General features: G+C 42.4%; 1 protein-coding gene across 4 annotated transcripts; it reads left to right on the top strand.

Annotated features, from left to right (window-relative positions):
- Window positions 1–2,492: 2,492 nt before the first annotated feature.
- RNF130 (ring finger protein 130) lies at window positions 2,493–117,400 on the top strand. 4 transcript variants are annotated; one of them, XM_033096775.1, is made up of 9 exons: window positions 2,495–3,089; window positions 28,192–28,386; window positions 44,239–44,489; window positions 67,599–67,670; window positions 69,536–69,618; window positions 75,491–75,587; window positions 77,641–77,845; window positions 80,899–80,992; window positions 115,999–117,400. In XM_033096775.1, the coding sequence occupies exons 1-9, from the start codon at window positions 2,843–2,845 to the stop codon at window positions 116,048–116,050; spliced, it is 1,296 nt and encodes a 431-aa protein (XP_032952666.1). In that variant the 5' UTR covers window positions 2,495–2,842; the 3' UTR covers window positions 116,051–117,400. The 4 variants fall into 4 exon arrangements, with proteins under 4 accessions (XP_032952668.1, XP_032952666.1, XP_032952669.1 ...); XM_033096776.1 differs by lacking the exon at window positions 115,999–117,400 and adding an exon at window positions 87,376–87,564 and having other exon boundaries at window positions 2,497–3,089; XM_033096777.1 differs by lacking the exon at window positions 80,899–80,992 and having other exon boundaries at window positions 2,493–3,089.
- Window positions 117,401–123,832: the final 6,432 nt, after the last annotated feature.

Genomic DNA, 123,832 nt, shown 5'->3' with positions numbered 1-123,832 from the left:
GGACCAGAGGGGATCATGTGCCATTTAAGAAGGAAAAGGAACAGGAGGAGGAGTGTGAGGAAGAGTGAGACTCCGGACAAGCCTTTGAGCTTTCCAACACTGCCCAGGGAGCCCAGCTAGGGCTCTGATCCCTGGTAACCCCCAAGTGCTATGTAGTGTGCTTTCCACACAGGCTACCCATCTTCATGGCCTATGACGGTCGCCATTGCTCCCAGAGGAGGCAGTTCGGTTCCTGAAGGAAGGAAGCCCTTACCAGGAACTGGAGCTGGGAGGCTGGCAGCTGGGCCCACCGGAGCTCTGCGAAGGGGGATTTCACCTGGGGCTAACAGGTAATCCGGGATTTCTTATGAGCTGGGAGTTGGAAGCAGAGGTAGGGAGAGTCGAGTGGTGAAGTCAGAGAAATGGCCCCAAGGAGGAAGAGGGCTCATGGGCAGCTCAGTCCCAGGCCAGCGTGGGCCTGAGTCAGACTGTAGCACAGTCCTTCACAGGATCTGCTATAGCCAAGCACCAACTGTGCTTTTATTTACGTAATACTTTTAACTGACTCACTCTTTTTCACTTAAATAATTGTTTTAAAAGGTAGTTTTGATACAAAAATTTGAAATCAGGATCTCAGAGAGATACATGTACACCCATGTTCATAGTATTTGCAATAGCCAAAAGGTAGAAACGAGCCAAGTGTCTGTCGAAGGATGAACAAAACATGGTATATACATACAATGGAATATATTCATCCTTAAAAAGGAAAAAAAAGTCTGACATGCTACAACATGGATGAACCTGGAGGACATTATACTCAGTGAAATAAGCCAGTCACTAAAGGACAAACACTGTGTGATTTCACATGGTTCCTGGAGTGAAATTCATAGAAACAGAAAATAAAATGGTGGTCTGGGAGAGGGGGAGAATGGGGAGTTGTTTAATGGGGACAGAGTGTAAATTTTCAAGATGAAAGAGTTCTGAGGATTGATGGAGGTCAAAATGAAAAACCTCTTGACCGACAGGCCAAGTCTCCATAAAATTAAAGGCAATTACACCCCCAAATGCAGGGTGGTGTTAACAACACCCTAGATGCTGCTGCTGGTTGAAGCTGTGCACAGAGACCTCATCTCACTTTAACAGGGAGGTCAGCAAATGCCAGAGAAGTGCTAAAAGTGTTTCAGAACCAACTTTCTCCTTGACAAATTCAGAAGGGCCAGAAGAAAGCTTTAAAGGGACCCTCTTCTCCACACCTGATTTAACAGGGTGGGCCTCCATAATCATTTCTCTTGCTAGGGGCATGGGAACCCCACACTTTGCTAGACCCTGTAAGGACAAAAGAGACGGGGGCATGAGCGTGTCAGGCAGGGGCTAGCCAGGGCATGTCAAGTGAGAGAAGCAGAGCAAGGGGACCCCCACGCAAAAGAGCTTGTTCAGGTCCTAAGTGGCCCTGGGCTGTCTGGGCAGGAATTCCAGCTCTTAGGTGCCTGAGCCTAGGTAACTTGGTCCCAAGGACTCCTTATCCTGAGAGGAGGGGTCCACCTGACGCAGGGCCAGAGCAGAGCCCTCTTTAAATGCTGGGCCCAGGATGCGGGGCTGGTTACTTTTGTCTAGGGGCTGTACTTCCTGGAGGCAGTCTCAATAAGCATAGACTAGACAGACAGTGACTGGGGGAGTGGGGATGGCAGGAGGGCAGAAAGGAAGGAATTGGAGGGAGAAATTGTAAAGGATATCGCTAAGAAGACACCGGTGGACATGTGATGTTTCATCCTGCACTGTACCCATATCCCTTTCCTGGAAACAGCATCTCAGTTTTCCTTTGCGAAAATTCCGGAATTCTCACTACATTTGGTTGGGAAAGGCTGACTCCACCCTCTTCTCACTATAGGAGGAAGGAGATCCAGGCCTGGCCACCTGAGCGATAATGAGGACACCACCCAATATCCTATAAGCTCCTAAATTCAGCTGCACCTGAAACATCCTTCCCCTTTATTTATGCTTTAGAAGGGTGCATAGCTTAACTGACACGGTGTGTGGGTGTGTGTGGATGGAGGAATGTGTTGGGAGGTTGGGGTAGTAGATGTCTCATTCTCTAGGGACTCCGTAGGTTTCATCTAGTCTGTAGGTCTTTCCTAACCTCGTGTGTCCTTAGTGTTCCAGACTAATGGGCCCCCCCCCATACTCTTATTTATAGAGAACGCACTCCCGCGTGATGTCAATTACATGACTTGGAGTTGACCAGTTGAAATATGAAATCTCAGACATTTAATTTTAAAATTGTAAGGTTTCAGCTTTTTTCTTTTGTATTTTCGACGCCGGACAGATAAACAGTGCCCAGGGCGGGTCGAGCGACTGACCCGGCCTGCTGGGGGCCCTCGTGCAAGCGGGCGGGAGCGGGCAGGGCCTCGTACGCATGCGCGGGGGGCGGGGCTGCACCCAGGCCTGCGCGATACCACTCGGCCGGCGGGGGGCGGGGGGGCGGCGAGCGCGCGCCGTAGGCGGCAGCCCGACCGGCGGGACTTTGTGCTCTATAGGCCCTCTTTCGGGCGCAACACTGACCCCCGCCCCCCGCAAACCCACCGCCGCGTCCTCGCGTGGCGCCCCCGACTGGGCGGGCCCGGCCCCTGGAGATGGAAGCGGCCCGCCCTCTCTGCCAGGGAGGGGCCCCGAGGGGATGACCGCGCGCGGCCTGACCCTCAGTCCACGCTGAGAGGCCCACGGGCGCGTCCGCGGCGCCGAGGAGGGCCTTGCTCGTGCCCGATCCCGCGCGCGCTCCCGCCGCAGCACCGGCCGCGCCCGCCCCGCCTCTCGGCGCCGGCTTGGGGAGCCAAGTCTGCGAGCGGCCGCGGCGGCCGGAGGGACGATGAGCGGCGCGGCGCGGGTGGGCCCGGCCCGGCTCGCCGCGCTCGCACTGCTGACCTGCAGCTTGTGGCCGACGCGGGCGGACAACGCAAGCCAGGAATACTACACGGCGCTCATCAACGTGACGGTGCAGGAGCCCGGCCGCGGCGCCCCGCTCACGTTCCGCATCGACCGCGGGCGCTACGGGCTCGACTCGCCCAAGGCCGAGGTTCGCGGCCAGGTGCTGGCACCGCTGCCCATCCACGGAGGTGAGTGTTGGGCTGGAGCCGAAGCCCGGCTCGGGGTAGGTGGGGGTCCCGGCCCTGCAGGGTCCCCCGCGCCGCTCGGCGGACGGCCCCAGAGCGAGGTCTCGCTGGTGCGCAGCTCGGCCTGTTCGCGGCTGGGAAGGAGGCTCCAGAGCGTGGTTGGGTTTTCCTCTCCTTAAGAAGACTTGGAGAACGTTCCTGTGCGTGCAGGAGGCTTGTTTACGGGAGGGCGCTGGACTGCGAGTTTGCAGGGACGGCTCAGACAAAGGAGGCGGTGGAGGAGCGCAAATTCAGTCACGGGGGGAGGGGGGAGATCTGAACCTGCCGGAATCACAGACTTAACGCTGCATTGCATCGCGAAGGATGAGGTCCTTTTCTCACGTAGAAACGTGCCTTTTTTTTTTAAAGTGGCAAGTGGGGGCTGGGGCATGGAAGAGGAAAATGGGCATCTTCCCTGTTGCTTTTGGCTCTTGTTTTGTCCCAGTAGTTTTACTTTAATTTGACGCCTGAAAAATCGCACATTATGGAGAATCGGATACCAATTGAAACTAGAACCCAAGTCTTCAAGTCAGGGGTGCCGACCAAAGGGGAAATTAGTGAAATATTAAAGAATTATCTTTGAAGCCATTTAGTTCATTCTCTATTAAGCATAAACATGGGTTCTGTTTAGTTATTTAGTATAAAACATATATTTGTAGAAATTACTGGTCATGTTTTAAAGCAAACTTTTTCCACACTGTGGAGTATGATTGTTTGGCCCACGGAGAACTTTTTGGAAAATGCTGTCTTCGCCCCCACTCTCACCCTAAGAATCCTGAGCCTGGAATTTTTTTAAACCGCTGTTCGTGTCAAGATGACCTAAACTAGGCAACCTAAATAAGTTGTTTGTTTTTATACTCTAACAAATGAAAACATCATGTCCCTTCTGAGGTCTGTATTTGTATGCTAAAGTGCGCAGCTGTTTTATTCTTGGAGGCAGTCTGGCCCGCGAAAAAGAGTCACCCAAGGCTTTCATTGTAGCCTGTCCCCAATTTAGGCCGGCCTTTTAAAAGTCCAGTCTACGCCCATAACCAGGTGCTTAAGGTGCATTACTCATCTCCACGTTGTTATAAACGACCGTCAGGGTCCCAGCTTGCCCACGGAAACAACCTGGGTCTTTTGTTCCTTCCGTAAATATATGCGTGCCTGGTCTGTGCCAGTCACTGTGGTTGGGACACACGTAATGTTGCCACACTATGGCGCTAACAATGGTTGCCTATTTTCTAGTGCTGAGGAGAACCCTGAGGGTCATGTGGAAGAGTAGGAAGAGGAAGAGAACGGCAGGCTGTTCTGGAGCAAGAGCTGGCCCTGTGCAGTGTTTTGAAATCTGTGGTTTGTCTTTGGGGTTGGTTCCCCTAGGCACCCCAAATCCATGACTGTCACTAGATTATTGCCTTCATAGTATTCCATGTGTAAAGCTACTTGTTGGTTGCCTGTCACAAACAAAAGCACCATCTTTGAGAAAGCTTGTTTTCGGTGTCTGGGTGGAAGGGTTGTGGGAACTAACGGGCACTGACATGTGGATGAAAGTTAGTCCTACTTCCCTGTCACAGGGGAGGTAGCGCTGTAGGAGCAAATGTTCCGTGTCATGCTGTAGGTAAACTGTGTGACACTAGGGAAGTAATTTGGCCTCTTAGCCTCAGTTTTATCAGCAAAACGGTGTGATGAAATTTTTACCTCGTAAGGCTCTTGAGAGGCTTAAATGGTTCCTGCGTTCTTAAAAGAGCAGTCTTGTTAACCTAAAGGAATGTCTAAATTAGTGGGGTTTTAGACACCCCATTAGAGTGAACACATTGGGGCAGTGTGTGAAGACTAAGTCTGGGGTTAGGTCCCCTGAATGTGTGTCTGCTCCTTCTCTCCTCTATTCGCTGAGGGCTCCTTTTGTGTTTGCACCTGAATTTGCTCCAGGTTTTATTATGGTGGTGGGTTCCTACAGGTGGTTTGGGTCTGGCTTTGTTCTGAGGGGTCTGCACACATGGGTTCTTTCAGTCCAGCAAATACTAATTGAAATCCCACCATGTGCCAAAAATCATTTAAAGCACTGCGGGAGGAGGGAGTTTGGGGGTTTGGGCAACAGCAGTGAACAAAACGGAAAAATCTCTCCCCTTCCTGACACTGACATTCTAGTTGGGGTCTTTATAAGTCAGTTTACCTGTAAATTGTTTTAAAATCTTATCTGTTTGCATGAAATCCAAGGCATTTTTCTGCTTGTGCAGCGGGAACTTAGGAATGTATTTTAAAAACAAGAATAGTGGTAGAAATCTGTTTTATTCATGTTTAAGAAAATGGCTTAAAATTGGAGTAATGTTTAGGTATTTCACATATTATTTAGTGAGTTTCACATTTTTATATTTTTAGAAAAAATATTGCATTTCTTATGACCTTTATGCTTTTACAATTTTGAATTGAAGAAAATTCTTAACATCTTTATTAAGGGCTTACTGTGTTGACCCTAAAAGTGATGTTTAAATTATAAAAACAAAAAGTTTTGAGATGAAGTTCCTGGCAAAAAATAGCTGTGGTCAACAGATGTGAAATTAATGAAAATTCATTTTGAGGATAAGTATTTGGTAGAAATGAACATGAAGACAAAAGAACTATAGTTTTCCTAACTCTTTAAATCTATGACTTGGTTTATGAAATTAGAAACCTTTCTTGTTATTTTGTAGTGCTACTGTCAATTACGAATGTATGAAATACTGAACACGATTTATTTGTCCTATACCTTTAAAGGGCAAATTGGCAATTTTTTCTTAGATGCCATGGTATTTGAAAAGTACATTTTGGAAAGTGTTAAACTTCATAAAATGCTTCATAAGCAAGTGTACTTTTAAATGTTCCTTGTCATCAAATAGAATGCATTTGCAAATGGAGATTCATTCGTTTGGTGCTAACAAATTTCATATGTTAACTGATAAAGAATTCATTTTTAGAAATGGACTTTTGAAGGAGCATGTCTTGTATTTATGTGCAGATCACAGTTGCTTTCTCAAAGGGTGAGCTTAGACCTAGAAACAAAATGTAAACTAGCCAGTAGTAGCTACTGTGGAGCAGACATTGTAAATGTGCTTTTTGTTTGAGCCTGGAGTGGGGGTTGGGAGAGGAGAAGGCCGGGTGTTGATGATGTCATTATGTATGCAGATGTGCTGCTGGGAAGAATTTGGTATCAGCCACTTTTTGCTTTGCATAGAAATTTTCAGGATTGGATCTTACAGCCTTAGAGAACCATTTTCCCAAATGATAAACTTTTTTCTTTTTCTCATGTTGCTGACTAACTGTAGGGATGCAATAAAATATTTTTAAAATAATCTTAGGTTTTTATGTTTTAAAAAGTGATTCGATTGGATGCATCAATTAAACCTGAGCTTGGTTTTTAAAATTCTTATAGAGAGTAAAGGAAATTGATGTGGAAATAAGACCTTGAATGAAAGGGGTCATGTAATGTTAGAATGCATAATGGTAAATGCAGGAGCTACTAGATACGCAGATTTCAGAATATTTGGACAAAAAGTAGGAATGATCCTGGGAGCAGAGACTCTGAAAGGAAAGATAATTCAGAAGGAGCTGGAGGCTCTAAAAACCAAATTTTAACGTAAACTGAATAACCAAGCGAAAAAATAAAGGAGACATACAATAAATATTTTTACAATTTAGGAAATGTTTTTATATACTGCATTTTCCTTTGATTTTTGGATGACCATTAGCATATAAATATTTGAATTTTTTAAAAAATAGTTTACCTCCCCACCAAATGTCCATCTTGCTACTATCCAATTTTTCTCTTTCTCTTTATGGAAGAACTCCTCATAGTGTCTATACTTGCCGCCTTCAGTTTTTTCCCCACTAGTGTTCTTCACATTATGGAGAGCTCTGCTGTGTCGGTGATCTTGATAAAGACATGACATTTTGGATCTCAGTGTGTGAATGGTGGGCTGAGACTAAGAAAAAAATTAATATGAATGAATATATGGTCCTGCATTTGGGTTAAAAACTCACCTGCATTGAAGGGAGTTGAGGGGAGGAGATAAGGCTTAGCTGCCTGTCACAGGACAAAGCCTGTGAACTCTCACGGAGAGGCCCGGTCTAATCTTACATGCATTTGGGCATCTGGATCCTGCGCAGCACTGGTCCCACTTCCTGTAGGCCAAGCATACTTGTAGTTTGTTTAGTTCTGAACATGAGTTTTAAGAGATGAACAAACTACAGAGTATTAACTCGAAGTACTATTATAAAAGGAAAATCCTTCATTTGAAGGAAGGTTAGATTCGATGGCTCTAAGATCCCTCCAACTCGAACAAGGTGCGACTGTAAAGTAGTAAGACAAATCTTAAACAGACCTGCCAGAATATACCCATTAAGAAGAGTGTTGTTCTTTTCAAACCAATCACAGATATGTACACATGTATACACATTGTGCATGAATGAAAACATAAATGTAAACACTTAGAATTTATTTTTCTGAGATTATCTTTTTGATAGAACAATTTAAAAAATATGTGCAGTGTGTCAAATCTTTGTCTTTTTCTAGGTATATTTGAATTTTGACAATTGACAGTTATTTGGAAGCAGTGTGTTTTTTTTTTCGTGCTTGTGAACTCTCTTTTTAGATAATGCTCAAAGGGAGTCCAGTAGTGTTTGGGGCCATGTCTGCACGGGTGGGGTGAATGCAGAGTCCCCTGAGCTGGTTCTTTTCAGTATAGGAGTCTTGACTTGCTAACAAAACGAAACTTAGCTTTTCAGGACCCTCAACATTTGTTTGTTTTATCGTCGTTAAGAGTATTTTATTCATTAGACATTCATTATTTTCCATAAATCGTAGTAAGTATGGCTTTCTTTACTGTTGGAGGCAATTTTGAATAAAACAAAGGGAATCCTTCGAAAGTCAAAGGAAATAAATGCAGAAGTACTTAATAAACACCTACTCAGCTTGTGTCATGTGAGTCCTGCAATGTGTGCAAAAGACATGGTATGTAATTCCTGCCTTCCTTTGTCCTCTTGCTGAGATCAGTCTTGTCTGGATGGCCCTGGGACGTGCCGTTACAGAAAACGGTGTGGCTGTCTTCAGCTTACAGGGGGATTTTGTCCTGAAGCAGGCTTGTGCAAACTACAGCCAGGGGGCCAGCCACCTGTTGTTTGAAACAGTCTATTAGAACACAGCCATGCACATTTGTTCATATGTCTGGACTGCTTTCAGGCTAGAGAGTGAATGCTTATAAGAGGAGCCTATGTGGCCTGCAAGCCTAAAAACCATTTACTCTCTGGCCTTTCAAGAAAACGGTTGACAGTCCCTGTTCTAAAGGTTCATTTATACCTTAGTTTTTCCCATCAAAAACTATGTTACAGGTTTATGGATGAGAATTTGATTCCTAAATTGTCCCAAATTGTGAGCTCCTGGAAATTAGGGACAATGTCTTCTTTGTTTCAGCCCAGCACCCAGGACTGTGCCTGGCACTAGCAAGCCACTGGAATATGTGATTGCGTTTAACCCTGTGGAGCTTGGTCTGGTACTGCACCCCCGTGGCAGGCGTTGTAGGAAGGTGTGTGTATGGCGGCGGGGGGTGATGGACAATATACTGTAGGGCCTCTGTTATTGTGGTAGATCATAAATGGCATGGAGACCAGAGAAATAAAAATTACTTGGACGTGTGATCTAGAATGGTTTCATTGAAGATGGGGAATTTGAAGTCAAACTTGGTTAGTTCTGCTTCTAGCCATAATGGAGTAGCAGGCACCAGGTTTACCTTCCTACCTTAAGTGACTGGAAAACTTGACAGTTATGAAACAGCAGTTTTAGAAATAGGTCAATAAACAGCACAGGACAATGATCTCTGAGAGAAAGGAGATAAACAACAGAGCTCTGTGAGTGCCCTAGCCTACCGCGTGGAGTGTTTCCAAGCTGCAGTGCAGCGGATTCCCAAAAGAATCTGGTGGTCTTCGTGAACTGATGAGAATGAGTTCGGAGCTCAAGAAGGCAGAGGAGGCTTGAATGCAGTGGAAGTGCCAGACAGGAGGGAGCTGCACAGACTGAGCTCTGGAGAACTGCATTGGGTCCCTTCAAGCCTCTGGTTGAGTGCTGATCTGCACGGTTGATAAAGAATGGTCAGAAAGTAGCAGGTGGAGTCCACATGAAGCTGGGAGTAGTTTATAGTCTCGCTAGTCAAGAGTAGAATGCACAGGGCAAAGGGTGAGGCCAGACTAGCCCCAGAGAGAAGCCTGTTCTGGACCCACCTGTCAAAGCTCAGACGCAAACCTTAAAAGGATCAGACTGATTCCAAGTAACTGAACTGGTCCAGAACAAAGTCCAACAATATTTAAAACAATACAATGAAATCCGCTCCCGAAAACATAAAATACAAGACAAATATCCAATAAAAAATTACCAGGCATGCTAAGAAACAGGAAAATGTGACTTATAACCAGACAAAAAAAAACAGTCAGTAGAAACAGGCCTAGAAATGGAACAAATGATGGAATTGCAGATAAGGATGTTAAAACAGCTAGTATAGATACGCTTTTTTTACTCAAAGATGTTAAAAAAAAAACAAAAAACAACATGATGAGAAGAGAAACGGATATAAAAAGACCCACATCAAACTTTGAGCGATAAACTCAAACCTAGAAGAGTGTGCGATTTATACTGACAAAAAGAAAAGGAAAGGGTGTACCTGGAGGATGGTTTTTCCTATTTGGTGCTCTCATCTTTTCCTGGCAGTGATGTGGGTAACACATATTGGGTACATACTGCGTACCAAGGGTATGGTACATGGGTTATCAGTTCTCCTAACAGCCATGGGTGGTACCAGGTCCTCGTTTTGTGGATGGAATTCAAGGCACTTCTGTCTCTCACTTAGTGCCTTTTTTCTTCATAGCACTTAACGTGATTGGAAATTGTGTATCTATTTTGTTTGTTTCTGAGGGTGGGGATCTTGTCTCTGTGTCCACTCTTATATGTGCAATGCTTAGTGTGGTATCTGGAACAAGCAGGTGGCACTGGGTGATTAGTGTTGGACAAACTAAAGCAGGTGAGGTAACCACCAGCTGCATGGCCGTGGGAGTTCAGTGGAGCTGGGACTGGATGTATGAGGTGTGATAAAAGAAATATGGTGAATGTTTAAATAAAAAAGTATATTACAGTAAAAGGCACATTGCCATTAATCCCCCTCAAAATACTCTCCCTTGCTTCGAACACCCTTATCCCATCATTCTTGCCACTTTCTGAAGCAGTTCTGGAAGTCCTCTTTCATGAGTGTCTTTAGTTGCACTGTCATGGCTGCCTCCGTGTCCTGAATCAATTCAAAATGTTTACCTTTCATGGTCATTTTGAATTTGGGGAAGAGCCAGAAGTGGGACAATGCCAGATTCGGTGAATAAGGTGGATGAGAACATACCATAATGTTTTTACTTGACAAAAATTGCCGTACCAGAAAAGATGTGTGACACAGAGCCTTTCCGTTGTGTTCACAAAATATGACTGCTGTTGCCAAGTGCCATCCAACGGAGAGGCAAGGATCTTCAATATGGGAAGCAGTGCATCGAACCTTAGTAACTGGTGTGACAAGTTTCAACTTGTTCGGTCGGGTGTGAGCTACGGTTGAGGGAAGGTGTGTTTTAAAGTGTGCCATAAATCATCCTCCCTCATGACGACGCTCCGTGTCACACATCACTTCTGGTACATGGCAATTTCTGTCAAGAAAAAGCATTACAGTGTGTCTTCATCCACCTTATTCACTGGATCTGGCACCGGGCAACTTCTGGCTCTTCCCCAAAGTCATAATGATTCAGGATATCAAGGCACCCACAACGGTACAACTAAAGACACTCACAAAAGAGGACTTCCAGAACTGCTTCGGAAAGTGGCAAGTGCATGGGATAAGTGTGTTTGAAGTGAGGGGGAGTATTTTGAGGGGTATTGATGGCAATGTGTCTTTTACTGTAATGAATTTTTTTAACTTAACTGTATTGTTTGGTCACACCTCATAGGTCTGTCTGACTTGAACCACTTCTTTGTACTGCTTCCCAGGTGGGTTTAATGAATTATATTCACTAAGTGGAGTGTTACACAGCCATTCAAGGGGATTGTCATGAAAGTTGTGTATATCCTACAAATGTAAATATAAAGTGATTGAACTGTGCCTGTGTTAAATTTGTTTACAGTGGACAAAGATGCAAAATAATACACACAAATAAAAATCATTGTGTGATATTGATTGGATTGTGGGTGACATTTTTCATTTTCTTTTCTCTCTCTATTTGGAAATTATAACTTTCAATACAGTTCATAGGGAAAAAGTCATACTCTCTGAATGGAGCAAGTGTCTACAGGTGATTTTGTGTGTGTGTGTAAGTTTATCCCCTAGCTTCAAAAAGAATGGAGTGAACTCCGAGCAGTGGTTAGAATGAGTAAGAAACTGGAAGATAATAAGAATATGTTGAAAGGGGCATATTTACCCTCGCAAGAAAAGAAGAACTCCAAGACCAAGAATACTTGGTCTAAATGTGAAACAAGCTAAAATGGGGCACGGTTTTGAGCCATTAGTGGATCCTAGAGAGTGAAGTGGAATCCTAACATAGGACTTGGCTTTTCTGTAATATTTTTATGATTCTGTTAATGCATTTACTGGTTTTGTTGGTTTTCACTGTTTAAAATCAATCTGTATTTAAAGCATGGAAGATTTATTATAATTATAGTTGCAGAACAGATCAGGACTGTTATCAACCTTAAGATTAAGAATATACAACTATAAATAGATGACAGTGGTGGAACAATGGAAAAGGGAAAAGGGATGTTAGGGACTGGTGAGGGCCAGTATCTTCGTTTCACAGGGTGAGGATTCGAGAGAGAGTCTGTAGTTGCAGAAACTAGAAACATAATGAAATAATAAAATCAGAAGGAAAGGAAGGTGGGGAAGCGTAAGTGAGCAAAACCCTAATTCGTGACATGCTAAGTCCACAGGTAATGTCTGAAGTTGACAAGCCAGGAAATAATGGCTCTAAGCCTTTTTAGCCCAGGTGGAGGGTGTCCATCAGAAGAACTACAAACAGATACAGTGATCACTTCTGGTGACTGGGAAGATGGGGGCTGTGGGGCAGGTGTGCTTCACTGCATGCCGCTGGGTGAATTTGTCTTTTTTATCCGTGTGGACAGAAGACCCCCAGTCCTTGCCCTTTATGCACTGCGAATTAATTCTACTCCCTATTTTTTTCCTTTGAAGAAGCTCCGTTTTCCCAGCACCTGCGTTCTTCCCCAACTCCAGTGACATGCTGTGGAATGTAGGATTCTGCAGCGACTGCACTGTCTCAGGAGATCTCCTGCATAGTCCGCACCGACGTACACTGCGAAACCAGGAAATGCTACCATTGAATTAACTGGTTGTGTTTCATGAACAAATCTTAAGTCCATGGACCCTAAATTTATTTTAGTAGCTGCTGTGTTGCCAGGCCCATAGTGTTTCCCTTTCCTCCGGCCACTCTCTCCCTCCCCATCCATGTGGTGAGTCTTCACTCCATGTTAACTGAATGGAGTGGTGATCCGTCCCTTGGCCCACATCAGGTTAAGGAAGCTCTTTCAGCCCCTCCTTGCTTTTCCCTTCTCTCCTTGTCTGATTCAGATTCCAAGATTCTTCATGACAGTCACCCTTTTTTCCCTTTATCCTGTGTCACATTCACTTGGCAAAATCTCAATCCTGGATGAAGCATGTACCATTCTTTCTCCATCTTCCTATCTCTAAGCAGCTGAACGTTGCTGGAGAAAATCTTAGAACCCAGCTGATAGACGTTTGAGATCATAAAATTTAAGCAAAAAACAAAGGACACTTAACAGTGCAGTAATCCAATATTTTCTTGTAAAGAGATAAGACAACTCTGAGACATTTTCTCTCTCCATCTACCTCCTATTAACTTCTTCCTGTATCTTTCCTTTTAGTCCTCTCCTCTGAGCTCTAGATTCATACATTCAACTGCCTACGTGGTATCTTTAATGTCAGTGTCTCAAGGACATCTCCAAATTGGTAAGCCTCAAGTGGAGGGGTTTTTGCCTTCTAGTCTGCTACCATCACTCCCCAATTTTCCCCATCTCAGTAAATGACACTCTTGTGTCAATTTAAACAAATTGTAGGTGTCATCCTTGCTTCTTTTCCTCACATTCAACATCTGGTGTGTCCCCCACAATTGACCTTCAGATTGTATTCTGTCTGTTGCTTGCCATTTTCACTTCTGCCGTCTTAGTGCCGGCAGCTTCATCTCTTTCCCTTGCGTGGTTTCTCTGCTGCTTCTCTTAACTTCTGTCAATCTTTTCTCCACAGTAGTCAGAATAATCTTGAAACTTCACCCAGTCGTGTCACTCCTTGATTAAACCTGTTCAGTGGTGTCTCATCATCCTTCATGGACATCTGCACTCCTTACTGTGGTTCAGAAGGCCCTCGCTGCTCTGTCTGGCTCCTGCCTCTCCTGCCCAGGCCGTCCATCTCACCCTGCTCACCGTGCTGAAGCTATTCTGATATTCTGTAGTTCCTAGAGCTCCCAAGTTTTCTTTACAACCATGTACCTTCTGGCTAGCATCCCCCCCAGCTCCACCCGCTCCTCCCCCCCCCCCATAGTGTTTGCTGCATTACTTAATGTAGTTTTATGGTTCGTTGGTTCTATGTAATGGCCAGTTAAAGGGCAGAACAGATATGGGAGAGGAATTAGGAATCTCAGAACGGGGTGGTTATCAGGGATCCTCAAGCCTAGTCCCCCAGCTGAGGCCTTACCATTCCCATCCAGTGACTGTACAGCTCACGCGAGAACAAGAGAGTGATAGGTCCATCTCTGGAGAAAAGAATGGTAGAAAGGCTTTTTTTCATCTGGAAAAAAAAATTGGTTCAAATATTTATAGGCCGTTATTTCCTTGTCTGACTCAAGTTCTCTAGCCTTTCAGCATCATATCCCTATTTCTTTTGACCATTCTTAAGAATATGGTATTGTAAACCTCAGAATGCATTTGTCTATCAATATTCCACTCTTAAGGATGCAGTGGATTGAATAGTGTCACACAAAAATTCATGTCCACCTGGAACGTCAGAATGTGACCTTACTTGGAAATAGGCTCTTTGTAGATCTAAGTAATTAAGGATCAAGCTAAGATCATACTAGCTCAGGGTGGGCCCGAAATCCAGTGACTGGTGTCCTTATAAGGAGAGAAGGGACACAGAGACACTCAAAGAGAAGGGCCATGGGAAGCCAGAGGGGCCCATGTTGGAGTTGTGCTGGCCTGGCCGGGGAGCTCCAGTTGCTGGCACCCACCTGACGCTCGGGGAGAACATGGGACTGTTTCTCCAGAAGGAGCCTCCAGAAGGAGGCAGCACTGCTGCACCTTGATTTCAACGTCCGGACTCCAGAACTAGGAGACAATAAGTTTCTGTTGTTTTAGGCCACCAGGTTTATGGTCATTTGTTATGGCTTCCCTAGGAAACGAATACAAAGAGAAACCCCCAGTTGAACACAGTGTTGTAATTTGGTTTTACCAGTGCGGAAGAGAGTAGAACTGCTTTTTCCCATCCTCTGGACACCTGCCTGGAGTCATAGAAGTTATTTTGGTAGCTCTAATCACTGACTCATACTGAGCTTACTGTTGATTAAACCTTCTTAAGTCTTGGCCGTGTGATTTTACTGGATTCAGCCTGTTCGTTCAGCCTTTCAGGATATTTTCGAATGCTGATGTGTCATTCACAGTCCCCTCTCTCTGGCAGCTTTGTGTCACCAGGGAATGTATGAGCATGTGTTCTCTATCTTCATCTAAGTCCATTGTTCTTAATCTTCTGGGGTTATAGATCCCCTTTAAGACTTGAATGAAAGTTTGTGCACCTTTTTGCAGAAAAACACATATTTATGTAGATACACAGAAAATTTTCAATAAGGTTTAGGAGGTTCTGATACCTCTTGAAGCCCCAAGTAAGTGGTCCATCGACCCAAAGTTAAGAATCCCTGCTGACTGAACAGACCCTTGTATTGTGTTGCTAAAATCCTTAGATGGTTGACATTATTTCATTAATCAGCACTTGGGTGTGTGTGTGGAGGGGGAGGGAGGGTGCATTTCACAAAGTTTTCTGATTCACTTTAGTGCATGTTTCTTTGTCTTATGATATAAAAGAGTAATCAAGAGCTTTGATAGAAGTAACATAAAAGTATTTTATTTACATTGTTCCTGATTTGCTAGGTCAGGAGCTCTGGCAAGGAAGGAAAAGAAGCCAATCTTTACGGCTTAGCCATAGTGTGTTTGTTTCGTGTTGCCACTGTACCCAATTACCACAAACTAGGTGGCTTAAAACAGCACAGATTTCTCATCTTATAGTTGAGAAGTGAGAAGTCTGAAGTGGGTCTCCCTGGGCTGAAGGCAAGACGTTGGCAAGACTGCATTCCTTCTGGAGGCTCCAGGGGAGAATCCATTTCCTTGCTTTCTCCAGCTTCTAGAGGCACCTGCGTTCCTTGGCTCTGGCCCTGCCTCTGTCTTCCAAACCAGCATTGAGGCATCTCAAAGCGCTCTTTTGACGCTGGCCTTCTGCCTCTTTCTTCCAAATTTAGAAGACCTGGGCCCATTGGGCCCACCCACATAGTCCGGAGTAATCTCTTTATTTTAAAGTCAACAATTAGTAACCTTAAGTCCCTCTTGCCGTGTAACGGAACATACTCACAAATCTCAGAGATTAGGGTGAGACGTGGTCGGGGGGGACCATCACTGTGCCTCTTACACATAATGAACCTATGATTAACAGCTTTCCCTCCTCAGTGCCTACAAATTACTCCTTCAATAATCATTTCTGAACTTTCGCTAAGGATTAGTGGCACCCTACCTAGACCATAATTTGCACAATCCATCTTTATCGTTTTATAAATATTGCAGTGCTATTTACACAGCTTAATTTTCTAATATCTCTCTTCTATGATTCCTCAAAGATCTTTGTCAGTTCAGTTTCTCATTTGCATGTTGTCATCTGACTATAAGTCATCTGGATCAGAAATCCTACATTCCGTCAGTGTGGCGGGCAGGACAGGAAGCTCCTGCCTGGTGGCGGGAGCAAGGTGAATCAGCACTTGTGTGTTGTCTAGTGGAAAACAATAATTATTGTCTAGTTTTATTAGACAATAATTATTATTAGATAGTAACACAAGTAATTATTTAATGATGATTCTTGGGGAAAGTAGCGGGGTGTAAGAGCATAAATGAGACCCAGTCGAGGATGGTCAGGAAAGGCTTCTGTGAATAAACGATGTTTAAGCATGAGCAGATGTTAAATTAAGAGTGGCTCGGAAAGGAGGATGGTTCCAGGCCAAGGGAACCTACGGGAAGACCAAGGAGGACAGAAGCCTTGGTGTGCTTCAGGGACTAACAGAGCTAAGAGGAAGGGCGGTGGTGTGAGCGGAGGTGAGCACGGGTCAGCACCCTCTAGGCTGCGTTGGATTTTGGACGTCATCCCAAGAGGAATGGAAAACTACCAAAGGTTTGCTTGTTTTTTCATTTTGAATTATGGCTAAATACATAAAACGTAAATTTTACCACTTTAACCATTTTTAAGTGTACAGCTCAGTAGTGTTAAGCACATTCAAATTGTTATGCAAACAGTCTCCTGAACTCTTTCATCTTGTAAAACAAATTCCATACCCATTAAACACCTCCCCCTGCCCCTCTCCCTCCCGCCTCTGGCAGCCACTCTTGTGCTTCCTTCTCTGTGAACTTACTACTCTAGGAACCTCATCGAAGGGAATCACACGGCTCGCTCGTACAGTACCTGTCTTTTTGTCACTGACTTACTTCACTTAGCATAATGTTCTCGAGGACCATCCAGGGAGCAGGGGTCAGAATACTGTTGAGGGGTTTTAACCTGGGGAGTGAGATAACCAAATTTTAAAAAATTAACGAACATTTTTACTTGCATAACATATGCAGAAAAATATACAATTTGATGAATAAGCACAGTGGACACAATGCCGTACCCCGAACCTGGTCAGGAAACAGCATTACCAGCCCCGCAGTCTGCAGAGTCCCCTTCAGTGACTCCGTCCTCCCTCCCCAAAGTAAATGTGATCCTGCCTTTGAACATCACACATCATGCCTATGTTTTAACTTTCTGGTCTTTATACATGGACTCTTGTTGTGCGTTCTTCTGCATTCTTGTGACTCATTACTTTTGCTCAGATCATGTTAGTGAGATAAATCCATGTTACCGCACATAGCAGTATTGTGAGGGATCCAGTGCATGGATGGGTACATCCCCGTTTCATCCGTGCTGCTGTGGCTGGGCGTGTGGGCTGCCTTACTCGCGATGCTGTCAGCAGCTTGTGCACATGTTACATAGCATCTCACTGGGTGTGTGCTTAGGAGTGGAATTGTTCTCTCCCTCTCTGTTTTCTTTCAAACTCAGTATGTCCAACACACTTCATCATCTTTCCTCCAGAAACCAGTTCCTCCTCCAGTGCTGGCTGTTTCAGTCAGCAGCACCATCTCTACCGAATGTTTATGCCAGAAACCGAGACATCTTCTTCAGACGCCACATCTAATTACCAAGTCCTGCTGACCTAAACTCCTCAAGAGCTCTAAAGTGTGCCCATTTCTCTCCATGCCTATTGCAGCCTTCTCTAATCTCTTATGTGGACCTTGGCCTTCTGACTGGCTTCCCTGTGTCCACTGTTGGCCCTCTGACCCATTCCTTGGAGAACTGCGACACAAACTTTTTGTTTCTGTATGTGCTCGTAGCCCCCATGTGTGTATTATACTTACAAATGTTACACCACAATATCGGTTTTCTTTGACAGAGTATCTTAAGGCCCAACACTTAGGTTAATAATAAATAACAGCTGTAATAAAGCTCTCTTTCTAACAGTCTTCATGTTAATTTTAATTTTTTGGCTTTTCCAAATCTGAGTAGTTGGGGTTTTGGGACAGTTTAGTTAAAAGCAGACGGTCTCATCTGTAAATCCATGTAACTGAGTATATGCTATTTTGCAATAAACACATGAAGGAGTCACTGCCATCCCTTTTACATTTGCGGACTTTCACTCTCTTCAGGACACCTGGGGTACAATATGAGATACATGGATTTAGGAAAGCAGCTAGTCTTAATCCATAATGAAACATCAGTAAAGCTTAATTTCTTATTATCTGTAAGTGATTTTTTAAAAAATTCAAGTAAATTTAGAAAAGTCACTAGGTATAAGATCAATACACATGCCAAAAAAAGTCAGTTGAACTTGTATATGCCAGGAACAAACAATTAGAAAATAAAAAATTTAAAATTCTATTTAAAATGGCATTGGCACTGAAAACTGCAAAACATTATTGCAAGAAATTAAAGAACATCTAAATAATAAAAGAACATCCCATGCTATTCTGTATATTTAATGCTTTATTTTTAATGCTTTTATTTAAATGTATCTTACATTTATTGCTTTATGGACATTTCAGATGACGAAAACGTGAACCCTCCTGTTCTCATTTGTTTCTCATGTGAGTGGTCTCTCACAGCGTTTTTTTCCCTAATTGTCCTCCACGAGGACTGATTATATGATTTTATTTTCATGTTCTCCTACTTCCTTCCTCAGCAGTTTAGCTCAACCTCTGGACAAATATGTCTCCCCTATTAGTGTAAGCTACGTACTTCCTAGCTTTTTTTTCTTTTTATGGGAGAATGAGTCCTTTCTCTTAACTCACATATCATTAATTCAAAGGATAACAGCAATGTCATATACTTAGCTGGCACCTGTGAAATGTAAGGAATGGTGGGAAACTGTGTGAATGGAAATTTGCATAAAGCAAGGACCCTAAGATGAAATGTTTTTCCTATTGAGTTGTATTAGTTCTTTATGTATTTTGCATATTAATCCCTTATCATATACATGAATTACAGATATTTTCTCCCATTTCTTGGTTTGCTTTTTCATTTTGTTGATTGTATCCCTTGCTTGGTAGAAGCTTTTTAGTTTGATGTAGTCCCACTTGTGTATTTTTGCTTTTGTCGCCAATTCCAAAAAATTATTGCCAAGTCCAACCTATGTGTGATTTTTAGTTACTTTGATTTATAGCATCTCTCTTGCATGAAATATTTGTTGTATCAATTGTAATAGCAATTATTTTTGAACATGACTTTTCAGGTACAGTGATTTGTATTAACCATCATTTAAAATTACACTTAAGATACTTTTTATTATGTCATGGAGCACATCCAGCAGATATATATTTAAGTTCTAAGGATGTGAAAAATAATCAAAATCCATTTGAGATATACAGTAACTAAGTACAGAAGACAAATGATAATGGATAGCTATTGACAATTAAACTTGCTGACAGTTCAGCTATGTATGACCCTTTTTGCAATGTTGATTGATATATCCAGCGCTCTAGGTGTACAGAAGATATTTATTGCTGCCTTCTTCTTAAAAATCCTACATGAAAAAGTAATAACTTGTAAAAATGTGTTTCTTTAGAATATAACCAAAGAAGTAAAAAAATGTCAGTTAGGAGAAAAATTAAAAACCAACATTTATTTTACTTTTTAAAAATAATAGATTCAAAAATAAAAAGTAGATACACAATAACATTTGAGAGCTTATGCAATTAAAATGTTTTGCTCAGCTTCTCAATATAAAAAGAAGACAATATAATAATGTCTTTACAAAGTGCTGGGAGAAAAATAACAATCCAGAATTTGTTACCTGATTAAGCCATCATTGAAGAATGAGAGCAAATGAAAGATGTTTTCAGATGTAAAAAGACAAGTTTACCCTAAAAAGTGAGTTTACTAACCTTTACAACTCCTCACTGAAAAAACTTCTAAAGGGTGTAGACTAAGAAAGACAGATGTGAAACAGAAGGAAAAGTGGATGTGAGAAGGACTGTGACAGTTAATTTTATGTGTCACCTTGACTAGGTCACAGGGTGCCCAGATATTTGGTCACACGTTATTCTGGATATTTTTGTGAGGGTGTTTTTGATGAGTTTAACATTAAAATTGTTAGACTGAATGAAGCAGATTGCCCTCCCAAATGTGGTGGGCCCCATCCAGTCAGGTGAAGGCCTAAATAAAACAAAAAGCCTGATTCTCCTCCAAGTAAGAGAATCTTGCCTGAGTGTCTTTGAACTGAAACATTGACATTTTCCGGCCTTTGGACTCGAACTGAGACATCGCCTCTTCTTGGGCCTCAAGCCTGCCAGCCTCTGCACTGGAACTCCACCATCAGCTCTCCACCGCGCTGAATTAGCCTGCAGATCTTGCGACCTGTCAGCCTCCATTACTGTGTAAGCCAGTTCCTTGTAATAAATGTCTTCACACACACACACACACACACACACACACACACACACACACACACACACACCTTACTGGTCTGTTTCTATCGAAGAAAGGAGGGAATAAAAACTTGAGCAGTGCATTCAGAAATAGAGAAGGAGGGGGAAGTATCAAGAAGCTTAGGAATAACAGTACATGCAAACAAAGTAAAGTAATGGAAACGGATCCAAATGCATCATAAATAATACAAGTAGACTAAACTCCTTTTGCAGTCTAGTGAAAAAGAAAACTGAGCTGCTTCTCAGAATAGTGATAAGTACAAAAGGAAATAGGATTAAAGGAAACTAAGTATACTGAAACAGTATCAATGTATTTAAAATATTTGTGACATAATGTATATATACTTCTTTATTAATACATTAACTTTACCTGATATTTATATATACTTCTTATACATGTATAGTTATATATATACCTTAATATATATATACTTCTTTATTAACACATTAAGTAATTTTACCAGATATTTACCAATAGCTGCAGTAATGTAATTGCTGTTATGTACAGTTATAGATGTTTTGTCTATATTCATAGATAAAGAAAATGCTAGATTTCAGTAGAGTTTAGTTGAAAATAAAGATGATTTCCCCTCATGCACGTTTCACTGACCTCATGGGTTCTCCCCACAGAGCCCTTTCGAGAACCCTCGCTGTAGATGTTAGTCTTTGAGGGGAGGTTTCCACGCTGCTCTGGTGAGGGAAGGAGTGCAAGGCCTGGCCCCTCGCTGCCTCCCAGGCCAGAGGACTTTTCCTCATGTTTGACCTTCTTGGGCGTGAGTCGCCGGCCAGGTGTGGATCTTGGTGGAGTAAGATAGCCACTGGCAGAGATAAAGCCCAGGCCTGACCCTTGCTCTTGACTCGACAAGAAGCACGAGTGCTCCAAGTGACAGATCCTGCTTGGCCTGCTGGCATGTAATGAGGACACTTGTCCTTTCTCGGGACTGGGAGCTCTGAGATAGGGCTGCTTTCAGGGTCCAGCGGTTCAGCATTCAGCAGTGTTACCAGGGATCCGGTTCATTTCCATCTCTCCCCTTGCCATCATAGCTTTAACTTCATCCTAAGAGTGTCCCCTGTTTATCATAAAACGGTTGCCAGCAACAACTGGAGTCACATGATTCCTTATTCACACCCCAGGGGGAACAGAAAAGGCCTCTCCTTCAAATGGGATTTAGGTTCTTCACTTCTGTGTGTGGCTCCTCCTACATCAGTGTCCCCTCCCCCCTGGAGCTGGGCCGTAAGTAGGTATCACTTAAAGCATATGGCTGTGTAGAGGTGATCTGTAGATGCCAAAATTAAATAAGGTTTCTGGTTTGGTTTTGTTTGGGGTTTTTTTTGGGGGGAGGGGTCAAATAATAGTGCACTTCAAACTCAGGGTGATCCCCTGGCCCTGCCTGGAAGTGGGGCAGAGCCGCCTAGAAACAAACAAATGAGACAGTGACAGTGTGTACACCTGCCTGCAGAGACCCCCTCCCAGTCCTCCCTCCGTGTGAGTCAGTGGAGACGCCGGAGAATGCCTGTTAGCTCTTCAGGGTCAAGATCAGTTGCTGCTTGCAATGGGAGGGAATGGATCCCTTTTCTTTGCTTAATTTTACATGTTGTTCTCCTGGTTCTTAGCATGCTGTGGACCTGATTTAGTTGTATGTATTGGAAACTGGATTTATATAATTAAAAAGTGGAAAGTAGTTTCTTAGAGAAGGACTGATTGGCATGAGATGTTAGTGGGCAACCTTGTTCTCGTAAGAAAAAGTGTGCGGTCGATGTAGAGAGCTCGGCCCTGAAGCGTCCTGGGCCTGCGTGCCAGTGCTCCCAGTGGTCTGCGGGCTCAGGAATGTCAACACTAAGGTTCAGGTGGCGAGAGAGGTCTGCTGGTGGAGACTAGGAAGGAGGAGGGGAGAGAAGCCCCGAGCAGGAGGGCCCTGGGCGCTCAGCTGGGAGGAGGAAGGGTGTCCTGGGATGATTGATTGGTGCTTTTGAGGCAGCACTTTTAGTGGAGTGGCAGGATGCAGAGGTGAAAGTATGATGAGGAATGAGTGGACACAGGAGATGTGAACAGCAGGTACAAGCAGTTCTTGAAAGCAGTGACAGTAAAGGGGTCTTTTGAGACATCCATTTTCTTCCCCTCCCCCTTCTCTCCTGCCCATTCTCCCTCTGCTGGAAGAGACCAGCCGGAGGTTCAAATGAAAAAAAAAGACAAAGAGGGAATGGTCATTAATATAGGAGAGTCAAGAGGCTCTGGGGTCCTGAGAAATCAAGAGGCTCTGGGGTCCAGATCATTTCTGCTGGCCATTATAACAGTTCCTACTAGAAAAGAAAAATGTCACAGAAGTATGCGGGGGAAGGAGGGACAATTACAGGAATAAGAGAGATACAGACAAGGTTAAGAGAAAAAAGATTAAAATTTACAAATGAAGACAAAAGGAAGAATAAAACATTTTCAGCAAGACTAAACAAACAATAAAGATAAGTAATAACAAATAGATTTAAGTGAAAGTGTAGAAATAGTAAGAGATTAAGTTATATCTGTGCAGGCAGATGAAGGGATGAGAGCTGGGCATTTAAGTCCAGTAGTTGAACGTTAAAAATAAAATTAAGAAATTGGGAGCAAAAATAAAGATTTGTATTTTCTCCTTTGAATCATAAAATTAAGAATTCAACAAAGGGAAAAATACGGAAAAGCAAGGTAGCAGCAGGAAACCTAAAGATTAAAGAGATTATAAAATCTCATGTAGAAATAGGAAAGCAAATAACCAGGATATACCTGACAATGGAAATATCTGAATCCAGGGTAACTGTTAGGATTACTTTTATTTTTACTTCTTTTGTGGGAAACAGATGATAGAACATTGCTCTGGTCAGAACATTGCCACATGAAACAGTGGTCACTGGCACAAGCTTTTTCTTTATATCCGTTCTTGCTTAATCTCCCTCTGTCGTTTTTCCCTTTCCTCCCTTTATCAGGTAGGCTAAGCATCTACTACCTTGGTTCCCTGAAAATAAGACCTTTTGACCCGGTCTTATATTAATTTTTGCTCCAAAAGACGCATTCGAGCTGATGGTCCGGCTAGGTCTTATTTTGGGGGAAACACGGAATGTGCCAGGAGGAGATGCTAGATCTCACACGTAGGAGATGCTCGGAATAAACACCCGCTGCTAATACAGTATGATCAGTGCTAAGGTGGACGTAAGCTTGGGTGCCGTGGAGACGTGAACACAGCAGCACCCAGCTCAGCGTTAGGCGGCCTGAGAAGATATGTTAGCGGAATCCTGAAGCTTAGAAGGTGGTTGGCAAAGGAGTGGTGGGATTGGCATCTCAGCCAGGGGAAACAAGACACACAGTCTCTGAGAGTGAGAGGCATTGGGGCTCCTGCGCTGCCCCCGGGACACGTCAGTGACCTTCCACTCCGTGCTCCAGCCCCGCGTCAGCCCTATAGTGGCAGCAGGTTGATGGTTCTCAGCGCATGGAAGGAAATAACATCCCCACAGTAATGTGGTGACTGCTACTTACTAGGTGGGGCATTTGCATTTTGAAAAGATGAGGTCTTAGGAGGTCGGACAATTAAGTTCGCCCACTCATCCTAGAAAAAGTGCTACATATCTCATTGCTGAATATCACTGTGGCCACCTTCGAAGTCCTCCCCTTGGGAAGCTATGCACTGATACCAGCTCCTAGTCCAGCCTTCGAAGCAATTTTGGAACTCTTTTTCTGGAATGGCCATCAGAGCTGTCATCGTATTACCCTTCATGTCCTGAATGTCATCAAAATGCCTTCCTTTCAATATTTCCTTTATCTTCGGGTAAAGAAAGATGCATTGGAGGCCAGGTCAGGTGAGTAGGGAGGGTGTTCCAATACGGTTATTTGTTTACTGGCTAAAAACTCCCTCACAGACAGTGCCGTGTGAGCTGGTGCATTGTCGTGATGCCAGAGCCATGAATTGTTGGCAAGAAGTTCAGGTCGTCTAACTTTTTCACGCAGCCTTTTCAGCACATCCGAATAGTAAACTTGGTTACCTGTGTGTCCATTTTGTACAAATTCATAATGAATAATCCCTCTGATATCAAAATAGGTTAGCAACATCGTTGTAACAAGTTCATGAACTTCATTGTCAGACCTGGTATGAAGTCGGATGAATCAAAATGGTGAGTTTCAGGCTAGTGGGTTGGGGAAGAGAGAGATTATTTTTTTACTTATTCCCTCACAGAACTCTTTAAATATTTACATATTCTTTGTCAGAATAGTCTTCCTCTTTTCCCATACAGTTGGGGTCTTCTTTTCAGAACATGATTGTATTAAATTTGCGTAGTGTCTTAGCTTTGGGTATATATCACCGTACTTGATTTTCACAAGAGTTTAAGAGAAGGGATTAATCTTTGTACTGAGTTCTTAGCTATTCATTTCTGCAGTCCCCTCCTTTCTGCTTGAGCAATTTTCCAGGATTTCATGTAGGCTCCTTTACCATTCGTTATGTTGCTCTTTTTCCTGTTTCTAAGCACTCTTCATGTTGGTGTGTTATACCACCTGGTTGATCTCATTTCTTCTAGGCAGGCCTCCTCCATACGTTCAGAGGTTCTGTAAGATGCAAGACCAGGTGTTGGGTTCCACTGTATTGCTTGGTGGTACTTAGTATGCTGCTGAACACCTAAGTTAATGTTCGTGGAGCTGAGAGTTCTATAATTGTTCCTGTTGAGAATTGTTTGCTTCCGGTCAAGGAATAAATAAAAAGTGGCATTACTGTTGGTGGACTCAACAGAAAAGGCCATACAGAAAAAAATATTGAAGTTAAGTTTCACTGTAATATAGTTTTTCAGCTTTATTGGATGTAATTGACGAAATTGTAAGGTATTACTGTACAATATTTTATAAAATCTCACATTTTCATGATAACTTGTAATAAGTTTTTCCTGACACCCTGACTAGTAAATGCAAAGAAGTCAGGGTGATGCCCTTTTCTGAGTTTGGCAGTAAAAAAAACAACAAAAAGCGGAAGTAAAATGATTTTGCGTTTGAGCAAAATTGCTACTGACAAATTTTATGGCTCATAATCATATAGATATTTTATGCTATACTGTGTCTTCACTTAATAAATTACTTCAGGTAAAAACAACTGGTATTAAGTTTTGAAGTAGTGCCACTTAATCAGCAGCCATCAGTCCTCTTGGGAAGTTGTTTTAGAGCTGTTAACATTATTTTCATTTTCCAAGTTACTTTTAATTACAGGAAGGAATTAATAGATAAAATAGGCATCCTGCAGTGTTAAGTGATTATGAAAACCCCTTATTTTCTTTTTCAAAAACTGTTTCCTAGAACAGGAACTTGAATACCTTATTCTTGCTTATCATTGCATATTGTTACTGGTATAAATGTTTTCATAGACTTTTATGGGCGGTGGCTTGGGTGAGTTTGGAGGATCAGGGACATGCTTTTGCTCAGACAGTCTGTTGTGGGAATTTGTTTTGATCATGCAGTTTTCACAGAATCTGTTCTTATTGGGTGGGGGTTCCTTTAAGAGAGACTTTCTGCTGTGTGGTTGCACCCCTTGCTGTGTCTTTTCAGTCTACTTTGTGATTGTTACTGAATTTGCTGTTCTAAGTGGACAGTGACACTGTCAGCAGCAGGGAGCGATGATGAGACTCGGGAACTGTGGGGGGCTGGGGGGAGTGTGCTGCCAAGCTGTGGGTGGATTGCACGTCCGCTGGCACAGAGGCCCCGTGGCACGAGACTGGGTCACTAGGGCAAGGTAGGGTAACTCCTGTAAAACTGAAGGGGAGGAAGAACGTTTGAAGTACCCAAGAGTTGAGGAATTATTATAGACTTTTTCACATATGTAACTCTTAGGAGATAAGAGTTTTATTTCGATCTTTATGAGTAAGTAAAAATTGAAGGTTAGAGAACTGAACCTGTGACAGTTGCTCAGCTAGTAAGTAGTTGATCTAGAATTTGGACCCAAATCTTTGGTCCATGCCTGTGTTGTTCCTCTTTACCACACTGAACTCACATGAGATCATAGGGAGGTCAGAAAAATGAATGAGTCACAGAAGACAAGCGCATAAATCTCTGTAGATAGATCTTGATTCTGCATTTTCTTGAAGGTTTGTGCAGCATTGTGTGCTGAAAAATCACAAATGAAACACTGAAAACCAGTTGTTTGCTCCCTATTTGGATGCAGTATTGGAAGTTTTCCTGAGGCGATGAGGTTATCTTAACACATCGTCTGAATGCTTATATTTTAAAACAGCATAATCTGTGAAACATATCACTGAAAGTAAACAGTCTGTTTCAGGACTTCAGGTACGCACTGTCTTGTCTGTGTCTTTAAATGGTTGACTACTAAAGTCGTGACGGGCTTTTTTCTGTGTAAGGTGAGTCATAGGTGTAGACAGCAGCAGGCCTGACATTCTGGAATCACTTCTCTCCCATTTCCTATGTATTAGGAGACCTCTAGTAGCACATGTGCTCCCACAATAATTAGAGAATTGGGGGAAAGATATTTAAGTAGAAATGATAGATGTAACATTTCTCGGAAGTTAGTGATATCTCTACATTTTACAGTTTAATGTAAGCAGTGTGTTTTCAGGGGGGTTGGAAAGCAGACATTTCCCCACCGGTGGGGTCTTTTTTCAAATTTTATTATTGATTAATAGTTATTGAATGTTTTTATTATTTATTTGCTTCCATTGTTACCCTTCTGTGCTGTGTCGTCCCCCGCACACACACACCAACCCACCCCACGCCTGCACGGTAAGCAGTGACTGACCCCAGGAGGCATAGGGACGGCTGTCCTCTGGCATTGTGGGCTGGCGGTCTTCACACTTACCCACGGTGACTTCTTTCCCCTTCTGGACTGCCCTGCCTTTCATTTTAACCTGTTAGAAACATAAGGATGAGGAATGGGAAGCGCAGCAAGGGCAGCTTCTTAAGATTTGCAAAGGGAGTCAGAGCTAGGATGACCATATTTGCAGAATCCAAAATTGCAGAGTTTGTCCTAGCCGATTCAAATGTATTTGAGGGTATTTCAAACAAGCTGTTCCCCCAAATCTAGGACAGTAACCGTGTAATTTGTAGGCCCAAGGGATAGCCTTAGGTGGATGTTATAAATTAATGTATGTATCCTAATGAGGAATTGTAATTTTTACCGAGAAATGTAAATTAGAGGAATAACCTGTTTATCCTGATTTTGTGTTACTTTGGCTATTTAAACTTTCAAATACAGGCCAAAAGGGAACTTTTCTAATTTCTTTAGACACTTATTAAGAAATTTGTTCAAGCATGCTTGAATTTGAGCAAGACCACTTGGTAACTGAACCAAAGATTAGCTTGGCTTCCTAATTTACCCCAGGCGAAACCAATCCTCTGTGGAGGTGGTGGGAGGTACAAATGAATGAGCAAAAGTCAGGGGTGGATCAGTCTCCTGGGGTCCCACGGGGTTTTGTGTTTGCCTTTTCTTCCTCCTCTCTTCACCAGCCTGCCCTGGATATTACAGTCTTCTTTATTTTTGTGAATCTGTAAAGTTTAACAGAACTTTTCACTATTTTAATTTGCATTACAGGAGTCTCTCTCCCTGTACAGATAAGGATTCAGCCTCGTTCAGCCTCGTTGTAATGTCCTTGGTTGGTGGTATCCATAGCTCTGCGGGCAGTGATGTGCTGTAGAGCTGTGTAGTGTTCAGAGAGCACTGAGCACTGTGATCAAGACTTGATTGATTTTGTTTATGTACTTGAGAAAAAACGAATGTATTTTTTTCTCTCATTTAGTGGCTGATCATCTGGGCTGTGACCCTCAAACACGGTTCCTGGTCCCTCCTAATATCAAACAGTGGATTGCCTTGCTGCAGAGGGGAAACTGCACATTTAAAGAGAAAATATCCCGGGCTGCTCTCCACAATGCAATCGCTGTAGTCATCTACAATAATAAGTCCAAAGAGGAGCCAGTCACCATGACCCATCCAGGTAAACAAACAAGGTTCCAGATTTGTTTTTCCTCCTAGAAGCCATTGCCTCATAGGTAGGCATTCCACCTCCACTGAAACCCTACCATTTTCAACCTAATTCTGTGGTTACGTGTGTATTTGGTGTTACCATTTGTTTGTTGAGATGCGTGTCTTTTCCCCTTAGCTAAATTTGTTTCCTTTTCTTAAATAATGACCAGAAGGGCCTGTTAAAACTTGCACTTACTAAGTAACTGGCTGTGATTGAATCCTTCATCATTTTACATTTCTACATTTTGCTTGGTAACTTTAAAAAATATTGTATTAGATTTAGAATCATTCGTCCAGGTATGTCATGGATTCTCAAGGCTTACCTGTTTGAGAAGATGCTTTTATCTTGTCAGGATCAGTTAATTACTGACTTAGTAATTAACAGAATTGCAGTAGGAACAGTATTATTCCTTTTTTGTGGCAGCATTTAGGATATTTCTAATGTAACTGTTTTAATAACAATAGTTGCAATTTATTGAGCACTTACTATATATGTGCCCGGCACTGTGATAGGAGCTTTCTTTTGGTTTTTGCTTTTTAATAGACTTTATTTTTTTAGAGTAGTTTTAGCAATAGGAAATGGCTTTATGTAATAATTAGATACAAAGAAAATTAAAGAGAATAATATGGGAAAGTAAGAACTTATACGTTGTAGTTTAGTAATTTCATACCTAGAATCATAGAGTACTTTTCGAACTTTAATGTGCATAATATCACCTGGGAATCTCGTTAAAATGCAGATTCTGATTCAGTAGGTCTGGGGTACCGCCGGAGAGTCTACTTTTAACAAGTTTCCAGATGATGCTGTGCCACTCTGGTCCGCACATCTTGCTTCGAGAAACAAGGAAGTAAGACAGGAAATCTAGGCTTTAGTCTTAGATTTTCCACCGACTTCCTCTGTGACATAGGCCAAGTTGCCTTCTGAATGGGGAGGCCTCTTGTGAGACTTTAGTCTAAATCTGTGGCAAGCCATGAGTCCCTGGTGTGGGGGACAGCAGCGGAAAATCTGTGTGCTGAGAACTGCTTGCTTTCCTGGCTCATTAATGTGTCATAGCTGCTCCTCTCTCCCTGTAGGACGGCCCTGCCCACAGGAGGGGTAAGGACCATGCAGCAGAGCCACTAGATACCCCCCCAACCTGTAACTCCAGGTCTCCAGGGATCGACCTAGATTCCTGTTTTGCCCTCCCTTGCTCACATGGTGGTTCTGCCCACCCTTCATTTGAGTAAAGGAAGCTTTGTGCTCTGCATTCTAATATGCACTGATACAAACTGGTGAGAGTTGAAAAAAGACCCCTGGATCACGCCCTCAGTAAATTAACAATCCAAGGCTCCTGCAGTCTTCAGAGTGCCTTTTTCTACCTCTTTGACAGTATTGTCCTTTTCCTTTTATGTTGTCGTTATTTGCATACTTGACTAGCAGTAGGAAAAGTCCTGCAGGTGTCTTTAAGTGAAGTTTGTGTCTTACCTTTCTGTTCTCTGCAGTGGGCAGCAAAATGCCTGGAACAAAATAAATGTGCCACATTGAAATGATTTCATGAAGACATTTAGTTTTGTCAAGCTTTCTTTCAATTTAAGGACACGTGTTATAACTAATTTTCACACTCTGCATTATTGAGTATAAGTATTTTGTTTTCTTGCCTCATCATTTGATGTTTCAAGAGCTTGCTCATGTTTGTTCTAATCAACGCCCTTCATCTGGTGACTGAAGGACATTTTCCCAATGCAGCATCTATGACATCATTGACAGGAAAGACCGGTCAATTTGCGGTTTTATTTGTTACCTCTAGTTAGCAGAATGAGTTCTTTGTAATGTAGTTAGCGGATATGTGGTAGTATAAAGGGGAAATTATGGGCTCCTGGGTAGCTTAAAATAATGGACATTTGTCTGAAAGTTAAGGATTTATTTTCCTGGTTTAAAAAAATGTATATAGACTTTTTACTCTTATTGTTTAACAGTGTTAAATTGTGTCAAATTGAAAACCTCTTTAATAGTTTTATTTGTATGTTAAGAATCTGGAGCTACTTTCCGTTGTTAAAAGGAGGGTGAGGTAATTTAGATAAACATGTAACCAAATAATAATGTTTGTTTTCGGTCATTTTATCAGTCAGTATCAAATGCTTTTTATTGTTCCTTTGTTGATTGAACAGAATTAAGTCGAATGCCTCTTCACCTTTTTTCCATTTTATTGTCTTAAAAATAGAAAACTTGTATAGCTTTATATTTATTATCTGTAAAATGTAGAATATTTACTTCGTGAATATAAAAATCACACAATAAAAACAAGATAAATCACACATTGCAAAATACTTTTAAATATCAATAAATTGGGCCACTTAATATAAATCTATGACCTTTATTCTAAAAACCCATCAAGAAAATGAATGACATAGTAGTCATACTATTGTTTTACTGTTTAACGTTATTAGGTTCTAATTGAATATGGATTTAATTACCTCAGAAAAGATGGAGCCTAAAGTTTAAATGTACTGCTATGGCAGGAAATGAGTTTAAATTATATGTATCTTTTTGCCTGAGTTTGCAAGTACTTCTGTATCTTCTTTGTGATTTTTTTCTAAATATATACATCATTTTAAAAATTCATAATTATCCAAAAGAAATCTAAAACCGAAACACTTAGGCAGTTGCTTTTTAAAAAATAGCTTTTTAAAAATAACTGCTGGTGATTCTGTTTTAAAACTTCTTATAAGCTCTGAATTTTTCCTTTAATTCTCTAAATCTTAAGTGGAACTCGAGAATCCGTCCCTCTGTCAGATACTTGAGACAGTTTTTCTGCTAGCTTCCTGTCTGACTTAGGTACAGCAGGCTCTATGCAATGCTGAGTAAGTTGTTGGAACTCATCGCTTAATTTGCCTTTTTGTCTTTCTCGTGCTTATCCTTTCCTCTCCAGCAGCAGAAGAGAAGGGAGCTAATGTAACATAAAGAATCTACCTGGGTTTAGAAATCAGTTCCATAGGTTACAGGCTGAAAGACTTTTTTTACTTAATATCTGTTTATATGATAGTGACTCTGGCCTCAGAGCTGCAAGCTCAGAGTTCGTCCCCCAGGCACAGCTGCTAAGGTTGATGAAGCAGCGGTGGCTGTGTGTTAGGGATCTGGTGGGACTCCCTCACCCTTTGATTGGTGCCTTACAGGGCTCAGTTCAGGTTTTTCTTTAGGGGGTGCAGATAAGGGGGATTTGGGGCAGGATCATTCTTTGCGCTGCAGGACTGTTGCATTACAGAATGATTAGCCTCCCAGGCCCCTGCCTACTAACTGCCGGTAGCCCCCCTCCATGTTTGTTCCAGTACAAAACCTGGAGATTCCAGACAGACACTTCCTAAGGGGGCGTTTCTGCCCCTGTTGAGACCCTCTGTCAAACTCTAAGTCTACGCTTTAGAGGAGGAATGAAAAGGGGTCCTTCATTGGTGAGTGGGATGGATAGGCTGTTACTTTTACCCACTTGTTAACATTTCTGGAGTTCTTTATTCCTTTCTGCAGGTCTGAGTTCCATCCGTTGTCATTGCCCTTTCAACCCAGATCATTTTTTTTTTTTATCATTTCTTGCTGTGCAGATCTGCTAATGATGAATTCTCTCATTCTCTGAAAATGTCTGTTTTCACCATGATTTTTCAAGAGCATAGATACAGAATTCTGGGTTGATGGTATTTTCCTTTCAGCACTTTAAAAATGTTTGTTTTCTAGCCTCATTTTTTCCTAATGAGAACTTGTTCCTTTTATATACTGAGGTTTTTTAAATAAACTTTGTTTTTTTAGAACAGTTTTGCATTAATAGAAAAATTGCAAGGCTAGTACAAAGAATTCCCATAGACTCTATGCCCAGTTTCTCCTGTTTCTAACATCTTACATTAGTCTGGTACGTTTGTCATAATTAATGAACTAAATTGAGACATTATTATTAACTGAAGTCCATATTTTATTCGGTTTCCTTAGTTTTTATCCAAAGTCCTTTTTTGTGCCAGTATCTCATCCAGGATCCACATTACGTCTAGTCCTGTGTCTCCTTAGGCTGCCCTTGGCTGTGACGGTTTCTCAGACTTGCCTTGTTTTTGATGACCTTCACCATTTTGAGGTCTGCTGTTCAGTTGTTTTGTAGAATGTCCCTCAGTTGGGACTAGTTTGATGTTTTTCTCATGATTAGACTGAGCATATGGGTTTAGGGGAGAAAGACCACAGAGGTGGGGTGCCGTTCTCATCACAGTGTATCCAGGACACGTACTGACGGCCCACATGAACGGTCATCTGGCTGAGATGGTGTTTGTCAGGCTTCTCTGCTCTGTCCACCCAGTATCTTTGGGAGAAGGTCCCTTGGCACAGGGAGTTAGGCTCCGTCCTGAGGGCGGAGTAGTACGGACTCACTTGGAATTACTCTGCATTGGTGACTTGTCTCTTCTTCATTTATTAATTTATTCAGTCACTTACTTCTATCAGTATGGACTCGTGGATATTTATTTTATGCTCTGTGTTATAATACAATACACTTTGTTTATTTTGTTTCTCGAATTGTTCCAGTTCTGGCCAGTGGGAGCTCTCTCAGCTGGCTGCTGTGTCCTTTGACACCCCCCCCGCCCATTACCGTGGGGGTTGGTTTTGGGTTTGTTTTGCCTTTTGAGCACTTCCTTACTTTCTGGTGCCATGAGATGCTCCAGGCTCTTGTCTATATTTCCTGTCCCAGTCCTGGAATCCGCCATCTCTCCAAGGAACCCTGGTTTGTATCTATTGGAGAACGATATTAGAAATCTGGGCATTGGGTCTACTGGTTATTATTGAGGTTTTGTTGCTCCCTGGCCCTCTCAGCTGATGGAGTGTGAAAATATACGAGGTGTGATCAAACAATATGGTGAATGTTTAAAAAAAATTTATTACAGTAAAAGACACATCGCCGTTAATCCCCTTCAAAATACTCCCCCTTGTTTTGAACACACTTATCCCATCGTTCTTGCCACTGCCTGAAGCAGTTCTGGAAGTCCTCTTTCATGAGTGTCTTTAGTTGTGCTATTGTGGCTGCCTCGAATCATTTTGACTTTGGGGAAGAGCCAGAAGTTGCACGGGCCAGATCTGGTGAATAAGGTGGATGAGGACACACTGTAATGTTTTTATTTGACAGAAATTGCCATGTACCAGAAGTGATGTGTGACATGGAGTGTTGTCATAATGGAAGATGATTTACGGCACACTTTAAAACATACCTTCTCTCAGCCATAGCTCACACCCAACTGACTGCACCAAACAAGTTGAAACTTGTCACACACTGTTACTAAGGTTCGAAGCGGCGCTTCTCGTATTGAAGATCCCTGCCTTTCCGTTGGATGGCACTCGGCAGCGGCATTCACCGTATTTTGGGATCGCAATGGAAAGGCTCTGTGTCACACCGCTTCTAGTATAGCAATTTCTGTCAAATAAAAACATTATGGTGTATTGTCATCCAGCTTATTCACCAGATCTGGCACTGTGCAACTTCTGGTTGTTCCCCAGAGTCAAAATGACATGAAAGGTAAACATTTTGAATCGATTCAGGACATGGAGACAGCCACGACAGCGCAACTAAAGACACTCACAAAAGAGAACTCCCAGTACTGCTTCAGAAAGTGGCAAGAATGATGGGATAAGTAGGTCTGAAGTGAGGGGAAGTATTTTGAGGGGGATTAATGGCAATGTGCCTTTTACTGTAATAAATTTATTTTTTATTTAAACATTCACCATTATTGTTGGATCACACCTCATGTGTGTATACTGACCCGTGTATACACGTCTGTAACTATTTCTATATGTAACTATCTGTATCTATATTAAGCTAAGAATGAGTTCATACTAATGCCTCCAACTCTAATCCATTACCACAGGGATCATTCTAGCCTCCTCCCCTTGCTTATCTGTAAATTTCCCCTCCCACAGTGAGACACCTGGCCCCCACCATCCATTTTTGTAATTGTTCGATTCACTGAGCTCTCAGACATAGATTCTTAAATGTAAATAACAGACTTGAAGGTTTAGAGTTCAGGTGCTTGGTGTGAAAGCCAATGTAGGCTGCTTTCCTCTCAGATATTCTCTGGTTGGATGCCTAACTCTATACTTAACCTTTTCCCCCAGCCATTTAAAATTCTTGTATTAAAAACTTGTTAGAAAAGCTGAAAGTATCTTAATTTGAAAATGACACAAAATTAGGTGGATCTTGGAACACATACAACCACAAAAAGAAAGTACTCATTAAGTCCACCTGCAAATGGGTTCAAAAATTAGTAATGGGTTTGTGGAGACCTGTCTTAACTAACAGTTCAAGTGAAGGACTCCTGGGAACCTTCCATCATAAGCTGAATGTATGCTAACATCTGCCACGGCTGCTAAAAAATAAAGCTTGGGCTTATCCCTGATCAACAGAACATTCAAATGTAGGGAGATGTTAGTCTCATGCTGCTTTTGATATTGGAACTATTGTGTTCATAAAGACATTGGAAAACTGATGTCCAAAAGAAAACAGGATGGAAAATGTCTGTGAACAATGTTTTATCAAACACATTTTGGCATTTGAGCATCAAAATAAATAATGATAGTATTAATAATTATTTCAGCCCATTATATAAAACAGGAACCATGAGTTCCTGCTGATCTAAAAAGTAAAAGAGTAAATTGAAAGTTTGATTTACCTAGTCTCTAATAGTACCTCCCCGCAGAATACTTAATTAATTACAAAGCGGAAAAGAGTGACTTCACAGTGGACGTGCCTGGAGGACATCACTATGATCAAAGTGAACTTCAGCAGGAATGGGATATATCACAACTGTGCCACCTGGTAGCATATGCTGAAAAGAGCAGAGCAGCACTTCTGTGCTGTGCTGGGGGTACATGACCTGACCCAGCCACAAGGAAACACCAGACAAATCCAGAATGAGGGATGTACTACAGAATAACTGCTGTGTAATCTTCAAAAGTATCAAGGTCATGAACATCGAGGAAATTCTGAGAGACTGTTCCAGACTGACGCAGACTAATGAGACGTGATGGCTAAGTGCAATACCTGGTCCGATCTGGACAGCTATAAAGGACGTTATTGAGAAACTGGGGAAACTTGAGTGGACTCACAGATGAGACAGTAATAATGCATCAGTGTTAATTTCTTGATATGGGTGGTTATACTCTGTTTATAAATGTTTTTTGTTTGTAGGAGAATACACACTAAATATTTGGGGGTGGTGAGGCATCATGCCAGTAACTTACTCTTGAATGGTTTTAAGAGAAGAGGTTTTTATATATTCCCAACTTTTCTGTAAGTGTTAGAGTCTTTAAAAATATATTTTTTAAATGAATAATTTGGGATTCTAGGAATAATTAGTATGGAGAAAAGACTGAGGTGGAGTTCCAGGAAAGCTGTCCTTGACTATTTGAAGAACTGTTGTGTGGAGGAGGAAATAGACTGATCCTGGATGTACAGCTTGAAGTTGGGGTGTTTCTTACATTTAATGGCATCTTACAATTTATTGACAGGGTTTTTCTTCTTCATTATGCACAGTGATGATGCACCTTACAGTTGATGGTATTTTACACCATCAATAAGTGTGATACAGTTTATTTGGTGGAGCTTCTCCAGAGAAAAGAACCAAAAGCCACGAATGGGCATTTAGGAATCAAGATTATAGTTATAAAGACTTTTTTTTCTTTTTCTTTTGTAATTAAAGTTTATTGGGGTGACAATTGTTAGTAAAATTACATAGATTTCAGGTGTACAATTCTGTATTACATCATCTATAAATCCCATTGTGTGTTCACCACCCAGAGTCAGTTCTCCTTCCATCACCATATATTGGATCCCCTTTACCCTCATCTACCACCCCCACCCCCCTTACCCTCTGGTAACCACTAAACTATTGTCTGTGTCTGTGAGTTTTTGTTTCTTCATTTGTCTTGTTCTTTTGTTTTCAGTTTTATATACCACATATCAATGAAATCATATGGTTCTCGACTTTTTCTGTCTGACTTATTTCGCTCAGCATAATCGCAAGGTCCATACATTTTGTTGCAAATGGTATTATTTTATTTTTTCTTATGGCAGAATAGTATTCCATTGTGTGTATATATACCACAACTTGTTTATCCAGTCATCTATTGAAGGACACTTTGGTTTCCATGTTTTGGCCACTGTAAATAAAGCTGCAGTGAACATTGGACACATATATTTTGACGGATAAATGTTTTCAGATTTTTTGGGCAGATATCCAAGAGAGGGATTGCTGGGTCATATGGTAATTCTGTTCTTAATTTTTTTAAGAACCTCCAGACTGCCTTCCATAGCGGCTGTACCAGTCTCCATTCCCACCAACTAATCAGAGAAATGCAAATAAAAACCACCATGAGATATCACCTCACCCCAGTCAGAATGGCTATCATCAACAAGACAAATAGTAACAAGTGTTGGAGAGGCTGTTGAAAAAAAGAAGACCTTTTCTAATACCCCAAACCACCTATGTATAGAAGCAGCTACCTAAAAAGAGTCAGTAGTTTATGGGGGTTCCTGTATTATGTCAAAGATGACCCCTGAGAACCCTTTTAACTAAAAGATTCCGTGATTCTGCTGACTAGTGATTTGTCTTCCTCATTATTCCCCCTACCTCTCTGTCTCTGAAGGAAGAAGGTGGCTTTCTCTTCAGTGCAGGTCTTTGCTCCTACTGTCTTTTCCTCTTTATGTCATGGAAAAGCAGATCATGTGATGAATGCATGCAGTCAGGAGATAGTGTAAGAAGAAAACAAGTTGACATTTGAGTGCTAGGCATGGAGCCTTTGCTGTACTTGTGTGAGACTGGAGAACTTCCTGCCCAAGAAATAAAGGAACAAGGGCTCAGTAGACGCTTGTTCTTTGTGAGGACAAACTAGCGCTGTGTGTCATCAGGAATTATCATGTTACTAGACTCACTCAATGGCTCACACACTGAGCTCCCACCTGTATGTCAGTCAGCCTCGTGGCAGGAAATTCAGGTTCAGGCTTCAGCACAGTTACAAGTTAGCGCTGTGATTCTGGACACCGACTAGGTACCGTGGTGTTGGCATTTTCTTGATTCTGTACAGCTGCTTTCACACCAGTACACTTTCCCCTGACAGAACTCCCCCTTTCATTCTCCTGCTCCACACCCTGTGCTCCCCGGTGGCAGTCATTCGCTTCACTGCTGTCACGGCTCCACACCCATCAGCGGCCTTGGCTCCTGGCGTCCTTAGCACACGGAGTCCTGTCACCATCAGGCCTTCTTCAGGATCCATGTGGAAAGTGAACACCCTAACCTAAAATTCCTTCCTGGGATCCTTTGACCGTTCGCCTCGCCAGAAGCCTGGTCCCATAGCTACTCCCCTGGGCCTCACTGTCTCCTGGAATTGTGGTAGCTCTTATGTGTCAGCTCCACTGTTCTCATCTGACCGAGGCTTCTCCCTTTCTCTCCTCTCTTCTGTCATGTGGTTTTGTTGAAGCTTCCAGTCCTTTGGGCCCTCTCTCCTATCCTCCCCCCCTCTTTACTCCCCCATTCCATCTAGACCACACGAGCCACGGTGTCAGTCACTGACCAGCGTTTCATTTGGTCAATACGGAGTGTCTACCATCACATGATTATCGGTTACCTTTACGCCCATTTGGCTCCCAAATGCCTTGGATGTCAAGGTAAGGAGTTTGAACTTTATTTAGCTGACAGAAGGGACACATCAAAAGCTCTGAACAGAGGAATGACATGACAAATGCGTGTTTTAGAAAAACCACTGACAGATCTCAGCAGGAAATCTCTAATTGATATAATCTGTCATGTACACATGTCAGAATTGCTGCTATATTCATTTCATAAAAGAATGTAGTGTATCTTCTTTTTCTCTTGAGTTCTTTAAGGGGTCAGTGAAGAGAAGAAGGAGGAGTACTAGGTTTGAAGAAGTGAAAGTATTATAGACAAACATTTGAGACGAACTTCAGTTAAGCCAGTGGGAGTGAGAGTGAGAAGGTCCAGACCATGAGTGAGCAGACTCATTGAGACACAAGCAGCAAGGCCGGGCTGATCGGTGCAAGCTTGCTGAGATGGTGTTCTAGAAAGTCCCTGAGCTACACCTAAACTTCCCTCAGCGGCAGCCGTTCTAGATCTCTAAAGCGATTTTCATCTCTTTCACTTCAAGTATGTGGTGTTCTGCTTTACATAGAAATAGGTCATTGAATTATATAGGAACAACTCTGAGGCCATTGATAGTAGCCTACCGGAAGTTACAAAAGTATCCTGAGATACCCTAATGTGGGAATGCAGCATCCCCCCCAAACTCTTTTTATGGGACATTTTCTACAATTACCTCAGAGCTGTAAAATTCCTTAAAACTTTAGCAGTTGATTTGAACTGAATAAACAAGTTCATCTGGTAAGGTATAAAATCTCTGCTAAATGGGATATTGTGCAGAGTTTTCTTAAAAAACAGGTAAGCTTACAGTAAAGTAAAAAACGCACCTCAGACAACTCACTTGCTGTCTTCCTGGATCTGCCTTTCTGGGGTTAAAGGGTCAGCTGCCCAGCTGAACTGAGCTTGCCTGAGATTTGTTCCCGAGAGGGTCGGATTTCTGGGAGTGGGGGTGGGGGGAGGGGGCTCCCTAAGCTGAGGCTGGACTCCTCTGGGAGCCAGGAGGGTTGCGGGGGGTCAGCAGGAGCCTGAGGGCTGCCCACGGTAATGAGGAGCAGTCCCAGAGAGGGGATGGGCGTTCCAAAACTCTGTGCTGGGGCTTTTTGATTTCCTCCTGGGCACGCCTTCCTGTACTCTGTGTGAGTAATAAAAACACGAATAGGATTAGCTCCGAAAGCTATAGCATTTACGGAGCATCTGCCCTGAGCCCTGCAGGTAATACCTCATTTTTTGAAAGAAGAAACTGAAGTTCAGAGAGTTTAAGTATCATGCTGGAATTTGAACCTAGACATTCTGACTCCAGAGCCCAAAGGATTTTAATTCTGAGGTTTCTTTTGTTAGGTCCTGAAAATTGATTTTATAGTATGGATTATAGCAGCATTACCATATTTTTCCATTTATCTCTTTTCCCATTAAAAAATAGAATTGCTAGGAGTGGTGCGGGGGGGGGGGGTCTCGTTTACAGAAAAATTGCCCACTCAGCAGTTCTATTCTCTTTATGGGAAAACAGGTAGGAAAAGATGTTACGGCCTCTGATTATAGAACCACTTTACATAGTGTAGGAGGAATTACAGTGTTAGAAAGTCACCATTTTGCAAACTGTGGTAGTGACTCAGGCCAGCATCAGTGGGGGCTGAGGACATTAAATGAAAGCTTATTGGGGAACTGGATATTCTGAGAGCATCACCCCACAGATTGCTTATTAATTAAAAAGAGAAAAGCATTCGTTTACCGGGGAGAAACCTGGCAGACAGCAGATGAGCTAAGTGACAAAATTTGCCATCACCAGTAAAGGTGAAACTCAACATACACTTCCTAATGTGCTCACTTGAGGCACAGAGCTCACCTGTGCAGCATTCCTACCAAAAATGTTTGTTTCACAGATCTAATCACGAGGAAACAATCAGACAAGTGCAGAGTGAGGGACAGTTCCAAAACATGGCCTGGGTGTTTCAGAAAGGTCAATGTCGTGACTGACCAAGTGACTAAGAACGTGCTTTAGATCCGAGGAGACTAACACAACAAGACAGCTAAGGGCAGTGCGCACAAGACCTGATTGGGTCCTGGGTACTAAGCTAAACGGTTCTGAAAGCCATTATGAGAACCAGGCAGCACTGTTTGCATGTGGACCGGATATTGCAGAGGAATGTTGTATCAGACTTCATTTTCTTGAGTGTGATAAATGAACTGCATCCTTATTCTTAGAAGATAATGCTGAAGTATTAAGTAGGTCATGTCATGTTTGCAACTTATCTCAATTGGCTCAACAACAATAAATACATACAGAAAAGGTAAAATGTTGCCAGTTGACAGATCTAAGTAAAAAGTGCCTGTGTGTTCATATAGTATTGAAACTGTTCTGTGGGTTTGAAAATTCTCAAAATAAAAGAACAAAGAATTGAATTGTTTGTGAAAGTTGCCAAACTCAAGAAGTGGAAGCATAGATTCACATTAGAGCATAACAGTGCAGAAAGTTTTCAAGAAAATATGTGAAAGCAGGGATCACAACTAGTTTTTACTTCTCATTTCTGGTAAGTTAATCCTGGCTCCAGCTATGTTGGAATGCACGGGATTCGGAGGCCACATCCATGGTTTATTAGCAGTGTTTGCCAGGGACCTTGATGTCAGGGTAGTGATGGATGTTCCAAATATTTGCCCTCTCTCCTTGAATGTTTACATTATTCCATTCTAATTAGTCCTTAGCTACTTGATTGAAACCTAGTTGCATCCTGAAGCTTACATTTCTGGCATTAATATTCCCCAGAGGCTGAGCCAAGTCTTCACAAATCTTTAAAAGTCAACTGTCTCCTAAATCAGCATCTTTGAGGCCAGATCAGCTTTACAGGTGAGAAATGAGATCAGTGAACCTCCCCTGAAATCACCAGAATTGGGAGGGGCTTTTCTCCTAATAGGGGTCCCCTATTTTCAGATTCTTGAAGGGATTTACTGCCGAAAATGCTTAAGAACCTAATACATTTGCTGGTATTCCAGCGATCTGTAATTATTTTCATTTGGCGTGACCTGCAGTGTGTTAGTCTCCTTTCCTGTCGCTCTGCCTGGTGTCTGTTGGCATGATGGGACTACCTGTGTCTGGCTCCTCTCTCTAGTCCCTTTCAGAGCCCCCTTTGCCCTTTGAGGGTAGATGCAGTTTTCATGTAATCAAGAGCAGGTGTGGAGGAACAAACACCCCTGTGTATGTTTCCTTTACGACACACACGAGGGACTTAAGTGCTGACACTTCTGGTCACCAAATGTGTGTGGGGTTTTCCCTACACCAAGCAATTCTCAGCTACGCCAGCTGGATGTCCTATAATTCAATTCGATGCTGACATTATCTACCTAGAGAGAGCATCAGATCACACAGGCTAATAAGGGCTCAGCCCCACAAGACCTCCCCCCCCCCACCCTCACTTCAGAAGCCAATCACAAGTCTCAGGTTATCTATCCCCTGTACTTCTGACCAACTGGCTATAAATGGAGGTTCCCACAACCCCCTCCTCGGGTTCAGAAATTTATTAGAATGGCTCATAGAACTCAGGAAAACACATTTACTGGTTTATTATAAAGGGTTTAATAAAGGATACAGATAACCAGCCAGATGAACAATTACATAGGACAGGGTATCGCTGTACCCTAGACAGGGGAAAGGGGTCGCAGTACCCCACCCTCCCAGCACCTCCATGTGTTCACCAACCCCAAAGCTCTCCAAACCCCATATTTTGGGGATTTTTATGGAGGCTTCATCACATAGGCATGATGGATGGTTAGCTGTGTCCGGCCCCTTCCCTCCCCAGAGGATGGGGATAAGGCCGACAGTTCCAAGCTTCCCCCATGGCCTGGTCTTACTGGTGACCAGTGCCTATCCTGCAGCTAGCTATCCAGGAGCCCACCCAGAGCACAAGATGCTTCTGTCACCCAGGAAATTCCATGGGATTTAGGAGCTCTGTGTCAGGAACCGAGTCAAAGACAAAGATGCTCCTCATGTTTATCACTGAGGAAATTTCAAGGGTTTTAGGAACCCTGTGCCAGGAATCTGGGGCAGAGACTGTGTGTGTGTGTGTGTGTGTGTGTGTGTGTGTGTGTGTGTGTGTGTGTGTTTATTTTACAGCAGGTAATTTTTCTCTCTCTTTGAAAGGTGCACGTTAAGGAGCCTTAAACATAGTAGGTGCTCAATAAATATCGTTGAATTGATGGTGGAAATAATTAAACACTTCTTTTCCCGAACAGCTTTCCAACTGAAATTAGGTGGCGCTCACTGAGTGTTCTTTGAATGAGTAACATCGCATGCATTGGTTCCCTTGGCTACCTGTGCAGCTTTCTCTGCTCCTTTGCAGCTTGAATCTTCAAGAGGGAGCCTCAGAACTGATTTCTAAAACCGAGTTTGTACCTGGTGTGATTATAAAGCAATGAGACTGATTGTCATGTGTCGTGTGTGGGATCCGTCTCAGTTACTTTATAGCCATACCTGGTATCTTATTCCGCAGACCATTGCCTGTTGAACAACATTTTAAAAGCACAAACCAAAGTGTTTAAATGGAAATTTAAAATGGTTTAGCATTAATATTATGATTTTCTCTAACTTACTGATCAGATCTCTTATTTCAGAAAGATAATTAGATGTTAACTTTGTTGCTTGCTTTAATTTTGCAGTTTTCATTTTATTTGGGGGTTTTAGTCAGTTATCTGATAAGTTGCTGTTCTGATTAAGTGGCTGACACAATTTTGAACAAAGGTATATGTTCCATTGGGTTACATTTTTCATTCAACTCCTTTTAATTATTGAATTTCTTTTCAGTTGCATGTGGTCTTTTGACTATACATGGTACAAGTATAGTCCTTTTAGTTAAAAATGATAAACATACGCATATAAACTAAATATTTGGTAGTAGTAATCGAAGAAGTCTTTGAAAGGCGAGTTTTGAGGGATTGCTTATTTTGTTTTGGTAGTTTACATTTATATACACAAACCTTATTCAGATTTGAACAAGTGGTTATAATTTGCTCCTTCCCCAAATAAAATGTTTATTCTCCTTCCGCTGACTCCCAGGTTCTTTGGGGCTCTTTGAAGAAGGAAAATTGTAAAAGTTGCATGTTGCCACAGGCAGCTTCAGCTTATGAAAGGACGATCGCTGACAGCTAGATTGGTGGTAGAAGGCTTTTCTTTTTCCTTAAAAGAAAGTGAAAATTTATTCTCTTTGTGGAGGAGGAAAGAATAACAATTTCATGCTATGTGTACAAGAGAGAGTCACTTACCCTTATGGGATTACAGCGTCTGGAAATTATGTGAGTGCAAGAACTAGGTGACTAGAAAGGCAACTTACGGGCATCCCTATAATTACTGCACTTCAATGGTCTGTGGCTGTGGCAGAGCCTCTGGACAGCTGTTAGGAGCTGGAAGTGTTTTGATGCCAAACTAGTCCATAGTGTTGAAGCTTGGGCTTGGCTCAAGAAGGGTTTGATTTCCAGAAGAGTTCTGGGGTGAACTAGAAAGGAAGCTTCCTCTAATCAGGTCTAGACATAGGACCAAAGTTAGTTTCAACTGTTCTTACTAAAAAGATACCACCATTTGGCATTTTGCGGTTGCGACCCAGTTACGAGATTTGTGTCCTACCCCTCAGTGCTGTTATACAACTGCACGTCCTGTTTTCTTTTTGTTCCTTGTAATTGGTCTACATGCAGCAGGTGCTCCATAAATGTTTCTAAGAATGATTAGTATAAAAAGTGCCAATGTTTGTACTATAAATAACAGCATTTTTCTCCTTAAGAAGTTAGGACTTTCTAACGAGCATTTTAAACGGAAAAAGGTTTACAATGAAAACTTGCCATGATTTTATCACATTTTTATTGCTGTATATTGTTTTGTACTGTCTGCCGTCACTTTTGGTTGATTTAGTAATCTATTTTTTAAATCTAATTGTAACACAAGTTCATAAGGCTCCTAACACTGCAGTCATTTTACACTTTAAGTCTGTTTAAGTCTTAAGTACTGCACAACAAACTCCTGTTCCCACTTGACGCCAGCATACCCAACTGCAACTTCGTTTCATTTGAAAAGTCCAATCTGCAAACCCTTGCCATTAGCAGAAATTATAGTAGTTTTTCTAAATAGCCTTTTTATATATTTGCTGTTCCTATAAATTTTAAATGTCTCTTGAGTATATATATTTATTTTACATTACAGGCACTGGAGATATTATTGCTGTCATGATTACAGAATTGAGGGGTAAGGATATTTTGAGTTATCTGGAGAAAAACATCTCGGTACAAATGACAATAGCTGTTGGAACTCGAATGCCACCAAAGAACTTCAGCCGAGGCTCTCTAGTCTTCGTGTCAATATCCTTTATTGTTTTGATGATTATTTCTTCAGCGTGGCTCATATTCTACTTCATTCAGAAGATCAGGTACACAAATGCACGCGACAGGAACCAGGTGAGCTGCCAGTACTCTAGTGATTGATGCTTACCAGCCAGAGTTCATAGACATCTGTTGTGAGCATGCGTAATACAACTATGTTTCCATTAAACAAAATTGTAACCTTCATTTTCATATGTTGAAAGCATAGCCAAAAAAAAAAAAGAAAAGCATAGCTACGTAAGTATTTTAAGGATATTTTAAATGCCTACATGGGCAAATTATTAAATTTATAGTGATCACTTGGAATATTCTAGATAGATGGTTAGCTTAGTATCATATGATCAAGCTAATTCTAGTAATTTGGAGAAATACCACAAATTCGCATTTTTAAACTTTAGTTGTCAGTGGGAGGGGGGCTAGAGAAAGGCGGAGGGAGACTTTTCATTATACACTCTTTTGTTCCATGTGAGTTTTGAATTATGCATTATCTATTCAGAATAAATAAATCAATTAAAAATAAATTATGTAAGCTTAGCCGTGGGGTGATGGTGAGGTGGGGATGGACCGATAGAAGAGCTGTGTCTAGATAGTCATCCTAGAAATCCTAGAAATTGCCTTGATCAGCAAGGCCTGAGTGCCCAGGAAGGACAGGGTGCTGCTCAAAGAGGAGGGCCTGCCTGCACGTGGGATTCGATCAGTTTATTACTCGTTTGTTTGATGTGCTGTAGGCAAGATGTCCACGCTGGGGGCCGGGTTTGAGGTGTTAGGGCCCTGTCACAGTCCTAGGCTTTTCTTGTAGGAAACTAAGAAGTGAATTGCTTGGAAATGGTTTGAAGCCAAATTTTATATAACACCATCTTTCCTTTAAACAGAGTCCATCCAAATCCCTGTGAGGGGTTGCAGTTTTCATCCTTCCTCATTCTAGTGAAAGGAGGACAGGCTTTGGTATGGAACAGATATGAGTATCTGAGTTCAGAATCTGACCTTACCATTAGTTTGCCATGGTTCTTCCTGACAGTTCATTTAGTTTCTCACCTTATTTCTTCATCTGAAAATCAGTATAAAATATCTGAAAACTATACTTTATCAAACATTTATGTACCAGGCTCTGTGCAGTATCTTGTACACCCTTAAAATTTTTTATTATAATTTTTATTACAATTTCAGACTTAACAGAAAAATTGTAAGAATAGTATAAAGTATTCCCATACCCAGATTCTCCAGTTGTTAACATTTTACCGTATTTCCTTTTCTATGTGTATATATTTTTTTAACCATTTGGGAGAAAGTTTGAGATACAGTGCTGTTTTACCGTTAAATATCTCATTGCGTATTTTCTAAAAGTAAGAACACTGTCTTACATAACCACAGTTGATTACCAAAATCGGAAAATCAACGCTCATACAATACCATTTATAGACCTTTTCTAAGTTTTGTGAAATTGTTTTAATAATGTTCTTTATAGCAAAGAAAACCTTGGATTGATCTGATCAGATTGTGTGTTACATTCACTTGTCGTGTCTCTTTTAATCTGTTTCATGACATTGACATTTTTTAATGAGAGGTACAGGCCAGTTTTTTATTTGAGTTTGTCTGATGTCTGTTGTTCCTTCACAATTAGATCCAGGTTATATGTATTTTTGTCAGGGACACCAGTCCTTTATAAAGGACTGGTTAAACTTTTTATTTTGAGATCATTGTACATTCACATGCATTTGTAAGAAATAAAACAGAGAGATCCCATATACCCTTTGCCCACAATGATAAAATCTTGCGTAACTATAGTAAATATCACAACCAGGATATTGACATTTTTACAATTCACTGGTCTTACTCAGATTTCTCCAGTTGAACTTGTACTCGTGTGTGTGTGTGTTCTGTGCAACTTCAGGCGACCACTGCCACAGTCGAGATGCGGAACAGTTCATCACAAGGACCCCTTGTGCTATTTTTATAGCCACACCACCTCCCTCTAACCCCTGACTACCACTCATCAGTCCCACACTCTATGGCTTTGTCATCTCAAGGATTCTATAAAAATGGAATCGCATAGTACTTAACCTCTAGAGTTTGGACTTCTTCTCCTAGCATAGTTCCCTTGAGGTTCTTCCAAGTCGTGGTGATGTCAATAGTTTATTCCTTTTTATTTCTAAGTAGTATTCCACGGCTTGGATATACAACTATTTGGTTAACCAAACTGTTTCTAGTTTGGGGCTATTATAAATAAAGTGATTGAACATTCACGTACAGGTTTTTGTGTGAACATGATTTTTCATTTCCCTGGGATAAATGTTCAAGAGTGCAATTTCTGGGTCATTATGAAAAGCTCCTATTTAGTAAGAAGCTGCCATGACAACTAGACTAGAAACATATCCCTGATCCAGTTTCTTTGCATCCTTGACTGCATTTGATGTCACTATTTTTTATTTTAGCCATTCTGATAGGTGTGTAGTAACATCTCTTTTGTGGCTTTAATTTGCATTTCTCTAATGTCTGTTGATGTTAAATGTCTTTTCATGTGCTTATTTGCCATCTGTCTATCCTTTTCAGTACAATGTCCATTCATGTCTTTTGCCCATTTTCTACCTGGATGGTTTGTTTTTTACTGTTGAGTTTTGGGAGTTCTTTGTACATCCAGATACAAGTCCTTTGTTGGAATTGTGGTTTGCAAATAAATATTTTCTCCCAGTTTGTATCTTGTCTTTTCAACCTCTTACTCCAGGGACTTTTGAAGAGCAAAAATTTTTAATTTTGATTAGGTTTAATTTATTGATTTTTCCTTTCATGAGTTCTGCTTTTGCCATCAAGTCTAAAAACTCTGCCTAGCCTTAGATCCCAAAGATTTTCATTTTTTTAATAAAAGCTTTATAGTTTTGCGTTTTACATTTAAGTCCATGCTCCATTTTGAATTAAATGAGGTTTGGGTTAAGGTTTATGTATTTATTTTTCTGCTAATGTATGTAGGGTGGGTACAGGCCACTCTTCCTGGTACTTTGGCTAGGGGAAGCAGACTGCAGATTGGCAGCTGCTGATTGGTGGCTGCAGACTGGTGGCTTCTGCGGCCTGTTGTCTGGGGTATATGAGAGGCCATAGGAAGCCCAGAGGACTCACCGGCCCGCGTTCCTGAGTCTCAGGGTCCCTCAGCAGTCCACCTCTTCTTTCCACCTTTCAGAGACTCTGGTGCCTGTTCGTTGTGTTAGATCCAAGGGTTTTTAGGTGTAAGGGGGAGGACCTGGGAGGAATGGGGCTACTTCATCGTGGCAGAACTACCAGTCCCCATAGCGTCTCACATGATTTTTGACTTGGGCATAGATGATTAAAGCAATAAAGGATCATTAGATGAAAGTGTTAACTGATCAAAAAATATGCCATTTCCATAGAAAAGATTATTGGATATACATGTATGAAATGAAATTTATAAATATAGCCTTAAAATAGAATATATCAGTTTTAACAGATTTTTGACAAAATGAATAGATATGAAATCAAGTGCTGATGGAGTAATACAGGCAGATGGGTGCTAACAAAATGACAGCCTTTGAATGCTTATCATCAAAGCACCTGACAAACTCTAATGGCTTCTGAAGGAAACAGATGTCAGCTAAAGCTCTTTAGCTGCTTGAAGGACAGGAGAGTGCAGCCCTCAAGTATTTTTTAAACAACCCTCTTTATTCAGTGATGTTGCTTCATTTTGAAATTAAAAATTTTAACCAATATAATACATGAACATGATTTTTAAAGATAAATAGTACAGGGCTTGGTCCCTTGCCCAGTCTTTTCCTACTTCTCAGTATTGCTTCCCAGAGACAAGTCACCCCTTTCAATTCTTTTATCTGTTCCTTCTATTATTAATTTCGGATATCTAAGTAGCATGCGATAATCCTTTTTGTAAAACAAAGATTTTTAAATTTGTTACCATTATAAGCCACTGAAAGTAAAATTATCGAGAATTGCTCTGAAATGTTCTTGACAAGAAAACCTTGTAATGGTGGGTTGAATGTAGTCTGTGGAGGCCTTTTGACAGAAAGCAATGGTATGTCCTGGGCGCCTGCTGTCTGACTAGTGATTTCATTAGCAGGGGTGCGGGGCGAAGTGTGAGGCAGGAGTCCAGCGGTCACCATACCATGTGGCACAGGCCACAAATGGCAGCTCATTTCCTAGCTTGCCTGGCGTTTGTTTTGCGGCTGACTGCGTGCAGCCTTCCAACGCATTCTTCTCCAGACCTGCTGTAGCCGAGTGATGATGTTCTGACCTTTTTCCTCCTTCCGTTTTTCCTAAGGTTGAGAAACGCTTGATGAAATTTTTATGTGGCTTAAAAAGCTTAGTTTATTAAAGTTTAATCAGAAGGTGGCAGCAACTCAACTGGTTGAAACCTTTGGCTATTTTAAAAAAGAAGCCAGAACTATTAGCAAAGGAAAAACAGTAAGTCTAAGGAGATTCATTTTTTCCCCATAAACTGTCATCATAAAGTAGTTTTTTCTACAGCTTATGCTACCAAAGAGAGCCATATATTGTAAATAACTTTCTAAGCAATGTAATGTACACAATTGACACCATTTCACATGTGAAATAAGAATCTAATGCTTTGGCTTTTTAGTATACTGCTAGGTATCTGTAGTGTGCTCTTCCTGAAAAACTGTTAGAACACACCTAAATGCAGTGTTCAGCTCAGGTGATTGCTGATGGTAAACTTAAATGTCATCTTCTAATAAGTCTGATTTTTATGTCACACAAGAGCATGGATGTTTGTTTGGTGTGTTTATATTGAAAGGGTGCCTGAGGTTTTTCTGAGAAATGGAAACTGTTTCACAATTACATGGTTAATATTATACCTTTAATCCCAAGGTAGTCAAGTTTGATCCCAAAAAAAACAATAAAATTTTTATTTCACTGTTGAGAAATAAGGCAGATACAAAAAATTCCACAACCTAATGGATTCCTGAGTTTAGAATATCCTCTTACGAAAATTCCCTATAAAAATGCATACCATTAAAACTTTTCAAAGCTCCTTGCCAAAATATGTATACAATATTCTTAGAGTTTATAAGTATCTCAAGGTTACTGAAACAAAATATGCTTTTTTCCCCTTTTTATCTTGGAATGTAGCTAGTTGAAGAATGCAGTTGCATATTAGAGTGTGGAAGAATTATGAATGTTCTTCAGAGGAAGGCTAATACTTTGCATGTATACCATTAATCTTTGGAAAATGATGGGTTCAGAAGTTTTTTCCTTCCAGATTGGGGGGTGGAGGGGGATTGGGGGGAATATTGTGCATACTGTGGAGATTTTTTCCCCTAGGGAAAGATTATGTTGTCAAAAGAAACCGACTTCTTTTGTCATTCATTGTTGGATGGTAGCTTGAATTTTGTTTGTTATGTTTATTAGGGATTAACAATTCAGAAGAACTGGAAAGGGAAAATAGATTTTTGAGCTGAGAATTTTACCACTTTTTAAATATACTGCAAATGCTGTCTTTTTGTTTCTGCTATTATGATCAATTTACGTAAATAAATAGCACTTTGTATACAGAGACTACATGCCTTCTAAACATTACACATCAAGAGTTTAAGATTTTGGTTTTCTAGCACAAAATATGCCCTTGAGATCAGAGCGTTTCTAAGACATTCATGTCTACACCCTTGGGGTTTAGCATAGGGCCTGGCCTGTCACACTGACTAGTAAATGCTTACGTGAATGACAGAATGAACTTGTATTGAGAAAGCAGACAGGTGTCATCAAAATCCTGTGTGGTATAATTGTTACTGGGGGAGGCAGAGTGGTACGACTCTAGGCAAGTGGGGATACTTCCCAGAGGAGGTAGTGACACTTGAGCTGAATTTTAAAGGACGAAAAGACTTCATCAGACAGACTGGGAGGAAGGTCAGGCAACTGGATCATTTTCTACAGAGCCGGAGCTGTGGACGGATGAAAGCAGAGAGAGAGTTGAATGACCTCACGAGTGGTGGGAGGAGACCTGAGACTGTGAACGGCAGTGGACCAGGATGTCCACACTGGAAGATGAAGGGCTTGGATCTCATGCTGAAGAATTTAGACTTTATTCTCTAAGCAGTAAGGAGTCATCAAAGGCTTTTTAGCAGTGGAGTGATAGGAGATATTTTCTGGTGGGAGAGGCTTAGGAGGAAGGGACTCTTAAAAAGGGAAATACTGAGCAGCAAAGGAAGATAATAAAGCAGGGTTAGGCACAGAGCTGGGGGCAAGGGCACGGACAGGTGGTTACCTTGGAAGCATGGATGTGCTTTTTTTGAGGCAAAGGAGTAAAGGTGGTAGTGAGGTGAGAGTGAATGAAAGGGTGCAAACTACAAGGCAGTTTCAGTCAGGAAAAAATTACACTCAAAGCACCTGGATTTCACCAATGTTTAAAAGAAGAAAACCTGATTGTGTGCTGATACAGACCTAATTCTGTTTCTGTGGGAGAGTTCTGATCACTTACAAGGGACCCCCGAGATGAGTTTCATTAAAGTGACCTGTTCTCAATGTACTATGAACAAACCATTCCTGTTAGATTAAGCAGTATAACTTGTTTTAAATTGTTTTCTACCACTTTAAAACTTCTGACACTCTGCATCCACATATAGAATAGTGTTCATATTGGTGTTATTGGTGTCTTCAACCAGGTGAAGTAAGATAACCTGGCCCCCGACGATCTGTATCCCTATATTTTGTAATATGGGAAGTCTTTTCAGCATTTGTAGTAGAAAAAGAACTGGACCAGAAAGTCAGGAGACCTTGGGTTCTGCTCCCAGCACTTTTACTACTTTAGACAGCTCAGCTCAGCGCTCTCTGGGTTTGGGTTTTCTCCTTCGTAAACGGATGCATCCCTGCGGTTTTGTCCCCATTCTAACATTCTGAGTGTGTCAATGTGGAAACTTGAGTAATGTTGTTAACCTAACGAATAGGGTACAGTCAGAAGTACTGAAAGGAGTAAGTGGGAAATGCTTTGGACACTAGGTTGGTTGTTTATGCTTAGTTCAGTGAGTGTCAACTTTAGCATCAGAAAATCATGTGGAGGACTCCTCCCCCTCTGGAGAGGCACATATTTTAAACTGCAAGTCTCCTCTCCAGTGTGATTCGGGAAGTCTGCATAGGACCTGCTTACCAGCTTTCAATCTGAGTAAGTTACTTAGTCTCTCTGTGCCTCAATCCCCTCTTCTGTACAATGCAAATATTGTAGTTCCTTTCTCATAAAATGATTGTGAGGGTCACGTGAGTCAGTACATGTGAAGGGCTTGGAACGGTACCTAGCACGTAGTATGTACTGAATAAGTCTTAGTTACTATAAGTGTCATCTTCATTTCATATTATCATTTTTAAGCATCCAACGTAGATTTAAAGCATTTGCCCATGGGCCACACCTTGAAAAACAGTGACTTAATGGCATCGTAGTCAGGTGAAGGAAAGGGATCTTAATAAAAAATGATCTTGGGCCGGCCCGGTGGCTCAGGCGGTTAGAGCTCCATGCTCCTAACTCTGAAGGCTGCCGGTTCGATTCCCACATGGGCCAGTGGGCTCTCAACCACAAGGCTGCCAGTTCAATTCCTCAAGCCCCGCAAGGGATGGTGGGCTCCGCCCCCTGCAACTAAGATTGAGCACCGCACCTTGAGCTGAGCTGCCTCCCGGATGGCTCAGTTGGTTGGAGCACAGGCTCTCAACCACAAGGTTGCCAGTTCGATTCCTCCACTCCCTCAAGGGATGGTGGGCTCCGCCCTCTGCAACTAAGATTGAACACGGCACCTTGAGCTGAGCTGCCGCTGAGCTCCTGGATGGCTCAGTTGGTTGGAGCGCTGGCTCTCAACCACAAGGTTGCCGGTTCGACTTCCGCAAAGGATGGTGGGCTGTGCCCCCTGCAACTAGAAACGGCAACTGAACCTGGAGCTGAGCTGCACCCGACACAACTAAGACTGAAAGGACAACAACTTGACTTGGAAAACAGGCCTGGAAGTATACACTGTTCCCCAATAAAGCCCTGTTCCCCTTCCCCAATAAAATCTTTAAAAAAAAAAAAATGATCTTCACAAAAGGAATTTGTGCTTCATCTTAGATATTTGAGAGTCAGCAGGATGCTAGTAGTATTAAAACCAAGCGGGAGAAAAAAAAAAAAAACAGTGGCTTTTAGATTCAAGTAAGAGACCAAATATAGTGGATGTGTACCTGTCACAAAGTGGTAGGAAATGTTGAGGGAGGGATTTAAAACTCAAAGATGATCTAGAAGGAAGTCGTAACACAGAAGCTACGTCCAAAGAAAAATACCACAGTGAAGATATCTGACGTTAATTTCAGACATAGAGAATAAATGTTTTTAATTTTCCACAGGAAGTTTGGAAAGTTCAGAAGTAGAAAGGGTGCTATATCCAGGTATTTGTGGGAGGTGTAGCTACCCTACCTGCATCCATATCAGCTTGCCAAGGGCTCCCCACCTCCTTAAAGCACCTGCGCTCCTTTGTCTGATATTCCCTAATCTAATGTGATGCCGCTCCCACAAAGCTCATCACCTAGTTAACAAAGCTGGGACCGTCCTTCCTAACGCCCCTCTGTTCTCGTGCCCCCACGTCAGCCAGCCCTTAGGTTCTGTCAGTTTCACCTTCTAAATCTTTCTTGACTTTGGCCTGTCCTCTCCCCACTACCACTCGCCTAACTCGGGCCCTTCTTACCTATCTGAAGTACTGGACCCTATCTGGTCTCTCTGTCTCTGGTCTTTCCTGTGTTCCATACATTGTTCTTAGGAGGCCAGATCTCAGCCAAAATTCAGATCTCAGCATACGCTTAAAATTCTTCAGTGGAATTCTGACCTGAGCAAGAAGGAAACAATTGTTGTTTTTTTTTAACCTTCCCAATTCCTTTAAAAAAAAAAAAATACAGAGAGCAGTTAGCACACAGCAAAAGGAAAACCCACAGACAGCATCTCCAGTGATACCAAGCAGCAAGGCGCCTCCAAGAACTCCAGGACAAGGAGGGGGCATTCCGGACTGCCAGCGGCAGCAGGACCACTGTGACTCTCAGAAAGGAAGCCGAGGGGGAACAGGGGTAGTTCTGGTGTCCTGAGAATCAGAGCCCAGAAATCAAAAGGAGAGGACTTCACTCTGAGGGGAAACCTCAGCAAATACATGTGAGAACAACGTGCAGAACGAAGATGGCACCGCAGACTCTTCATCTGTGAACAAGTGAGAAAAAGACCTTGGAAACCTGTTAAGGAGCCTGGGGCACAGAGGCAGGTGGGGCAGCCTCAGCCCTGGAGGCAGTCAGCAACATGAGCACACATATGCATACTCAGCCTGAAAGCCAGCTTCTTACTTAACGGGTAGATATGTAGACACTTCAGCTAAAGTCAGGACAAAACAGAGCTGCCCGTGTCCTGCTGAGTGAGGTGTTGGAGAAAGCAGTGAGATGCATAAGACTTGGAAAAGTATTTCTATTTTCAGTTGGTCTGAATGTCTATCCAAAATCCCAAAAGAATCAAGAAGCTACTACAAACAGGGAAAAGATTTAGTAAAAGAACAGGATATAAAATTAGCATACAGAAATAATCAAAAGATTAAAAAAATGGAGGAGGGGCCGGCCCGGTGACTCAGGCAGTTGGAGCTCCATGCTCCTAATTCCGAAGGCTGCCAATTCGATTCCCACATGGGCCAGTGGGCTCTCAGCCACAAGGTTGCCAGTTCGATTCCTCGAGTCCTGCAAGGGATGGTGGGCAGCGCCCCCTGCAACTAAAGATTGAACACGGCACCTTGAGCTGAGGTGCCTCCCAGATGGCTCAGTTGGTTGGAGTGCGTCCTCTTAACCACAAGGTTGCCGGTTTGACTCCCGCAAGGGATGGTGGGCTGCGCCCCCTGCAACTAGCAACGGCAACTGGACCTGGAGCTGAGCTGCGCCCTCCACAACTAAGACTGAAAGAACAACAACTTGAAGCTGAACGGCACCCTCCACAACTAGGACTGAAAGGACAACAACTTGACTTGGAAAAAAGTCCTGGAAGTACACACTGTTCCCCAATAAAGTCTTGTTCCCCTTCCCCAATTAAAAAAAAAAAAATGGGGGAGGGAGAGGCACCATTTACAACTCGAAAGGAGGGAGGGAGGGAGGGACTGAAGACTGCTGAAGGACGCATGTGCCGTCTTAAAGGAACTCACCATATCCAAACATGAGAGAGCACCAAGGAATAAAGACTGCCGGTGATTGATACTGGAGGTTGTCAGAGGACCAACTGGTTATTCTGAAAATCAAGTTTTTAAAAGAAGTTCATCCTGTTCTGTACAAATTGTATTGCATAATAACAAACTAGTTGATGAGGGAAAGTTCTTTATGGAAGAATTCCAATTAATAATGAACTGTATAGAATTTGAAAATCACCATTTTGTAACCCTTAATGAAATGTATTTAGGCAGTGATCACCAGTGGATGCTGAAATCAGCTGGAAGACTGATGGATCTTTACAATGGATGGATCAGGCTGGCAGAACCTGAACCCACTCATCATGCTGGAGATCACTGAAAGCTGGGCAATCTAATACTGTGTCTTTACGTGGGATGCATCAGGAAGAAAACAGCACCTCCTAGGAGGTATTCTTGTCAAAGCAATTGTACCTGAACCTGACAACCATTTATAAGAAATGGACCAAATAAAATGACACAAGAAGGAAACAGCCAGCCAAATTTAGAATGTAGGATAAATAACCCAGTTTTATCTTTTTAAAATAGCATTTTAAAAAATGTATGGTGGAGACTTCTGCTTATGGTCAAGATGGAATAATGGACTCGGCTTTCCCTCTTGCCTGAAACAGTTAAAAATGGAAAAAAAATCAACAGAAATGTATGAAATAATATTTCAAGACACTGGACAACAGGCAGCAGAGGCAGATGATCCTTGAGAAATGGTAGAGAGATGAGCCTTTGACTATTCAGCTTAATATTTTGAGAGAGTTTCCAGGCCACCGTGTATGGAGAGGAAACGAAGGCAGAGCCCACTGAACCACCTCATTTGAGAAGACAGAGCTGCGAGTGCAAGGAGAACAAGGTGGCTGGCATTGACAGAACGTGGTTACTGAAGAGTAGGGAAATACACAGAGAAAACAAAGCCCTAAGGTCTGTAGAGGGTCCGACCACTTCAGTATTCAACAGTATTGATCAGCTGTGTGTGAGAGGAAACTCCCCAAGGCTGGGGGAAACCATCCAGAAGGACTTAAAGGAATATTTCCCAGCAAACAATGCCTGTTCCCAGACTGCCAGACTGGAAAACCTCCTAAGTCATAGGAATAGAGTACTCATAATGAGTCTCACTGGGCTGAAAATCAGTGTGTTTTCAGGGCTGCATTCCTTTCTGTAGGCTCTAGGCAAGGATCCATTTCCTTGCCCTTTCCAGCTTGTAGAAGCCACCTGCATTCCTTGGTTCATGGCCCTCTTTCCCCATCTTCAAAGCCAGCAATGTCAGGCCAAGTCCTCCTCACACTGCTACCTCTCTGGTTCCCACTTACTATATTCCCTCTTCCATTTTCAAAGACCCTGGTGATTGCATTGGTTCCACCCAAATAATCACAGTCTAATCTCCCTGTTTTAAAGTCAGCTGTTTTGCAACCTTAATTCTTCCATGTCATGTAATAGAACGTATTCATAAATTTCAGGGATTAGGATCTGGGGGACCTATTACTCTGCCTGCCACACATATGAGGTCTCACAAGTTCGCGAACTTGCCCCTGTGCACTTCCATTGGCAGCACTGTACAGGCAGCTCAGTGAGGTGTCATAACCTGGGTATATCAGTGTCGCACAGCTGTGTTCATGTCATCGTGTGACAGTGTCTTGCTGAGTGACGTTCATTATTGTTGCATGTTTTTGTGTGCTGTCATGAGAATGTCTGAGTTTGAATTAGAGCAACAAACAAACATTAAATTTCTTCAATGGGATTTATAGATGATGTAATACAGAATTGTTCACCTGAAATCTATGTATTTACTAACAATTGTCACCCCAATAAATTAAAAAAAAAAATTTCTTGTTAAACTTGGCAAGAGAGGAAGTGAAATCAGGGACATGTTAGTCCACAAGTTTATGGTGATAAAGCCATGAAGAAAACTGCAGTACACAAATGGATTAAATGTTTTTCTGAGGGAAGAGAACGAGTCACTGATGAAGAGAGGTCAGGGCAGCCAGTAATGAGAAGAATTGATGAAAACATTGCAGAAATTCATCGAATTGTGTGTCAAAATCGTCAACTGACTGTGAGAAGCATAGCAGACCAAGTAAACATCAATAGAGAAACAGTTAGGAAAATCTTAACTGAAAATCTTGGCATGAGAAAGGTATGTGCAAAAATGGTCCCAAGGGAGCTCACCGATGAACAAAAGCAAAGGAGAATCGAGCTTTGCTAGGACCTTTTGAGGGGCAAGACGATGTTTTGGGCCGTGTTATCACTGGTGATGAAACACGTATGTACCAATACGACCCTGAAACAAAGTGTCAAAGTGCACAATGGAAGTCAGCCAATTCTTCATGACCAGGAAAGTTCCCTTAGTCCAAATCGAGTAAAAACAATGTTGCTAACCTTTTTTGATATCAGAGGGATGATTCATTATGAATTTATGCCAACTGGACAAACAGTTAACCAAGTTTACTATTTGGAAGTGCTGAAAAGGCTGCGTGAATAAGTTCGATGAAAACGACCTGAACTTTTTACAAACAATTCATGGCTCTTGCATCACGACAATGCACCAGCTCACGCGGTACTGTCTGTGAGGGAGTTTTTAGCCAGTAAACACATAACTGTATTGGAACACCCTCCCTACTCACTTGATCTGGTCCCCAGTGACTTCTTTCTTTACCCAAAGATAAAGGAGATATTGAAAGGAAGACATTTTGATGACATTCAGGATATCAAGGGTAATATGACGACAGCTTTGATGGCCATTCCAGGAAAAGAGTTCCAAAAGTGCTTTGAAGGGTGGACTAGGTTGCTGGTGTCGGGGCATAGCTTCCCAAGGGGAGTACATCAAAGGTGACTGTAGTGATATTTGGCAATGAGGTATATGTAGCACTTTTTCTAGGATGAGTTTGCGAACATAATTGTCAGATCTCATATATTCAAATAATGAAGTAGAGACATAAAAGATATTACCCAGAAGAAAAAGAGGGGACCAAATCAGACTTGTAGAAATGAAAGCTATAATGTCTGAAACGAAAAATAAACTGACATCTTAAATGGCATTCATTAATTAATAGACATTGTGGAAGAAATGATTAGTATCCTAAAGACATAGCAGTAGAAACTACCCAAAATGAAATGCAGAGAAAAAGAGAATTATACAGAAAAGAAAGGAGCAGACCATCAATGAGCTATGGGACAACTTCAAGCAAGCCAGTATATACTGGGGATGCCAAAAAATATATACAAGTGGATAGTTTGGTCAGTGTTGCTCAAGAGTCAGAAGTGTCTGGATGCTGATGGAAACCACTTTGAGCACCTCTTGTAATTGCGTAAGTCAAACATGACTTGTATTCATCTTTTGTTATCCATATATATTGACTATTCAATTTTAATAGTTTTTTCCTTTCTTAAAATGTGTATACTTTTTTTGGCACCCTCTGTATATGTAATTGGAATTGGGGGCGTGTCAGACAATAAAGCACAAAGGAATAAAGATGAGGACAATAGCAGTTGTCTCACTGGAAGTAATAAAAGGAAGAAACACTGGAACAACATTTTTAATTTTATGTGTACCCCAAATAGCTTTCAAACATGGAAGTGAAATTCATCTATACAGAGCTGAAAGGATGAATCTCCAACAGACTTACACTATAAGAAATATTAAAGGCGGTCCTTTAGGCAGAAGTAAAATGATATCAATGGATATCGGGAAGTACACAAAGGAGGAGCAGAAGAAATGCATTTAGTATATGGGTGCCTGATTTCTTTTTTATCTAAATTTCTTTAAAAGATAATCAAACAACATCTGATAAGGGATAAATACCAGAACTGCAGCTCAACAGCAAAGCATTCGTGTGCTTTCTCTGTGGGGAGTTCCTTGGTTCGTTTCCCTCCTACAGCACTTTTCATAGGGTATGGTCATATCCTTCTGTTTCTCACATTTAAATGACACGACTTCCTGTCCCTTCGGGAGGACGTGTACGAATGGGCAGATGTGGGCAGGGTAGCTTTCCACCCTGCACAGCTGGAGGGCCGTCTTCTGCTGCAGTCTCTCCTTGACCCCCCAGTGTCCCTTCCCTGCTCAGTCCCAGCTCTTTTTCCCTCAGGGAGGGCTCTTTGCTTTGGGGAGGGAGCTTTTGTTGGGTATTTCTGTGATCCTCAAGGGCTTGGACCGCACCAGCTTCTCTGTCTTCCCTCAACCTGTTAGTGGATTCCATGTTATGTTCTGTTTACTTAACTGTGAACTGGAGTCTGAGAAATTTGTTCCCAGTTTCGCCGGTTGTTTCTCAGAGTCATGTGCTGAGGTTTTGTTCAGTGAGGAGTTTCTTTGGCAGGGTCAGAGGAGAGCTGTTTCTGGTGATTTCTGGATTCCTTGGCTCTCAGGACTGTCAGAGCCCTTTTTTCTCCACCCCCACCACACCCGTTACCTCAGCACAGCTGCTGATACTGTGTCTATACAGAGAAATGCTACACTTGGTGTGACCCCATCTACTGCAGTCTGGGGTTTGTGGAGATACCCTTTCACCTGGGTGTGTTGAAGATGTTGTCTGTGCTTTTACCCTTAAAGTTGCTCTGTGTGTTTCTATGAGGAAATTTTGTAAGATTTTTAAAAGTACCAGCTACCACCACCTTGCCTTGATTGAAGGCCACTTCCTTCAAGCTTCTTTTGGGTTGTACTGAACAATTCTTGTTATACTGAACAATTCCTTCTAATGAACAATTCTTGTCAAGGCCCCCAGGACCTCTGTTTGCCATCTCCAGTTGTCAATTCCTTGTTCTTCGTATACTTGACCTCAAACTTCATACGCCCACCTTGCTCTTCCTGCATCTTCCCCATGTCATTAAATGGTGATTCTGTTCTTTAAGCTGCTCAGGCCAAAACCACAGTGTCATCTTTGACCCTTTCCTTCTCTTCTACCCCACATCTAATCCATCTCTCAGATCTACCTTCAGAATATGTCCTATACACCAACACCGAACAATCCAAAAAGGAAATTAAGAAAACAATTCCATTTACAATAGCACCGAAAAGAGTAAAATACTTAGGAATAAACTTAACCATAGAGGTGAAGGACTTGTACCCTGAAAACTACAAAACATTTCTGAAAGAAATTAAATAGACACATAAATAGAAAGACATACCATGTTCATGGATTGAAGATTTAATATTGGTAAGACATCCACTACCCAAAGTGATCTACAGATGCAATGCAATCCCTATCAAAATCCCAGTGACATTTTTTTGCAAGAATAAATACATCCTAAAATTCATATGGAATCTCAAGGGATCTCGAATAGCCGAAACAATTTTTAAAAAGAACTAAGTTGGGGGTCTCATAGTTCCTGATTTAATAGCTTACTACGAAGCTGCAGTAATCAAAACAGTGTGGTACTAATAACTTACTATGAAGCTGCAGTAATCAAAACAGTGTGGTACTGCATAAAGGCAGGTAGATAAAACAGTGGAACAGAATAGATAGCCCAGAAATGAGACCTCGATTATCAGGTCAGACAGTTTCAACAAGGGACCAAGAATGTTCAATAGAAAAGGACAGTCTTTTTAACAAACGATTTTGGGAAAACTGGATATCCACATGCAAAAGAATGAAGTAGAGCCCTTTCCTTATGCCATATACAAAAATTTACTCAAAATGGATCAGAGACCTTAACATAAGAGCTACAACTGTAAAACTCTTAGAACAGAACATAGGGGAAGCATTCATGACATTGGAGTTCTCAGTGATTTCTTAGATATGACAACAACAGCACAAGTAGTAAAAGAAAAAGTTGGACTACATCAAAATTTAAAACTTCTGTGTATTAAAGGACACAGTCAACAGAATGAAAAGGCAACCCACAGAATGTGAAAAAATATTTGCAAATCACGTATCTGATAAGAGGATAATAGTCAGAATACATAAAGAACTTCTACAACTCAACAACAAAAAACACACAACTTGATTTTAAAAATGAGCAAAGGACATGAAGAGACATTTCTCCAAAGATATACGAATGGCCAATAAGCACATGAAAAGATGTTCTACGTTACTCACTAACCATTAGGAAAATGTAAATCAAAGCTACAGTGAGATACTGCCTCATAACCATAAGGATGGCTGCTATACAAAAAACAGAAAACAGTAAGTGTTGACGAGGACATGGAGAAATTGCAACACTGTGTCCTGTTGGTAGTAATGTAAAATGGTATAGCTGCTGTGGAAAACAGTATGGAGATTCCTCAAAAAATTAAAAAATGGAATTAGTGAATGACCCAGCAGTTTCACTTCTCGGTATATACCCAAAAGAATTGAAAGCAGGGTCTCAGAGAGAGATTTGTATACCCATTTTCAGAGCAGCTTTATTCACAAAAACTAAAACATTAAAGCATCCCAAGTGTCCATCAACCAATGAATGGATAAGCAAAATGTGGAAAGTACTTACAGTGGAATATTATTTAGCCTTAAAAAGGAAGAAAATTCTGCAGTATGCTGCAACATGAATGAACCTTGAGGACATTATGCTAAGTGAAATAAGCCACTCACAAAAAGACAGATACTGTGTGATTCCACTATATGAGGTACTTAGAGTAGTTAAAGTCATGAAGACAGAAAGTAGAATGATGGTTGCCAGAGGCTGGGAGGAGTGGAATAGGGAGAGTTACTGTTTAGTAGGTACAGTTTCATATTTACAAGTTATGGAAATGGGTGGCTGAACAACAGTGCGAATATATTTAATACTACTGAACTGTACAGATGGTAAATTTTATGTTTATATTTTAACACAATTAAAAAAGAAAAAATACTTAATTCAAAAGGAGAGAAAAAGAGGGGAAAGGGAATAAAGAACAGATGGGGAAACTGGACTGCTATCTGTCACCATGTAGCGAAATTAATTCAAGATGGATCAAAGACTTAAGCATAAGACCTGACACAATAAACTGCATAGAAGAAAACATAGGTACTAAACTTATGGACCTTGGGTTCAAAGAGCATTTTATGAATTTGACTCCAAAGGCAAGGGAAGTAAAAGCTAAAATAAACGAATGGGACTATATGAAACTTAAAAGCTTCTGCACAGCAAAAGAAACCATGGACAAAATAAAGAGGCAACCAACTGAATGGGAGAAAATTTTTGCAAACAGTGCCTCCGGTAAGGGGCTAATATCCAAAATATACAAGGAACTCATGAAACTCAACAACAGAAAAACAAACAACCCAATTGAAGAACAGGTGGGACAACAAATAGAAAACAAATAGGAAGATAATAGACTTAAATATAACCATGTCAATAATTATATAAAAGTATATGGTCTAAACACCCCCAATTAAAAACAATTAAGCCTCTGGCCAAACTGATCAGGAGAAAAAGAAGGCACAAATTAGCAATATCAAAAAAGAGATGCCATCACTACAGATTATAGGCTCATAAGGGAATATTATGAGCAACTCTATGCCAATAAATTTGACAACGTCTATGAAATAGACAAATTCCATGAAAGACACTAATGACCAAAGCTTACTTAAGGATGAATAAATTAAATAGTCCTTTATCTCTCAAGGATTGCTTTTATAGTTTAAGACCTTCCCCAAAAAAGAAAACTCCATGCAGATGGTTTCTGGTGAGTTCTAGTAAACATTTAAGGGAAAAAATAATAATTCAGCATAAACTCTAGAAAATCGAAAAGGCAGGAATACCTCCTATTTCGTTCTATGAAGCCAGCGTCATCCTCACACCAAAACTAGACAAAAATATTACAGGACAGAAAACTACAGACCAGAATCCCTCTTGAACATAGATGCAAAAATTCTAAACAAAATTTAAGCAAGTGTTATTTAACAATATATAAGAATGATAATACATCATAACTAGGTAGTGTTTATAACAGGAATGCAAGGCTGATTTAACATTAAAAAGTTAATGTAATTTAGCATGTTAACAGACAAAGGAAACCCATCAGATTTTTGTAGATGCAGGAAAAACATTTGCCAAAAATTCAACTCTATTCCCGATTTTAAAACTTTTCACAAGCTAGGCATAAAAGGTAACTTTCTTAAGTTAATGAGAGACATCTAAAAAAACTGACAGTTATCATACTTACAGTGAAAGACTAAGTGCTCTTCCGTAAGATGACCAAGAGAAGGATTTGCTCTGACAACTTTTACTTCCACAATGTACTAGAGGTTCTAACCAGCAAAGGAAAAAGGAAAAGAAATAAAAGGTACCATTATTAGAAATGAAGAAATAAAACTGTCTTCATTCACAGATGACATTATTGTCTGCTTAGAAAGTTTGAAAGCGTCTATTAAAAAGCTGCTAGAACTAATAAATGGGTTTAGCAAGGTTGAGATACAAGATCATGTACAAAAATCAATTTTATTTCTATATAAGCAATATATATGAATGGGAATTGAAATGTTTGTTTTAGCATCAACATTAGCATGAAGCACGAAATAGCATAAACTAGAAATTAGAGTTTTGACCAAAGGTATGCAAGCCCTCTGTACAGTGGAAACTGTAAAAACTGCTGAGAGATTAAACCAAGCACCAACTAGATAGAGATACACAGTGTCCAGGGGAAGGCGCGGTATTGTAAGATGTCAGCTCTCCCCAGGTTGATCTGTGCATTCAGTGCAATCCCGTGCAAATCCCAGGTGGCCTTTTTAAAAGAAATTGACAAGCCAAACCTATAATTTTTTTTTTTCTCCTTCTACCGCCTCCTGCCCTACTCCGGTTTAAGCCGTTGTTCTTCAGTCTAGTTGTGTAGGACACAGCTCCCTGGCCCATGCTGGTATTAGGAGCCTGTGCTTCCCCCGGCAGAGGCAAGTCGGTTGCCTGTCGTCGGTTGGCCACTCACGCTGGCTACCAGCCACTCATGGCAGCCCACGGCTGCTCACGCTGGCCACCGGCTGCTCCTGGCAGCACAGCAGCCCACGGCAGCCCACTCTGACCTCCAGCTGCTCATGGCAGTCCAGCTCCAGGGAGAGCCGTTGTTCACAATCTTAGCTATAAAGGGAACAGCTCACTGGCCCATGTGGGAATCGAACTGAAGACCTCGGCATTAGGAGCACGGCGCTCCAACCACCTGAGCCACTGGGCCGGCCTCTGAACCTATAATTACAGGAACGCAGTGGATCAAGAACAACCAAAAGGGGGTTGGAAAAGAAGAGAAAAGTTGACAGGCCAACACTACCGGATTTCAGATTTGTTACAGACCTGAAGAAATCATTTTTGCAAACAGTGATGTTTGCTTAACGACAGGCACATAGATACATGGTACAAAATAGTGTTCAGATGTAGACTCACCCGTTTATGGACAGTTGATGTTTGCCAAACACAAAAAAGCAATGCAGTGGGGAAAGGACAGCCTTTCAACAAATGCTGCTGGAGCAATCGTGTATCATATGCCGAAAACCTCCAAAACTGCACACCATATACAAAACTAACTCAGAATGTGTCAGAGCCTACATATACAGCCTCAAATGATAATGAAAAAACAATGAAAAGAAAATGGGGGGAAATCTTTTCACTTTGGGATAGGTGAAGATTACTTAGATAGGAAACCAGAGCATAATCCACAAGGAAAAATTGATAAATCGTCAAATTAGAAACTTATGCCATAGAGTGAGAAAAAAATATATGCAAAATAAATTTTATCTAGAATCTGTAAAAATATGCTCAAGTCAATAATAAGAAACCAAACAATTCAGTAGGAAAATGGGCAAAAGCTTTGAACAGACACTTCACCAGAGAGGATATGCAGATTGCAAATAAGTACACGAAAAGGTGCTCAACATTGTTAGTCATGAGGGAAGTGCAAATTAAAGCTACAGTGAGAAAGCACTACACCCCCGTTACAGTGGTTATGATCAAAGGAGAAAGACCGCCATACCAAGTGTTGGTGAGGTTGTGGAGGACCTGGGATTTTTAGAGACTGCTGGTGGAAACAAAGTGGCTCACTGGTTTTGGAGAATGTTATGTCATTGGAATTAACCCCTTGCCGTGTGCAAAAGCGGAAGTAATTCACAGACTGAGCCTGAAATGAGGAGAGCAAGAAGTTTTTATTCAAGTCAGGAGTTTGGAAGCTATCTCAAGGAGACAGCTGCCCTGGATAGTAGGGAGAGGAACACCGGCAGAGGGTCACCGGGACAGAGCCTTACAATAGACAAGTGCACCTAACTTCAGCTTAGCTTTTTCTCACATAGGAAAGGGGAGGTACATTTCCTTTTAGCAGGAGATGTAACGTACAGACTGAGATCGTTTGATTGACATATGTTCATTATATAACTAGTTTTCTGCGCATGCTCTTACCCACAATGCATGCAGAAAATCCCACAGGGTGGGAGTGGGGGAGCCAAGCCTTAATGTTCATTTTATTTTAATTGTGTTATAATGAGGCTAGGGTTCAAGTAACGTCAGGTTTTAGCAGTTTGCTCACATGTGAGGGACTAGTTAATACCAGTTGGCTCTTGTCTCTTCTTAGGAGTGTTTGGACAACTTGATTTATTTCTAGGGCATGAGCCTGAGTGGTTTCTGGGGAGAGGATGCAGGCCTGGGCAGTCCCCCTTCAGGCTCACTTTTATTAACCTTTTTTTGCCTCTTCAGAGAATACTTTGGTAGTATCTTAAAAAAATCAAACACACCTACCATATTAGCAGGTCTTCCCTACTTCGTAGGTATTTACTCCAGAGTAAAGAAAGCATGTGTCCTTACAAAGACTGGTACAAGTGAAGAATGCCATATTCAGCTGTATTCATTGCAGCCCAAAACTGGGAAACAATACTAATGTCCCATCAACAGGTACGCTGATAAATTGTGGTGTATCTATACAGTGGGGTGCTACATAGCGTAAGAAGTGAACTGTTGATACATGCCACAACATGGATTAATCTCAAGATAATTGTGCACAGTAAAAGAAAGCATACACAGAATACTATATACTGTATCATTCCATTTATGTAAAACTCAAAAATACCAACTCTAGTAGCAGAAAGTAAGTCATGGGAAGATGGGATGGAATGGAGGCAGATAGAAGGGTATAGGAAGAGGCATGAGGGAGCTGATATGATGACATAACTATCTTGACAGTGACAGTTTTGTGGATCGTGTCAAAACATCAAATTTTGTACTTAAAATATATGCAATTTATTTTAAGTCAATTATATCTCCATAAGGCTGATGTTTATTTACATAGATATGTATACAGAAAACACATCTGGGGGCCGTCGTGTATACAGAGGGTGCCAAAAATGTATATATATTTTTAAGAAGGGAAAACTATTAAAATTGTAATAGTCAATATATACTGACAACAAAAGATGAATACAAGTCACGTTTGACTTCTGCAATCACAAGAGGTGCTCAAAGTGGTTACCATCAGCGTCCAGACACTTCTGATTACGGCGAAGTACTGTTTGAGCAATGCTGACCGAAGTGTCCACTTGTATATATTTTTTTGGCACCCCCAGTATATGATAAAGGGGCTTCAGATTAAGAGACGAGAGGCATAGCAACCAAATGCATTGTTTTGACTTTGTATCCTGATTCAAAAAGCCAACTATAAAAAGACCTTCTGGAGGCAACGGGAAATTGTAGTGTAATCTGAGTACTTGGTAAATGATTAATTATTGTTAATTTTGTTGGATAAGACAGTGGGTTTGTTGGACTGTGAAGACTTTATGTAATTATGTAATGCTTGTGATGTGCTTTGAAATCCTCTAGCACGATAAAGGGGGAATAGATGAAAAATACAGATAAAATATTGATAATTGCAGCTGGATGATAGATCCGTAGACGTTCATTAAATTACTTTCTTTTCTGTTTTTTAATTCCCCCTAAAATTTTTATGTTTTTATGATTTTTTTTATCCTCGGGATAGACACCAAGGTCTCCCTTTTAACCACCACCATTCATACTCTCAGTGTCAGCATCTGCCTCTTACAGTTCAGGACCTGGTTGTGTTTAGTGACCATCTCTCTCCCTGTGCCTGTGTGCACCAGTTATCCCCATGTAATTATTAATAGGGCCTTCTGACTGTTGAAGCATGCTAATTTGAACAATAAAATATATGCTCACCCTAGTTAAATCGTGCTATAATTTCCTTCACATACCTGCACTTCACACCTGTTTGTCTTTACGAGACCATTCCTTTGTCCAGAATCCCCCTCCCTATCCCTGTGCTTTCCTTATGTGACTCCTTCCTGCTCAGTTTTCCAAGCCTTAGCTCAGGCATCATTTCCTCAAAGCCCTGCCTGGCATTGCCCCTCTGCCCTATCCTACCCCCCTGCATTAGATTGCTTCCTTTGTGCTGCCATGCCACCTGGGCACGCTGTGCTACAACAGTGATTAAAAATGTGCTTACTGGGCTGTCCCCAATTCAGTTTGCTTTTCAAAGTTAGAGGTCCACTGTCTTTTCACCTTTGGGTCCTTGGTGCCTGGTAGTGCTAGCAATGTCTGGCAAAATGTTGGATAAATCCCACCTTGAGATTTTCTGACTTAACACTGGGATAAATGAGAATAACTCAACCCTAGGAAGGTAAATACACCTTCCTGAGATCACGGAGCATTGTAGAGGCAGAGACAGAGGTAGAACTCATGGCCACATCCCTTCTCCCTCACTGGCTGAGGGGATGAACTATTTCAAGGAGCATTGGATGTGTCCTCTTACTAAGACAGAGCTTATACATCCAATACTAGGGACCTTGAGCAGAATAGAAAAACTGTTAGAACAATGGTAGTAGCTCTGACATGTACAAGAAATAGATTTTGACAATGCAGTGATATTTCAAATGCTTATACACAAATGCAGTGGCCTTTTAACTGTATTCCCTTTTAATTATTCAACCAGAATACTGAATCTAGGGAAAACTGCCAGTTTTTCTAATTTTTCATTTGCTTTTTTAGTGCTCTCTCATATGCTGTGACACGGAGAGTTATGTAGGATACTAGGGACTTTATATATTTAATTATTGTAAAATAAAGAACATTATCCAGAGATCTTGCACTCAGTGTCTGTTTTTCTTTGCAATTTTCATAGCGTCGTCTTGGAGATGCAGCCAAGAAAGCCATCAGCAAATTGACAACCAGAACAGTGAAGAAGGGTGATAAGGTACAGTAATGGAATAAATTTGACACTATAAAAATAATAAAGTAGTTCCGCTTTTGATTTGGTGGGAGAGAATATACCCTACCTATTTGTGTCTCATTATTGTTAGATTATTATTTTTCTCCACGTATACTCTCTAATGCTTTATTTTGAACTAGCTTCTCTTTGAAATCTTATTCTTAGTATGCCTGCTATTTCAAGGCTCTCATACAGTGCTCTGCCTTTCCTGGGCTTTAAGTGCCCTTGCCATGATTAGCTTCACGGGATGACTTAGTGTTCCCTTAGCTGTGGTATTCAACAGAGTTTTCTTCCTCCGAAACCTAGCACTCTTTTGGGAAGAACTCTAATGGGGCAGTTGGTACTCTGAGTAGCCAGGAATATGCATTGTCTTGCTATGCTTCCTGAGACTTTGCCACGTCTCCTTGATGTTTTATTTTTTCAACAGTTAGATGGAGAACTGGAGACCCACATTCCGAGGGAGTGTTGTCTCCCAGGGGCTTTCTGTACAGTGGGCCGAGCAGTTTGCAAGAAGAGCACAGTGTGTCAGGGTTGGGCCTGGTGGCCTATGGGGACCGGATCAGAGAGGCAGTGACAGGCTGTGGCTGGGACCGCTCAGCACAATTCCCCAGTCAACTCCCAAGTTATGCTAGAGCCGCTTCTGCTCTGTAAGGGCGAAACAGCAACTTAACGTTAGACTCTACGTTCCACATAGTCAAGGTTATCGCGAATGAAAAAGTTGCTTCTCTGGAAGCATGAAACCAGAACTCTCCTCTGTCTCACACCCAGCTCTAACATTTTAACAAAGAGCTCTGCAGGATTGTTTCAGGTGATTCTCCATCCTGTTTTACCACTTTTTTCACCAGACTCATTTTTGTTCCCGCTGCCTTGACACCACCACATGTAGTTTTCTGTGACACATTGTCAGTAAACTTCACTGTACACTAAGGAACGAGAAAGGTAAAAGCACTTGCAGAAAATGTAAGCAGCATTACAGCAGCTGCACTGGAACCTGAGGAGTGGTCACCCATGTAGATAACGTGATCTTGGCTTGGTGGCCTTCAGCTGCCACATTAATTTGAAATTCCCTGGAGCTGGTCTAAGCTACCCATCCTACATCCTACTTTGTCCCTCAGTTAGCACAAAACAATCTTATTAAAACCAACACCTCTTAGTGTATATCTCCTAGACCTGCCAAGAGTTGTCCCACTGAGTTTCAGTCCAAGTGGCAGTGACATGGCAAATAGTATCACCTTTTCTGGCTTAGGTTCCTGGACATACTGTTTTATGAGAATTCAGGGGAACCGTCCCCAGCCCAGAGGAGGAAGGAAATCAGTTCCCCTGGAAGACTGAACACCTTGCTGACTTCTTGACTTGGGATAAAGACCCAGTGTCAAGTTGAGCCCATGAGCTCTCTACCCCAAATCTGTGACCACCCTTGGGGCAGGTCTCTGGATAGCAGTCTTCTGGAGGCTCGTCATTCGTTGCTGCTGGCCCTGAGCCACGTGGTCAGGCGTGCTCCCAGTGAGCACCCAGGTCGTGGAGGGGGTGCAGGGACACTTCCTAGACCAGCATAGTGATGGAGCAGGAATGGGGAGAGGGTGGGGTCACTGTCCCAGGTGACAGCTGCTTTGAATCTTGAAAACAATTAGAATTCTGACTTCCAAGATGTTTCACAGTAGAATTAGTGTTCATTGTTACAATACAGTTTAAAAACAAAATAGATTGGCTTAGGTATAATTTGGGTTGATACAGTTAAGCAAATGGAAACATACTAAGTTTTTTTTATAAGCTTTTACCTTATAATCACTTGTTTCCCCATAGTTGTTAGCGTTCGCCTGTGACTTTGGTCCCTGTGCTTTTCATTTCAGGAAACAGACCCAGACTTTGATCATTGTGCCGTCTGCATAGAGAGCTATAAGCAGAACGATGTCGTCCGGATTCTGCCCTGCAAGTATGTCAACTTTCTTTGTTTCAAAAAGAATGCTACTAATGTGGTTTGTATGTCTCGGTATCCCACTGCTTTTGAGAGCCACCTCGCTGCACATGGCACGTGGTGGGAGCTGCAGTGTGGTGAGTCATGTCCCCCAGCCAGACTGACCGCACAAGCCTCGCTTTAGTTAGGAGAAACTCAGGGGCACAGCCTCTGGACACACCGCAGCCTAAAGAGCACTAAGGTCACAAATGTTCCATGCTGTGACTTCTCTGGGTTTCCGGGCTCGCCCCTGTTCCTCTCCTCCTTGAATCAGAGCACATCACAGGCCCTCGATAAAGCAGCAGCAGAGCGCAGCGGGCGGCCGCCAGAGCCCGCGGCCTTGGATTATGCAGGGCAGTGCGGCACTGCGTGCAGTCCAGTCAGGTGGCCCGCTCCGTGCAGCTTGCGTTTCCTACCTCCTGGAAGAGGGTCAGGGTTTTCTCCGCATGTTCGCTGAGGAGTAATGAAGCCAACAGTGCGAGCCTGCCAGGGCCACACAATTCAGAAAGGTCTACCTGGAACATCGGCACACCTTACTCGGTGCAAACCTCCCTCCAGGAGGGTGTTCACCTGCACTTTGGTGCCCTAAAAAGAGCACGTTTTCTTCATTAGCTTGTGGATTTCCACTGTGGCGCTGTCCCATGCGAGGGAGTCTAACACAGAAAGGTACACAGTTCCAAGCACTGATTGAAAAATACGAAAGCACCTATTGAGAAGCCTAAAAATCAAAGGTTCTCCCCTCTTCCTCCTCCCTGTCCTTTACAACATCCACACATCTCTGACCTTCTCACAGTGCAGGAGGTGTGAATGAAGAAAATAATGAGTAGCCATTGTCTCCATGAGCCTACTGGTATTACTTTAGTTATTCACAAAGTGATCTATTTTGAGATTAGAAAGATCTGTTTTTTAAAACATCATGGAAATGAAAAATAATTCCATGCACTGAAACAGAAAACAAAGATTCTGGAAATCAAGCCTTTGTAGTCTGCACATGAAGGTGAATCTGTAAAACTACATGTAAGCTGTCCTACAGGAAATTAAATTATGCACTTACCAGTGTGTCTTCAGCTGACGTCTTTTACAGTCTAAAACAGGAGGCAAAAGGAAATACACATACAAATACAAATCAGGAAAGTAGACCGGGAAGGCACATCATAAAACATAGTCAGCTGTTACCTGCTTTTCAGAAATCTGTTTTTTTAAATACCAGTTTTTACCTGCACAGATTTCTTTTGACACCAGAATGACCAGGAAGAAAGCCAAGTTTTCCAATTCTCTCTTCCTGTTTCAGGTCAGGGTCCCCCAGACGCATCTGGGACCTAAGAACAAGGGCCTTCAGATCCGTTCACAGTTATCACTAATATGAGAATGTCTTCCTCAGGCGGCCTCAGCCGAAAACATTACTGTGGGCAGCTTGCTCCCCATTGTCTCCATTCCGTAAGCCTTGGTTAAGGGTTTCGTTGTTAGTTCTTTTCTCTTAATTTCGTCCAGTACTTTCCAAACCTGACTGCCTCACAATCGGTGGGGAGCTTTCCGAAACACATCCGCAGAGCGGCCGGGCACGTTGTATTGGGTAAGCTCCTGGGTGGCTCCGATGCTGCAAGGCCGCCCTCCGCGGAGGCCCGGAGTTCTGGCTGGTCTGAACCGTGTCTGTGGCTGCGCCTGCCACCCAGGGAGTCGCCTCCACCTCTGTGTCTGTGGTCTGCTTTTGGATATTAGGGTTTGGGCAAACTTGACAGCACCCCTTTGCACCCTAGTTACGGCACCGCTCACCCCTGCCTGCCTTTGTGTCAGAGCCCCTCCCCCCGTGCTCTGGAGCACGATGGAGCTTTCTCTAAGCTGCACTGCACACCCTGCTCAGCAAAGCATGTCACCTCACTGAAATGGTAACAGCATGATTCCCAGGTGTAGTAAAAATTGACTTTGCACATCGAGCGACATTCTTTGGGACCCAAGTTGACAACTTTTGACCTGGAGCCAGGTTTCTCAGCCTTGGCACTGTTGACATCTGGGACCAGATCATTCTTTGTGGGGAAAGGGGCCTGTCCTGTGTACTGCGGGATATTTATCAGGATCCCTGGCTGCAGCCAGTCTCACCCACACAGTGTGACAACCACAGATGTCTCCAGTGGAGAGCCACTGACCTAGAGGCTGGCTGCATGCAAGACCTCCTCCACTCCAAATCTTCTCCAAGCCTCCAATTGCCAGTGGATTCCTCTCACACACCTTCGAATTAACTCTTGCCTTGTGCTGCTTCTTAATTTGTTCCCTCTGCTACTTACTTTGTTACCCTGCCATTCTTCTTGTGTGTGTGGGTCTCTGACACAGAGCAGAGGTGCGACTCTGTTGTGTCTTCCTTTCGCTCTTGCTGCCAGGCCGCTCTGGTACCTCCTACCTCCCGGGGGCCCACAGAGCCCTGGTCTTTCCCTGCTTGGCTCTCCCTGGTCCTCACTCTCAGCAGATAACTTCACCATCAACTGCACAGAAAATAATGGCTATGAGACAGTGGGACTGTCTTCGGCTCCCCGCCCGGCCCTGCAGCTGCCCTCGTGCCCTGGGTTCTGACAGCCTCCGCGTGCCAGCTCCTCCCTTCTCCAGGGACCTTGCTCTGTTAGCTGTCTACTCCCTCCAGGTTTTGTTCTTCCTGTCTCTGCTCATCAGTGTTTCATCACGCTCAGGCTTTTCCTACTCCAATTTTCAGAACTCTTTCAAAGCCGTCTCCAAATACCCTCCTACAGCTTCTGTCCTTCACAGCCAGACTTGGAAAAGGCTCTGCATTCACTGGCACCTCTTCTCCTGAGTCAGTGGAGGAGAAAAGGCCAGGTGCTTTTGTGTCTGTCTGTCCTTAATTTTCCCAAGCCTGTCTGGAGACTGCACCAGACTTTCTGTCTGTAGGTAGCGTGCCTCTCCTGGCTGGCTGGCTTTGTTGCATGGCCTTTACTTTTCACCTTCTGTCACATTAATGTCCTTTGGACAGATGGCAGTTGGTGTTGCTTTCGGATCTCCTTCTCATGTCAGTTGGTTACAGTTAATCATCCTTTGGATGTTAGCCAACGTGTCTTAGCAACTGAAAACGGTCACCTTATTTAGACCTCTTTTATTGAAAGGTCAGCCACAAGAGATTTTAGTAGTTAAAAATACTTTTAATAAGTAGAGTGCTGCAGCGTGGATAAACTTACAATATCTGAGATGCCACTTTCAGAGCTAAAATGGGTCAGTCATCTGGCCGCTGGCCCAGGCAGCACTGTGATGCCCCACCTCAGAGGGAGGGCCTGTGGAAAGCGGTGTCTGCTGCCAGTCCCAGCTGGGGGAAAAGCGTGCGTGTCTCTGACCTTGAATAATCCTGGATCCTTTTATATTTGCCAGGTTCTTGCACGGCACCAAGAGGCTGCAGAGCTGTGAAAACAACTCACCTTCACTGTAGACTCCTCACCCCACCCAGCGTGGTCCCCTCTCACTGTCTAGTTTGTGCGCTGTGGGCGTAGGACAGGGGGAAGCGCCGTTTCAATATTACGGTTTTGTGCCTTTTATGTTCCATACGTCTCGCATTCTGTATCCCAAAGTATTTCTTATAGGAATAAAGGACTTTGTTGAAGCTCTGATCGGCTTGTCCTTTTCACGTTTCACTGTCCTCGACACCCCACCTGCTTTCCATCCCAGTACACCACTCAGCCCTAAAAATGCCTTTTCTGCTTTTGTGTGTATTTTCATTGTTTTGTTATTTTATCGACTCTTATAACAGTGGGAAGGCGCTTCTTTGCAAGGTCTGGCTTCCTGGTGCCACCCTCTGAGGTGGCTGGACGTTTGTGGCCCCTGCAGGCTAGTGAGAGGCTGCTGGGGGTGCTCAGCTCCTCGGACCATTTAGTGGGATGTGGTGTGAAACGTAATGTTACTCTGCCTGCGTATATGTTTAATAATACCTTCCGCTGGCACATCCTTGGTGCTGCTCTAAGTATTCCATGTGCAGTTTCTCTCACTGCTCCAGACAGCCTCCCCGACTGCTCCCTCACCCCCGACCCCAGCTCAGTGAGGCAGCTGGCAGGCAGGGCTGTCCAGGTCAGACAACTGTAGCAGCAGGACGTTGCCTGCGTGGAAGGGAAAGGCCACGCTGAGCTGGTGAAACAGTCTGATTTGTCGGCCGCCCCACTCATCTCTGCACCAAAGCAGCCCATCAGAGAGCACAGAACCCTATCTCTTCTGTCACCTGTCCTCCAGCCAAGTCCATTGTCCACCCTACATAGAACTGGCCTAGAGCACCTTCCCAGCCACCCACCCCCACCCAGTACTGACCAAACCCTCAGCGGTCCATGGGCCTCCCCAAAACGTATACCAGACATTAGGCAAATGCACCCTTGTAAGGGGAGGATCTGTCACTTATGTCAGACCTAAAGGGGTCTCACCCTAAAAAGGATTAAAAGCCTAGTTTAGGTCTTGGTTAGACTACAGGCAGCCTGGCGCAGGTGACAGCTGCTGGGGAGCAGACCCCGCTCTGAGGACACCCCTCAGTGGCGCCTTCACCTGCAGTAAGGAGCCTTCACCTCCCTCTGGGCTGCGAGGACTGAGAAGCGGACGTGACGGTGCCTTATGCATGCCACATGACTTTAGGTCTGACTGCGGTTTGGCGACTGCCACCGTTAAGGAAAAACATTCAGGTTTAATTAGGAGCCTTCAGGGCTGATGAGGTTCTGGTTCCTTCATTATCTGCAGGTTTCAGACTTGATTGACCAAGTCAGTCTTCAAGCTCTGTGTTTTTACCCCAAAGACAATGGATGCAGGGCCACCGAGGGGTGAAGGGTGGGTGTGCAATGTTCAGGCTGAAGCCATCAGCACGTATATTCCTTCCAAATCCCAGTTGAAACAGTGAGTGTTCTATACCTCTTTTTAAAATCAAACTGCATTTTTCATCAGCTGTATGTAACTTTATCAGCTAGATAAATTATACATTAACAAGCAAAGTTTTGAAGACATGCTATGGTGCAATTTGGTATCTTTCTCAGAATTTCTTGCATCTTATCCCAGGACTCAGGTTCTACTTCCTCCGAAGGTGCCTGGAATGTCTGTCCTGGCACCTGCCCCCTCTGTCCCCTGTGTGGCCCGGACCCTGGGGCTTCACCATGCCTTCACCTCAGCTTCTCAGGACTGCTGTGCCGGAACTTGAGCTGAGCGGTGATTGCTACAGCTCCCTGGATGTCTTTTCTCCCTTCTAAAGGGCACAAGTCCCTTTTCTAGGAATGCAAAACCCTCCATGGCTGACTTATTTCCAGTCACAAGGAAGTGACTTTCTACTTCCCTAAATAAGAGAGAAAGTCACCTATCCTCCCTTGAACATTTCAGCTGAAAACTGCTGGCTAAGTGTTATCTGATTCTTAAGTACAGTTTATCCCTAAAAATAGTCCCAGCTCTGAGTCCCTATAACTTTTACAGACATTTAGCATAAGTTGCTTAGAAGTCCTTTTATGTCATGTTTTAAATAACATTTAAACAGAATTCCATGAAACTAAATAATTACACAGAGAACTTTTCATTTAACTCTTGTTAAATATTGTGAAATTCTACTTTTCTACTTTAGCTATTATAGAAAACACAACTGATTCATAAGATGTAATTCATTATCTTCATTCTTAATAAATTTTCTAAGTTTCCTCAAATCTTCTTTGGAATTTGGTGGAATACAAAGACTAAGCAGCCAAATACTACTTATCAGTTCTCGTTATGCAGTCCTATTGATATGTAAGATAAGATTGGGTTCAGGAGATGGTGTGTCAGCTGTATTTTAATACAATTTCTTTGCATTTTGGCCTAACAGTTTTTCAGTGCATAATTTGTGATACAATTCTCCATTTTTTTATAGGCATGTTTTCCACAAATCCTGCGTGGATCCCTGGCTTAGTGAACATTGTACCTGCCCTATGTGCAAACTTAATATTTTGAAGGCTCTGGGAATTGTGGTACGTTTCCTGTTGTGTTACTCCTCTGGGGGTGTATCATCTGTGAGTGTAACGTAACGTAGCACGAGTGGATGGTTGCGTCTCACAAGCAAACACTGGCTGCTTTGCCGTGTAGCCTTGTTAGTGCCTTTCTTCCAGATTAAAGTCCAGCCTGTGTCAGGGAACTCCCGGGAGACAAGACGGAGAACTGTGCTAGTGCGCTTCAGAGCCACTTCTGTTAGGTGGTGGGTGTGTGATGAAGAACCGACGTAGAGAGAAGGATGTGACTCTCCTTCATTCCAATATCTTTGCAAAAAAAAAAGGAATAGGATGTAGACTTTTTACTCCATTCCAGTATTTTTTTCTGCATTCAGCATAATATAAAACTGTATCATCACTATGTTCCTTCCTCTTGAATTTGGCTTTACTCTCCTGAGCACTGGTAGGTTGCAGGCAGCGAAGGTGGGCGGTACCAGCCCTGGGCAGACCTTGTCACCTGGCAGGGGCTTTGGGGGAGGTACTTCAGCTCTGGCCAGGGAGTAGTGCTGCCACCCGAGCACCTTAGAGGCGTCCCACAGTTCCTTCGTTAAGAGAAGGCTATATCCAGGATCATTGCTTTTTAGAGTAAAATAGAATACTTTCTGGTCTCAAAAAAGAGTGAATGAATCATCTCCTTATGGAACAAAAAGTTTACTTTGACCCAACAGATGATTTCCTCATTTTAGCTTGGCAACCCAAAGAAAATCTAAGTATTCCTGTTTGAAATATGCTGTCAGGTGACAGTTTGGGTGCGGTCCCAAAGTGCCCATTTATTTTCCACCTCCAGAGAGGATGGCAGTGAGGTGATAATTTGCCAGGGTCTCTGTGCCTTGGCACCACGGGCACTGTACGCTGTCCAGTGCAGCCCTGGCCTCTGCTAAGTGCCAAGCACAGCTCCCCAGTCACACAATCCAAAATGTCTCCAGACATTGCAAATGTCCCTGGGGGGACAAAGTCACCCCCATTTGAGGTGTCTAACATAGAGCTCCTGCTACAATGTCTGGCACGTAGGAGACATTTTGGAAAATATTAACTTAGCCTCTTTTGTTGCTTCCAGCCTTCTCAGTTGTTGTTTTTTAAGTCTTATTCTTTGAACCACTAATACTTTCCCCTTCTGTTTTTAATGTAAATTCTAAAATGTATTACAAGCTACCATGGTTCCTTAAATATAAAAAAAAAAAAATTACACCTACCTAACTGGATGTCATTATAAGCACCAGTTATTACACTGTGCTGTGGTTTTTTTTAAAATTGGGCTTTAGGGTGATTGAAATTCTTTTGCTCAGGGAGCCGTTTGTGTTGGGTTTGTTTATTTGGCTGTCACTTTTCTGTACATAAGGTTCTGTCAGCCTCCTTTCCTCACTCTGCTTCTAATATGCTGTCTGCTATCGGTTAGAAGAACTGGAGGTTCCTAGGGAAACCAAATGTCCATATTGTTACATCAGAAGACTCGTTGGTAGGCTTTGGCCCCAAGGCAGCCATATTCCTCTCCTTCAGAATCAGACACTTAGGTTTTGAAACAGTTTTCCTACAGTTCAAAAGTCTTTTCAATGTCATCTGCTGTTGGTTTTATGCTTTACTTGTGTTTAAAGGTAGAAGATATTTAAAAACTAACGACCAGATAAATTGGGGCATTACAGAGAAGTTAATAGGATGAAATGGGGGTGTTATGCTACCTGCTCCCCTTCACCATTAGCATAGAGCCAAAGTGAGGCACTTGACTGTCAGCGTTGTACCAGCGATAATGAACCTCTCTGCCTGTGAGCCACGTCCACACGCTTCTCGTTTCTTTATAAGGATGAAGTATCCCATTTTCTCAGTTCTGCAATAGATTTGGGGGGTTTTTTGGTCTTTTTTGGGAGGAAATCATCTGTTTCCTTTCAAGAAAAACTCTTGGATGAGATTGGAAAGGATAGATGGGGAGAGAAATGAGAAGAAATCCCATGGAAGAAACTTGGTGAAGTCTTCAACAGAGTGTCAAATATTTCGGATTTGTTATTCTTACAAATACTTTTAACCTGGAAATATTTTGCAGCCAAATTTGCCATGCACTGATAACGTAGCATTTGACATGGAAAGGCTCACCAGAACCCAGGCAGTGAACAGAAGATCAGCCCTGGGTGACCTCACGAGCGACAACTCCCTTGGCCTCGAGCCACTTCGGTCTTCGGGGATCTCGCCTCTTCCTCAGGATGGGGAGCTCACTCCTAGATCGGGAGAGATCAACATTGCAGTGACAAGTAAGTGAGTCCTGTGCCCAGGAGCAGGGCAGGAGGCTGCTGCCACTTGGTGTGTGGTGATGGTTCCAGGGGAATTGAGGCAGTCGTGGGGCCGGCGACTTAGTCTGTACCTGAGAAAGTAATGGATATTTGTGTTAAAACAGATATTGGAATGACGAAACCTTCTTTATAATAAGGAGCTTGTGTATTTATTTGTGTGGAAATAATAGGAGTAGTTGCCATGACAAGTGGTTTGTTCAGAGGTTTGTCTCAGTAGCTGTTTATAAACCTAGTTTGAAATGATGGTAATGCAGACGGGCATTTGAAGGGTCATGTGGGACATGAGGGAGGGTGGCAGCATCTGGTGGGTGACTGGGTGCCACTGCTGTCCACTTCCAGGCTGCAGGCAGCTTAATGACAAACGAATCCAGAATTTGGGCCTAAAGATTCATAGCTTTATGAACAGCTGAGATGGCGTGTTGCTGCTCACTTTATGTCACACTTTTTATAAAGTTTGGTATCTTGGCTACCTGTTTGGTACACGAGGTGGGAGTAAAGCCGAAGGGGGGTCTGCCTGAAAAATGAGCTGGTATGAGCATCCTGATTGCTGAGCTGTTGACAAGAAGAAGCGCTCCGAGTGTTGGCGGCAGTGCCCAAGCAGGTGTGAGTGGGCTGGGCGTGTGTGCGGCTTGTGGGCATTCGCCCGTGACCAGCCAGCTGTTCTCTTCAGTTCCATTCTTTCCATGTCGTTTCCGTTTAACAGCTCTTCACCCCATCTCTCACCGCTCTGTACACGCTGTCGCTTGCCTGTCCCTTCAGGCCCTAAACCTAATGAGTCTCTGCCTGACTGAGAGGCAGTCCAGTGGGCCAGCTGTTAGAAAAGAGTTTTCCCTTCACACAGTAAGACTCGTGCGGCCTGTTCAACTGGTGTTTTTCACCACCCAAAAACTATTGGAAAATAATTTCCCAGGCTTGATTCTATCATTTATCTAAACTCAAGGAGACTTCATTCAGTCATAAAATAAGTAAAACTGGTCTTTGATATAGTTTGACTCATTTCTGGCCATTTGTTTTAGCAGCATTTTTTATTTTTCTGCTTTGGCATTTAGGTTTTATGGTCTAGATTTTTTTTAATTGATCTGGTAATAATAAAGGAGACAAAGGTTGTTTGTTTATTAATGAGTTTTTGTAGGTCCTTCATTAATCGACATTTATTGAGCACCTACTACGACATTACTGATTCCATTATATTTGATATAGAAATATCCTTTCAAAATCTTCTGTTTTGATGATTAAAAAATAATTCATTTATCAAATTAATCACCTTTAGCAGAATTTACACCTGTTAGTAAATTCACATGGTTCAGTTACACCAAAGCTACCTCTGTTTTCCCTCAAAGCTCAGTAGTGTGTTCAGCCAGCTTCCACTGTGTGCAGGGCACTGTGCTAACTACACACTGGGGGACAGAGGTGACCGAGCCCGGTGCCCTCTGCTAAAGTACCCTGAGCCCACTCGGCGTTGTCATGATGGTGTTCACGTCTTTTTGGTTACCAGTTTTATCACCGAAATTCCACACGTACATGGATGGTATATTCAGAATTCAGAAACACAAACATAATTGAAATTCTAAAAGCTAGTCTGCTTGTCATGTATACTGTCTACGAAAATAAAATTAAGAATGCTGTGTTAAGCTTCTTGATACTGATGACCAATCATCTCTTAATTTTTTTAAACACCAGTAAACATTTTTCCTAACTTAAAATATACGTGGGTAAAAATGGTGGGTTTTGTATGGGTTCTTGAATGTGCATTTTGACTCAAATAAAAACCTTATAAATTCACTCTACTGATGAGGAATTTGTAATCCAAGAAGCATTGGCTGCACTGTTAGCTAAAAAGAACGTGCTTGCTAAGTGTTTTAATAATATAAGCAAGGGTAGGCAGAAAAATACTCAGAGACCTCAGCAGCCTGGAATCCTGAAGAACAGATCGTCACCTTTAAAATGCAATGAAAATAGAATCACTTTTTTCTAGGAAAATTCCTAGGCACACATCGTTTTGCATAGTTGTAGGATTCGTGAAAACCAAACTGAGAAACACCATGTCACCCACAGCTGGTGCACATGACAGTGCCATTCCGAGCGTGAATCTCTTCTCTCTGCCTTAACTGCAGATATACAGGGAATTTCGCTGTGTAACGCTTTGTTAAACTAGCCCTAGTTAGTGCATACTGTAGGAAACATTTTAGTTTTTAGGATGTCAAATTGGTTCTCAAGTTATTTTTGAGATTCTCAGTAACTGTTAGTTTTGGAATGTTACAATACAGACTGAAAAGTTAATGGAAAATATGACCTGACTTCCTGGATCTAGAGAGAGACTAGATAAAAACCCATGTACCAGAGGTTTCCAACTCTTTGATGGGCCAAGTACCGTGTGAATAACTCACCCTTCCCTTCTACTTGTTCTTGGCCAAAACAGCAACTGCTGCTTCCCAGCAGTGAGCTTTGGAAAGGCAGGCTCCAGGGGACACCGGTAACGTGTCCTTTTTAAGTAAAGACCATGCATAAGGGAAAAGAATGTAGACGCGAATGCCGTGGAAGGCCCGCCTGCGGACTGCCTGCTGTGCCCACAAGACCTCTGGGAACCACTGCTCCATATTTCTAAGCCATTCCGTAAGAATTAGTGACATAACCATGAAGAAGAAAAGTTTATAAGTATGGCTAGTCCACTTTACTGTCACTTACAGCAAGTGAAAAATCTATATCCATGTGCAATTTGATATACTTACTTTTACTGCACGGTTTTTGGTGGCCACACTCCTCACAGACCTCCGGACCTGAACTGGAAGACAAGTTCGGGCCGCGCTTCCTTTCTCCCTGCAGCTTCCAGCACTTCTCCCACTAACCTGCTCCACTTAGTCGCTCTGGCAAACCTCCTCCTGCCTTACTTCCTTGGGCCAGTCTGGCTTACACCTCCGTTGACGTCTGCGTCGTTGCTTTTGAGGGAAATGTTGACATCGATTTGACTTAAGCCTTCACCCCAGAGTGATTTCCTCCCTTTCCTTTGTCAACAGAAGAATGGTTTATTATTGCCAGTTTTGGCCTCCTCAGCGCCCTCACACTCTGCTACATGATCATCAGAGCCACAGCTAGCTTGAATGCTCATGAGTAAGTAACAAATTGTTTTTTGGATTGCATGTGCAAGACGCTCCCAGGAAAACATGTAGAGTAATGTCATAAAGATGGTGAGAATTGACTTTCACCAGTTTCATACTGATTCTGATGGGATCATACTTAGAGAAATCATTTACTTCATGAACAGAAACTCAGATTGGGAATTCACTTTGCTCAGCAATAGTAGCTCACTTGAGAAAAGATCCAGGGGCTTTCATTGGCCACAGGCTTAGTGTGAATCAACAATGTAATGCAAATGCCAAGGGTGCTGTATGGTCTAGGATGTAAACCACCTCCGTGTCCCGATCACTGGCAGGAACAGCCCCCTTTACTCCGTGCCCATCACACTTGAGCTAGAGTCTGATGTACTGAGCTTTCGGTGGAGCACTGGCACCCTGGCCAGAAGGTCAAGGAACAGTGACTTGGCTTTCCCAAAAAGGAAGCAACTGGGAAGAGACCCGCTGTTTCCAAATACTAGGAAGACCGTCGGGAAAAAGAAAGTAACTGTAAATTCTGTTTCCCTAAGGCAAAGTGAGGACCACAGGGTAGCTGACAGGAAGGCAGGTTTCACCTTAGTTTTAAAAGGCAGGCCATGTGACAGTTGGCTGCTTACCAGTGAGATGGTTTGCCGCAGGAATGCCTAGGACTCGGAAGCTGGCTGTTCCTTATCAGGCTGCTGTAGGTGAGACGTTTTTCAGAGGATGGAAAATTGGGCTAGATAACTAATTGTTAAGGGCCATTTTGATCAGTGATTTTCCAAGAGTAGCTTTCACAGGGTAAGATACAGAAAAGGGTTTTGGTTTTGTTTAAATTGGGGACATTTACTGAAGGGTATTACTCAGTCTTTTCTTTTACCAGTATTCAGGCGAACTCATTAGAGATGGAAGCATCCCCAGGACACTGCCCAAATTCGAATCTAAATGGTACAGGTGGAAGTCAGGTGCTGCCCATGTTCAGTTCTGTCTGCCATTCTAATTGATCAGTAATGCCAACCAAGCTCATGTCATTGATTTAATCGAATGCTCATTGCCCACCTGTAGAAACAGTGGGCAGTAAGCTCCACTTCAGTGACATGATTTTATTACCTCTCACCTGATCTCTTGGCTACATGCCTGTAAGAAGAGCCCTCGGCATCCCTGCCCTGTTACGTATCGAGAGGCTGTCATGGTCAGTTGGCATTCTTCAGCCTTCACATGAGTAGTCTCAGCCTGTTGACTGCTCAGATTCTAGAGGCAGACGTACTTGTACAGGACTCCTAGCTCCTCCGTTTTTTGCTTGTGAGATCTGAGCAGTTACATTTATCTGAAGGTCGTTTTGGTCATTCCATAAAACAGGCATAATGGTAGGAGTACATCGTGGGGCGGTTGTGAGAATTAGCCTATGAAGTGCTTAGCACAGTGCCTGGTACGTAATAAGTGCTCAATAAATGTTAGCCCAAACAATTCCACTGAGAGTCTTTAATTCCTGTGAGTACGATGGCCATCTGCCTTTATCGTTTGGCAAATGAACTTACTTTTCTTCTTGAAATAGAATACAGAATCATAGGAGCTCTGTGAATGCCTATGATTCAAACCTCAATTTGGAGGGCACTATTTATTTCACCTGCAGTCACCTCTTTTGCTTACTCCCATACTGACCCATCAGACTAGATGATAATGTAAACCCACTTCTTCAAAACTTCACACATGAGCGAAAACCAGTCACAGCGAATAGTGGCACTCTGGGCACTTGCACAGAGTTTTTAAGTAACTAAATGGTCACCTTGCTGTGACTCAGGATCTGCCAGATTCTCAGTTCATGCATCATGTATTTTAGAAAATGCTCAACCGACATGTTACCTAGTAGCAATCAGAGTACTGGACCAAAATACAGTAGTACCTCGGGTTTTTAACATCTCCATTGATGAACATTTTGGTTTATGAATGCCGTAAACCCGGAAGTAAATGCTTTGGTTTTCAAACACGACTCAGAAGTCGAACATGTCACACAGCTTCTGCTGAGTGCAAGATCCTGAGGCCTAGCTGTCGGCTGTTTTCGAATGTTTCAGAACTTAGGGATTACGTTCGAAATCAAGGTACCACTGTATGTCAGTTCCGTGCAAAATGCCTGCATGACTCCGTCTAAGTCATAGGTCTTAGATTCATGTCTTAGTCCAACCCTTCTCCCATCAGCCTTTGTAGAGGGTGGATACTGCAGTTGTTCATTTGAATATTATTTCTGCGCCTTCAATCAAAACCACCCTGAAAGCTGATTTTCATGATCCCATTGAGAGAGAGAGAGAGAGAGAGCAAAAGAGAGGAGAGTGTGTGTGCGCATGTGTGCACATATGGATGTATGAAAGATGGTCACCAGAATATTAATGGTGATTATCTTAATTTAGTAGACTTTTGAGTGATGTTTTTCTTTCCTATTGTGCTTTTTATGTGTTGATTTTTTTTAATAATATGAATTACTTAATTTTTAAAAAAGCCTTTTTTAATTGTAGGAGATAAAAGAAAGATAATCGTCACTCTTACTCATTGTCTCTCCAAAATTTGATGAAAAATTCCTGTGTGATTTTAATTCTAGAGAAAAGTTTATTTTAGCAAATACCTTTATAATTATTATCTGTTAATAAATTATTTGAAATCTATTTTACTTCCCTTTTTGCCTTTACCAAAAACTTACAGCTAAAATGAGATTGCCTTTTCAGTTTAATAGCTGTTTTAATTTTCTAGATAACCATATTCATTTGTGAGAAAAATCTTCTATACAGATTCCATCTTTTTACATTAGTGATCTGTCTGGAAATAGATAGTAAACTTCACCTCAGTGCTCACCACCTACTAATACAGTGTACTTTTCTGACCGTATTACACTGAACTTCTCTATTGCGATTTCAGCAAGACCTTGACCCAGTCTAGTCACTTGTGACAACCTGTGGCAAGATGAAGCAGTACCCAACCGGATGTTAAGGGCGGGCGTGTGCCCCTCCCCCCCCCCCACCCGGGGACCCACGCCTCCACCTGCAGTGCGTGGACTGCTGCCCCCTAGGGGTGAAAGCACTCACCTCCCACAGCTTGACGCTATTGGCTTAACTCAGAAGTCATTTGAAAGTGCGCATACCTGCTGTCTTCCCCCATCTATTGTGATGAAGTACTATTTGTTTAAATACTCAACCATGACTAAGGGTGCTTTAGTTTTTTTTAACAGTGCAAATCTAATCAATTTGAGACTGGAAAAATAAACAGTAGTAGTCAAAGAAGCAAATAAATTTTTATATATATTTGCTTTATACATACTGTCTGTAGTACCTAAGTAAACAAGGTTATTGAAGTTCAATTCCCAAAGGAGCTTTTCTTCTCTACATCATTATTCAAACAAACCTTGTTAAAGCCCAGCACTTACAGGCTTATCTTTGTATCGATCCATTTTTCTCTCAACATAAGAAAAGTAAATATTTTCAGTGTTTTTTTGTTTTGTTTTGAGGAATAAGTTATAGGATACATGGATGATGTGGGAGAGCGCTTGAGTGCAGTGAGAGGTTCAGCTCCCTGTTTTCTGCAGCCCTTTCTCACTTCCTATACTATTTGGATTCATAGAAATCATGTCCTGAAATCTGCAGCAGAGTGTAGCCCAGACATTCAAGATCAAGAACAAGTCTCAGCAGGAGGAAATGAATCTGCTGTGGTTAGCCTAGTGAAAAGACAAGCGAATGTCAAGCATAACCCAAGACCAAAGCGCCGGGCCTCTTTCTCTGTAGCCAGTCAGTGGGCTTCGGCTGTCCCATCAGTGGCCCTCATGAGCTGTCCTCCTCCAAGGGGACGTGGTAGAAACGTGTAGACCAGATTAAAGGAATGCATGTCTGTATTTTACGTATACTCAGTATTTCTGAATTGTTCTGCTCAGACTCGATAAGGGAAACACTGACATATCTCAGACATCATGTGATGTCTTGGGGATGCTTAGCTCAGAGAAAGAGGAGACTGGGTGATAGCAGAGGTGTCTCCAGGTATTTGAAGGACTCCCCACATAACAGTCCCATGGTGACTATCCAGGGCTCACAGAGGTGACGCTTACTATGTAGTTCTGGAGCTCTAGAGACATCTGCAGAGAGGTAGAGTTCCACTTAGTATAAGAAAGAACTTTCTGCCGGTCAGAATTGTCCACCATGACGTGGGATGTCTAGAAAGCTGGTGAGCTTGCCAGGACCTGCTTATTCAGACAGCAGCTACAAGACGAGCTGTTCAGGGGCACACTCCTCTTGATCTGTGTCCCCCAAAGTTCCCTTCTTGGGAGAGGTTAGAGCCAGAGGACCGGCTGGGTTCTCTGCTGGCCACCTCTTTTGGAACCTTAAGTATCAAAAGCAATGTTTTTTAAATTTTTTTTTTTTTTTGTCATCTCCCACTGTAAGAAATACATTTTATATTGTGGCCCAGTAATCCCACGTGTTTAACGGGAGCAGAAGTTTCCCAAACGTTTTCCTTACACATGCAGCATTCTCTGACCTGCTCTTCTCTATACTTTGTGGTTAATGCTAGTCAGGAGCTCCCACATTGATTTTACAGTCCATTCTTAGGCTGTATTCTGCGGCTTCAGAAGTACTGGTCCAAAGAATTTTGATTTTTTTAGTTCTCAACTTAATACCTTTTACTCACACTAACACCCGTCTGAGATAGCCTTTCTTAGAGCAATGTCAGCAACGATTTGGACTTGCCCCACTTTGTTAATGAATGCTCTTCTTCCTCTGAGGACGTATATCTCCTTTTAGTCACTCTGAGCCCGAGATCCATACGCAGAAGAGTAACAGGAGCCCCCAGATGGGCCGAGTGACCCCCGAGAAATGCCGTATACATCAAGCCAGTGTTTCTGGTTCCATCTCTTTCCTTTACACTGCTTGTCTCTGCCTACTCCAGAGAGCCATGCACCAAACCTTGTAGTTGAAGAGACAAATTTGGGTTCTAAAAACACGATGACAAAAAGAGGATTAAAAGCAACGGGACCTTTGATTGGACTTCTGTACTGTCTTTGGCAATGGTCATTTTTTTCATTTTTCAGAAGTACTTTTCATGTTATGGCTGCATTAGTTGTTTATACTTTGTTAGAAAAACAGCAAAATAAAGTAAGTTTAAAATGTTTTATTTGCCCATTTAAAGTCCTTATATGTGATACCGGTTTTTCTGAGGAGATACTATAAAAACATTGTGTTTTCTTAGATACAAACTACAGTAAATATTAAAGCATAGAGTGTGACGTGAAGTTGCAGTAGCCTTTCCTTCATTTCTATACCATCTCGCCCGGGCTGTCCGAGCCTGGGAAGAGGGGACGTGACGGAATACCAGGGGTGCTGATGTGCAGTGAGCAGTCGCTCAGCATCACAGACACAGAGCACCTGCCACTTGTCCCTGGGAGGAGTGACTGAGGAACCAGGCCGGGCGTAATTAGGGTGCAAAGTGAGGAAGAAGGACAGCTGGTTCAGGGACTGTGGTTTGATGCGTCTGCTGGATGGACGTTATTCTTGGAAACAGTGATTAATGTCTAAGGCTTTTCAGCAAAAAAATAATTCCTGGTGGTTGACAAGTTGTTCTGGCCTGGTAGAGAAGAGACTGGAGGCAGGAAGTTACGTTAGGTAAAAATAACAGAATTGATGGAGGAAGTCTGGGTGCTAGGGAGGAGATGAAATCTGGAAACGCTGGAGAATTGTATGGTAACGAAAGATGAAGCAGTTTTCAGCGCATCAGGAACTCAACAGAGAGAAAAGAGCAGAACTGAAGACACGATTTGGGAACTGTGGAAATGAACCAGACTGTACAAGAGTTCAGGAAGGGTGGTCGTACAGTGCCAGCTACAGAGGGGCAGTGCGGGAACTGTTACAAGGCATGAGGTGCCTTTCAGGCACCCGATCTAGGGGGGCACGTGCACACAGTCTGGGGAATTCTCATTCGAGAGCCATACATCTCGGGAAGTCTGTAGTCTTCAAACCTTATTCCACATAAATAATAACACTCTTGCTGGAGGTACAAAGGGGGAAACATGTTTTGAAGACAACAGCTACAGACTTCAGGACTCTCAGGAGTTAGGACATGTGTTCAAACCAGGAAAAGCTGTCAATTGTCCAGTTGTCCCTGCATTTTTAACAAGATGCTGTTAGCCTGCACTTTTGGGGCGGGCGGGGGGTTATAACACGTCTAGGACTGTACCACTTGACGACAGATCTGAAGCTGCTGAGTTCAGGAAAATGCTGATGGCTTCCTGGCTTTACCAGGGGGTTGGGAGATAGTTGGGGACAGCCCCGGTTAGGCCACCCTTCACTTAGGATCATTTTCTCTGTTTTAAAACATGGACAACTACCCTTTAACTAATTCTTGATCTCTGTCTTTTTTCCTTTTATTCCATAGGGTAGAATGGTTTTGAAGAAGGAAAAAAAACTGCTTTCTGACTGATTGCCTTGAAGGAAAAAGAACCTATTTTTGTGCATCATTTACCAATCATGCCACACAAGCATTTATTTTTAGTACATTTTATTTTTTCATAAAATTGCTAATGCCAAAGCTTTGTATTAAAATAAATAAATAATAAAATAAAAAGACTGTGCCATTGAGTATTGTTCACCCACTTGTGTAAATTTTAGAAGGCTGATTTGGAGGTCACATACCCAAATTTCTCTGTTTCAGAGACAGAGCTCATGACTCCCCCGGGGAGGGACCGTGACGCTGTTTCTGTTGGTATTTTCACGTTGGTTCCTGCTGTGCCCAGATAGGACCTGAGCACATGGACATCCTATGTGGTAGTGCCCCCTGGGGCATGTGTCACTCCATTTTCTTTTCTTCAAGGTCACCATTCACTCAGATCATTTCTTTTGCCCTTGTTTGTGGTTGATCTGCCTCCAACCAGAACGGCAGCTGCACAGCAGCAGCAGGGACCTTAAACTGTGTCCCTTGCCACTGTGTCCCCATACCTAGTAGAGTGCTTTGCATACAGTAAGTGCTCAATAAATATTTGTGGAATGAAGGGATGAGCATAAGAAAAAATTTCCAAAATATACACTGATTAGTAATAAATTATATCTGACTTGTTTTTAACCTTGTTTGTACAGCATTCTTTTAAAAACAGCAAATTTTAAAAAGTTAGAATGGAGCAGTTTTACATGTGTAAATAAAATATTTTTGCTTTATTGATGAGGAAGATATTGAAATTTTTGTTACATTGAATCATACACTTGAAGGATTATCAGTATGCATAAACATTTTAAGCAGTGAACTCTCAGCCTTCCACCTCAGCATACCAGGGGTGAGAACACAGGCCCGTTGGAACGGGCTCCTGCCGCAGTCAGACTCAGATTGGTAGGGGGTTGGAGGTGATTTACTTTGTTTTTTTATTGAGATAATTCACACACCATAAAATACGCCCTTTTTTTTTTCCCGCCCTTTTAAAGGGTAAACCATGTCAATGGTTTTTAGTATATTCACAAGGTTGTACAACCATCACAACTAACTCCATACTATTTTTATCACCCCAGAAAAGAAGCCCCATACCCATTAATGGTAACCACTCACGCCTCCCATCCCCTTGCCAGCCCGGGAACCACTAATCTACTCCCTGTCTCTAGGATTTACCTGTTCTGGACATCTTATATAAATAGTCTCATACAATGTGTGGCCTTTTGTGTCTTGCTGATGTTTTCAAGGTGCGTCCATGTTGCAGCATGTATCAGCACTTTATTCTTTTTTATGGCTGAATAGCGTTCCATGATGTTAGGTGTACCACATTTTGTCCATCTGCTCAGCCATTGGTGGGTGTTGGCTTGTTTCCACCTTTTGGCTGTTGTAAGTAATGCTGTTAGGAACATTTGTGTACAAGTTTTTGTGTGAACATACCTTTTCAGTTCTCTTGGTACATTCCTAGGAGTGGAGTTGCTGGGTCATGTGGTAACTCTAGTTTACATTGTTGAAAAACTGCCAGACTGTTCTCTAAAGCAGCTGTACAATACCACATTCCCACCAGCAATGTACAAGCATTCCAATTTCTCTACATCCTCACCAACACTTAATTATTTTCCTTTTTGGAAAAATTATAGCCATTTCTAGTGGGTGTGAAGATAACACCATATGTAATGTAACAAAAATTTGCATTTCCTTAATAACTAATGTCGTGGAGCATCTTCTCATGTGCTTGTGGGCCACTTGAATGTCTTTAGAAAAATGTCTATTAAGTCTTTTGCCCGTGTTTTAATTGGATTGTATTTTTGTTGTTGAGTTGTAAGAGTTCTTTATATATTCCAGGTACTAGGCCCTTATCAGATACATGATTCGCAAATATTTTCTGTTATAAGTTCTTTATTTTTTTTTTTTAAGATTTGATTGGGGAAGGGGAACAGGACTTTACTGGGGAACAGTGAGTACTTCCAGGATTTTTTCTAAGTCAAGTTGTTCTTTCAGTCGTAGTTGTGAAGGGTGCTGTTCAGCTCCAGGTCCAGTTGCCGTTGTTAGTTGCAGGGGGCACAGCCCACCATCCCGGAAGTCGAACCGGCAACCTTGTGGTTGAGAGGACGCGCTCCAACCAACTGAGCCAATCGGGAGCTCAGCGGCAGCTCAGCTCAAGGTGCTGTGTTCAGTCTTAGTTGCAGGGGGCGGAGCCCACCATCCCTTGTGGGACTCGAGGAATCGAACGGGCAACCTTGTGGTTGAGAGTCCACTGGCCCATGTGGGAATCGAACCGGCAGCCTTCAGCGTTAGGAGCACGGAGCTCCAACTGCCTGAGCCACTGGGCCGGCCTTTTATTTACTTTCTTGACAATGTCTCTTGAAATACAAGTTTCTATTTTACATCTCAATTATATTGAGTACATGTTGAAATAATAACATTTTGGATAGATTGAGTTAGGTACTATATATTATTAAAATTAATCTTACCTGTCTCTTTTTTAAAGGTGGCTACTAGAAAATTTAAAATTACATATGTGGCTCACCTGATTCTGTTGGACACTGCTGGATTAGTCTTTACAATATCCTTTTTGTTAACTGCATCCCCTTCCTCTGCAGTCATACCTGTCTTTTAGTTTTTCTAACTATACTTGGCATACAATATTCAGTTAGTTTAGGTGTACAGTATAGTGATTCGACATTTATATACCTTACGATGTGCTCACCACGCTAAGTGTGCCAACTTATCACACTATTGTTGACTGTATTCCCCTTCCCTTTTCACCCATCCCTCACCCTCACCACCCCGGAACCATCAGTTTGGTCTCTGTTTCTGTGAGTCATTTTTTGTTTTCTTCAGATGTCACATAATTCCACATATAAGTGACATCGTATGGTATTTGTCTTTCTCTGTCTGACTTATTTCACTTAGCATAAGAGCCTCGAGGTCCCTCCATGTTGTCACAAATGGCAAGATTGCACTCTTTGTCATGTCTAAGTAATACTCCGTTGTGTATATGCCACTTCTTCTTTATCCAGCTATCTATGGATGGGCACATAGGTTGCCTCCATGTCTTGGGTATTGTGAATAATGCCACAATGAACACAGAGGTGCATATATCTTTTCAAATTAGTGTTTTGGATTTCTTCTTGGATAATACTGGGAAGTGGGATTGCTGGGTCATATGGTAGTTCTTTTTTAAATTTTTTGAGGAAACTCCATACTGTTTTCCATAGTCACTGTACCAATTTACACTCCCACCAACTGCACAGGAGGGTTCCATTTTCTGCACATCCTCACCAACACTTGTTTGTTGATTTATTGATGATGGCCATCCTGACAAGTGTGAGGTGATCTCATTGTGGGTTTAATTTTCGTTTCCCTGATGAGTGATTTTGAGCTCCTTTTCTCATGTCTATTGGCCATCTGAATGTCTGGGAAAATGTCTAGTCAGGTCCCTGCCCTTTTTCATTCAGATTTTTTTTATTATTAATGGTATTAATATGAGTTCCTTAGATATTTTGCACATTAACCCCTTATTAGATGTATCATTGACATATATTCTCCCATTCAGTAGGTTGTCTTTTTGTTTTATTGATGGTTTCCTTAGTGTGCAGAAGCATTTTAGTTTGATGAAGTCCCATTTGTTTATTTTTGCTTTTATTTCCCTTGCTCAAGGGGACATATCCACAAAGATAATTCTAATATTGATGGCAAATAGTTTACTATCTATGTTTTCTTATAAGAGTGTTATAGTTTCAGGTCTTACATTTAAATCTTTAATGCATTTTGAGTTTGTTTTTCTATATGATATAGAAGAGTGGTCCAGTTTTTGTTGTTTGTTTGTTTGTTTGTTTGCTTGTTTTTTGGGAGGTTACATATGTCTGTCCATTTTTCCTAACATGACTTGTTGAAGAGACTGTCATTTCTCCATTGTATATTTTTGCCTCCTTTGTCATAGATTAATTGACCATATAAGTGAGAATTTATTTCTGGGCTCTCTATTCTGTTCCGTACTGTTTTGATCATTATAGCGTTGCAGTATAGTTTGAAATCAGGGAACCTGATACCTCCAACTTTTCTTTCTCAAGATTGATTTAGTTATTTTTGGTCTTCTGTGATTCCATATAAATTTTAGGATTATTTGTTCTAGTTCTGAGGAAAATGCCATTGGTATTTTGATAGGGATTGCATTGAATCTGTAAATTGCTTTGGATACTGTGGTCATTTTAACTAATAATCACTCCAATCCATGAGCACTGTATTCCTTCCATTTATTTGTGTCCTCTTCAGTTTCTTTCTTCAGTGTCTTATAGTTTTGAGAGTACAGATCTTTCACCTCCTTTGTTAAATTTATTCCTAGGTATTTTATTCTTTTAGATGCAGTTGTAAATGAGATTGTTTTCTTAATTTCTCCTTCTGATCATTCATTATTAGTGTATAAAGATGCAATAGATTTCTGTATATTAATATTGTATCCTGCTACTTTACTTAATTCATTCTATTTTTGGTGGATTCTTTACAGTTTTCTATATATAGTATGTTATCTACAAATAAGTTTTATTTCTTCCTTTCTAATTTGGATGCCTTTTTTTTAATTTTCTTGTCTGCTTACTGTGTCTAGGACTTCAATACTACAGAGGTTGCCAAAAAAATGTATACACATTTTAAGAAAGGAAAAAACTATTAAAATTGTAATAGTTAATATGTACGAATAACAAAAGATGAATACAAGTCACATTTGACTTCTGCAATTTACAAGAGGTGCTCAAAGTGGTTACCATTAGTGTCTAGACACTTCTGATTATGGCAAATTACTGCTTGAGCAATGTTGACCAAAGTGTCCACTTGTATGCATTTTTTTGGCACCCCCTGTATATTGAATAATAGTGGTGAGAGTGGGTATCCTTGTCTTTTTCCTGATATTAGAGGAAAAGATTTTAATTTTTCACCATTGAGTATGATGCTAGCTGTGGGATTGTCATATATGACCTTTATCATTTTGAGGTAAGTTCCTTTTCTACCCACTTTGTTGAGAGTTTTTAATCATAAATGAATGGCGAGTTTTGTCAAATGCTTTTTCTGCATCTGTTGAGATGATCATATGATTTTTATCCTTGGTTTTGTTTATTCTTCTTTTTCTAGTTGCTTTAAGTATAAAGTTAGATTGTTTGGTTTATTTGGGACTTTTCCTGTTTCTTGAGGTAGGCCTGTAAACCTGTGAACTTACCTCTTAGAACTATTTTTGCTGCATCCCATAAATTTTGGAAAGTAGTACTTCATTTTCATTTGTCTCGAAGTTTTTGATTTCCATTGGTTGTTTAGAGGCATGTTATTTCATCTCCACATATTTGTGTTTTTTCCAGTTTTCTTCCTGTAGTTGATTTCTAGTTTCATGCCACTGTGGTCAGAAAATATGCTTGATATAATTTCAATCTTACTAAATTTGAGGCTTGTTTGGTGTCCTACTATATGGTCTATCCTGGAAAATGTTCCATGTACACTTGAGAAAATGTGTAATCTGCAGTTTTGAGATGAAATGTCCTATTAATGTCTTAAGTCTTGTTGTATATGACATTTAAAGCCATTTATTTCCTTATTAATTTTTCTGTCTGGGTGATCTATCCATTGAGGTAAGTAGGGTATTAAAGTCCCCAACTATTGTATTACTGTAAGTTTCTGCCTTTATGTCCATTAATATTTGCACCTATGTTGAGTGTGTAGACATTTACAATTGTTATATACTCTTCTTGGATTGACCCCTATATCATTATGTAATGTCCTTTTTTGTCTCTTTTTACATTCTTTGTTATGAAGTCTATTTTGTCTGATATGCATATTGCTACCCCAGCTTTCTTTTTATTTCTATTTGCATAGAAGTACTTTTTCTTTCCCTTTACTTTCAGTCTGAGTGTGCCTTTTGATCTAAAGTGAGTCTCTTGGAATTAGCATATAGAAGGGTCTTATTTTTTTTTTGTCCATGCAGCTATCCTATGTCTTTTGATTGGAGCATTTATTCCATTTACATTTAAAATGATTGTTGATAGGTATATGCTTATTGCTGTTTTGTTTATTGTCTTTTGGCTGTTTTTGTTGTCTTCTGTTCCTTTCTTCTCTTGATTTCTTTTGATTTGCAGGTTTTCTTTAGTGTTTTGTTTTGGTTCCTTTCAATTTATTGTAGGTTTTTGGTTTGTGCTTACCATCAGTCTGTTTTAAGCCAATAGGTGTTTAAATTCAAATACATTTTAAAAGCACTACATTTTTATTCCCCCCTCCACATTGTATGTTTTTGATGTCATGTTTTATATCTTTTTGTTTTACGTATACCTTATTTATTGTAGTTATAGTTAATTTTGCTACTTTTGTTTTTTAACCTTCATAGTAGCTTTTTAAGTGGTTGATTTACTGTGTGTGTCATATATACACAGTTATATACGCCTTTACCTCCTCCTGCTGGAGCTAGCTCTGGTAAGTACGGCTGGGGGCACTCTACAGCAGCCCTGCAGGTTGGCCAGAGGACCTGGATAGAGCTCCCCCCCACTACCCAAGTGCCCGGGAAACGTAAACAACCTTCTCTATGCTGTCTCGGTCTCTCTCTCTCTCTCTTTTTCACCCTCTCTCTCTCTCTCTCATTTGTTGTGTAGAAGCTGTTCAATTGGCTCTCAGTCATTTCTCAGGAGGAATTGCTCTAAATATATGTACACATTGTGTGTGTGTTCTTGGGAGGGTCGAGCTCAGCATCCTCCTACACCACCATCTTGGACGCACCTCCCAAGGTTTTTATTTTGGTGAGAGTCCAATTTGTCTGTTTTTTCTTTTGGTCTGTGTTTTAGATGTCATATCTAGGAAACAATTGCCTAATTCAAGGTCACAAAAACTTCTAAAAGTTTTATCATTTTAATTCTTATATTTAGTTCTTTGATCCGTTTTGAGTTAATACTGGTATATGGTGTGAGATAGGGGTCCAACTTCATTCTTTTGCATGTGGATATCCATTTATCCCAGTACCATTTGTTGAAGAGATTATTCTTCCCCCATTGAATGGTACCCTTGTCAAAAGTCAGTTAAGTATAATATATGAATTTATGTCTAGATTCTTAATTCTATTCTGTTGATCTCTGTCTATCCTTGTGCTGGTATCACATGGTATTGATTATTGTTGCTTTGTACTAAGTTTTGAACTTGGGAAGTATGAGTCTCCCATCTTTGTTCTTTTTCAAGATATTTCTGGTTATTCAGGATCCCTTGTATTTCCATATAAATTTTAGGATCTGTTTCTCAATCTCTGCAAAAACACCAGCTGAGTTTGTGATAGGGATTCCGCAGAATCTGCAGTTCATTTTAGGTAGTCATGTCACTTTAACAAAACTAAGTCTTCTCATCCGTGCGCGTTTATTTATTTAATTTCTATAGAAATAGGACTGATTTTTATGCATTGATCTTTCATTCCTGCAACCTTACTGAACTCATTTACTACGTCTAATAACTTTTTTAGTAGATGCCTTAGAAAAAAATCATGTCATCTACAAATAGAGAGAGTTTTACTTCTTTCCAATCCGGATGTCTTTTATTTCATTTTCTTGCTTATTTCCCCTGGCTAGAATCTCCATTCGTGGAATGTTGAATAGAAGTGGTACAAACAGTCATCCATTTCTTGTTCCTGATCTTGGGGAAGAAGCTTTCATTCTATCACCACTGAGTGTGATGTTACCTGTGGGGTTTTCGTAGATGCCCTTTATTGGGCTGAAAGAGTTTTGGAGTTTATCAAACGCTTTTTCTGTGCCTATTGTGATGATCATGTGGGTTTTGTCCTTTATTAATATGGTGTATTAACATTGATTGGTTTTCATATATTGAACCAACCTTGTAATCCTGAGAGAAATCACGATTTGTCATAATGGGATTATGTTTTTATATGTTGCAGGATTCGGTTAGCTATTATTTTGCTGAGAAGTTTTGTACCTATATTCATAAGGCATATTAGTCTGTAATATCTTTTATTGTAATATCTTTCTCTGACTTTGGCATCAGGATAATACTAACCTCATAAAATGAATTAGGAAGTGTTTTCTCCTGTTTTTGAAAGAATTTGAGGATTGGTGTTTGGTAGAATTCACCAGCGAAGCCATCTGGTCTTGGACTTTTCTTGTGGGAAGTTTGTTGGTTACTGACTGACTCACTCTCTTTACTTGTTATAGATCTATTCCAATTTTCTATTTCTATTAATACTTAAGGCAATTTTGGTAGTTTGTGTCTTTCTAGGAATTTGTCCATTTCATCTAGGTTATCTCATTTGTTGGCATACAGTTGTCCATAAGATTCCCTTAAAATCATTTTTCTTTCTGCATTGTCCTGTTTTTCATTCCTGACTTTAGTAATTTGATTTTTCTCTCTGTTTTGCCTGGTCAGTCTAGCTAAAGGTTTGTAAATTTTGACCTTTTCAAAGAATCAACTTTAGGTTTCATAGGTTTGTCTATTTTTCAATTTCTTGTTTTACTAATTTTCACTCAAATTTTTTTTTTTTTAATTGGGGAAGGGGAACAGGACTTTATTAGGGAACAGTTTTGCACCTCCAGGACTTTTCTCCAAGTCAACTTGTTGTCCTTTCGATCTTAGTTGTGGAGGGTGCCTTCAAATTGTTGTCCTTTCGGTCTTAGTTGTGGAGGGCACAGCTCAGCTCCAGATCCAGTTGCCATTGCTAGTTGCAGGGGGCGGAGCCCACCGTCCTTTACGGGAGTCGAGGAATCAACTGGCAACCTTGTGGTTGAGAGGACACACTCCAACCAACTGAGCCATCCGGGAGCTCAGCGGCAGCTCAGCTCCAGGTGCTGTGTTCAATCCCAGCTGCAGGGGGTGGAGCCCACCATCCCTTGCAGGACTCAACGAACTGAACTGGCAACCTTGTGGTTGAGAGCCCACTGGCCCATGCGGGAATCGAACCGGCAGCCTTCGGAGTCAGGAGCGTGGAGCTCCAACCTCCTGAGCCACTGGGCCGGCCCCTCACTCAAATTTTTATTATTTTCTTCCTTCCACTTACTTTGGGTCTAGTTTTTTTCTTTTTCTTTGTTTTTTATTCATTGTAAAGATTAGGTTATTGGTTTTGTATCTTTCTTTTTTAACATCAGCATTTATAGCTATAAATTTCCCTCTAAGCACACTTTTGCCCATCTATAAATTTTGGTATGCTGTGGTTGTTATATCATTCATCTTAGAGTATTTTCTACTTTCCCTTGTGATTGCTATTTTGGCCCATTGGTTATTTAGGAGTTCGTTGTTTAAATCCCACATATTTGTGAATTTTCTTCTGTTAATAGGTTTCTAATTTCCTTCCATTGTGGTTGGAGAATATGCTTTGTATGATTTCAGTCATTTTAAATACATTGGGTCTTGTTTTATGACCTAACTTGTGGTCTATGCTGAAGAATGTTCCATGTGCATGTGGGAAGAACATATATTCTGCCATTGTTGGGTGGAGTGCTCTGTAGATGTCTGTTATGTCTAGTTGGAGTTAGTGTTGTTCAAATTTTCTCTTTCTTTATCTTTTATCTAGTTGTTCTATTCATTATTGAAAGCAGGGTATTGAAGGCTCCAGTGATTATTGAATTATCTGTCTCTCTCCTTGTGTCAGTTTTTGCTTCATGTATTTGGGAGCTCTGTTGTTATGTGCATATGGAGTTAAAGGATTTTTAAAAGGTGCACAAGTTATTCATTACGTCTTTAGCCATTGAGGTTCTCTGGTTCAGTGGCCCTCCTGTTATCCAACCAACTCTGAATGTTGGAGAGTGTGTTTGCCTTTATTCTCTAGATTGGGCCTGTTTTGTTGACATCTTCCTCAATACCTACATTTTTTTTCTTTTAGCAGTAGTTTCATAAATTAGTTGTACAGCCTCCCCACAGTTTTATTTCAGCAGAAATCAAATTAGTGTTCCCTTTCTTCTTCCTCCTGTTTATGGTGAGTTGTTATTTTTCTTCAATAGTCAGGAGATGTAGGGCTGTTTAATGACAGTGTTACTATTTATATTAACTTACTGTACCTTCACCCTTTCACATTATTTCAAGTCCTAGAAGAGAGGAAGAGTTTTTTAAAAAATACTAGGTGCTGTTCAGGGCCAAATATACAGAATTTTTATCAAAGCTAAGAAATGAAATGAGTGGAGTAATGGGATGAGCTTTCCATAGATCTTAGGGAAGATTTGTCATCATCCATCGAAATTTGAGCTTGCTGTTTTATGGCTTTGAGATTAAATGACATCATTTACGTTTTGTGTTTCACTTATGATCTCAGTGACAGTGGTCGTGTGTCGTGTGTGTGTTGTGTGTCGTGTGTGTGTTGTGTGCCCATGTGCTCCTTAAAGTGGGTTTGTTCCTTACAACCAGAGTTAGATTAGCATCAAAATGCAGTTGTATATTTCCTCAGAGGCTTCATACTATCAACTAAGAAGTCAGCTTGATGAATAGAAGCAGCATGGGAAGTTGAACAATTTCTTGTTTATTATTTTAAAAATTAAAAAATTACCAAAAATTAGTCTGGAACAGATGTGACACTTCAAAGTTTTAAACCCTTCTTGAACAAACTTTTGGAATGCATGAGGCATGGGTTATTTTATTGTACTTTGTTTTATATACATACACACACACAGACACTCACAAAGTGTTTTTCAAGAGTATTTTATTTCAGGGAAGCCTCAGTGTTTACAGTAGACCAAAAGCTGCTAAGAATTTAGTCCAAAGAATCTCCCAACAGGAATGTAGGTCACCTGATCCTACCTGGGGCTTCAGGCAGCTCAGGTCTGATAGAATTAAACCTGATTTCTGTTTGGCCAGCCAGGTTGTAACTTTAAACTTTTTAAATAGTTGAGAAAAGATCCTAAAGAGTCCTTGATTTTTTTTTTTTAATCTACCAAATTATTCGGTTATGCTGAGCTCCTTATCAGGACAGTTTAAAAATGAGTTTAGTGTCAACAAGTAGAAAAGAATCCAACTGCTTTTCTAGATCTCTGCTGTGAATGAAGCTGAGCAGGAGAAAATGTAACAATCGCTAGCAGTTCAGCTCACACGTAATGGCCAGACACCACGCTGCATGGTTTACATGCATTGTAGTCTTGGCAGCATCCCAGTAAGACAAGGTATAGTTATTTTTCTGTTTTACAAATGAAAAAACAGGCTTAGAGAAAGTCCAGTAACTTGGCCAATATCACTTGCCTATTAAGTGGCAAAGTGAGACATGAGACCCAGGAAGCCCAGGGTCAGTGTCCCTAACCGCTAGCCACCGTCCAGCCCTGAGACAGGTGGGCCAGCATTTGCTACGTTGTGTGTAGTTCTCACATTTAAGGAATTCAGAGTCGTGGAGAAAAGACAGGAAAATGGATATAGGGAAATCTGAGGGCAGAACTTTGCACGCACACACACACACACACACACACACACACACATACGTATACAGTGTGTGTTTATGTTTTATGTATATAGTGTGTATGTAACAGGAAAACCAACAGAGGGAACTATTTGAGGTCAGCTGGTGTACGCTGTCTCTCTCCCCGCCTCTCTCTGTACACAGGCACACTGTTTTTGGAAGTTAATTAATAATCACAATAATAATAGCTAATATATAGTACTACTGTGTGGTAAGCACTCTTCTAAGCATTTTGCATATATTAACTCATTTAATCCTTGCAACACCTGCTATTAACCCCATTTTACAGATGAGGAAACAGGCATAAAGAAACCCAATAATTTGCCAAGGGTACAGAGCTAGTAAATAGCAGCAGCCGGACTCCAGTGCATTCTGGCCCCGGGGTCTGTGTTCTAGCCCCATTCCGTTTTGCCTCTTCGCGAAGTTCACCAAGTGGACGGGCAGGCTATGGGGCATGCTGACCCCTGGACCCATGTGTGCCAAGTATGGTGGTAGGAAAGGCTGAGAAGTGAGCTGGGGGTGGGTTTAGGATATGAACAGGACTGGTGAGAGGAGTCCTACGGCTGGATGGCGATGCTCCGTCACAGAGCGTGGCGGGAGCCATGAGGCTGATGGATTTCAGAAAGTGTGAATTAGATGCAGACTGGCTCCTGGCGTTACAATAATGGGGTCACTAAAGAAAGGTAGAGGTGCTGGTTTAGAACATTGCAGCTTAGAAGCTGCTGCCTTAACAAACAAGCCAACAGGCGAAAAATAGGATTAAAAAGTTGGGTCTGTGACAAGGGGAAGATTCTAGAAATTCACAAGTGAGGAGACCTCTGGGAAGAATTCACTCAGCACAGGAGAGCATCAGAACACAGAACTGCTTCCGCCTTTGTGCCCACTCAGCGCTGCAGCTCAAAGCAAGAAGTTTTAAGATCTTGTCGGGGAAGGTCTTTCTTTACTGAGGAGTCAAAAAAAAAAAAAAAAAAAGCAGGTAGAAATAAGAGCCAGGGCTGCAGCAGAACATGAGTCCAGCCCGAGGGTGAGAAGGCTGAAGGCAAGCTGGGGATAAAAAGACGCCCAGGATGGGTGTGCTGTGTTGGCAGCAACAGCCTGGCCAGTCTCTGGTGAGGCTTTGAGACAGAAGAAATCTAGTAAATCTGTAAAAATTAGACAATTCTTTTACCCTTGTTTTCTTTAAAGCTTTTCATGAGAGTTCCTTTTGAGGAAATGTCAGTTGGTCTTACTCAACCAAGGGGAAAAGGGTTTTCTTACCCTGGGTCAGAAAATTCAGGCCTCGCTGCCCTCTGCCCCAGGGTGGCACCCCTTCCTGCTCAGGCTGCCTGAAAAGCTCAGGGTCGGGGTCAAGACAGAAGGGCCCCCCCCCCAAAGAGGTGACCTGACCTCTCCCTGCTGGGGCCCTTTTCTCATGCATGACCCCACCACACGTCACACATGGCTAAGAGAAGAACGGCTTGGACGCATGGACAGAAAAGAATCGTTCAAAACTCAGAGGCACAAGTTATTTTATAATCTTCACACCCAGAAAAATGCATTTCTAGCACCTCGCTTTTGATCACATGCTTATAACTACAGGAGAGGGAGTCACATCTTAGGGATTTGAGGTTGTTTATAAAGGCAAAAAACAAAATGTCCCAATTATGTTTGAAAACTACCTCAGATCACAGTGAAAGGCTGACGAGAAGTACAGGGGACTGCAGCTTCGGCAGGAACATGAGTCATGTACTCCTCGTGTCCCTGCCGTGACAGGGCGGGTGCCCCTCAGGAGGAGCCGCAGGCAGAATCACCCCCACTCCAATTATGCGCTCTCCCCCCTCCTCCTCCTCTGCTTGCGTTTATGGTGCGTGGGTATAAATGCTCCCTCGCGTGGCTCTGGGCTTCCAGCTGGAATCCTCTTCAGCTGGGAGTATCACGAGCAGCCCAGGACAGAGGAGAATGGTCACGGCAGCAGCCCAGACTGTTTGGGTTCCTATGGAGGCCCAGCTTCCCTAAGCTGTGGACAGAACAAATTGAATTTCCGTTGTCCCTCTGAGTGCTTCACCTGCACAGCCAGCTGAACCACCTGGTGCTTTTGATCCATGTGCAGTCAGGCGACTGGGGTGTGAACCCCAGGAAGCCCCTTCCTGACTGGGTTGGCCACTTAGCCTCTCCCAGCCTCAGTTTCTCACCGGTGGAATGAAAGCACAATAACAGCCACCTAGGGCTGTACCCCTTAGAAAGGCGATGTTTGTGCAAGTCCCTGGCATATCGTGTTGCCCAGGAATGTTCCTTCCTCGCGTGAAAGATGAACTGATCCATAAAACAGGCTCCATGAGAGGCCTGCCTAGTGTTGAGGTTGGAAAAGCCTCGCTCAGGCGTCCTCCAGCCCAGGAAAAGGCCCCACACTGCTCAGGTTTTGTGACCACTCTTCTGTTTGAAGTTTGGGTCCATTGGGCTCCACTGCCTCCACCCCATGGTCACCCAGCACACGCTCGTCTTCGTGGAGGAACAGGCGAGCACTCGTGCGGCCCTTTGAAAGGATTCTTGGAAAGGCTGTCACACCTCCAGTGATGATTCCTGTTTTACATGAGGAAAGCTTTCTGTGACAGTTCTGCTCATTTATCACTTTTCAGCAGGTACAGCCACCACAGCCTAAGACACAGCATTAAAACAAAGTTCTGCCACTTGGAAGCAAATATACCCACCCGATCTGGAAATGGGGCAGCAGTTTGGCTAGTAGTGAGACAGAGAAAATAGGAAAAAGGAGTCTGGGGGGGGCAGCAGCCCCACTGACAGCCAGGCAGTATCCCCCCAGAGCCTCACTCCAGGATAAGAAGACCTAATTTCTTTAAGACAACACAAGATGGAGAGTTGTAGATTCCATTGTCACATGAATTATAAATAAGGTTTCCATAGTGAAAGTCATTCTTAAAATTTGCCAGCTCGGGCAGGTTTTTGGTTGGTTCTGTTATACCACTGAACGCTGAAACCTTGTCTGTCTTCACCTGTGGATATTTTTTAAATTTCTTGAAAAGAAAGAGGAACCGTGCCAATATTGTATTTTTTTAATCAAAGTTGTTCCTGGGACCTTTGTAAAGTCCTTGGGAAGTTTTTAAGTTTAATTGCATTTTGATGGCCTTAGAAAAAGTACCGCTTCTCATGTGCTGTCGCCATTTCTTATGCATCATGGGAAACAAACAGGTCAGTAGTGTTGCAACTGGGGAGCTTAAATCATTGTTGACCATCTTTTGCAGTTTGATTGTAACTATAATTTAAGGTACTTATGTATTAAGACTATAAAAGTGAAAGATAACTTAGCTTTAGATTCAGTTTTACCCAGATTCTACTTCTAGCTTTGTGATTTTGAGTAAGTGATTTCATCTCTCTGAGCCTCAGTGTTCCTCTCTAGGAAATAAGAATAACGTATCTATCTTGTGGGGTTGTTGTGAAATTATATATAAATATTGAGTTTTCCCCCTTTATCCCCTACTTCTTGTACTTAGAAGTAATTTTAAATTATTTTTATGAATAATATATGTACATGGTAGAAACCAAAGGTCACAATAGTACAAAAGGCTGTAAGGTGAGAAGTCCATCTCCCTCCCACCCTGCCCCAGTCCCCCACCTCCCTCTGCCATCTCTGTGGCCTGTATGTGTACTTCCAGAGAGGTTGTGTGCATAGAGAAGCATGTTATTTCGCTCACACCTTTATAAGACAAGGATTAGTATAATATATTCATTGCCGTTCCCCAACAAAATCTCTTCTACACATAGCTTTAAGACAAATTATCTACTGATCACTGGTCTGATAATTTTTCTTTAGCTCAAAGGAAAAAAAAAAGCTCTTTCTTTCTGCCAAACAAAAGAATCCCTGCCTTATATCCACAGAAGAGAGTTACAGCTGACAGTTACAGATGACAAATCAACATAGGGTGTTTTAAGAATTAAATGTTACATCCCCAGAAAAAACTTTACACCTTTGAAGCCCAGAAATCTAAGAAAAGGGCTTCACAAATGTCGTCACAGATACTCTAAATGGTTACATCTGTGAGCAGGAAGGATCTATGGTTTTTTGAATGTTTCCTGTCTTCATCTTAAACTGACAAGTTTCTCCTAAACGGCTCTCCTCTGCGGAACTCTGTTCCCATTTGGCATCTGCACCAACATTTCCCTTAACTGTCTAAAATTCCTTCTTACAAAAGCTCGCAATTTCAAGGCATAGACAGATTTCCATTTGTTCTTTGCTGGAACTGAATCAGAAAACAAGTACTTAAAATTTGAGACCAAGAATATAAGAAACAATGGATTATCCAAAAAAGAATATGTGGACCATAATATTCTTCTAATCCCAATATTTGGAGATTATTCCACATCAGTGCATACAGATCTGTCTGCCTCAATCTCTTTAATATTAACAAATGCATTGTATTACATATTAAATCAGTTCTCAATTGATGGACAATTCAGTTATTTAAAATCTTCATAATTTTTATGAATGTCATATAAGTACTAAAACTGATGATAAACAAATAACAAGCAGCAGTTAATCCCTGGCTTTTTTTTCTTTTTTTTAAAATATTTTTTCCTCTTATCAAGTTATTTATTATTTATTTACAATTATAGTTAACATTACAGCATTATTTTGTATTATTTCTGGTGTACAGCATAGTGGTTAGACATTTATATAATTTACAAAGTGATCCCCCTCAATTAGTCTGGTACCCACCTGGCACTATATGTAGTTATTACAGTACTGGCTATATTCTCTATGCTATACTTTATATCCCTTGACTATTTTGTAACAAATAATTTTTACTTCTTTTTTTTTATTAGTTTCAGGTGTACAAAACATTTATACCCCTCACAAAGTGATAACCCCCCGCTCCCAATCTACTACCCCTCTGACATCATCGTATGTAGCTGTTACAATTCCACTGACTCTATTCCCTATGCTGTACTCCACATCCTGTGGAGTAAAAATTACAGTTGACATTCATTATTACTCAGCTTCAACTTCAGGTGTACACTGCAGTGGTCTGGCATCTACACCGTCCAAGAACTGGTCTTGGACACACTACAAAATCTTTACAGCATTGTTGATTACATTCCCCAAACTGTCTTTCCTGTCCCCGTGGCATCTTGTGGTTACCGATTTGTGCTTCTAATCCCTCACCTTCTGCCTCATCCTCACCTCCTCCCATCTAGCAACTCTCAGTTTTTTCTCTATGTCTCTGAGACTGTTTCTGATAAGTTTGTTCATTTATTCTTATATCTTATTTCACTTGGCATAATGTTTTCTAGTCCATTCATATCATTGCAAGTGGTAAGATTTCATTCTTCTTTATGGCTAATACTCCATTGTATGAATGTACCATGATTTCTAAATCCAGTCATCTACCGATGGGCATTTCGGTTGTTTCCATGTCTTAGTTATTGTGTAATTCCTGGCTTCTTGATTGTTTCTTAGTGCGAAAGCCCTCTTTGTTTTATGCTGAGATAATTCCAAGTTAAAACTGTTTGGACAAAAGTGAGTGATCTCTAATTGGCATAGTATACATCCCAATCAACTCAATTTTATGGAGTATTTTTGGGCACAGTGTGAGGAGACTGAAACAGTACATGTGAGTAGTACCCATGAGTCTAACTGGGGAAGAAAGATATAAAACAGCAAATAGGACAACACCCATATCAGATACCTATGTTTTGCAGAGAATTGTAAAATCTTCTCTTTATTTTTTTAATTGCATTCATGAATTTCAGGATTCTAAAGTCTAGAAGGGACTTGAACCACTCTAAGGGAACTCTCAGCCATTGAAAATAAGTTGATTAGGTTTCTGCTTCTGGTAATGTCATACTAGCTTGTTTCAGTCCATTCGTCATACCAAGCACAATCAGAAAAATGGAAAAAGCATTTTAAAAGACATTCTATTTTAAAACATTGAAGAGCTGTCAAGCAGTGAGGAGTTTAGTTGCCAAGAGCCCAGAGAAAAGGAAAGTTCCACACTGGGCATTTGAGGTGTTTGCTAATTCATAAACAATAGTTAAGAAGTGGCCAAAATGTGGCTGAAAGACTGAGAGATGAGGGCAGCTCAGGCAGTCTTACTGTGCTCATGAGACCGAACTTGGAGTTCAGGGCCTACCAAGGAGGACTAGCCCTGAAAAACACCCTAGGCTTTTCATTGGGATTCCCAAAGGTCTGCACCCTGCAACTAGAAGATGAACCAGAATTTGACTAGCCATCTCAAAGACTGAAGGCCAACTCTGCATCTACTTAATTTCTAAATAAAGTGATATGCCCATATTGTAAAAGTGATGTGTCCCTTCCCAAGACAATAGGAAACCGTCTGGAGGAAGATACCACCATCAGCAGCCTTGGATTATCTCTATATTTTTCATATATAATATCTAGCAATCCATAAAAAATACCAGACATACCATTATATATACAATGGAATATTACTCAGCAATAAAGAATGTAACCTTGCCATTTATGACAGCATGGATAGACCTAGAGGGAATCATGCTAAGGGAAATAAGTAAGACTAAGACAAATAGCACATGACCTCACTTATATGTGGAATTCTAAAAAGCAAACAAACAAACAAGTGAACAAACAAAACAAACAGACTCATAAATACAGAGAAAAAAGTGGTTGTTGCCAGAGGGGAGGGGGGTGAAAAGGGTGATGGGGATTAAGGAGTACAAACTTCCAGTTATAAAATAAAAAATCAAAGAGATATAATGTACAGCATAGGGAACATAGCCAACAATATCATAATAACTTTGGTGACAGATGATTAACAGACTTATAATGGTGATCACATCATAAACTATATAAATGTAGAATCACTATGTTGTACAGCTGAAAGTAATATAATATTATATGTCAACTATACTTTAATTAAGAAAGAATAATAAAAAGAAAAAAGAAATAAGCATACCAAAAGATCAAATGACCAAAAAAGAGGAAAACCGAAGAATAGAAATAGATCTACAAGAAACACAAATATTGGAAATAGCAGACACAGACTTTAAAATAACTTTTAGCATGTTTAGGAAACCAATGAAAAGATGGATAACTGCAGCAACTAAATGGAAACAACAAAGAATTGAATGTGAAGACTGAAAAACATAACGAATGAAAGTAGTAACTCAATAAAAGGTTTAACACCAACTTAAATGTTGCTGAAGAAAGAACTTGTGAACTGTAATACAGGAGAAATCCAACCTGAAGCAGGAGAGAGGGAGGGAGAGAGGGAAGAAAGGAGGGAGGGGGAGAGAGAGAGAGAGAGAGAGAGAGAGAGAGAGAGAGAGAGAGAGAGAGAGAGGAGATAGATTGAGGCAAAGCAATACAAGGTCTGACAATAAAGTTCACATACTTGTTGCAACGATGTTGCTAACCTTTTTTGATACCAGAGGGATTATTCATTATGAATTTGTACCAACTGGACACAGTTAACCAAGTTTACTGTTTGGGAATTGCTGAAAAGGCTGCATGAAAAAGTTAGATGACCTGAACTTTTGGCCAACAATTCATGGCTCTTGCATCATGACAATGCACCAGTTCACATGGCACTGTCTGTGAGGGAGTTTTTAGCCAGTAAACAAATAACTGTATTGGAACACCCTCCCTACTCACCTGATCTGGCCCCCAGTGACTTCTTTCTTTACCCAAAGATAAAGGAAATATTGAAAGGAAGACATTTTGATGACATTCAGGACATCAAGGGTAATATGATGACAGCTCTGATGGCCATTCCAGAAAAAAAGAGTTCCAAAATGGCTTTGAAGGATGGACTAGGCGCTGGCATCAGTGCATAGCTTCCCAAGGGGTGACTGTAGTGATATTGAAGGTGACTGTAGTGATATTCAGCAATGAGGTGTGTAACACATTTTCTAGGATGAGTTCGCGAACTTAGTTGTCCGTCCTCGTATTTGACGAGATAATGGCTGAGAATTTTACAAAATTGACAAAAGACATCAAACCACAGATTGAAGAAAACCACCCCAAGATTGTAATAAAACTCAAAAAAAAAAGAAAAACTGAAAAACACACAAAAAAAGATAACTTTTAATTGAGAAGAAATTCATATAACATGAAATTAACCATTTTAATAATTGCACTTAGTATATTCACAATGTTGTGTAATCACCATCTCTGTTTAGTTCTAAAAGTTTTCATCACAGCAAAAGGAGACCCCTACCAATTAAGTAGAGTCCCCTGATTCCTCTCTCCCCTCCACCCCCACCTCCCACCAGCCCCTGGTAACTACCTGTCTGTGTTCTGACTCTGTGGATATCCCTATTCTGGATACTGCAAATAAATGGAATCATACAGAATGTGACCTTTGTGTCTAGCTTCTTTCATTAGCATGTTTTCAATTATGGCCCACATTGTAGCATGCATGTATCAGTACTTCATGCCCTTTTATGGAGAGATATATATATAATAGTTTGTTCATCCATTCATCCTTTGATACACTGATGGACATTTTGGTTGCTTCCACCTCTGTGCCATTGTGAATAATACTGCTATGAATTGGTGTACATATCAAAACTTGTGTGATGCAGCTAAAGCCATGATAGAGGGAAATCTGTGGCCTTAAATGCCTATATTAGAACAGAAGAAAGGCTAAAATCGGTGTTCTAAGCATTTCTCTCAAATAAAAAACATCAAATTAAATTAAATTAAGGAAATAATAAAGATCATAAATTAATTCAGTGGAAAACAAATACCTATAGAAAAAAATCAAGCACAAAGTTATGTCTTTGAAAAGACTAATAAAATTAACAAACCTCTACTGCTCAAGAAAAAAGACCCAAATGACCAATATCCAGAATGGAAAAGGGAGCATCACTACAGAGCCTACACACATTAAAAGTAATAAAATTCATAAAAACTGAAAGTTGAATGGTGATTGTCAGGGTTAGGGAGAGGGGAAAGGGGAAGTTGTTGTTTAACGGGATTAGACTTTCAGATTTGCAAGATGAAAAAGTTCTGTTCCCCAGCAGATCTGTTTCAGAATGTGAACAAATTTAACACTACTGAACTGTACACATAAAAATTAAGATGGCAAATTTCATGTTATGTGTTTTTTATTACAATTTTAAAAATTAATAATAAAAGTATTATGACCACATGATGCTAATAAATTCTGAAATTTAAATGAAGTGGACAAATTCTTTGAAAAAATACAAGGTACCAGAATTTACACCAAAAAAAACAGGACATCTGAATTCTACTACATCTAGGCAATAAATTAAATCCATAGTTTAAAATCCTCCCTCAAAAAAAAAAAAAACTCTAGGCCTAGATGGTTTTGCTGTTAAATTATTTAACATTAAGGAAGAAATAGCACCAGTCTTACACAAATTTATCCAGAAAATAGAAAAAGAAAAAATCTCATGTCCTTCAACAAGACCAGCATAGCATTAATAACAAATCATGACAAAGACATTACAAGAAAGAAAAATTACAGATTAATTTCTTTTATGAATATAGATGCAAATATTCTAAATAAAATATTAGCTAAATGAATATGACAATATATAAATAGGAAAAATTTACAAACAAGTTAGATTTATTCCAAAAGTGAAGGTTGAAAATCAGTGTGATTCAACATAACTGAATAAAGGTGGAAAGTCAGGTTTTTAGCTTAGTAGATACAGAAAAAATACTTGCTAAAATTAACACCCATTTCTTGTTTTAAAAAGAAAATAACTTTTAGCAAACTAGGGAAAAAAAGAGCACTTCCTTATCAAATAATGGGTATTTTCAAAACTACAGCAAACATCATACTTAAGTAATGGTGAATTATTAAAAACTTATCCCATGGGCTGGCCCGCTGGCTCAGGTGGTTGGAGCACCGTGCTTGTGGGGACAGAGCCAGGAGCAGTTTCCAGGCTCTCGGCCTCCCGTGCAAAGGTGCTGGCTCAGGTAGTAAATGGCCATCAACTGTGATTGGATGGCCATCAGCTGTGGCTAGTTGGCCATCAGCTGTAACCAGTGAGCCATTGGGCACTAATATAACTGCTGTGGCTAGGCTAGCAGAAAATGGGGGGCTAGCAAGAAGATGGTGGCTGGCAAGTGCGGATTGCAGTTAGGATGGCGGGTTGCGGACAGTGTGGCTCCGGCTTCCTGTGTCTCCAACCCAGCCGCCAGCGAGAATATAGTGGCATGACTCCCATATCTATGGCTCCGTGGGTGTTCCTTTTTGGCCTCACCATGTCCTGCGTTCTTATGTGGGGAGCGGGAGCTGAGACCCCGCAGGCCGCCCCGCACGACACATCGCGCGCCGGCCAAAGCTCTCCAGAGGGTGGTGGAGCAGTTTGTGCATATGAACACTCAGTCTCAAGAAGACCAGGAGGAGCAGCTGCCAGAGAGCTGGACCCCCGTGGAGAGGTGGGAAGAGGTGGACGGTTCCCCAACCAGCAGAGGCCAGAGAAAGCAAAGGTTGTTGCGGCCCTGTGGGCTGGGAAGTGCTTGCTGACGCAGCCCGGATGTGGGACTTATCCCAGGAGGAAACGCTTGCTGAGTCCTCCATGGGAGCTGAGGGTGAGGTCAAGGTCATCCCTCACCCCCAGGACAGCCCTGGCGAATTACTATGGACTATGGAGAATTGCCTTCTATCCCTAATTTAATGGACCGCTTGAACATACCACCATGTAGTGGAACTGGCGGATGTTTCCTTTTGTGTCTTGACCGGCCACCATCGAGAATATGTAAGCACCTTGACTGTGAGTCGCTGTTGTTCCAGCATGGTACCCTGAGAGGCCCAGAGAGAGTGGCAGTGCCCTGAGAGCCCTGGCTGAGCCCAGGAATTCTGGCAGTGCCCAGAGAGAGTGGCAGTGCCCTGAGAGCCCCTGAGCCCAGGAAGTCTGGCTGTGCCCAGAGAGAGTGGCAGTGCCCTGAGAGGCCCTGGCTGTGCCCAGGAAGTCAGGCTGTGTCCAGAGAGAGTGGCGGTGCCCTGAGAAGCCCTGGCTGTGCCCGGGGAGACTGGTGGTACCCTAAGAAGCCCAGGAAGTCTGGCTGTGCCCAGAAGTACTGGTGGTGCCCTGAGAAACCCTGGCTGTGCCCAGAGAGCCTGGCTGTGTCTAAGATATTGCATTCAACTCCAGGCTCCTCGCACAGGGGCCCTCGCAGAAGATGCTTGTCGCGTAGATTGTGAGGCGAGACCACGTATGGGTGGAGTGTGGGGACAGAGCCAGGAGTGCAGTTTCCAGGCTCTCGGCCTCACGTGGAAAGGTGCTGGCTCAGGTAGTAAATGGCCAATTGTGATTGGATGGCCATCAGCTGTGGCTAGTTGGCCGTCAGCTGTAACCAGTGAGCCATTGGGCACTAATATAACTGCTGTGGCTATGCTAGCCGCAAATGGGGGCTAGCAAGAAGATGGTGGCTGGCAAGTGCGGATTGCAGTTAGGATGGCGGGTTGCGGACAGTGTGGCTCCTGCTTCCTGTGTCTCCAACCCAGCCGCCAGCGAGAATACAGTGGCATGACTCCCGTATCTATGGCTCCGTGGGTATTCCTTTTTGGCCTCACCATGTCCTGCGTTCTTATGTGGGGAGCAGGAGCTGAGACCCCGCAGGCCGCCCCGCACGACAGTGCTCCTAATGCTTGAGGTCGCCGGTCCGATTCCCACATGGGCCAGTGAGCTGCCCCCTCTACAGCTAAGATTGTGAACAATGGCTCTCCTTGGAGGTGGGCAGCTGTGAAAAGCCGTAGGTGGGCGTGGGCTGCTGTGTGCTGCCATGAGTGGCCGGCAGCTGGCAAGAGCTGCCATGAGCTGCTGTGAGTGGCCAGCTGATGACTGGCGACCAACTGCCTCAGCTGGGGGGAGCGCAAGGCTCATAATACCAGCATGGGCCAGGGAGCTGTGTCCTACACAACTAGACTGAGAAACAACGGCTTGAACCGGAGTGGGTGGGGGGGGGGGTGGAGGCAGAAGAAAGGGGGGAAAAGGGCATCCAAATTGGAAAAGAAGTAAAACTTTCACTAAAAACAATAAATAAAGAAGAAGAAGAAGAAAGAAACCCTTATCCCTAAGATTGGAAATCAGGATGCCTGGTTTTACTATCACTTTATCACTTTACTTTCGATCTGAAGTGGGTCTCTTGTAGGCAGCATATATATGGGTCTTGTTTTCTTATCCATTCAGCCACCCTATGTCTTTTGATTGGAGCATTTGCATTTGAAGTAATTATTGATAGATATGTAATTATTACCATTTCATTATTCATATTTTTTATCTTCTTTCCCCCACCTCTTCCTCCTCCTCTTCCTCCTTCTTCTTGTCCCTTTAATATTTTTTGTAATACTGGTTTGGGGGTGATGAACTCCCTTAGCTTTTTCTTGTCTGGGAAACTCTCTACCTGTCCTTTGATTCTAAATGATTGCTTTGCTAGGTAGAGTAATTATTGTTGTAGGTCCTTGCTTTTATCACTTTGAATATTTCATGCAATCCCTTCTGGCCTGCAAAGCTTCTGTTGAGAAATCAACTGACAGTCTTATGAGAGCTCCCTTGTAGGTAACTAACTGCTTCTGCTGCTTTTAAGATTCTCTTTTTGTAGGAAACAACTTCTTTTTAGGGAATGTCCACCTTGTAAGGTTGATATAATGAGACTATATATAATAAATTACCTACTACATTCTTAATTAGATTCTTAATTAAAAAAAAAGATTCTCTCTTTGTGTTTAAACTTTGGCATTTTAATTATGATGGGTCTTGGTGTGGGCCTCTTTGGGTTAATCTTGTTTGGGACTCTGTGCTTCTTGGGCTTGTATATCTATTTACGTTGCCAGGTTAGGAAAGTTTTCAGTTATTTCTTCAAATAGGTTTTCAATTCCTGTTCTCTCCCTTCTCTTTCTAATACCTCTATGATGCGAATGTCAGTATACTTGATGTTATACCAGAAGCCCCTTAAACTATCCTCATTTTCTTTATTTGTTTTTATTTCTGCTGTTCTGATTGGGTGTTTTCCACTACATTGTCTTCCAAATTGCTGTTTCAATCCTCTACTTCATCTAATACACTGTTGATTCCCTCTAATGTATTCTTCATTTCACTCGTTGTAGTCTTCATTTATGAGGTGTGATCAAAAATTACAGTGAGTGTTTAAATTTAAAAAATTTATTACAGTAAATGACACATTGCCATTAATCACCTTCAAAATACTCCCCCTCATTTTGAACACACTTTTCCCATCGTTCTTGCCACTTTCTAAAGAAGTTCTGGAAGTCCTCTTTTGTGAGTGTCTTTAGTTGCACTGTCGTGGCTGTCTTGATGTCCTGAATCGATTGAAAATGTTTACCTTTCAGGCTCATTTTGACTTTGGAAAAGAGCCAGAAGTCACACAGTACTAGATGCAGTGGATAAGATGTATGAGGACACACTGCAATGTTTTTATTTGACAGAAATTGCCGTACCAGAAGTGATGTGTGATACAGAGTATTGTCATGATGGAGGATAAAGTAAAGACACTCACAAAATAGGACTTCTAGAACTGTTTCAGAAAGTAGAAAGAACGATGCGATAAGTGTGTTCAAAGTGAGGGGGAGTATTTTGAGGGGGATTAATGGCAATGTGTCTTTTACTGTAATAATTTTTTTTTAATTTAAACATTCACTATATTTTTTTATCACACTTTGTATGACTAGTCCTTTTTTATGGTTTCTAGTTCTTTGTGTAGGTTCCCACTAAGTTCCTCTATTCTTCCCTTAAGTTCCTTGAGCATCCTTATAACCAGTGTTTTGAACTCTGCATCTGGTAGATTGCTTATCTCCATTTTGTTTAGTTCTTTTTCTGGAATTTTGTTCTGTTCTTTCATTTGAAACATGTTCTCTATCTCAGCATTTTAGCTGACTTTCTGTGTATGTATTTTTTGTTGTTGTTTTTAATGTATTAGGTAGGGCTGCTATGTCTCTCGGTCTTGGTAGAGTGGCCTTATATAGTAGGTGTCCTGTGGAGCCCAGTAGCACAGTCTCCCTGGTCACCTGAGCCAGGTGCTCCAGGTGTGTCCCTTGTGTGGGTTTTGTGTGCCCCCCTGTTGTAGTTGAGTCTTGATTGCTGTTGACTCGTCAGTGGGAGGGATTGATGCTCAGAATGATTGGCTGTGAGGACTGGCTGTGTCTACAGTTGAGGAGCTATTGCGTAAGGGCTGACCCCATGGAGCAGGATTCACTTTAGTGGGGTCTGGTGCCTGCCCAGTCTGCCCTTTGGGTGTGTTGCTTATGGTGCTAATTGGGTGGTGCCCTGGTATGGTCTGAAGCTGGCCACTGGGTATGTTGTATCTGGGGCCTCTTGAGGGGCTCTGGTGGAGGCCAAGGTCAGCCTCCATTTTTGCCTGGCCCAGGGCCACCTGGTATGAGCTACAAAGTGATTTACAACTGGTTGTCGTTTGTGCTGGGCTTGGAGGCAACTGGGAGAGGCTAAGCTGCAAACCAAGGCCAGCTGCCACTAGTGCTGGGCTTGAGGCCACTTAGCAAGAGGTACAGGACATGCCAAGGTCAGATGCCACTTGTTTGGGGTTTGTGACCCTATGAGAGATTTTAGGAAAGTTCACAGCATGAACCAAGACAGGCTGTTTGTATGAGAAAGCTACTGTAAGTGGCTTGGGTGGACCTGCACGTTGGATGGGGTAGAGTCTCAGGGAATCACCATGGTGGGGCGAATGGTGTTTGCCAGGTTGATGGAGACCCAGATGTGATGGCTGCCTGAGTCTGTGCACTGGGAGGGTGGAGGGCTCAATAAAGGAACAATGTCTTCTGCCAGCACTTTTGTCTGGAAGAAGGCTGCCCCTCCAGCCCTTGGCTTTGAAGCCAGACACTTCAGTTCCTTGCTGTATGTCCCTGGCACCTTTCAAGCTGCTAACCCAGTGCTGGAGCTCAGGGCGAGTGAGTCTGTCAGTGAGTAAGTCCATGTGCAGGTCCTTTAAAAGTAACGCCGCCTGGAACTGCAACCGCCCTAGTCGCACTCAGCTACTATCTCCTCTGGTTTTCATAACCAAAAGCTATGGGGACTTCTCTTCCTGGCACTAGAACCCTAGGCTGGGAGCCTGGTGTGGAACTGGGACCCCTTGCTCCTCAGGAGGACCTCTGCAGTCAGATATTCTTCTTGACTTTTAACCACCACAAATGGGTATGGGGCCAACCTGTTCTATGTCTCTGCCCCTCCTAACAGTCTTGAGGTGGCTTCTTCTCTATGTCCTTAATTGTAGGACTTCTGTTCAGCTAGACTTCAGGTGATTCTCAATGATGTCTGTCTTGTAGTTTAATTGTAATTTTGATGTGGTCAAGAGAGGAGGTGAGTACAGCATTTACCCACTCTGCCATCTTGACCAGCTGTCTTCCAGCAAAGATTTCTTTATTCTGACACAAAAAGCACCCACTATAGAAGGAAAAATCAATAAATTGGATTTTATCAAAATTTAAAACTTTTGCTCTTCAACGGGCATTGTTTGAAAATAAAAAGGCAGGCCACAAACTGGGAAAAAATACTTGCAAAATATATATGTCTGACAAAGAACTTGTTTCTAGAATGTGTGTGTGTGTGTGCGTGTGTATAATCATTAATAGGAAGACAACTCAGTTTTTTAGGCGAAAGATTTGAAGAAAATGCTTTACAAAAATACACAATTAATCAATAGGCACATGAAAAGATGCCAAATATCAGGGAAATGCAAATTAAAACCAGTATAAGATACTACTGTACTCCTACTATAGCTAAAATATAAAAGACTGACCATCTGAGTGTTGGTGAGGAGGCTGAGGAACTGGAACTCTCACGCACTGCTGGTTCAATGGTTCAACAATTTTAGAAAAGTCAGCATACACCTACGCAGTTTCCCACTCCTACGTGTCCATTTGAAAGAAATGGAAGCACAGTCCATGCTGAAACTTGTAACATAGTCACAGCAGCTTTATTTGTAAGAGCCAATAAATTACTATATGAGTCCACTTACATAGAATTCTAGAAAGATGCAAACTGACCTGCATTTACCTGGGTGTGGGAATAGGGTGGGAAGAAGGGGGAGAATTGCGAGAGTCACCAGGGAACTTGGGAGCTGAGGGAGCTGTTCACGGTCTTGATTCCGGAGATGGTTTCAGGGTGTGTACGTAGGTCAAAACTCATCAAATGATACACTTTAAATACGTGCATTTGGTTGTATGTCAACTATACATCAATAAAACTCTAAAAACCAAAACACAGTCATTCAGAAAAGGAAATGCAAGCATGGCTTAGCTCTGAAGAGCATCAATAATGTGAACACTGAATTTTCTTACCAAACTATAATTATATTGGGGCAATGGAAAATGGGTGGATATAGTAGAGAGGAAAATGGGGGTGGGAGGAAGTCCTCATCTTCCATAGTGGGAATTCAATAGATAAAGTTTAAGACTGAAAAAAAGAGGGAAGATCAGCACAGGCATATTATTTAGAGACATGGAGGTAAATATGCCACGAATCACCTCAAAGCAGCTGTCTCGGAGAAAGGGGACCTCAGATTTCTGATCCAAACACATGTGGGATTAGCTGTCTCAAGAAAATATTTGCAAAATATATATGTCTGACAAAGGACTTGTTTCTAGAATGTGTGTGTGTGTGTGTGTGTGTGTGTGTGTGTAATCATTAATAGGAAGACAACTCAGTTTTTTAGGCAAAAGATTTGAAGAAAATGCTTTACAAAAATACACAATTGATTAATAGGCACATGAAAAGATGCCAAATATCAGGGAAATGCACGATATAATGATATAACCTTAATATAAATAAAACCTTTTTAGTGCCCTACCAGAGCCTCGAAGTCACAACCGCAGTTTGCCCAGTGATGAAGGGGCTCTGTGCACCCTCCATCCCAGGCTCACATGGGAGGGGCAAGCGTTGGCCACATGCTCAGAGGTCCCTGGGTAGAAGTCTCCAAGTTTGTAAGTAGAGGCTTTGTAACAGCATCAGGCAGCTGTTGCTTTGCAGAGCTCCAGTGGTTAGTCTTTTGGGGACCTGAACATTGGAATTTACTTGTTTAAAGTATGGTTAAATTGAGGAATGCCTGAAGTCTTGTAATTTCTCTCATGATAAGAGTCCAAAATATAGACATATATTTGAGGAAATGTGATGTTTTGAAGATAATCCACATTCTTTCCTTCAAGCCATGTGGGAACTGTCAGCCTGATGACCTACTAAGTCTGTTTTTCTTCTTCCTTTTCCAGGTGGTCACTTCTTTCATCGAAGCTCTTTGTCCCCTCGGAGCCTGGTGTATGAAAGTGAATTCTCCACACTTGAACCTTCTTTGGACATGTATGATGAGAACAAAACCTGATTTTTTTAAATGGGCTGTTGGGGGTCACCTCTTTTGTGATTTGATTTATGATCACCTTTCTTATTTTGTATTCTTCTGTCAGCGTCCGTTTTGGAAGAATGGCAGCGCTTTCCAAGCACAGGTTGGGGCACAGGGTTAAAATGCAGTGTTCCCCCAAGGTGAGGCTTTGAGGACAGCGTTATTGTCCAGGTGACCTGGTGGCACTGAAACCCACCCAAAGCTGGCCACTGTACATGGGCTCCAACAACCTTGGCTGTTTGCAGAGAAGAGGCGGGCCGGGGGTTAATGTTGCATCGCAAACATGTCTCTGAATAATCACATGCTGTCTGGGTGACGTTGGGTTTTTAAATACCTTTGCACTCCCCACTTACTACGCATACTAAAGCCTGCAGGCGTGCTTCTTACTGACACGACAGCAATTGCTGCTGCGTGGCCCGCTCTGTGTTTTCCTGTCTCTTATTCTTTCTGTTAAAGGCCCTCTTCCTAAAGGTTCCTCAGAGTAAGCCTCGCTTTTTGTCCCTCCTCTGAGACTGACCACCCAGAGCACTGCAATGGGGCTGCAGGAAGACCGAGCAGGATGGGCAGTCCACATTGTCATAGAGCATGACGTAAGGTGACACGTGCTTATGTGACCACCAAAACACTGAAGGCCCTGTCTCTGAGGCCTGTGGATTTGTCTGCTTGGCAACTGCCAAGGTGTATGGGACATGGCTCCCGGGAGGCCAGCCTGGCAATGATCTTGGGGTGATGGCCAGTAGGTGTCAACGTCAGAACGGTTCTAAGTGGTTTCTTGAGAAAATCAAACCTCCTCCTTGCTGTTAAGACACCAGATAAGCACCTCTTCAGTCTTCACTGGTCTAACCCAGTCCCCTCCGGCCAGCTGGGCATCAGCATGAAGAAGGCACAGGAGCTCCCAGAAAAGACGCGGAGGCCAGCACAGCGCACATCCGAGACACACGCGCTCTTCCCACACATCTGGGATGACATCAGGTTAACATCCCGAGAAATGTGTATCTTAAGAGTAATCCCGACACGGAACCATGAGGATCAAATTTATCAAACAAATCTAGGCGTCCTTTTTGGGGAAGGACTCACCATAGCTCAGCCTGTTTCTCCTGTGGACTTGAGCCACGCAGAGGTGTGAATGTGCTCAGACCTGCAGGTCCTTGTTATGAGAGTGGGAAGTTCAGCCTCCATGAGCTTAGAGTCAGACCCAGCAGCAAACCACGCAGACCCGTGGACCCCCTATGCTGCTGTTTTTACTGACTGTGGAACAGAAGTTTGAGGGGAGCACGTGCAGATATGTGCACTGGCTCCCGTTTAGCCACGTCTCTTCTCATGATGTGTTGCTAAGATGCCTTAGACACAGTTGTGCCCGGAACAAAAACCCTCAGACAACCAGGGTTGTGGCAGCCTTTAGGATCATCGCCTGGGTGTGACCAGCAGGATTTTGTTTTTAATCATCTGAGACTGGAACAGTGCAGATTTTTAAAGTCTTCGCAGCTTTTTATTTACCTTTAACCAAGCGCTTTTGTTTGTTTCCTTTTTATAGTCTTTGCACTATAAAAAAGGTTGTTGATAAAAGCCAGTTTCAAGTGAGCACTGTTCAGAGGCAGGTTTGCCACTGGCTTTGTGGTGAGACAGTGGAGTCAAGGAAGTTAAACCCTGTCGGCCGTGGGTTCCAGACATGCACCTACATTTGTATTTGGTTTGGCTCTTCCCCCAGGGGAGATAGCTGTTTTGACCATGTTATTCCCACCACGACCTGGCTTTCCTGGACCAGAACTCAGATCCCAGCGCAGTATTTTCTTCTGATTTGCGCAGTCTTACAAAAGCATATACATTAAATTTCACTCAAGACATTCCTTTACTGAAAAGAAATGACATGGCTTGAGAAGAAATTAAAATTAAGTCCACTTACCGATACAATATTTGAATTTCTGGTAAAGCTAGGGCACATATTCCCTGTTGAATAACCAAGGAGGCATTTCTTATAGGAAATTTACTCAGAATAGTGCTTCAGATCTCACCTCGACACCCTTTTCTGAAAATCGGGGCCATTTGCCTGCTCAGCTACAGAATGTCCTGCTTTGTCAGGAGGGACCATCACTTGTCCATGAAGGTCACATACCTTGGGCATAGCGCGGGTGCCATGATTTGTCCCAAATAGCAGCCTCTTTGCTGGCAGCTGTGCTGAGGGGGAATCACCTGCCAAGCCACCCATGGACCCTGCTGGGGCGGGACATCCTGGTTGCTTGCATATGAGCTTTGTGAAGACACAACAGGGGCACCCCTGCCTTTGAGAAGCTCGAGGTGTGGGAGCAGTTTATTGGTGTGCAGAGAGGAGCTTTTTCCGCCATGTCTGAGCATCTCAGCTGTAAGTCTTACAGCCACAGTGGTTATTACCCAGGAAATGTATGATAACCTTTGATCATTGTGGGGGGGTATGGGGAGGACTATTTGAAGAATGGAAGGGGCAGAGGAGCGAGCTACTGGCACCACAGACCCTCTGTCCCTCCAGTGGACTGCTCTGAGCTGGGCCGGGCTCCAGCCTCTCCTCCCGGCCCGGCTGCAGCCATCCCCAGGCCGAGCTGGGTGCAGAACTGGCAGCACACACCACAGGATGCATGGGGGAGGGGTCTTGGAGCAGCCAGGAATTGGGCTGTGATGGGTAAAATGCAAACACCTACAATTTGGTGATTTTTAACTTCCTAAGGGAAGAACTTCCCACAGTTCTCCTTTCCTGTTATCTTAGGGAGAGTGGAGAGGCGGCTGGCCAGAAAACATCCATGCTGTCTGCAGCAGAGTTGCCCAGTGGTGGTGGTGGTATTACCGGGCAGCATGTCCACCCAGGGCTGCCTGCCTCTGCCCCCTGAGGGAAAGAGAAGCTCTACCACCAGGTGGTTCAAAACACCTTGCAAAGTCTGGTGCACTTCACTGTTTAAGAAAGACTCCATCTCCCTGGCCCTCCTCAGGCCTAGCTCAGAGAATGTCCACAAGGCACTTCCCTGTACACCAGTTTGGCCCTCGGGCCAAGCCTGCACCTGCCAGCTGCCCCAATGCACGCAACAGCCCAAAAGACAGTTGCAAAAGGTTTAAACAAAATAAGATTACTAAATTAACTAACTTGATATTTCCTATGGGCTTTATAAGTTCTTCTCATATTTTTATTATCCCTCATATCCAGTTCTTTCCTTGGTCTACATGTTAAATGAAACTGGTTTTAATTGAAGAAAAATCAAAATGTTATCTTGCTGTTAACCTTTATTATTTAGGCAGTGGTTCTGCTATACAGGAAAACAAGGAAGTGGTGTTAATGTCAGGTCACCTTCACAAGTGGTTGCTGCTCATAAATGTCATGAAACAAAAACACTGATTTCCAGTAACTAGGATTTAGAAGGAAAAAGGTAGGATTATAAGGCTAACTTTGTCAACAGACCTTTATTACATTCTCACTATGTGCCAAACGCATATTCTCAGAGAGAAGATGAATCCAATGATCGTTAAGATTTTGGCTGTTGTAGAAAACTGGCACATTAACAACCAACTGGGATGTGAGACCAAATGAAATGAGGGTGAGTCATGAAGACAGGGGTTTCCCAGGGCGCAGATGGAGGGACACAGTGCAGCTGTGCTGAGGCCATGAGGGACCTGAGGTTGCTGGGAACGCGACATCTCCAAGGGGGCATGAGACTGGCAAGGGTCTGGGTGTCCTTGCTCGGCAGGAAAGGCTTTGCTGTGGGGAGGACCCAAATCTCTGTTTAGAGAGTGAGCTGGGGTGGGGGTGGGCCAGATAGACACTGCAATGCCTCGTGGCTGGGCCTGCCTTAGGGGCCAGGCAGAGCAGAGGACATCACAGTTAGGCCCAAGATCAGGGTCTGACTGAAAGTGGAAAAGGAGGGAGCCACGAGATTGAAGCAGAAGCTCAGGTTGCCAGTCTCTGTGACTGGGTGGTAGGACCCAGGAACAGCCCTTGTGGGGACACTTTAGATCGTGGGGCTGGCAGGGCCTCGAGAGGCAGGCATGGAGGTGCAGCTCTGGGTCTCAGGCACACATTTGGTGACAGAAGGGTGATCTGGGCATGGCTTTTCTGTGCATCAGGATTCCTGGGAAGCTGTATATGTTACCTAGACCTACCAAAGTAGTCTCCATATAATTGCAGTCCCTCAGGTTCCCCAATGTCTCTCTCTCTCTCTCTCTCTCTCCTTCTCCTTCTCTCTCTCTCTCTCCCTCCCCCTCTTCCTCTTCCTCTCCCTCTCCCTTTCTTTCCTGGAGTGAGTGTCTAGCCAGGCCTGTTGTTCCCTTAGTTTGGATGATGGTGGAAGCCAGAGCGGGGCTTAAATTGCCCAGCAACATGAGAGCCAGGCCTGGGAAAAAGCCCTGAGGAGACTGACATTAGGTATAAACAGAAGGAGCTGCTAACAGCAAGTGACTTAGAAAGACCACTGAGTGACTGCCCTGTTTAAGAAAGGCTTGTTCACCTCACCGCCGTGCCCAAGGCAGGCTGGCCAGCCCTTACCCACTCCCAGAAATGGAGTTTGGGATTAAACTCAGCATTTGCTCCCAACTCAACTCATGAGTAAGGGACTGTATCACAGGGTGACCATTATGACACCCACAACTTAAAATCAGCGTCTTCCCTATTGAGGGCAGTTGTTACAAGGTACATCTAGTTTTGCCGTTTCTTTTCGCCTCGTTGGTAAATTGTTCCAAAGCACACTGGCCAAGGATGAGTGTTGAGTGTACGTGTTCACGTGACATCCGTGTACGTGGTTGAGGTCCTGTCAGCAGGACTGGAAATATCTTATGCATTTTAGGTATCGTGACATCAGGGAAAGTACAGAAAGAAGGACACGGAGGCCAACTGCCTGTGTTACGCCTCTGTGGAATTCTGCTTTCCTTCCCGTCCGGTGAAACAGCAGCCAGAGCAATGAGAGCGAGGCCCACGAGCGTGCACCCAGGGGGGAGGGTTTCTCCTGCACAGGCCATGTCCCCAACCGCCCCCGGCTGCGCTGGGGCCCCAGGTCCCCAGCTTATACCCGCCTCTTGAGGTCTGGGTGAGGGGTGCTGAGGTGGGGTCAGGAGCCCCCTTGTGGCCATGCTGCTCCTCTGGGGTGTTGGTCAAGTTGGGAGGTTTGCCCTCTTTCTTAGGGATGTCATAGAAGATCCCAACAAACTGAGCCTTGAATAAGAGACATCCGTGGGTCCCCAACAGACATGGGATGAAAGCAGTTACCCACGTTCTCCAGAGCTGCATCCCATCAGCCTTCAAGGACCATGGAGAGGAAGGGGTACCACCAGCCTCGGCTGCGAAGAGGATGACACATGTGCGTCCAAGATTTGGCTCTCATGCTCCCACAAGGCCCTGTGGGGTTCCCCAGTCCATAACCTGGAACTCATCTGGGGTTTTCCCTCTTGCAATTCACCCTAGCTCAAGCCACCTTTTCCGTTTTCTTCCATCTGACTTGGGGAAGAAGGAAGATACTTTATGACAAAAAAAAAACATACAAACTTTGAACTTCGTGCAACCTGAGTATTGAACTTTGAGGAGGATTAGTGCTGCTGGAGCTTTCCGTCCTGGGCTCTTCTAGTTTCTCCCACTGAAAGATGCAGGTTTGGGGTTGCGCAGACCTGCTTCGGCTGCCTGAAGGGACTGACTTTATCTGGAGTAACAGGCCTAGGAAAGCATTGCTGTGCCAGGAGGCTGCCAGCGTGTGCATACACAAGCTGAGATGGCGGTCCAGCTCAGCAGGAAGCGCCTTCAGAAACTGCAGCTTTTCTTCTGTGGAAAAGCTGAGAGTTGGAGGATGTCATGAGTACCCTTTTCTCAGCTGCAGTGGACCCTTCATCCCCTGGGACACAGCTCCCAGGGTCCTCGGTCTGTTTAATGCTGGGCTGAAACAGCTCGATGCTCACCAGGCCACTGCTGCTCGCCTGACAACGCTGGCGCCTTCCTTAGCTTCTCACCCTCCTCAGTCGTTCTCATCCCTGCTCGCCAGCAATCAATCTCTGCAGCTACTGGTGACTATCAAGAGTTACAGATGATTGTTCTGAGCTAGTTTTTACAAATTTAACCCAACACAAAGTGAATTCTAATTGGCTTACAGAATTATCCTTCATCCACAATTAAATCCAAGTATATTTATGCTGTGACATTAAAGGATTTTTCTAGTGACTGGAGGTACTGAGCCTCCAGTGGGGGTAGCGTGGGCAGACTGTAACGTCGCAGGCCTCAGGTGAGTAAGCTGTTCCCAAGCAGAAAGGCTGACTACCTACTGACTGCCAGCATGCCGTGAGGACCAGGTCACCAGGTGTGGCCGGTACCAGGGTCCCAGCCCCTTTCCTGGGGCTGGACAGTCTGAGATGACACATGCCATCCTGGAGAGAAGCAGAGAGGGCACTATATCCCCTGGCAGCCCATACCTGGCTGCTGACCCAGCTGAGGCACGGTGCCCTTCGCCCATACTTGGGGCCAGATTCTGGTGCCTCAGCTGAGAATGGGAAGCAGGGTCTACTCCCAAGTGGCAATGGCTCTGTCTGAGGACATTGACCAGTGTGATTGCAGAAACAGGAGACCCCAAGCTAGGAAATGCTGTTTGGGTCTGGGGAACACTGTCCCTAATAGAACAAGCCTGCTCCTGTACAAGAGAAGGAGGGGGTCCAAATCCTAGGCCACAACGTCACAATTGTTTCTGACCCTCAGTAGCTTTTGTACTCATATCAAATATTAAAGTGGTCCCTTTCGTATCTGAGTCATCCCAAGAGCCCCTCTTACTCTGAGTTCCTGCTAACTATGCACAACATCTCCGAGGATGAGGTACAAACTATTTTTCTAACTACACACAGGTGATTTGGGGCAGAGGAGGCTGGGATACACCTCAATGTGGCGAATGACTTATCTTCCACCTTGAGCGATGAAAGGGAAGCAATGCACTTGAATTTTAATTCACCATTGGCTAGCTTGTGCCAGAAAGAACAGACGTCAAATATCCAAGAAACAAAACTGATCATTAGCTTAATTTGGGGACTCACTGTAGGGGGAGTTACCTTGTCTACAACACAGACACCTGCAAGTATAGGCCCTTTCAAATGCTCTGGGCAGCACAACTCCTAGGTCCATGTGGTTGATGTAAGTATAATTAAGTAGTGAAATTATACGGCGTATACCTATGTGCCGATAGTGTATGCCTGTATGTGCGGGATTTGCCAATATAACCATTTCAATAAAAGCCTATTGAAAAAGCTGCTCTGGGCACACGGAGTACTGTTGGTGGTAACCTGTGGTGATCCTGTATCAATGAGGACTCTTTGGGTTGCAAGTGACAGAAACCCCAACCCAAAATGGCTTAAGTAAAAGGGGGACACAGTGGCTCACAAAAGCTGAAACGTCAGGGTATGCCTGTTTCAGGCATGGCGTGGTTTGGCCCTCAAACACTCACACCAGGACACATCACTAGCTTTGCTTCCTCCACATAAACTCCAGGCCCAGGCTCAGGTGGTGGTGGCCCCATCAGCACCAGAGCTGGCTTCCCCAGGAGGTAACCCAGACCAGGATGGCATCTCCTCCACCCTGACTGGCTTGGTGGGAGTCATGGCCATCACTGAGCCAGCCCCTGCAGTCACAGAGACAGAATGTGCCGATGGCCACGGCCAGCAGGGGTTCCACTTCTGCAGCCCTCAGCTTCACCTGAAAAACAGGAGGTGAGACTCCTAAGGTCTGCTTT

The sequence above is a fragment of the Rhinolophus ferrumequinum genome, chromosome 24 (assembly GCF_004115265.2).
Source record: "Rhinolophus ferrumequinum isolate MPI-CBG mRhiFer1 chromosome 24, mRhiFer1_v1.p, whole genome shotgun sequence".
Taxonomy (NCBI): Eukaryota; Metazoa; Chordata; class Mammalia; order Chiroptera; family Rhinolophidae; genus Rhinolophus; species Rhinolophus ferrumequinum.
Note: the sequence above shows the minus strand (reverse complement) of the source record. Positions and strands in the feature narration are given on the sequence as shown.

Excerpts from the sequence above, each read along its gene's own strand:
- RNF130 (XM_033096775.1), top strand. The coding sequence starts at position 2,843 with ATGAGCGGCGCGGCGCGGGTGGGCCCGGCCCGGCTCGCCGCGCTCGCA. Across the intron at positions 67,671-69,535 it reads CAGTGAAGAAGGGTGATAAG|GAAACAGACCCAGACTTTGA; the intron begins GTACAGTAATGG and ends TTTTCATTTCAG. Across the intron at positions 80,993-115,998 it reads GCTAGCTTGAATGCTCATGA|GTGGTCACTTCTTTCATCGA; the intron begins GTAAGTAACAAA and ends TTCCTTTTCCAG.